The 144,179-nt window shown below is 35.4% G+C and overlaps 1 long non-coding RNA gene and 3 pseudogenes across 3 annotated transcripts; 2 read left to right on the plus strand and 2 right to left on the minus strand.

Annotated features, from left to right (window-relative positions):
• The first annotated feature begins 41,753 nt into the window (after nucleotides 1–41,753).
• On the plus strand, nucleotides 41,754–48,517 carry LOC145800050 (alkane hydroxylase MAH1-like; annotated as a pseudogene).
• A 9,819-nt stretch (nucleotides 48,518–58,336) lies between these two features.
• Nucleotides 58,337–60,184, plus strand: LOC114292467 (uncharacterized). Of its 2 annotated transcripts, none has more exons than XR_014341376.1 (3): nucleotides 58,337–58,755; nucleotides 58,831–59,113; nucleotides 59,798–60,184. It is a non-coding gene; the product is annotated as an uncharacterized LOC114292467 (long non-coding RNA). The 2 variants fall into 2 exon arrangements; XR_003639715.2 differs by lacking the exon at nucleotides 59,798–60,184 and having other exon boundaries at nucleotides 58,337–58,539; nucleotides 58,666–58,755; nucleotides 58,831–59,783.
• A 3,713-nt stretch (nucleotides 60,185–63,897) lies between these two features.
• Nucleotides 63,898–66,936, minus strand: LOC114292479 (alkane hydroxylase MAH1-like; annotated as a pseudogene).
• Nucleotides 66,937–85,446: 18,510 nt separating this feature from the next.
• LOC114292476 (alkane hydroxylase MAH1 pseudogene) lies at nucleotides 85,447–87,436 on the minus strand (annotated as a pseudogene). The gene has a single exon (XR_014341386.1). The product of XR_014341386.1 is annotated as an alkane hydroxylase MAH1 pseudogene (transcript).
• Between the last annotated feature and the right edge of the window lie 56,743 nt (nucleotides 87,437–144,179).

Here is a 144,179-nt window from a genome sequence, read left to right on the forward strand (position 1 = left end):
CTTCTAATTTATGATTCTTACATCACTCAACACTCATTCTTTGTTTTTCTCTTATAACCTCTTTCTTACTTTTCTCTCATCGTACACCTCTCTATTCTTTAATCTCTCTTATTTTTCATCCCTCCCCAGGTATGGCTTATGGATAAACTGTAAGTAGTGGCTCCTTGCCTCGAGTATTTGTCCCTAGCTTATTTCTTTCGTCAACGGCTCGTGGATTTCCCCCTAGAGGGTTTATGGTGTGATTGGATGTGCAGCCGGTCCGAAGCTAACATAACTTGGCGTTGCCCTTGTCTTAATTTGGCTAAGATGAGCTACAGCATGTCTTGACAGTCAGGTGTAGAGTTGATTGGCCTTACACAGCTTCATTTCCGGTTTATGCCTCACACCAGCCCTGGTATCTCGCGGCCTAGAGGATGAGAGAGATTTTGGCCCCTGTCATTAGTTTTAGTTACACCCTATCTAAGGAATGTTTGGCTTGGCTTGAAGAGGAGGCAGAGGTTGGGCCGTCTTTGGCATAGAGCCACTTGACTTAGTTGTGCCCGTAGTTTTATTGCTTTGATATTTTCTTTTCAAGTTTTAAGATGTAAAAAGCAACTTTGATCTAAATCAAAGAGGGAGGAATGTACTTATGTTGAAATCAAAAAATTTAAGTTGGGAGTACTGAAAATTTTCATTTCGATCCCAAAAATGGTCCTAGTTATAAAAGGGTAAAATTTTGAACAAAATCAACTTTTATTAATACTCTTCAAAACAATTTTCGGAAATGATCACCACTTGACACGCACGGAATCGATTCTCAAGATGTACAGTCCCAAATCAAAAGAAATCATAACTGCCCCTGATTGCATATCGTCGTTGCTCTGCACTGTAATCAGCTTTTCTTCCCAAAATAATGAGCACAACCGAACTGATAGATAGTGAACAAAGATAACCTGATCAAGAAAACGGATAGGACACTTGAATTGGATATAGTTACAGCCGAACTTTAGGATGAAGTTGCCTACGTATCCCAAAAATGGGAATCAGGCTTACGTAGTTCAGTTCAGTTTCACTCGAGTATTAACTCTCTTTTTTTGCGCTCTAACTTTTGCCAAAGTCGCCCTTTAGGGTTTTCAACCTCGCGAGCTCAGTTTTTCTTTATTTCTAATTTTTCATGTTCTAACTTTTGCCTAGATCGCCCTTTCGGGTTTTCGACCTAGCAAGCCTCTCAACGATAATATTTCTTCAACTTGTCCATATTGATCGGTTGCGAGAACTCCAGGCCATCCAAGTCCATAAGAATAACCGTCTATCCTGACTAGATTGACTTAATGATGTAAGGACCAGTCCAGTTAAATTTGAACTTACCCCTAGGGTCATGAATGGGAGCCCGGTTGTCTTACAATACCATGTCCCCTTCTTGAAGATTTCTAGACTTCACTTTCTTGTTAAAAGCCCTGACAATTCTGCGCTGGTAGCCCTGGACATGATACAATGCTCTTAATCTTCTCTCATCAAACAACATTAACTCCTCAAATCTACTTTGCTACCAATTTGCCTCTGCTATCTGACACTTGGCCATAACTTGTAGCAAGGGCACTTCAATTTCGATTGGCAAAATAACATACATCCCGTAAACGAGAGAATAGGAAGTCGCCCCTATAGATGTTCGGATTGAAGTCCTATAGCCCCAGAGTGCAAATGGCAATTTATCTAGCCAGTCCTTGTAGGATCCACCATCTTCTGAAGAATTCTCTTGATATTTTTGTTCGCAGCCTCGACGGCTCCATTGGTTTGCGGCCTATAGGTTGATGACTTATGGAAAGCCATGTTATATTTCTCAAGCAAGTCTATCACCTCTTTCTTGAAGTACGTCCCATTATCAGAGATAATCTCATTGGGCATCCTATACCGGCATATGATGTTGTTCTCGATGAACTTAGCCACATGTGATGCTTTCAATACAAGTAAGACTGGGCCTCCACCCATTTCATGAAGTAGTCGATTACTACCAGAATGAATTCATGCCCGTTTGACCCCTTTGGCGTAACTACGCCGATAACGTCTATCCCACAAACAGAGAACGGCCATGGTAAAGTCATGTTGTAGAGCTTTGACAGCAGAATGTTCATGCAATTGGAAAGAATCTGGCATTTGTGACATCGCCGAACAAAACCAATACAATCCTCTTCTGTGGTTGACCAATAGTAGCCTTGTCTAAGGATTTTTCGGGTGAGCATGACATTATTCATGTGGGCTACGCACTCTCCTCCGTGGATGGCCTCCATAAGGCGCTTTGATTCCTCTTTCTCAACACATAGCTTGTGCATTCCTAGATGGCCTCTTTTGTACAGCTTGCCCCCACAGATGATAAATTGGATGACCAGACACCGTATTCCCCCTTTTGTCCTGGGCATTTGCTCCTGGTGGATACACCTTTTTTTCTAGGAAATTCCAGATATCATAATACCAAGGGTTCTTGTCTGAAGCCTTATCTATCGCGGCAATGGTTTCATAGGCTGACGTGTACTTCTGTTCAATAATGATCGGATGCATCATGACTCCCAATGGAATGTCTACCATAGAAGATAGAGTTGCTAGGGCATCAACGAATCGGTTGTTCTCTCTTAGCAGATGGGTAAACGTTAACTTCTCAAACCTCAGAATCTGCATATCCAAGACCTAATGGTAAACCTTTATTTTCTCTTCTTTTTCCCGCCAATTGCCATTGGCTTGGGACACAACCAAATTCGAATCCTCGATGACGTCCAATCTTTTTGCCCCTAGTTTCAGGGCGGCTTCTAAACCAGCAATTCATGCCTCATATTTTATTTCGTTGTTGGATACTTTGAACCAGAGTTTGAAGGCTAAAGGTATATGAGAGTCATCAGGTGCTATCAGCAATACACTGATCCCACAACCGTACTGATTGGTTGCTCCGTCAAAATACATCATCCACATTTTCTCCTTTATTTACAAAATTTCTTCATTTGGGAACACGTACTTCACCGCTTCATCTCCCTCTACTGGGTGCTCTACCAGGAATTTCACTACAGCCCTCCCTTTAACCGACTTGCGTGTAACATATGTAAGATCAAATTTGGAGAAAAGAAGCAACCAACGGGCTAATCTATCCATAAGCGCTGGTTTCTCAAAGAGATATTTAATGGGATCTAATCTCAAAACCAGGATTACAAAGTGAGCTTACAGGTAGTGCATCAAGTTCCAGGTAGCCCATACGAAGGCTAGACAAGACTTCTCAAGGGGAGGTTAACGGGTCTTGTAATCCAGCATTTCTTACTCAAGTAGTAAATGGCCTTCTCCACCTTGGCCTCCGACTCCTAAGCTAACATACACGCCATGGTTGAGTTTGTCACTGATAGGTACAAGATCAGCGATTTTCCCAGTTCTGGCGATGATAACACAGGCAAATTCTGCAGGTATTGTTTGCCCTATTCAAAAGCGAACTGACAATGATCGTCACATTGAAACTTCTTTCCTTTCTTTAGGAGACCAAACAGTGGTTCACAAGTCAAGGTTAGTTTTGAAACAAACTGCCTTATGAATTGTACTTTACCTAGAAAGTCATGCACCTCCTTTTCAATCCTTAGTGGTCGCATTTCTAAGATGACCTTGATTTTGGAAGGATCTACCTCAATTCCTCTTTGTGTGATCAAGAATCCTAACATTTTTCCCGTTGTTACGCCGAAGGTGCATTTTTACGAGTTCAACCTCAATCTATACTCTCTGATCCACTGAAATAATTTCCCTAAGACGGTGTATTGGCCCTCTCGATCTTTGGACTTGACAATCATATCGTCCACGTACACCTCAACCTCTTTATGGATCATGTCGTGCAGAATGGTAATTGCAACCCTTTGATACGTGGCCTCGGCATTCTTCAATCCAAATGGCATGACTCGGTAGCAGTAGGTGCCCCACGGAGTAGTGAAAGCGGTCTTCTTCCTATCCTCGGGTGCCATCAAGAACTGGTTGTACTTGGAAAACCCATCCATGAACGAGAGTAATGCATGGCCCGTGGTGAAGTCTACCAACTCATTAATATGCGGCAGTGGAAAATCATCCTTTGGACTAGTCTTATTCAGATCGCTGAAGTTGACACAGACTCTAATTCTGCCATCATTCTTCGAGACTAGAACAATATTGGCCAACCACGTCGGATACTCAGATACAAGCAAGAACCCTGCCTCAATCTGTTTGGTAACTTCTTCTTTGATCTTCAAAGCCTAATCTAGGCGAACTCTGAGCAGCTTTTGCTTAACTAGCTGGGCCTCTAGGTCAAGAGTGATACGGTGCTATACAATCTCAGAATCGATTCCAGGCATGTCTTCATAGGATCACGTGAAAACATCTTTGAAATCTTTTAATAAAGTGATTAAACGCTCGCGTTCCTCCAAAGACAGCGTGGACCCGATCTGGACCAAGCGATGGTCATCCTCAGTACCCACGTTAATTGATACGATTTCATCTGTACAGGGCTTAACACGCCTCTCCTTCTTATGATCAACCAAATTTTTCAAAACCCGAGGAATTTCTTCCGCTTCGCTTATGTCAAAATTTTGAAAATCAAGATCAGTACAACAAACCAAAGGCACAGAGAAGTAGGCAACATTCACAACATTCCATTCAAAAAGTCTGGATCTTCGGTTATAGTGAACTCAAAAGAAAAGCTAAAAGACGACCTGGATAGGACTTTGGTATCTAGGTTACCACTCCCAGAAGTACCAGACTCAGAGGAACTCAAATCTGACTCCGATTCTACAGACTTGGTGGAATCAGATCCGAACTCACTATCTGATTCAGTACTGTTAATGACGCCTTGCTCAAACTTCCAGACCAAGGGTGGAGCCTCAGACGCATCCAAGATAAGATTGGAGAAATCCGCTGCTGGGTTATCCCTGATCATTGATATAGTAAAACTATTCCCCAAGTTGGTGGTCTCAGCTCCAGCAGTAGAACTCATCAGTAAGTCAACCAGTGCCTTTCCTAACAGCTCCTCCTCTTCGATGTCCAGGTTTGTAGTCCTTTGATCCGTACCAGTGCTTAGGTCTGCTTATTCATCCTCCTCTTCTGGTAGCTGGTATCCATAAAAGATCTAGAACCCCGGATACCTTGTTTTTGTTTCCCAATCATACCAGGGCTCTGGGAATCCACAAAAGGAGCCATTCAAGGTCCCCTGTATTGGTTTGTGGATTAACTTATACTGTCTCTTAGTCCTCTTTGCTTTCAGCCTTTGTCTCAACTCCTACCATTTCCTTTGCCAATCTGCAGCGGTAGGTTTGTATCCCAGCCCGAAACTGTGGAGGTTATGACTCATCTCCTTAGCAACAGTACCTCCTTATCTGCCACTTCAGCCTAGTCCCGACCCGGGCATATGCCCTTGTTTGTTCATCATATATATGGAATGTGCCCTCGCATAGTCTTCATCGCCCTCTGCCATGATAGTTTGGACCAACCACGCTTCTACGAGAGAGAAGCCAAAAAGGAATATGTTTTCTTCCCCATGTATGATTTCCAATAATGGTGCGGTGGTTCCCTAGGGAGGATGGATCGCAGAGTTACCGTACACAGTGGCAATCTCGCCTTTGAAGGGGTACTTCACTAACTGATGGACTGTTGATGATATAGCCTTCATCTGATGTAGCCAGGGCCTTCCTAGTAGTAGGTTAAACGTGGCCGAAATGTCCATGACATGGAATTTCACCTCATGTCGGACGAGCCGATTAGGATATTGCTCTTAAATGTTCCCATAACATCCCGACTCATATTGTCAAAAGCCCGAACAGCTTAGGTCATGGGTGTAATGTCAATCGGCCTCAAATCGATAGCATAGGCAGTTCTCACTGGACACACATTGATCGCCAATCCGGCATCTACTAACACCACCGAAATTCACTTTTTTTGACTTTCCAAGGTTACATTTAATGGACGGTTGTGGTTGGCATCCTCAGAAGGCAATTCTTAATCTGTAAAAGATATCACCGGCGTAACATCCCCAGAGGTGACCAACGACACCAATTGGTCAGCGGTGGTGTCAATGGGTAGTTTGGTTCGGTTCATTGCTTCGAGCAGGGCTTGTCTATGCTCCCTAGATGCCATTATCAGTCCCCAGATGGATATGTCGGCCTGGATCTTTTTTAGTTGTTTCATGACCAGGTTTTCCTCAGTATCCTTCTTCTTTGCTTTCTCAGTCTCTCTATTGGAAGATTTTGGCTGATCTAAAGTCAGGGGTTTAAAGTACCAACCATTGCAGGTTAGATAATCAATCTCATCAGTATACCACGTATCATCTGGGGTCTTATCCTTCCACCCTTCATCCATGTATACGAGGCTTAGATCGCTATCTTCCCACCACTTCCCCGCAGTCATGGCCAAGCTACTATTAGGTTCTATTCTGAGCATGTTAACATCACGTGCCCCATCATCATACCATTCTTCCTCCACTACAACTCGGATTTCAGCATCCTGATATTTTCTAAGTCTCTTAACATTCTCTTCCGATCAGTGGGTTCCCACTCAGTTTTCTTGGCATTTTGAACACTATCGGTTGTGGATTCAGCTTTTTCTTTCTCTTTTCCACTTTTCTGTTCTAGAGTTATCTTCGTCTGGATCTCTTCTACCTTGTCCCTTTGAAATTGTTCCATCGCCTGTTCTTTCTCAGTCAGAGGTTCAGTTTCAGTTTTGCCACTAACAGTTATTTCCTCTTCTATCCCAGTCTCTTCTGTCTGTTCCTCCACATTAGACTCTTCTTCACTCAACCATCTAGTGCTTGTTTCTAGCTGGCTCAGGTCCTACCATCCCATCTGCTCATAGCTTGTATCTTCTTCCTCGAAGAAGTAAAGATCCTCCAAATCCTCTTCCAATTCTGCCAAATCCTCCTCTAGGTTTGCTAAGTCATTTAGGCCTTGTTTGGGCCAATAATTCAAATTCTGGGCCATTTGGTCTTCCCTTATAGCATTGATGCTAAGAAAGTCTGACAGTATGACCACTGGCTTTGGCTGATCGATGGCCATAATGTATAAACTAGGTTCGTACTCCCTCGTGAGCGAGACCCATTTCTCTATGACACGGGTATCAGATAACCCTGTCTTCAGTGTATTCTTCTCTTTCTCCATTTCTACTACCACGGGCTTGGATTAGGTTTGTGGTGTTAGATCCATCATGCACATGTCTGTGCCATCTGGAAAGACCACCTCCAGTTTTGTTAGGTAGGATAAGGTAATGTATGTGCTAGGGTTGAAGATGGGCGGTAGTGCATCGATGTGGTTAATGTTTCTGGGCAGGGGGACTTGGTTATGTGTAGGAAGTGGGTTGGTTATTACGTTGGGTTTAGCGGGCGGGCCGATGACTTTGTTGTCGATGAGATCTTGGATCTCATGACGTAGATGGTAGCACATGTCTATGGGATGGTCATGTTGTTGGTGGAAGATACAATACTGGGTAGGGTCTTGTTTGGGTGGCAATGGATCTGGAAGTGAATGAGGATCAAGAGGTTTGAGATGCCCTTTTTACATTAATAGCTTGAGGGCGTGAGTTTGGCTCATATGGAGGGGAGTAAAAACTCTACGATCTCTGGGTGGACTGGTGCTTTGTGAAGGTTGTGAGGTTGTGGCAGTAGCAAAAGGATCAGCTGTAACAACCCCGATCCGCGATTAGCTACTAACCCGTAATTGAGGATGTTAATTAAGTGGATAAAATAAATTATGTGTTTATCTTGTATTTTATATGTTATTTAGTTTTCTATCTGTCACTCCTAGTAACATCTGTTGTGAAATCTGCTTTAATATGAAAATTGAAAGCCTTGTCGACATCTGGAATTGGAATTGGTTACATGAATGTGTTATTTGGAATTTTTAGAACACTATGGCAATTTTTGTTAAAAATTGATTCAGTCTGATTCATTAAGTTGCGTTTGGCAAGCCTTATGTTCTAATTGTTGTATTATTAGCATCCTAAATGTATATATGAGCCTTAAGCTCATTTTTGAGCTCAATTCTTTTACCTCTTAGTGCCAAAATCTGAGAATTTATTTTAAAGAGACAGAGAGTGTGCAATTCTAGAGAGAGGGAAGAAGAAATTCAAGGTAGAGTTGAAGATTTTGCTTGAGTTCACTAATATTGTGCAAGAATCTAGTTAATTCAAGACTATAGGTATGAATTCAACCCCTAATTTATGAATCTCAGTTATTAACATGAAGATTATGAGTTTAAATGTGTACTTTGAGCTTAGGATAAATGATTGGGTTACAATTCATACATACATGCTCATGTAGGTGTTAAATTACCAAGTTAGCTATGAGTTTCACCGATTGTGTTGAATTTGGAGGTTGAATTGTACATGCATGCATATTTCATCAAGTTTTGTAAGTCAATCCCATGTTTTTGAAGTCTTGAAAGAGAATTTGGAAGAGAAATCCACATGCATTCATGAATATATGGAGTTTTGACATGTTAAGTTTGATTTTGAGCATCTAAGTTATTATGGTAAGTTATTTCGTACATGCATGTTAGAATTACCATGCTAATCACTTGAACTCATGTTTTAAGAAGAAATTTCTGGCATGCATGGAGCTTATGAGCTCAATTTTGTTAACTCATAAGCTTTGGGGAAAAGAGTTTGAAAGATTTTACATGCATGCTTTGTTTCTTAAATTTCAAGATGAATTGTGAGCTTTTGGCAAACTCTTGGGCCATGATTTTATGAAATGATCCTTAATTCTTCACATTTTACAAGTTTACTATGTTATCTCAAGTTTTGGGGCCCAAGAGATGTGTTTTGAAGAGTTGAATTCGAGTTTTGAGCTTGGTGATCAAATCTGGAAATTCCAGAATTTGCATCTATGCTCGAGCGTAGAAGTTCACGCTCAAGCGACCGCTCTGAGTTCGTGCACTTCCGCTCGAGCGACCAGAAGTCCGCTCGAGCGTGAAATGCAAGCTCCCAGAAGTTTCATATCTTTGTAGACCACTCGAGCGAAGGAAGCCACGCTCGAGCGACCATTCACATTTTGCATGTCCGCTCGAGCGAGGAAAGCTATGCTCGAGCGGGGACCCTGTTTTCAAAAATTTGACTAAGTGTTCCAACTCACATTTTGGCATCCTCATGGCATCTTAGGTATTCCTAAGCCTTAATTAAGCCATAGTAATGAGGTTATGGATTAGAACACACTAAGAAAGGAATGTACTAAGTTGAGAAATTGCAAGTGTGTGTGTGTGTGTGTTTAAGCATTGTGATGAGAAAGAACGAGAACCAATGTAACGAAAGCTAAGCCATGATGGCCACATGAATGCGTAATGATAAGATATGTTAGTGTTATGTACTTTTGTGTTTGTAGGTCAACGTTTGGAGATTGATTGACCGTTTGCGAGAACCACTGTAAATAACATCTCTATAAAGATATATTGATATGAACTATGTTTCAACTGTTATGCGATAAGTTATAATTTCTGAAATGATATTGTTTACGTGAACGAATGTCCTATGTTTGGAATCTATTATGGCATCCATAGATAGTCCCAAGTCATGGGGGATGGCATGTAAATGCGGGTCCATGACATACATGTGATTACGAGATCTCGTTAGCCACTTTATTGTGGTGATATGTGTTTAATCGGTATCCGGAACCAATTACTCTAGTCAGAAGACGAAATGTGATGTGTTCTATGGGATGTACCATTATTATGTTCAGATACAAGAATGTTTATGCTATGATCTGTTTTACGCTTATGACATGTTCGAATTTCGTTCACTAACGCCTTTACGTTAATGTTATTCACTGGGCTTTAGCTCACTGTGTGTATATATATGTATAGGTGGGCATTCTGGAGATCGAGCCTGAAGGCTTTTGTCTGGATCTGTATTCTGTTGTCAACCAACCATTGTACCTCACATGGAGGTTCCTGAAGTGTCTCATGTGTTAAAGTTTCGGTTGTTTCCGTATATGAACTTGTGAATTTTGTTGGCTGTACTTAAGATGCTTTTGTGTGTGTGGGTATAATGTATGAGTGACTATTGGACACATGTATAAAGTTTTAAATATTCCGTTTCATATAAGTCAGCACAGCTCATTGGACAACTATATTTATGTATTTGCTTCCGCTAGCCCCTTAATTTTGCTAATCAGTTTTGAGGCCTTCGGTATTCCAAGGATTACTGGCCGGTTACAATGCTAAACCTATAGGGGCAGGTTTGGGTCGTGACATCAGCCATCTTGGCTGTTGAAACAACAGTACTGACATCCACAGGCCGTGGAATAGTGCTATTGCTAGCATTGGTATTCCGAGAGAATGGCCTTCTTGCGGGTTCACTTGTTCTGTGAATGATACCCTTTTTGAATGCACTCTCAATCTGGACCCCTAGCTCATGTAAGAAAGCAAATGTGGACAATGGTGCCACTATCATTCTCTACAACATGTCTGGCTCAAGGTTCTGGACCACTTATCGGACTTGTTCTCTTTCGGCAGGCCTATTTGTCATTCAGGCTACCTTGGCTCTCCATTGAGTGACAAAATCGATGAATGATTCTTTGGAGTTCTGGGTAATAGCCTCCAGCTCACTAATGGTTACTTCTATCTGGGTGTTATATGAGTACTGATTAACAAATGCCTTAGATAGCTCCTCTCAATTCCGCTTTGTTAAGTCTTCCAATTTAGCGTACCAGATGGCCGCCATATTAGACAAGGTTCTCCCAAACAAGGAAAACTTATGTGCCCTAGACAAACCCATGGGCCTCAATACATCTGAAAACAACCGGACATGCACAATTGGATCCCCACTTCCATCGAATCTGTCGATGTGGGGCATCTTTATTTTCTCCGGTAATCTGACCAAAGCCTCAGTGTACCCATCTTCAACATCTAGAATGGAGTTGAAGCCTTGGGATATCTTTAATGCTTTCTCCAATTTAGCAATCTTGACCAAGGTTGGATCAATTTCTTTGATATCAAAAGGAAAAATCCCTATAGGACGTTTAACCGAAGGCCGATAAGCTGGAGTTGGGGAAAACATGTTATGAGGATCCGAGACTGGCAAATTTTCAACTAGTGGGGGTAGATCCGGATTTGGCTGAGCAGCCGGGATCGGGTGTACAGTTGATGCTGATGCCTTAGATGTACATCGTAGATTGGCGATAACTTCATCTTGTGCAGCCATCTTCTGGTTTACAGTGTCCATGATTCTTTGGAAAGTCGTCATCATAGCGGTAAATTCCTCCGCATTCTCTACTATATTCTGTGCCATTACTGGTTTGGGTGAACTACATGCTAGTGAACTGATTGACTGAGAGCGAATAGGTGTTTGTGGAGTGCTTTGTACTAACGCTACTAACTGTCTGTTCCTTCTTCATCCGGTGACTAGTAGAAGCGAGACTAACACGGGCTGACCACCAATAAGGTCTTGAGCTTTGCAAAGCCTGCCAAGGCGGGTCCACCCAACTTGGGGAATATCGGGTCTTTCTGAAGCTATGATGGTAAACTACCCAGGAAAAAGAAAGAAAGAAAAACAAAAACAAAATCAAAAACAGATAGCACTTCGGCCCGAATTCACAACAGTCAAAACGCATAGCTGAATTGTAGTCCCCACTGAACTCTGTTCTCAAACTTATACTGATATGAACCATCATGTACAGTCTCACTATAAAGGCACATACAAGTAAAAAGAACCAAAACACCCCTATGGGGGGGGGAGAAGGTTACCCTGTCCTAAATTTTGTCATGATCTAGGCTGCACTATTTCGAACAACAATTCTCACAACATCCTACAAATGGGTGGCATCATGTCCTAAATTGGGATAGTTACTATAGCTTCACTATATGCAACTAGGTCAAATGGTCAAAAAGGTACCTTAGCAAGAATACCTAATATACCTCTTACGCCTAGCATCGAGAAATGAAAGATGGATCAAGCGGTACAGCGGTAATCCAGATCCAAGGGTTGTATTTCCAACATGGCAAAGCCCATAATTGGTCATCCTTTTAGGCAAGCCTCCGACAAACTGTCCAAGAATAGCAGTCGGCATACACAGTGACTTAAGCGCACCAATGCAAATGCAAATGCAAAGATCATATAAGTTTAGATAAAATTTCACATCATGAGTTTCAAGTCAAGTTTTCTAACTCCCTAGCAGAGTCGCCAGAAACTGTAGCTCGACTTTTCGCACTCCTTTCGGAAGACGAATAAGCCATACAATTCGGACTCCACCTGTGGTTCTGAATCCGATCTCATAAGTGCAATGTGAAACAGATCAACACCAAAGAGTCCAAATCCGACAATTCTTTTTGAAAAGTTGATGTTTGAATCAAATGCCAAAAACGGACTGCTTTGCCAGATTTTAGAGTCGCCACCTAAATTTTTTTTGGAAAATTTAGGAAACTCAAGACTCATTCCGAAGGCCATTAGTCTATCATCGCCAAAGTGTCTCGGCTTGGGAACTTAGGTACGAGAAGGGAAGATCATGAATTGAGCACCCTACTCACCCAATCAAAGATCGGCCTCTACTAATCATGGTGTGATTTTTATTTACATTATACGCTCTTGTTCCGGTTATTAACCTAACATTACTATGTGATGCACACAAGTATAGACTAATTTGAGAAAATTGGAACACTTTGATTTCATGCATGTTTGAAAATTGTTTTTGATACACGTCACTTGAAAATGTGAGTTTGTATGCACATGAATCAATTTGTCCCAATTTAGGCAACTAGCCTTCATCCACATACATTCAAATAGTTATATCATTTAAGAAATTAGCCTCATGGTGGACATGCTAGACATGGCAGCACTAGCATTCAATGCAATATGCTAAAGCAAGTAAATGCTCATCTAGTACTCCAAACCAAAAAATGTGAAAGAGTTAGAAAAATGCATGATCCTAACTATGCAATATGACTAATGTAAAGCACACATTATGTATTTTATGGACTCAGCTATGAGCATGGCATCTGATTTCATTCAAGATATGCGATAAGGCACGTATTCCAGTAATGAGTTTGAATATTTGATATTAGGTTAGCATGATGAGCCGAACCTTGGATGCATATAAGACAATGGATGCAAAACTTGGAGTATGCAAACGAAACACGATGTTTCTAAACTAATCATCGTAAGCAAGTAAGTAAAAGGGAGAAAGAAGTGGGGTTCGAAGACATACAACTTATTACAACATTGTCCTCATGCAAGAGGGTGCGAATCAAAGTTCAAAAGTCCAAATGAAACTACTTATTACAAAACTGAATGAATAAATTAAAGAAGTAACTAGCTAACTATACTATTACAACAAGGATAACCATGATAAGTAAAATTAACTATTTAAGCTAACTAGCTATAATAATTACAAATTAACAAGATTAATGATAACAAGACTAATAAATTAATTAATTACAATAATGCATGGAGCATTAATACACAAGGGTTGCATGCCAAGGTCGAACAACAATGTCTGCCTTGGCTTGCTCTGTTTCACCTTCAGTCACTGCCCTCTATTTTCTGCAAAAATACACTGCTGACCTGTTAGCCCTCAATGAAGCCCGACGGAACCTAAAGAAGGCCGGTCATGCCTCAATTTCATGTAAAATTCTATTTTGTGCTTTGAACTGAAAACAGTGCAGACAGAGTGTTCTGGACTATGTTTGTCCCTCCTACACTTTTCTATCATGGGAAAGCCTCGAAAGAAGGTTAGAATCGTTTCCAAAACCATTAATGAGCAAGTTGATTACTTGTTGATTTCAATACACAAGTTGGACAAAAATCAATAAATGATAGGAACTATAACCACCCCTCCCTCCTATCATGGAGTGAACTCAAAGAGGGAGGTAGAGTCGCTTCAAGATCCATGAAAACATCATGAATTGATGTAAGACAACTCTTGACACAATGGATTTGGCATGACGTCCGGCCAAATCCCAAGCAATATAACTCATTTCCTTTATGTGAGTTGGTTCATTTTAAACCAAATTCATTAGTCTTTGCCATCCTTTAATCCATTAAGTCCAATATGATTGTTACATCCACTAAGTGAGAATTATGTCAAATGGGAGGTGATTCTCAACATGAAAAAGAGACTACACTGTTGGCAATGAATCTCCTTAGAGATTAAGCCATTACGCGTAAATTGCTAGTTCACGTTTTGAATAACCATCAACCGATTAAAATAATTCTCAAATGAAAGAGATGAATGGCAAGTTGATTATTAAAATGAGGTCCTTAAACATGGAAATGAATTAAAGAAGAGCCAAGAGCATTGGACAACAAGCTATGGAGGCAAATTTATGAGACATCAACTAAGCTAATCAAAGCATGAATTATTTAAATAACTTAGAATAACCCTAAAATAGCCTTTAAATGATAAAAAACAGTGGCTAAAAATGCATGAAAAAAAGCCTAAAAAGCTAATCAACAAAGAGAGAAAACAAGACTAGTAAGCAGGAATAAGAAAGGGTGGCTAACCCCTCCACTTTTGAAACCTCAAAGCATGATTTTTAGCCCTTCTTTAACTCTGAAAATCAGTGTAGAGAACAAAGAAAAAGAGTGTGAAAGTAAGGATTTGAGCTATAGGTAAAGGTGTAGAAAGAGTGTAAACTCTCTTTATCCTTTTGGTAGCTCTCCAAACCCAAACTCAAACACTTAGAATAGAATCAAAGCAACATGAAACTACAAGAATTATATAGCAAATGAAAGAAATAAAAGCAAGAGAGAAGATATCAAGCTTATACCTCTCAAAGAAGTTAGCTTTTGATTATGAACCAAGGTAGGTCTCAACAGACTCTCAAGCTTGAATTATGGTGTTCAAGGTTCAACCAAGGTTCCTAAGCTAAGGTATGAAGGTGTGTATGGTGTATGGATATAGGTTCAAGGTGATAGGTTAGCTCGAAGTGTTGTTTGCATAAGAAGAAGGAGAAAATGGAGCTCTCAAAGTGGTATAGAGGCTTTCTTGAAACTCTTTAACCCTCAGAACAGAGATATATGGTCGTTTTTTATAGAATTTGAGTTAGAAATATCATAAATATCTTCAAAAATGGACAGCTAGTAGCCTCCCACCCAGAACAGTGTTTCTCGCTAATAAGGCACAACCGGCCCTCAATAACCATGGCGGGGCCTCAATGCATTCCCCTGTTTTTCTGTTTCAGCCTCAACATAGGGTGACACAATGTGTGAAAATGGATTTCTTGGGTATAATCAGTGGGAATATGGGAGGTTTGGGGTTGTTTTGAAGCAAAAACATGGCCACTTCATTGCGACCTCAAACTACGCACAACATCACTTTCATCGTCGAGTGTACCGGACAAAGCGCTCGAGCTTTGTGGGCGGTCAAAAATGGGGTGTCCACAAGTAGTCAGGGTCACACAGACCGCTCGAGTGAAGGAATGGTCATTTGAGCGGCGAGCCTAGAACGCACGTGCACATAAGTGCCTTCGCTCGAGCCACTAAATGTGTGCTCAAGCAAAGAAAGCGAGCTCTCAGCAGTTTTGCAGAGGGCTTGAAGTACTAAGAGTAGGGATTCTTCACTCGAGTAACAAACTAGTCGCTCAAGCGGTCCAAGAGAAAACAAATGACAAAGTTTACATTTGAAAAGTGATTGTACGCGGAATTGACAACACAAGGGACCTAATAGAATATATGATTGTAAAGAAAAAAAATTATAATTGATGGACACGATGTGACATAACAAGTAAAAAGCCAATTCTCAAACGACCTCTAAATCTTCAACTAGCTTGAAAAAATCTTGTCCCCATCTAAGTTTATAACAAATTTTATATATCAACCCACCAAAAACTTTCATAAAATTACACAAAGTCTATTTCGTTCAAGAAAAAATATCATAAAGTTACCAATAATTTTAGATCAAATGTATTCTTGTTGTGAAACCACTCCATGAATGATTTTTTACTCATAATTAGAAAGTTAGCCATAATTTAAATTCTAATTAGATTTCTAAGTAGACCTACCGATAGAATTATTATATGAAATTATGTGACTGGGTTGAAATGTTTTCTTGTTCATTTAAATACATAACACTCATCATTTTAATTATAATATTCAAATATGCCATTATTACATCATTTCAAAAATAAATTATGTATAAAATTTTCAGTGATTACTGTTTTCCAAATATCTCTTAAAATTGAAAGAGAGGAGGACTTGGGCTTATAAGATTAAAGTGGTATACTTTGTTATACACTATCTACAATAAAATATGGGATATAGAGATATAGCTAACTACAAAAATATATTTGTATTATTAAAAATAAAGTCTTACTAAAACAAATAAGAGTTTTAGAAATTAAAAATTTTATTTCAAAAATATTTGAAGGCTAATTCCTGTCATCATGAGAATTAGTGGTGCTCGTGGATCGGCTTGAGTTGGGTGGTCTCTTATCTGCCATTCATCCAAACGTAAAAGGATTGTAAAAATCTGCATCCGTCTGCTTAGTTAGTGGATACGGATTGAGCGGGCCGTACGGGTTGGTGAGTGCTTGCGGATCAATTTGGCATTAGGCTTTACTGTTTTATGGCTTTTTTTTGAACTATTTTAGAGTAATTTTTTACTATTTTAGACCTTATTTGATTCTAAATTTTTTTATTCTTCATTTTTTAATTAAAATAAAGACTAAAATTTCATATTTCATAAATAGCTTATATTATTACTAAATGAAATGTCTTTTTCTAGAAAAAAATTACCAATAAGTCCTAATAATTAGACTTAATTCACATTAAGTCGTATTAATTCGTTACCGAAAGGTTATCCTAAAGAACCGTTGCTAAAAAAGATTTTTTGCGACAATTTTCTAAAACTGTCGCTTCACATTTTATGTAATGATTTTCTAAATTTATCATAAAAAAAAAAATTGATAATTAGTGACTTTTTTGTGGCGATAACTTGTTTGGAGAAAGAAGTTGTGGAAAGACACACCGTGAAAAGAAGTCGTTCAGTGCGAGACTGAGGACTTGTTTGGGGAAAGAAGTAGTTTGTTTTCACTCAATTAAAAGTGGTGGTTGCAAGTATAATACACAACTACCATGCTCAAGTTGTGGAAGGACAAACTGTGGGCCCTAATGTTTCCATCATTCTGTATATAAAGCATGACTTGAATGTAAAAGTTATTAAAAAAAATGGTCTTGAAGTTAATTTTAGTGGTAGTTGGATGCAATGAATGAATGATTCCTTGAAATTAAATTAAAACCATACAATTTTCTATTGTACTTCGAGAAAATTGCTATTTTCTAATATCAATTGAAAATTTGATTTGTTGATATGATTTTTCTTTTGTGTTGTTTGGTTGATTAATTTAATTACACAATATAAATCGCAAACATGAAAAAGTAATCAAATTACAAACAAAGAGGCTAGAGATTTTTTAATGTAAAAAAATCCAACTGGAAAAAAATTGTGGACTTGGTCCAGTCAATCAATCCACTATAAACAACAAAATATACAATTTGTTACTTAAAAACCAACTATAACCAAATCCACAGCGTCGAATCCTTGAACTAGTTAGTATGCTTCTTGTATCAACCAAATCCAAATCGTTTTCAATAGATGATTGAATGTTGAATCCACAATACTTATGAATCTACAATGAACTAAACACAATACATCAAACTAACTTTGGAATCCATCAAAGTATTTACCAAAATAAGAACGATGATGTAGAAAACTTGGAGATTGAATGATCTTCAACAAAATATATTATAAAATATTCTAATCATGCATTGGCACACCCTCTAGGGTCCTCTTTATACTTGAGGTATCCCAAGATGACTTAAATACTTTTTTGAGGCTTATCCATGTGATACAAAGACTTAAATAAATCAAAATTGGCACCTCCCGCTCGAGCCTACAAAATATTGCTCGAGCGTATTTCAAGCAAGCATTATGGTCCTACCTTCCTCAAGCCAGCTTTGACCTCGCTCGAGCACACTACTTTCAAAAATTCTAAATTTGTTCACGGCTATACTGAAAGGTTGTATTCTGATACTTCGTGAATTTGTACTCAACATTATATTTGGATGGTTTTCACTCCAAGATGATTCCAAATCAAAATCAAAATCAAATTCAAATTCAAATTCCTATCATGATTCAATTTGGATTTCTAAAAATAATTACAACTCAAATAGGTTTTGTTTAGGGAATTGAAAATTCTAACTAGAACATGATTATAGTAACTGTAGGCCTTTTTTTTTTTTTTTTTTTTTTTGGTGCGGTGAGCCTCTAGAAAACTCAACCACATTAAGATAGTTAATAGTTTTGAATATGAAATGGAAGAACTATACAAATTATGCAAATCAAAGAGAAAGAAACTAATCACAAACAAACAAAACCAAGATTTAACTAAGACACCAAAAAACAAGTCTCATAAGAGAGACACTAAGACAAGAGATAAAATCTCACCAAAACAAGACTTCAAAGAAGCCACCAAAGATGTCGAAACTCCACCAAGATCTACGGTAGTCTGCTAAGCAAATATTCACGAACAAGATTTATTCCAAATCGATGAACAAGAATCTTCCAAGAACAAGATCTAACAAAGAGGACAATCAAGTGCCAAAGGCCACATTCAGAAACTCTCCAAGGGGAGCACCTAATGATTGAAGTCTATAAAAATCTCATAGAGATCTACTGAGAAACTCGAAAATTTAATAAATGAGTGAAAGTCTTTGCATCTTCATATCAAAGAGTCCTTTCTAAAGCTAATCCAGATCAAAATTGATTTTTTTTTAGGGCATTTAGGCTAGAAGTCCATTTTTGAAACTCTTGAGCCAATAGACCCAAGCTTAAATCTTTTTGGGCCAAAAGGAAATTATTTTTTCAAAAGGATACTTATTTGTTCAAAGTTTACCTATGTCTATCTATTCAAAGGCCATACTATTTGTACATGTGTCACCTATCTATGCAACTGTCTATTCAAATATGATCTGTACACGTGTCATCTATCGATTCAAATGTTCCACTATCTTTACACATGTCACGTATCTATTCATCTATTTGTTCAATATTGCTTATTTGTTCACCTCACTACCACCAACTGTCTATGCTAGCCGTTGATAATTTTTTTGGCTCCAGACTATTTATCTTTTCAATATTTGTTGAAGAATTCAAAGATTAGATGGCCCATTACGTCAAAGAAGAAGGTGAGGATTAATGCTCCACATTGATGATGGCACTCATGGAAATTGAAGAGGTTGATGTGTTGATTTTGTTGTTATCTGGTTACTATTGAAGTAATGATGTGCAACTGATTAAGGATATAAGAGTTGTTTTGTTGTTTGATATCTATTTTTACCTCTATTTTCTCCCTTTTCTTTTTGTTCCCTCACCAACTTGTCGAAGTTACGTTAGCAAATGATTGGGCTTGCTTGTTGGTATCAACCTAGTTGGGATTGATTAAGTTTTGTTATGATGCTTTTTCACCTCGCCTCTCTTTGTTGTTGTTTTTATCATTGCTCTCTATATAGTGTAACATTTTCATCAGTAAATATTCTGTTTGGTGATCAAAAAAAAAAAATCTTATACAATAGATATGTTTAATACCAAAGGAAATATGTTCAAATACATATACGTCAAAATTTTGATTGACTTACCTAAAAGTAAACATAGACTAAGTAGCTAGCTTTTCCATTGTTTTGTGTTAGATTAACCATGAGCTATCAAGTTTTGTACAATGAAAACTTAGGTTGGAAATTGTGGAGACATATCTTTTAAATGACAACACGTGGCCGAGGTGGCACCGAAATGCCAGCCGAGGTACCACGTGTCCTAGTCTTGGCGCCAAGATGATCTCGGCTAGGCCGAGGTTATCTGCGAAGATACCAGAATCCGAGATAAGCAGATAAGGGACAAGAGTCCTAGAATGAGAGAGGACTTCAGTTTGGGTAAAGATAAGACTCTTAGAGAGTTTATCCTAATCCTACTGGGAGTCCAAGATTAGCAGTAATCCGAAGTCCATTAGAGCTAGGCTTCTATTGGGACTAGGATTGTGTTGGCTATAAAAGGGAGGCACTCCCATGGGTATAAGGTATGTCTTTTATGCTCTGTCTAGTGAGTTAAGCACTATTGGTTATCTTTGAGAGATATTTTACTGACTTGATAGTCGGAATGCCCCTAGGTGGACAAACTACTGCGGGATTCTTATCTTTCTGTGACAGGTCGTTTGGGCTTAATCTATTCTGCTGATGCTCTCCAACTGAATACTAGTTTGGCAGTGTGGTCGGAAATTGACACACACAATTTGGTGTCATCTATGGGAAAGAAAAGAGAATAAATGGCCAATAACAAGCAGAGAGAAAAGATTTGGGACGACATCCCTAGTGAGAGTGGTAAATTGCCAATCTAAATGTGGAAGAAGAAAACCATAATGAAGGAGCACAGGATCAGAATCCCAGGGAGAATGACGTCAGCCAAAAGGGAGACGCATCGAAGAAAGCAGGCCGAGATAAGTACTACCGTAAAAGCAACCTTCAGGTATGGAGGGACAGATGCCGGAGAAAATATGAGAAAACTGAAAGACATGGCAAATAAGTTAACAGATCTACAAACAATGGTCAACCTCATGATGCAGAACAACATCATGCAGCCACCGTCCTGCTACAAGAAATGCTGATTCCAGCGGCCAAGAAGGATGCTCGGAAAGGGAGGTAGAAAATAGTTTCTGCGGTCCCTCAGCATGAAAGGACCAAGGGACATTCTGACCGGCCTTCACGGGAGGCCGGGTATAGAGAATCAACGAGAAGAGAATCCCAGAAGACACGTCGAACCAAAGAAGACTGTGCCAAAGAACATTGGGATGTTCAAGGGAATGAACTCTGTTTCGACACGACCAATAGAGGGAAGTCCAAAAGGACTCACAATGACACTGGAAGTATTGCACCGAAAAGGCTGAAATTCGAAGATAGCCGAGCTCCAGGACAGACCAAGGAGGATTTGAGGGATTACCTCCAGAGGAAGCGAAAAGATCCCCAGGTGACTTCTCCGATCAAGCCGAGAACACCATTTTTGATAGAATTGGACAAATTTGAAGCCCCGAAGAGGTTTCACATGCCGAGGTTCCAGATATACAACGGTAAGTCGGACCCTAACTTTCACGTCGGCTTGTACCTAAACTCGATGGCACTATACACCGGGAACGAGCCGTTGCTTTGCAAGGTGTTCCCCTCGTCCTTTGGGGAAATTACATCGGATTGGTTTCACAAGTTGCCGAAAGGAACTGTGAAATCCTGGGAGGGCCTGGCCGAGATGTTCGTGGCCAGGTTTATGATGAACAAACTACAACCATTGAGGGTGGACTCCCTGATGGCTCTAAGAATCAGTGAGGATGAAAGCCTGAGGGCTTATGCCAAAAGGTATTACGATGTGTTCAAACGAATACCCGCATGCAACTAAGAGGTAGCGGTCGTGTCTTCCAAGAACGGCCTGAAGGATGATTGTATGTTTCGAAATTCATTGGCAAAGACATTGCCAAAAAGTATGGAAGAACTTATGGCCAGAATTGAGAAATATTCTAGAGCCGAAGAAGACACGCCGAGGACGAAGGCGACAAAACAAGAGAAGGGAAACGGCTCGCCGAAGCGAGGCCGAGGTAACAATGGATCCAACAAATAAGAGACCATGGTCATGTTTAACACTTGTTGAAATTTCAAGAAAAATTTACAAGTTGAAGTTAAACCGAGGTCATGTTTAACACATGTTGAAATTTGAGAAAAATTTACAAGTTGAAGTTAAACCGAGGTCATGTTTAACACTTGTTGAAATTGAAGAAAAATTTACAAGTTGCAGTTAAACTGAGGTCATGTTTAACACTTGTTGAAATTTTAAGAAAAATTTACAAGTTGAAGTTAAATTGAGGTCATGTTTAACACTTGTTGAAATTTGAGAAAAATTTACAAGTTGAAGTTAAATTGAGGTCATGTTTAACACTTGTTGAAATTTTAAGAAACATTTACAAGTTGAAGCTAAACTGGGGTCATGTTTAACACTTGTTAAAATTTTTGAGAAAAATTTACAAGCTGAAGTTAACCCGAGGTTATGTTGAAAAAGGACTGGTTTTAACACTTGTTGAAATTTTATGAAAAATTTACAAGTTGAAGTTAAACCGAGGTTATATTAAAGGAAGATTGGTTTAAATACTTGTTGAAATTTTTGAGAAAAATTTACAAGTTAAGCTAAGGTTATGTTGAAAAAAGTATCTACATACTTGCCGAGATTACCATTTTGCCAAGACTTGGAAGATATTTGAAGATAGAAGTCTTGCTAAGTAAATAGTGAAATATCGAGTTGTAAATAACACTTGGGAAAATATTGTAAAAAATATTTTCAACTGTTAGGCCAAAGCCGAGATAAACTGTTAGTGGGTATAACCGAAGTATTCCACACCGAGAAGATCACACAGTTAAGGTGTATGTTGAAGACATGCAAATTATTCTAAAGCATTGATGAAAACAGACTATAAGTCTTGGTCATATTAAGCCGATGAATGATGACCTCGATAATGAAGGATAAAACGAGCTTAGCCGACGTGCAAGTGGAATAAATGATATAGGTTCCATCACCTCAGGATGCCAAAGTAATAGAAACTAGGGGGCAGTTGTGGGGACATATTTTTTAAATGACAACACGTGGTCGAGGTAGCACCGAAATGCCAACCGAGATGCCACATGTCCCGGTCTTGGCACCGAGATGATCTCGGCTAGGCCAAGGTTATCTGTGAAGATGCCGGAATCCGGGATAAACGGATAGGGGACAAGATTCCTAGAATGAGATGGGACTTCAGTTTGGGTAAAGATAAGACTCTTAAAGAGTTTATCATAATCCTACTGGGAGTCCAAGATTAGCAGTAATCCTAAGTCCATTAGAGCTAGGCTTCTATTAGGATTAGGATTGTGTTGGCTATAAAAGGGAGGCACCTCCATGGGTCTAAGGTATGTCTTTTATGCTCTATCTAGTGAGTTAAGTACTATTGGTTATCTTTGAGAGATATTTTACTAATTTGATCGTCAGAGTGCCCCCAAGTGGACTAACCACCGTGGGATTCTTATCTTTCTGTGACAAGTCGTTCGGGCTTAATCTATTCTGCCGGTGCTCTCCAGCTGAATACTAGTTTGGCAGTGTGGTCGAAAATTGACACACACAGAAATATTAATACAATGGTATGCCTTTTATTTGGAAATGTAAATATTGTTGACCATTGCATATTCTTTTAATGTACCAGGATCCTCTAGAGTGGGATTCCCTGAAGTGATCCCTGAAGTGAGTGATCTAACGGCTTAAAATAAAACCAACCAAAACAACGTCATTTTGGTTAGTAATTTCAAATAAATAAATAAATAAATAAAAAATCCCTAATATTTTCAGTAATATTTTGGATTCAAAATTCATCCAAGATCTGGAAACAATTCATCCAAGATCCAAATAGCCAAAAAAAAGAATAGATCTGGAAACAACCAAATTCTAACTCTAATTACAACAAACACAAAAACTAAAATACATTCATACACACACACACACACACACACATATATATATATATATATATCAAAAGATTAGAAATGTGAAGACAAAGACAGGAAGAGTTCATCGGTTGATATACCAAGAAAGGAGGTTAGAGAAAACAATTCTTCACAGAGAGAAAGGGAGGCGGGTCTCCTTATTTTCCTCATCAAAATGTCATGAAATTCTTCTACAAGTCAAAAACAGAGAGAGAGAGAGAGAGAGAGAGAGAGAGAGAGAGAGTGTGTTTAGTTCAGATTTTTTCCCTAATTTTTTTAATCAAAGCCTTAATATTTTAAGTTTGGAGGATGACCGAACTTGTGGTTTTCTTCCTTCAATCTGTTGGAGTATAGCGGGTAGCGGCGTGGCAGTGGCAGCGACGTTGCAACGGCGTGGCAGCGACGCACCGGGAGTGGGTTAGAAGAGCTCCTCAAGCCCTTTTCTTTCTCTCTCTCTCTCTCTCTCTCTCTCTCTATCTCTCTCTCTCTCTCTGTAATGCTTCATATCAGATCTATTTGAATTAAAGCATTATTTTTTTATTATATTTCTTTTTGAAACTACTAACCAAAACGACGTTGTTTTAGTTAATTTTATTTTGAGCTATTGGATCACTCGCTTCAACGATCACTTTAGGGAATCTCACTCTAGAGGACCCTGGTGCCCTTTTAATTACTTAATCAATTTCCAAAATGAATGAAGTATTAAGGAGAGATAAGAATGCTTTAATTATAAGAAAGAATCTACGTTTACTAATGCTAATAGGAGAGATAAGAATGCTTTAATTATAATACTAGACGAGCTTTACATATTAAATGGTTCAGATATTAATACGGCTTTCAAGATAGATCTATAAAGACCTAACAACACTCTCCAATTCAGAAAGCCAATTGAAGATAACCCAAGTCATTTAAATATCATGTAATATGTCCCTGATGTATTGATTTCACAGCATCACCCTTTACAACTTATTAGTAATCACATGGCATAATATCCAAATTTTAGTATTTAAATTTAGAAAATATAACAAATTTAATTGCTGAAAACGTTGTGCATTTTGTTTCTTTTTCTTTCTTGGTTCTTTTTTGCTAGGACAAACAAATGGTTCCTCATTAAATGTGAATCGTCAGTCCTACTGGACAAAAAATTATTGGGGTCCCTCCACCGTTATGTGTTTATATTTTTCATTAATTATTATATATGTACTATAACTTTTTATGTTTTCGAATCACTTAATATAAAATTATAAATTTTATCTTCTCTATCAATCACAACACTCTTAAAATATTATGTGGCCATACTTCAGGAGTATCATAACATGATATATATACCCAATACATTATGCATGTGACAAAATATTAATGTTTTTGTTTGGTTTTTTTATGAGGTGAAATTTTATAAAGATTTTTTTTGGTTTTTTTAAAATAAAATTTTTAGTTGAATAGATAATTGTAAAGAAAAAAGTGATTAATTGATGAATACGATGTGATCTTTTCTATTGAGATTAAATTTTTAACTTTTTAATTTTTGTTCTTATAACAAGTAAAAAGGTTAATCCTCAAACGGCCTCTAAATTTACAATTAGCTTGAAAAAACTGGCCCCCATCTAAGTTTATAACAAATTTTATACATCGACCCACAAAAAACTTACATAAAATTACACAGAGTCTATTTATGCAGGAAAAAAATATCAGAAAGTTACCCATAATTTTAGATCAAATGTATTCTTGTCATGAAACCACTCCATGAATGATTTTATACATTTAATTTAAATTCTAATTAGATTTGGGTAAATTATCAATAGGTCCTAATGTTGGACTTAATTCCTATTAAGTCCTATTGAAAATTAGTCCCAGTACAATCGTTGCAAAAAATAATTTTTATGATGCTTTGTTGCATATGTCGTTAAAAATTGACAATTAATAACTTTTTTTGTCACGATTATTATAAATTATTGCTAAAATTTATAATTATGATATTTTTATGTGACGAATTTTTCAAATTGTCATTTAAAGTTGAAAACATGGATGTAAGAAAAATAAATAAATAAATGACCAAACCGATTGAACTCCACCGAACCGGCTATATTTGGTCTTTTTTTTAACAAGAATCGGTCTATGCAGTTTTTAAATTTGATTTTTTTTTCGATTCAGTATCGTTTCAAATACCTTGTGCACTGAACTAAACCAAAACCGACCGCTTCCACATATAAATAATATTAATAAGCATAAAAAATTATTAACCATAATTAATTAACCTTATAATTTCTATAATCTAAGTTTGTAAACTCTTATTATATATAATCTTAACTCTAACTCATTATTCTTGAAACCTTAGTATTTTTAACTTTTTTTTTTTTTTTTTTTGCTAATCTAAAAATTGAAAAGTATTTATTATATGGATGGATTGGATATGTTGAAGTGATGGACAAACAACTAATTTAATTTTTTTATATAGATTAATGATTAAATTAAAAAGTGACACAAGTTTGAAAGGTCTTAAAGTGATTAAATCATACCGAACCAAATTGTTTCAATTGGTTTGATGGGAGAAGCGGTTTGTATCGGTATTCAAAATAATAAAATCGACATTATCCGTTCAGTGAATAATTTTACCTAAATACCGACCATACCAAACTGATTACATCCCTAATTGAAAATTAGTGACTTTTTTTTGCAACGATTTTTTTAGACTGTCCCCAAAACTTATAATTAGTGAAATTTTTTGTGACAAATTATTTAAACCGTCATTGAAAATTAATAATTAATGATTTTTTTTAATAATGTTTGAAAAAAATGTCGTTAATTACAACAGGACATATTGAACAATAAGCCCACTTATTATGAGCTAAACGTAAGTCTCCATTAGGTTTCCAAATGTAGACCTACTCATAGATTTATTATATAAAATTATGTGACTAGGTTGAAATGTGACTGGCTTTTTTTGAATTATTTTAGAGTGATTTTTTATTATTTTAGACCTTATTTGATTCTAAATTTTTTTTTTCTTCATTTTTTATAATTAAAATAAAGACCAAATTTTCATATTTCATAAATAGCTAATATTATTACTGAATAAAATGTCTTCTTTTTAAGAAAAAATTATACCAACAGGTCCTAATAATTAGATTTAATTCACATTAAATCCATTTAATTCGTCGCTAAAAGGTTATCCTAACATAATCGTCACTAAAAAAAAAATGTGACAAGTTTTTTAAAACTGCCACTTGATATTTTCTATAACGATTTTCTAAATTTATTTTTAAAAAAATTAATAATTAGTGACATTTTCTGTGACGATCACTTGTTTAGAGAACAAATTTGTGGAAGGACATACTTTGGAAAAAGGTTGTTCAATGGGGGACCAAGGACTTCTTTGGGGGAAAAAGTTGCAGCAATGTTAGGTGTCATGAAAAGTCTTTCATGAAAATGGTCATAAAAGATTTGTGACCTTTGGATTACACTTACAATAAAGTACCACACACTAATCAAGGTAATCTAAGGGTCACAAATTTTTCATGATCATTTTCATGAAAAAAATTTCATGATCCCTAACATTTCTCAAAAAGTTGTTTGTTTTCACTCAATTAAAAGGGGTGGTTGCAAGTATAATACACAACTACCATGTTCAAGTTATTGTGGAAGGACAAACTGTGGCCCCAAATGTTTCCATCTTTCTGTATATAAAGCATGACTTGAAGGTAAAAATGCTCTGGAAGTTAATTTTGGTAGTTGGGTAGTGTTTAAATGATAGGCACGATAAAAAAAAATATTATGCAATGTTTTATGAAATTTTTTTATCTTTCGATTAGTATGTGGTATTTTATTATGTGTGTAATTTAAAGATGGAAAATTTTATAAAGTTTTTCATAATATTTCATTCATGATATCTAACATTACTCTTACAAAAATATAAGAAGTATGCAATGAATGGAACTTGAATAAGTGGGATGCAAGAGTATCTGAATGTAAATGTTGTTGTTTTCTTTTAGCATCTCAATGGAAATCATATGGTGTGCACTCTTTTAGGGGTGTATATGATATGCACCTTATTATAAAAATATATAATTTTAGGAAAAATTATGTAAACAGTCCCTGTAGTTTACACGATGTGCCAATTTGGTTCATGTAGTTTCAATTTGCTCGATTTTTTCCCTTAATTTAACAGATTGTGTCATTTTAATCCAATAAATAACGGTTGTTAAGTTAATTTAACAGAAAGTCAAACAATGTGTCAATTTGATCCCTATATTTTTCACAATGTGTCAATTTAGTCCCTGTCAAAATCAAGAAAATTGAAACTACAGGAACCAAATTGACACATTGTTTAACCTTCCATTAAATTAACTTAACAACCGTTATTTATTGGACTAAAATGACACAATCCATTAAATTAAGGGGCAAAATTGAGCAAATTGAAATTATAGGGATCAAATTGACACATCGTTTAAACTACATGGACTATTTGCATAATTTACCCATAATAGAATTTCGTAACATCAATCATAAATTGACGTAACAAAAGTGTTCAAAATTTTGTGATTAATATAGTAAAAGTTTATGGCTTGGTTATAACGTTTTTTGTTACGCCAATGTGTGGTGAGATTACGTATTTTATAATTGATTTTACGAAATTTTGTGATAAAAGTATGCACTTTTTTGGTAGCATTTCCCTACTTTAGGAGGATATTTTTGTGTCTTCATATTAGTAAAAATATAGGAAAATTTTCATATCAGTGTATAATCTCAAAAATAATTACAAATTAATGATAAATTTTATTAATTAATGATAATTTTTATTAATATTAATAATTAAAATTATAAAATTTTCCATGTATATGTAATAACTTTTTCAACATCCCACCATGAAGTAATTTCCCCAAACATATATTGTAAGGAGTTCTCTACAGATCTCTCAATTTTAAATAGTCATGTTACTATACATATTTCTTTTGGAGTGTATATCATATGTAAATTACGTTTGTCATAATTAAATTATTTTTAGTCATAACTAAAAAATAATAATAAATCATAATTAAACATCACATAAAGTATAACCAAACACTTGTTTGATCATAATCAAAATAATAATCACAATTATCACAATAAGTCATAATTAGGCCACAATTAACATCACAATATATTCAAATAACACAAATATCATAGCTGTGGGGACATATTTTTTGGATCGTCCACGTGGCCGAGGTTGTTAGCTGAGGTGCCACGTGGATGGACCAAGTCGCCGAGATATGATGTGAACATATTTGAATCCAAGATATTCAGGTAGAGGACAAGAGTCCTAGATGACATCAAGCTATCTATTTGGATAGTGATAGGACTCTTAAGGAAGTTCATCTAATTTGAATAGTGTGAGCTATAATAGATATTATCCTTGTAAAGGATAGAGTCCCATGAAGTAAGACTTCTAAGGGGAGTTGGACAGTGACCATTATAAAAGTGAGGCACCTCCGTAGGTCTAAGGTATGCTTTTATTTTTGATGCTTTTGATTGTGAATTGTGTACTTGTTTGATATCTTTGCGAGATAAGTTGACTGACTTGATCATTTGACTGCCACTGGGTGGACGAATCACCGCGGTATTCTCATCTTCTTGTTGGCATGTGGTTGGCTCAATCTATTCTTTCGATGCTTTCTAGCTGAATTCCCTGTTTGGGTGTGTGGTCGGAAATCAACACCAACAATTTGGCGCTATTTGTGGGAACTTAGTTAGAATAGATGGCTATTATCATGCAAGATCAATGTGTCGGCAACGACAAGTTCAACGAAAATGGAGAATGCGTTAACATTGACGGAATAAAGTCCCTTCCAGAAGGGATGAATGCAAAAATAAGAGGGCATAAGCGCTCCCGAGGAGATGAAGACGACCTTCAAGTATAAAAGACATTGGCCTAGGTAAAGGAGATCCAAGATGAAAGAGCATAGCCTAGGTAGAGCAGATCCCAGATGGAAAAGCATGGCCTTGGTGAAGCAAATCCAAGATGAAAGAGCATGGCCTAGGTGGAGCAGATCCAAGATGGAAAAGCATGGCCTAGGTGGAGCAGATCCAAGATGGAAAATCTCAGCCTAAGTGAGCAGATCCACCGATCCCAGATCCTAGAAGACAAAATCTCAGCCTAGATGAGTAGATCCAAGAAGACAAGAGCTCAGCCTAAGTGAACAGATCCCAGATCCCAGAAGATAAGATCTTGGCCTAGATGATTAGGTCCGAGAACACAATGGTTCAACCTAAGTGAGCAGATCCCAAATCCAGAAGACAAGATCTCATCCTAGTTGAGTAGGTTTGATAAGACAAGAGCTCAGCCTAAGTGAGCAGATTCTGAATTCCAGCCAGATCCTAGAAAACAAGATCTCGGCCTAGATGAGTAGGTCCGAGAAGCCAAGAGCTCAGCCTAAGTGAGTAGATCCCAAATCTCAGAAGACAAGATCTCAGCCTAGATTATTAGGTCCGAGAAGACAAGAGCTCAGCCTAATTGAGCAGATCCCAAATCTAAAAAAGAAGATCTCGACCTAAATGAGTAGGTCTGAAAAAATAAGAGTTCGACCTAGGTGAACAATTTTGAAAACATCAGAACTTATCGGAGGCAAACACAGTTGAGATAAAACAAAGCTTACTTGAGATTAGAAGATCTTGATGGTAAGAGATTGTCGAGGCCTTAGAATATGGCTTGACGAAATTTGGAACTCGGCTCTAATGGTGTCAATAACCTTAGCTGAAGTATTAATAAAATACTAGCATCGACTTTGTTTATTACAAAATGTTGTTTATGGTGGTGAGATAAGACTGAAAAAGTCTTAAGGTGATGTTCCCATGGTGAACAAGGCGATTAACTTAGACTTGCCATGATGGCAGAGTTTAACTAAGTATAAGGCGATTAACTTAGACTTGCCATGATAGTAGAGTTGAACTAAGTATAAAGCGATGTTTCAATATGAAACAAGGCGAAGCATGCCATATTCTGGTCGGTTTGTGCGAAAAGCCAAGGTAAATAGTACTCTCAGGGTACTAAGGTCAAGCCTCAAGTGTTTAGTTTGGACGAGCCAAACGTGATGGCCTCGGTCATGGATGTCTAAGTTAGACTTAGGCAGGAATTAGGCGATGCATCCTTAATGTGAACATAAGGGACACTTAGGTTCACATTATGGGGCAAGAAACGAATGAGTATAACACTTGTGAAAATTTTTAGAAATATGTAACAAGTTGAAGTTATTCAAGATAATAGACAGAGGCTCTATCTGAGGCATGATAATCAGAGATGATTAATTATTCGAAGTTTTCTGATCTAAGATGATTCATTACTATCCGAAGTGTTTTAACCCGAGACGAATGTTCAAATTATGCTACTTAGAAAGACGAGAAAAAGGTCTAAGTATGAAAACATACAAGGCATAAAGAAAAGGCAGTAAGCATACAGAAGCAACATTCAATGCTTAGACGAAAAGAGGAATTGCATTAAAGGAATAACTTGTTCCATTACAAAAGAAGGCACATCAACCCGACATGTCAGAAATTGTTCTATAGAAAGGATTACAACTGTTCAAAGGAAAAGAAAATTACAAATGGAAAGAAAAAAAATCCTAAGTATCAGGAGCATTGTTCTCTGACCGATCGACCTCTGCATTTGGCGTTGTATGCATTCTTTTCAGGTGCTATCTTAGCATCGATTTCTAAGATGTTAACCCTTGAGTAGGGAACAACCCCTGAGCAAGTTAACTTGGGCTTGCCAAGAAGGTAGAGCTGAAACTAAGTTTAAGTGATGTTCTAACGAGGAACTGTGCATTTAACTTAGGCTTGTCGAGAAGACAGAGCTGAACTAAGTCAAACAAATGTTTCAAAAAGAAACAAGGCAAAATCAGCCATGATCTGGCTAGTTTGTACGAAAAGTCAAGGGGGTAGAAAGCATAGATGAGTTAATGAAGACTAAGTCAATGATTTGAAAGTGATACTTGGTGAAATTTTCAAAAAAATTTGAGTCTTGGCCTTCTTGATAAGCCTTAGCGTCTGCTCTTTGCTGGTTAGTGCCTCTGCTAATTTCTTCTCAACTTTGACAACTTTCTTTTTAGCGACCTTAATAATGGCCTCGGCTTTGGCAGCAATAACTTGGTCATTTTGCGTCATGTTCTTCTCTTCTAAGATGTTGAGTCGCTAGAGACATGAGCATCATGGATTGACTATAAGGAGATGGAGTGAATTACACAGTTATGACATCAGGGATGTCAGCAAGAAGGTCATCTACGATAAGAGTTCGGCGAGACATGTCGTCATTGGTTATGGTGATTGTTACTCGCAGATAGGGCAGTCAGAGGATTATCAAGGTCTAAGGCTAGGAGCTTAGGACCTCTGTCTTTCCTGTACTTGGTTCTAGCTGCAAGATTGTCGCTATGTCAGTGTTTTCACTGCCACTGAAATGGTGAGTTGATGCATAAAACAGCTGATAAAGTATTTGGCTACTAGTCTAGTTCAGCTGGTAGAGTTTGAACCTTGGGCACGAATGGAGTATTCATAGTAATGAATGCTTCAAGAACAACGATGATGGTTTTCAGAGGCCAAGAGAAAGAGAGAGTCTAAGGACACAAAAAAAGACGAAATAGGAAAGTGAAAAGGTTTTGCTAGAATGGAAAGAGGTGACAAATTGTAATGATTCAAGTTTTTTAGAAGATGTGTGATGGCTGATGTTAGGTGACATCTAACGGGGCGGTGTGTGTCAATTATGGGATGTATTGGGAACCAATGAAGAGGCGACACGTCATGATGTTGGTATGACAGTTGAGACGACAGATTTCGAATCTCGATGTTCTTGAACTAACAAGTTATGACCTTAGGTAGTAATGCGGTCTCTGTTGAGATGATGATCTCAGTTGAAAAGTGTGATCTCGATTAAGATGATAATCTCGATTGAAAAATGCAATGTTGGTTGAGATGCTAATATCGGTAGAGATGATGATCCATGTTGAGATGACAATCTCAGTTGAGATGGTTATCTCAGTTGAGATGATTATCTCGATTGAGATCATTGATCTTGGTTGACATAATGATCTCGGTTGAGATGTTGATCTTGGTTGAGATGATGATTTCAGTTGAGATGTTGATCTTGGTGAGATGTTGAATTTGGATGGGACAAAACTTGTTTGTTCTTGGTTTCTGATGAGTTGATACTAGGATCTTGATGTTCTTGAACTAGCAAGTCATGATCTCTACTAGTAGTGCGATCTCTGTCAAGATATTAGACCTAGATGAGCTAGAACATGATGGTTCTTGGTTCTTGGTTGATTCTTGATTCTTGATTTTTGAAGTGGACATTTAAGTCCTTCTTTCTTTACGCCGGCGAGTCATGATTTTGGTCGGAAGAGTATCTCTAGCATGTTGTTTAGCCGGCAAGTTGAAAGATGAAACGACGTAGGTTCTTTGACCTCAGGTTGCCAATTTAATAGAACCTAGGGGGCAGTTATAGGGACATATTTTTTGGTTTGTCTAGATGACTGAGGTTATTAGCCGAGGTGCCACGTAGATAGACCAAGTCTCCGAGATATGATGTGATCATATCTGAATCCGAGATATTTGGATAGAGAACAAGAGTCCTAGATGACATCAAGCTACCTATTTGGATAGAGATGAGACTCTTGAGGAAGTTCATCTAATTTGAATAGTGTGTGTTGTGATAGATGTTATCTTTGTAAAGAATAGAGTCCCATGAATTAAGACTTCTAGAGAAAGTTGGATACTAACCATTAAAAAAGTGGGGCACCTCTGTGGGTCTAAGGTATGCTTTTATTTGGGATGCTTTTGATTATGAATTATGTACTTGTTTAATATCTTTGAGAGATAAGTTGACTGACTTGATCGTCATAGTACCCCTAAGTGGACGAACCATGACAGTATTCTCATTTTCTTGTTGGCAGGTGATTGATTCAATCTATTCTGCCGATACTCTCCAACTGAGTTTCCTGTTTGGTTGTGTGGTAAAAAATCAACACCTACAATAACTAAGGCATATAATACACACCCTAAAATAAGATGTTTATTATAAAAATTTTATTTTATCATATAATACGTCACTGATGTACTGATTTCACAGCATCATCTTTTACATCTTATAGCAATCACATGACATTATATTCAAATTTTTATATTTAAATTTAGACAATATTACAAATTTAAGAGGTGAAAAAATTGCTGTTAGGTTTTTGTAATTAACAGCGAAGCTTGGTTAGTGACTCTGAGGTAACATTTTCCTCATGTCAATAGACAAATATAAAGGGATAAGCAGTGGAAATGCAAATAGATGGTAGGGGGAGCATTTGCATTTATTCAACAAATACCCTTTGATCACTAGAGGTTTGACTTTTCTCAGGTATTGCCATATTCTCTTGTTAAAGATCTAGCCATCAGATCACTACTAAAATTTGAATCTAGTGTTTGTCGAACTCTAAGAGCCACACACACACTTTTATCATGGGATTTATGATTTTCACAAGTTGTATCACATTCTTTCATGAGAAATCTTCTAGAGGTTATGCACATTGTGTTTTCAAGTAAATGTATTTCTTAGATATTCTTGTGTGTTAATCTGAAATTGCTTACTTTCTGTACCATATTATTTTTGTCTTTTCATTTTTGTTCATTGTTTTTGGTGTTTGTAGTTGGTTTTAGTGAGGAGGAGTTTGGTTAATCATTGCAGGGGAGTTTATTTAGCATGAATTTACATTGATTGGTTTTGTAAGGGAGATTGGCCTAAATTGGTTTGCATGTTGCTATGTACTGCTTATTTATTGCTTATTGGTCGCATGCTATTGATTATTATATCATCATGTCCTTACTTGTGTGGTTTATGCTCTTACTTTACTTGACTAAGCTTCCTTTGACAATTCATGACAAAAAGGAAGAGAATTTTAAAGGGGAATTTGTTGATAATTTTTTTAGTGTGGCTGCATGTTTAAAATTTTCATCTATTCATGCTGCATGTTCTTGACAAAAATTTCCATCTATTCATGCTTCAAGATAATCTTGTTTGCTTTCATATACTCTTGTGTTACTAATAACTATTTTGCAGATCATTGCATTAATAGTTGTTTTGTAGATCTTAACCTTGAGAAAGCTATCTTGATTGGTTGGAATGAGTTGCGATGTTTAGGATTTTCTTTGTTAGGTGTGTTTTGTCTCGGAATTACCAAAGGGAGAGATTGTTAGGTTTTTGTAATTAGCAATCCCATTTGACAAAACTCTTTTCAGTTGTAATTTTATTCACTCTTTTGTTTCAATGAGAATGTGAGTGTTGAGATGTGAATCCAACCTGAATTTTGGCTATGCATATGAGTTTGTGATTTTGAGCCTTTCATATTTGCCACTTGACTATATATGGGGAAAGGAGTTTGTGATCTGAGAAAGATGCGATCTGTAGTTTGTGATTTGGGAAAGATGTTTCACCGCAGGAACTATGAGATGTGCACTAGAACGATCGGCTTATATGTTTTGCATCGCCTTTACTCACACCGCTCGAGCGGTGAAGTGTGCGCTCAAGCGGTCTTCGTGATCCTATTTATTATAAAGTGTGTCGTTTGCTGTTTTTAGGGTCTAAGCCGTCCAAATTCTAGGAGAACAAAGCTACTGAGGTTTTATATGTTTGAGGGCAAATTTATAAGTGTTTCCTTCATGATTTGAAAGTGATTGGTGGATCTACGAGTTTCATATTGTATCATCAAGGGGTTTGTGTTTATTCTTTTATCCACAAAAGAGAGAGAGGCGTTATTCGGTAGATTCCGAGGAATTTGGATCTAAAATTTTGGTGGATTCTGAAGTGGCTCATCATCGTGTAATCAACATTAGCATTGTGAATTCAATATTGGGCAAGACAATTTCGAGGAGAAGAATGTGGTAGAAGAGGCACATCGGGGTCCGTTCAATTCGAGCGTGGATTTGCTAGGTAATTAAGGGTATGTATGTATAATTTCTTTTTATCCTCTTAGTGGATTATTTTGTAGTTTTGGCCGAAGATTTTTATCACAATTGAAGGCGCTCCAATTGAGATTTTTTCATGTTAAATCATTGGTTGTTTTGTTTTTGATTGTTTGATTGAGATTGATATTCACTATTTAAAATTGAAATATAATCACAAATCAATATTTTAGAAATTATTTAAAATTTTCAGGTGTGAAATTCATTCCATAAGGCAACAAATGTCATTTTCTTTCTCAGTCCTTTTTTGTTAGGACGAACCAATAGTGTGGCCTTTTGGGAACACCAGCAGAACACTACGTTTTTGCAGCTTGGGGTAAAAAGCTAAATTGGCTTTTTTTTAGCATGAAGTGATTTGGGAAGTTCAAAAAAGCTACTTATGAAATTACAATTATACCCTTTATGTTATTTAGGGTTATACATAGGTAAAAATGTAAATTCACTAAATTGGGTAGGGGTAATTTGGTCATTCTATTGTGATGTGACATCATAAATAAATATTAACCAAAAAAGTCAAAAGTAACTTTTTACCAACTTCTCAAAATCATTTTCCAAAAAAGTTTAAAAACTTGATAAAAAGCCAAAAACTAGCTTTTTACCATATTTTCCAAAACACCCCAGTGTCTTAATATATGTGAATCATCATACTAGTGGCCACCCCAAAAAATTTTATTCATGAGGTCGGTTAAAAAATTTAAGGCTACATTTGGTTTAATTTTCAAATTAAAATTTTAAAACCCCTTTCAACATTATTTTTTCTCTCTCCTCTCTCCTCTTTTTTATTATTTATTCATAAATCAAACCATCAATTTTTCTTTCTCCTCTCTCGTTTTCTTACATTCTACACATCAATCAATCAAATTTTCTATCACACCCATCTATTTAACTTCAAAAAAATAAAAATAAAAAACTATAAATCCTTCCTAAATTATTTTAAAACTTATAATCAAATAAATTTTCAATTTTTAAAACTCTTTTCAAAAACTAAATCAAACGGAACCTAAGTTTTACAAGTTTTATTAAAAGAACAAGCCAAGTTAATTAACATTTGAACTTATTTGAACTTCTCTACCTTCAAATAATAAAGTTTTAATAAAATACTATCATCTTAACAAAATAAAAAAAAATATTAAAAAATACATAAATTTTTACAATTGTATTTGATGATATGTCATTTTTTTTGAATTATTATAATAACCTCATTGTCAATAATGTCCAACGCATCTTTATATATATATATATATATTATATATATGATCAAGCAACCATTCAACTATTGATATCTCATTTGGTTTAAGTCTTGAGAAAAAGAAGATAATAAAGAAGAATTAAGTTCCTAATGAGTTTTGATTTCTAATGGATGCGGTCTCATATTTTTTTTTTTAATGGGATCAATTAGTTATTAAATAATTTTTGTACCATAATTAAAGTAAAAAGGGTACTTGATATTTACTTAAAATATGAATTACTTCTTGTAATTTGAAAAATTACAAATATCCTATTATCAGTATTTTTTATTTAACAGAATTAATCGAAAATATAAAAATTTTAACTATTCTCTTAATACAATAATAAAGTTACTTGAATTAATAATTGAAATAAATTATGATATCATTAAAAACTATTAATTGATATGATAATTTATTAATAATAAGGATAATTTGTTATAAAATTAAAAATTTCAAGGGGCGGGATCTAATTTTTAAAGTTACATGGAGCTATTCACATTTTACAACTTTTAAGAGAAAATTATTAGAAATTCCGTTACTCCAATCACTCTCATGATAGGTCTTATTTATTTTGGCAACCTTCCCATGAAATTCTATTTTGAATTTTGGTATGATTTGACAAACAGTTCTACCCTTTCTCATTAGAGGACGCCATCATAGGAAAGTTCAATCCAATTTTTGGATCACATTTTCGTCACCCAAACGTAACACTCTAACATAATACTCCAATATAGCACACAAAAAATTTCTTAGTGTATTTTTCTCAAACATAACATTTCAAACGTAACAATTCAATATAACACACTAAAAAATTTCTTAATGTATTTTTCTCAAGTGTAACACTCCAACAAATAGCAATAATTAAGGAGATTATATTGACAAATAAGTCATTACACATAAAAAAAAAAAAATTAAATAGATCAAAAAAAATTATAAAACTAATTAAAATATAATTTTAACATATAAGATTTATCGACAACTCTCTCAAATTTTAAAGATACACTTATAATTTACTTAAAAAAAATAAAAAAATAAAATAAAAAATCTAGAATCTATACTATATATTAAGCAAAAGGGAGTTTTTAACCTCAAGCCTTGTGAGAGCTTCAATATGCCAATCCTAATTTCCTGATTTTTTGATTAAAAAAAAATCTTAGCATTTATTGATTTTGTCAAAATCTCCTGATCAGCATTTATTAATTTTTTCCAATCTACATGTCTTTCCACATGCCTACATTTATTGATTTGGTCAAAATCCTTTAATCAGCTTTTAAAATCTCCTTATACAAATAATTATAGATACAATTCATGTATAATTATTGTAGTACCTATTTCAACTTCTCTCATACACTATGGTTAGTGATAAGATTATTAAATTATTTTTATAAAAAATCTTAAAAAATATAATTTATATATCAAAAAATTTAAAATAAATATAAATATTTATAATTATTCTGTGGATAACACGGGTGATAAACTAGTTTTTTATAAGGCGAAGGATAGATGCCACCCCCATCACCCTCTTAATGGTCTTAATGGAGTCGGCCCCCGACAAAGTCATACCCCACTCACTATCCCCTTTAGATTATGCATGTGACAATGTATTAATGTTTCCTTTGGTTTTTCTATACATGTCAGACATATTAATGACTCGTTTGGTTTTTTTTATGAGGTAGTAAAAAATAAATTGATCATTTTTAATTTTTTAAAATTATATTTTTTAGTTTAATTAATAATTATAAAAAAAATTAATTAATAGGTACGATATAATCATGTGTTATTATAATTAAATTTTAAATTTTTTAACTTTTTTGGTAACAAATTAAAAAATCATTTCTGAAATGGCTTCTAAATTTACAACTAGCTAGAAAAAAGTTGCCACCATCTAAAAGTTTATAACAAATTTTATGTTGTATATCAATTCACAAAAAACTTATATAAAATTACAAAAAGTCTATCTATATTCAGAAGAAAAAAAATCAGAAAGTTACAATTTCACATCAAATGTATAGATTTAATTTGTGAAACCACTCTCTGAATGATTCTTCTTCATTTTTAATTCGGAATAGATTTCTTATTGATAGAGTTTTATATAAAATTATGTGACTGGATTTATAACCTTTTTTTCATTTAAATACATAACACCGGTCATTTTAATTATAACATACAAGTATAACATTATTACATCATTTAAACAAACTATGTATAAAATTTCCGATGGTTACTATTTTGCCAAAGGGCCGGACTATCTCTAGTCCAGATCTGGGATAGTCTAATCTAGTTCGGTCTATTAGGTCCACTTTTGAATCATTTTTCGATAATCCGAACCGTTCACATTTTAAGATTTGTTGAATATATTATTCTTGTAAAAATTTAAGTTGATCGGATAACGGATATTATGTATTCGGATTACTTTTGTCGTAAAAAAAAAATAGATGGTTAGAAAATTAACGGTTTATAAAAAAAATGATCCGAAAACATAGTATCCGTTATCCGATCAAAGTGATTTTTTACAGGAATAATTTACTCAACAAATCTTAAAATGTTAACGGTTCAAATTATCAAAAATAAGCCCAAAAGTGGACCCAATGAGCTAGACTGGACCCTCCAGTCCAGATGGGGGACTGGAAGCAAGTCCAGCCTTTGCGAAAAATATGAAATTAAAAGTCAAGTGTTTTGGATCTAATCTTCTAATTTTGATTTTTTTTTTTTTTTCAATTATCCCTCAAAATTTAAAATGGAAAGGACATGGGCTTATAATGTACTTTATTTGTAGGAGTGTAAAAAAGGTCGTTGCTCGTGGGCGGTCCAAAGCCCGCTCGCAGTCAGGGGTGGACTCGGCCTGTTAAGGCTCGGGCCTAAGCTCAGCCCGAGGCCTTGGGCATGGGCCTGAGCCATCGTTTTGAAGCCCGGCCCAACCTGCTTGGCTCGGCCTATTGACCCGCTCAAGGCCCTTTCAAAAGCCCGACCCGAGGCTTGGCCTGCCCGAGACCCAATGATATTTCTAATGGAAAATAATAAAATTTTGGTAAAAAAAATATAAAAAATTAAAAAAATTTATTTAGGCCTGTCCTATGCCCAAGCCCAGTCGCTCCGCCCAAGGCTCGGCCTGCTGGCCCGTCCAAAATCCGCAATACCCTTGGGCTTGGGCCTGAGCCTAGTTTTCTGCCCCGTGCCAGGCCCGATGCGATTTTTGGTGGAAGTCCACAAGGCCCGACATGGGCTAGGCTAGGCCAAAATTACACCCCTATTTATCTGTAAAAATATAAGGGAAATTAGTGTACAAAGAATGTTTCAAAAATTAATTACAAAGTTATGGAGAAGTATATGAATTTACTTTTTAATATATATAAAGTTTATCATTAATTTAAAAATAATTTTGTATACCTCACTGGAATGAAATTTTTCGAAAAATATTCAGCGTGTTTAGTTTCAGTTTTCTAAATTCAATTTTTTTTAAAATTTGTATTTCGTTTTCGTATTTTTTTATTTTCAATAAATATTTTTTAAATTTTAAGCAATTTTTTTACTTTTATAGATGACCTTACTTAGATGTATCTAAATAATAAAATATTTGTGAAAAAATATTTTAAAAAATTAATAAATACACAAAAATACGAAAAATGTAATTGATTTTCGTATTTTTTGATATTTAGTGAATTTTTTTAGATTTTTTACAAATATTATATTTTTAAGTGTATTCATATTAGGTGTGTCTAAAATTTCTTAAAATATTAAAAAAAATCATTAAAAATATTAAAATACAAAAAATAAAAAAGTAGAATTTTTTGAAAACCAGAACCAAATAAGTTGATTTGTGTTAATATATAAAGTTTACATTTCACTCAGTGTAGACACGCTTCTTTTTTTTTTCCTTTTTTTTTCTTTTTTTTTTAATTTCTAAAAATGCCCATAAGAAAGAATAGTTACATACAAGAACGGCTAGCAATGTTCTAGATTTCAATTTTTTATTAATTGAAAAAAAATTTAAAAAAAAAAAAAAAACAAACCGCAACAACCGTACAAGATCATTCCATTAGGAAAAATTCTATTATACAAACTCTCATATTATATGTATCTTTAATTATGTCATTTTTTTCTTTAATTATAATATTATTTTAAGATATTTGATTATGACTTTTTTGTATTTGATTATGACTTCTTCTTTTCTAAGTTATGACTCAAAAATTATAAAATTATATTATTTTCTTCTATAACTATAAAGTATATATAATACACATACCAGCGTGCTTACCTTTCAAATATATATAATTTGAATTTTACAAGTCAGATGATGGAGCAATCATTAAAGAAATTTGTTCACTTAAACTCTATATCATATGCATTATGTTACATATTTTTACAGTATATAATATGCATTTTATGATAAATATTACATAAATTTTTTGATAGAATTACGATAATTTATAATTTAAAAATAAAATTACTTATTTTTTGTGGTAATATTACATATTTTGATAGCAATGTTACGCATTTTTATATTACCACAAAATGCATAGTTTCATTTTTAATGCAAAAAATATATAATATTTATCACAAAAATACATAATAAATATCAAAAAAAAAATACATAATAAACGTGCATATGGTATACACTCATGTTAAGATCTCAACATAATAAAACTTGAGAGGTCCATAGGGTCCGACAGAAGTCTCGTTTCGATGCAATGTATAATGTCTATAAAAAATTTAGAGTGATCCGATAACCGTAACATTTTCATTTTATCACATTTGTCTCTAAAAAAACGAACGGTCTATTTCAAATATGTATTTGTTGTTCATTTTTTTTGTAGACTAATGTGATAAAATAAAAAAGTAACAATTATCGGATCGCTCTACATTTTTTTCATGGATAATATATATTATGAATCTTACAAAATAAACGGTTTGAATTTGCAAAACGGGATCCGTGTTGAGCTTTATGGGTATTTTGAGTTCTATCATTTTTATTCACCCAAAAAAAAAAGTTCTGTCTTTTTAAAATCTAACATTAGTGAAGCTGAATTCCCATAACAATTCCCCTTTTGTGTATGCACTTTGGTTGTTGATACATGAACTGATGAACTTTTAATGCTTTTTGAGTATTGCTATGCTTTAAAAGCTGTCTTGGTAGTTGATGGATTCTTGACCAGACAATCTAAAGTTGAATAAAATCGTTATATAAATCTCCATCCATGTACATATTACTTGCATTGTTCTACTAAGACCTAGAACAAAAACCCAAATGGCCTCACTAGTCTACTATGAAGTCCTATTAGCACTTATATGCTTTCTCTTCCTTTTCTTCCTATCCATCACTGTTGATGATGTGCTTCCATGGAACTGGCCTCTTTTTGGGATGCTACCGACTCTTCTCTGCCATGTGCACCAGATCCACGACTGGGCCACCAGAGTTCTATACCAAGCTGGAGGTACTTTTCTATTCGCAGGCCCATTTTTTGCTAATATGATGTCATAATCCAAACCCGCCCCTATGGGTTTAGTATCGTAACCGGCCAGTAATCCTCGGATTACCAAAGGCCTCTTAACAGATTAACACATAATTAGGAGCTGCGGAAGCAAATATACAAAATATACATAGTCCATTGAGCGGTGAAGACATACATGAGACACATAATTTAAAACTTTTATAAACTTACAAGTGATGTCAAAAGATATAACATTTACATATCACTCCTAAAAGTGTAATATAAGGCATCTTGTCCAAAATTCAACAAAACAAAGAAAGTCTAATATGATTACAAAAACAGCCACAAACTTGACTTCATTCGGAACCTTCTCAGGAGGCACAAAGGTTGGCTGACAAAAACTGAAACATAGGCCGTCAACTCTGGGCCTGGTCACGTGTTTGTTCACCTACATACATAAATAATATAGTGATCTAAAGCCCAATGAATAATAACGGAGTAAAGATTTTAATGAATAATATCCATAACAAATTTCAAATCTCATAGCAAATCAGAGTCATATTTAGATAGTGAAAACAGAATCATAATCTTATCCATATTCAAATCATGTGTGGCACATCCATTAGCATAAACATGTCTCTTTAGTCAAGCATATCAAGTTCCATAAAGGAACCTCCGGTACCGGGTAACATATCTCATACATTGACCACGGTATTGTTTCCCCCGGGCGAGGGCCTGTGCCACGGTATTGTTTCTCCCGGGCAAGGGCCTAGGCCACGGTATTATCCCCCGGGCTAGGGCCTCATGACCATAAGCCACAGTATTATGTCCCCTGGGCGAGGGCCTCTGCTAAGGATACCACAATTACGTTTCAAAGAAAATTGGACAATCATTCATTCATACAAAACATAGCATTTCAGAAAACTGATCATTTCATATCATCAGAAAATAATTAAAGTTAAACATAACTTTACAGAGTTATTACTCACAGATAACCGGCAACTCCAAATAGACAAGCGGAGTAGGTAAATCACTTATCTTGAGGCACGTGACCTACGTAACATGATAGATACATACGTTGAATACACACGCTCGGATTGAACATAGCTTATTCTATTTGTCCTTAGAGTGTTTCTAGCCTTTAACCCCATTATGGTGTCCTAATCATAGCCTAAGAATGCCTAGGATAAAATAAGGTTGCAAAACTGCACTTGAAAATGTTTTTCAAAACTTGTTGAAAACAGGGGTCTCGCTCGAGCGTAGCTTTCTTCTCTTGAGTGAACATACCAAATGTGAATGGTCGCTTGAGCGCACACTTCTTCGCTCGAGCGGTCTGCAAAATGTGAAAATGTTCTGGTTGCATGCAATTTCCACTCGATAGTCACTCGACGCTCGCTCGAGCGTGAGACACAAGTCCACGCTCGCTTGAGCGTAAGACACAAGTCCTCGCTCGAGCGCAAGTTTTGTCGCTCGAGCGTGCTTCCAAACACGCAAATTTCTGAGAGCATGCAATTTACGCTTGAGCCAAACTTTTGTCGCTCGAGCGGAAGTGTAAAAATAAAGATGGTCGCTCGAGCGTGGAAGCAAAATTTTGAGTTTTCCAGATTTGCTCCCAAGGTTCAAAACATGAATTCAACACTCCAAAACTCATCCTCTTGGGCCAAAATTCTGGAAAACATTTAGAAACTCACAAAACATCATGATTTAAAGATTATTTCATGAAATCAAGGCCCAAAAGCATGCCAATTGTTCACAATTTCAACTTAAACTTTATGGATGTTCCAAAAACATGACATGCATGAAATGATTTGAGTTTCAAGTCTCCAAATCATGATCAAATGGAATGAGAGGATGTAAAACATGATGAATTCTCAAAACATAGGTGAGATGAACACATGCATGAAAGAATTCTTTGAAATCATGCCCAATTTGTGAAGAAAAGAACATGCATGCATGGTATGACTCAATTCTACTCCATTCTAGTGCAATTCCTTCATGAATTCATCTAATTCACTTGAAGTCTTGTAAAGTCTACTTCAATAACACAATTAAGAGTTTGATTCCTTACCTAGAGACTTGGATTCACAAAGGTTGAAGTTGAAACTTCCAAATTCCTTTCAATCTCACAATATTCCTAGCAAATCCTATGTTTGAGCTTAATTTCCTTCCCTCTCTCTCTCTCTCCCTCACGTTTTTGGGCATCAATTTGAGGTAATGAGATGAAACAAATAAACTAGTGAAGTCAAATGGGCCTTAGGTAGGCTTCATGGAATTGATTTAATTAGTTTTGGTTTAAGCCAAGCTAAGTAGTATTGATTATTCTAATTTAATCGTTCCAAATCAAATTTTAATTAAAATTACCATAAAATCCTATAAATCCTAATTAACATATAAATCAAGTCAATTTCTGAATCGGACGCCGATAAGGCCTTCAATTCGCAAATCGAAACCAAAACATGAACAGATCTTTCCACGTCAAATAGATATAAACAAAAAAAGATGCTATGCACATATAATTAACTCAAGATTTCTTCTTAATTACTTAATTGGCTTACTTAAACATGAATTAGCGCTAATCATGGGTCGGGGTTGTTACACATGAACATGTTGGTAACTGTTAATCCATCCAACGTACACTACATAATGAATTCCAACTTCTTGAATTTTCCAAAAGGTCCTCAGTTCTCAAGATTTTCGACGTTTTTGGAAACACGTTTATCAATTCTGATTCAAATATGTGGAGAAACCAAAGAAAACTTGCTTAATTACAACTCAGTCACCCCCGGTTCCACCGGCTTTTGGTCAAGACCACCCAATATAAGGTGGAGAAAGGACTCATCAAAGTTCTTGAACATGTCTCCAAACAAGACCTAGTGGTGGACTTGCAAGACTTGTTCCAAAGGCTAACATTTGACACCACTTGCATACTTGTCACTGGCTATGACCCCGGTTGCCTCTCCATCGACCTCCCTCATGTTCCCTTCACCAAAACCATGGATGATGTCACAGAAGCTATTTTTATTCGTCACGTAGTCCCTGAGAGCATTTGGAAGTTCCAGACGTGGGTAAGTATTGGACATGAGAATAAATTGAGAAACGCTCGCAAAACCCTAGATCATATCGTAGAGAAATATATTTCCATGAAGAGAGATGAACTTAGCAGAGTAGTCAAGTCGAATGACGAAGAAGAAGAAGGTAATGATCTGTTAACATTGTATTTAAATGAAGAAGAGATAAAAAATGACGATAAGTTCTTGAGAGACACCGTTTTAAATTTCATGATTGCGGGGAGAGACACGAGTAGCTTAGCTCTTACGTGGTTTCTTTGGCTCGTTTCAATCACTCGGACATAGAAGAAAAGATCAGAGAAGAACTCAAATCGAATATACCAACAAAAGAAGCTAACAAATGGAGATTATTCAGAATAGAAGAGGTAGGCAAACTAGTTTATCTACACAGTGCACTATGTAAAGCATTAAGGCTATATCCACCAATTCCATTCCAACACAAAAAGCCTTTAAAACCATACACACTTCCAAGTGGGCATTGTGTTGATCCAAAAATGAAAATATTATTCTCTCTATATGCAATGGGGAGGATGAAATTCATATGGGGAGAGGATTGCGTGGAGTTTAAGCCGGAGAGATGGTTATCTAAGCGTGGAACGATCAAACATGAGCCATCTTACAAGTTCTTGGCGTTCAATGCAGGACCGAGGACTTGTTTGGGGAAAGAAGTTGCATTCACTCAAATGAAGGCGGTTTTGGCTGCAATAATCCATAACTATAACATTAGAGTTGTTGAAAGATACCCTGTGGTTCCCAATGCTTCTATCATTCTCTATATGAAACATGGCTTGAAGGTTAAAGTTACCAAAAGATGGCCTAGAAATTAATTTTAGTAGTAGTTTGGGGCATTTAAAAAGTATAGTAAGTATGCAATGATTAGAATTTGAACACGTAAAAAGAATGCTTCAAAATAAATGTTGATTGTTGCTCTCTTTTAGCATCTTGCTTAATTGTCTAAAGTTATAATATCTTGTTCAATAAAAGATGACATTTGGGTTTATTCTTGTGTATGTGGAAAAAAAAAAAAAAAGTGAGAATGGTGATTATATGTGGTTGTGTTTTACTCACGTGCTTATATTTTGATTTCTTTGTATGTAGAGGGGTACTATACCTATTTTCTTAAGACCTCCACTAAATAAATTATTTTCCTCCCTCTTTTCTTTGGACCCAAACATAATATTTAAAATACTCCTTTGTTTGAACCTTGTCTTTACCACAACTTTTCCTTTAGCAAACCTCCTCTTCTACCACCCCTAACTCCAGCCACTTTTAGCACTGCCTCTAGCGACCCTTCGCAATCCTTGCCCTATACCCTAACACCCTTTCGCACCTCAATCGTTGCCTAGTAGTAGCCCTTCCTCACCCCAGCTTTTCCTCAACCATTTTTCTATTTTGTATTTGAATTTTTTTGGAATAAACAGGACCAAATGAACTTGATTTGTCTTGTCGTGTTCCATTGAACTTGTTTGACTAGAAATGATTGAACAAATCAAATTTGTTTTGTTCCAACCAATCAAACACTACAAAATTGATCAAGTTTGACTTTAGTAGTCTATGTTAGCTCCAGCCCACATGGAGGAGTTATTAAAGGGTGGCTTTCCAAGTCAAGAAGTAAGTGGGAAGATGGCAGGTGGCAGCCAACCCAATAACTCTTCTCTCTTGACTTGGTTTTCCCTCTCTTTTGTGTATAAATTGAGGTGAGGAGGAAGGGCTGAGATAACACATACAGAACAGAGAGTGTAATCTGTGAGTAAGAGAGATCTATAGGGAGTTGTGAGGTGTGAGTTCTGTAATCTCCCTTCGGGATAATTCTATAGTGGATATCTTTCTCTATGGACGTAGGCAATTCCCGAGCCACGTAAATCTCTTGTGTCTCTTTTTTCTGTGTGTGATTGATTTATGAGTATGCCTTGACCCTAACAGTTTGAACATCCTTAAAATGTTCAACAAGAAAAGACCGAACAATATTAATTTGTTCAGCAAATCAGAACCGAACAACTCAATTTTTGTCAAAATCATATAAAATTCATCAAAATGATAACCAACTACACTCAAACATTTGTTAAACACCAAAATCTTATTTCTTTATATACAATAATCATATATACGTCTGAACTATGATATTTATTTTTTATTTTTGTTTGTTATTATCTTTTTCATGTTCTATATGGAAATTAATTTTCGAGGAAGAGAGGGGCTGGAAAAGGGAGTCGTCGGTAAGAGAGAGGCTAGGCTTGCTGATGGAGTTAGAAGAGAGAGGAGGTAGCCGCAAGTAGTGATGGGTTGGTGGGATAGGGTTAAGGTTAGAATTTTGTCGATTAGGGAAGAGGATAAGGTTAGTATTTCATATTAGAGTGATTTTGTAATAAAAAAAATAAATAGAGAAAGTGAAAACCTAAGATAAAAAAATGGGAGCTATTAGCATCTCTCTTATATGAAGCATGGCTTGAGGGTGAAAATTTTGTTAAATGTGACCATTTCCTTGTGCTCTGTTTGGTTCATCGAAATAAGATGGAATGGAATAGAAATGTGATTTCTTAAGCCTTACTATGGTCAAAATGGTGAAAGATGATTATTTAATGATGAAAGATGATTCCTTTAATTTGATTTTTTTTTTTTTTAATCTAATGAGAGTGAATATATTTTTATTATGATCATTTCATTCTACTTCATTTCAGTCAATCAAACACAACCTAATAAAATTTTTCTATATTTCTATGATACACAATGTTACCTAATATATGTAGATTTTTAACTGGTACTAATTATGCAATATAGTTGTGGAACAATTTGATAGTGCAAAAAATGAAGAAAGAAAATATCCAAGTAATTGGTCATTTAAAAATTATCAAATTAAATTTTTATATTTTTAAATAAGGGTTTGAATTCTCTCAAATTGGCCATCCAACTTCTAATAAACGTTTGAGCTTGGTGGCTCCATTTTGGGACCGACCTCGATAATCTGAACCATTCATTTTTTAGGATTTGTTGGGTAAAATATTCATATAAAAACTTATGTTGAATAGACATTCATAGCTATATAATTTAATTAAATTTGTTTTAAAAAAAAAAGGAGATAAATATAATTTTTTGAATAACTATCTATTTTTTATAATATAACTGTGATTCAAACATATAGCTATCAATATTGGATCATCTTGATTTTTTTTTTTTTTTAATACTCTACTCAACGAATTTAAAAAGTGAATGGTTCAGAATCAGATCCCCAAGGTCGGCTCCAAAATAAGTATACCAAGCCGAAACACTCTCTCAAATTAAGATGACCAAATTGAGAGAATTAATCCATACCCTTAAATAAAAATTTAACATAAAAAAAAAATAAAACAAATACACAGATCGCTTAAAATAATTGAGATTCCAAATACATATTAATCTCTTAACTAATCATAAAATGTCACATTACTTAAATTGTAGGAACTTTAGCTTCTTACGTTGGTGGAAAATGTGAACAAGCAAGCATTGAAGAACTTCGATGTTGGAAGCATGCCTCTCAGACCCAACAAGATAGAGTATAAAATATTAACCAAAATCACATAGTAAAGTCATTACCAAAGAATAGCCATAATTTATGTTGGTCTATTCACCAGTAAACTTTCCCCTTTAATCTAGCTTAATGTTTGTTTGTGTTAAAAAAATAAAAAATAAATAAATAAATAATGAGGAAGAATGGTGTTGAGTTTATGCAATGGAATGAAGATTTCCATTTTAATGGGGGAAGATTGTTTCTCTCTTGATCTTATGCATATTATTATTATTATTATTATTATTATTATTATTATTATTTGGGTTAATTATCCATGGGTCTTGTTATAAGGACCTGTGCACCATTAAGTGTTTGTTTGGCATGTGCTAAAATAGCATATGCTATTTCAGTACATTATCTTATTTGAGTCAAATCATCTCTTTATCACATTATTTCAATCTCAACTCACATTTTACTTTTTTTTTTTTTTTTTGTAAAAAGTTAAAAAGTATACTATTCTAGCACTTCCCAAACAATCCCTAACTCTCACAAGTGTTTGTATAGATCAGAAGTCCCACAAGTGTTAGTGACATTTCTCTATAACATTTTTTCAACTGACGCTAAAAACTAACCATTAGTAACACTTTTTTTTTTTATAAAAATGCTGCTAAAATAATAAAAAAATAGAATTTTTGGTAACAATTAAAAGTAAATATGACTTTTTGATTCATAAAAAATTTAAGAAGATTTATTAATACACCCATCTTTCACTACAAGAAAAAGGGGCTATTGCAACTGTTCTTTTATAGCGTTTATGAAAATGCCATTATAAATGTGTGGGTGATTTTCCGACCACACTGCCCGCTTAGTAACCAGCTGGAGAGCACTGGCAGAATAGATGGCACCTGACTGACCTGCAACAGAAATACAAGAATCCCACGGTGGTTTCGACCACCCGGGGGCACTCCGACGATCAAGTCAGTATATCTCTCAAAGATAAATCAAGTACTAAACTCACAAGCTTGAGTATCAAAAGCATACCTTAGACCCATGAGGGTGCCTCTCTTTTATAGCCAATACAATCCTAGTCCCAATAGGAGCCTGGCCCTAATGGACTTAGGATTACTGCTAATCTGGAACTCCCAGTGGGATCAGGATAAACTCTCTAAGAGTTTTATCTTTACCCAAACTAAAGTCTTCTCTCAATCTAGGACTCTTGTCCATATCCAAGTTGAGTTCCCTCTTCATTCTAGGACTCTTGTCTCTTATCCGCTTATCTCGGATTCCGATATCTTCGGAGGCAACCTCGGCCTAGCCGAGATGACCTCGGCACAACGACCAAGACACGTGGCACCTCGGCTGACACGTCGGCGTCACCTTGCCACGTGTTGGTACTTAGAAAATATATCCCCACAACTGGCCCCTAGGTTCTATTACCTCGGCATTCTGAGGTGATGGAACCTACACTGTTCGTTCATCTGTGCCCCTCTGTCTGAGATCAAACTTGCCGACCTCAAAGTTTCCTGGACTTCGCTGTCCACTGGTGTCAAGAATCAAGTTTCATGTTTTCCAAACTGCTTGAAATCGTACCTCCTAGCCGAGGTTCTGGTTCCATTAATTCGTAAACTCCAAGAGCTTCGCAACTGTTCCACTCACACTCTCTGGTGAGTTCCCGATTTCCAGTCATCTATTTGACTCCAACAATTTTCATATCGGCGTTTATTTCACTTTGTAGGTTCATAAACTCTTTACTTACTATTAACCTCAATCTTTCATAACTCTTCTGATTTACTTTGAATCTGTTTATTTGCCCTCTGTTGTCTTCTATTTTTGTCTGTTTTCAAGTCTTGAATTGTTTGAATGCCTGGCACTGTTCTTGTCATATCCGCTTTCTGTTGCTAGCATCATGTCTGGTTCATTACTTTCTTGTTCTTCACATACTTACTTAGTGCCTGTGCACTTGGCTTTATTCTTGAACTTTGTCGTCTTCTTGACTATTTTTCTCTTTTTTTTCATTTAATCCTCTGGCTCTTTTTTTTTTTTTTTCCTTTCTAGCTCTTTTGCTTAAATCCGTCATTTGTTCCAAGCTTTCAAGCTTCTGCAACTATCTTCGTTTTTCTCCTCCGGTAAAGCTTTACGTTATTCTGTCATTGTCGTCAGACTTTGGCAATTCTCATTTCGACTTCCCTCTTTCTGGTAAGCCACTGTTCCTCCTGGTTTTATTTCTTGTTGCTTTCCAAGAAGCTCTGCTTCATTGTTAATCACCATTGCTTGTTTTACCCGTTATTTCCAAATCATCTTCTTGGCTACACACTGTTCACATATCTGTTGATTTCTGTCACTGTTCTTGGCTTGACATACCTGTGCAATCCTTTTGTCTTAATTTCCTGATAGCTTCATCACCATTTTTTATTTACGAATTACATTCTTGTTTCTGTTTTCTGTGTCTTTTCCCAGATTTTTTGCTTTCAATCCTTGCTTTCAAAACTTCGAGGTGCCAATCGCCAAGAAGAGCTTTGATCAAACTCTTCAGGAGGTTGATGCTGAGCTCGTGGCTGAGAAGGCTGCTGAGAAGTTCTTTCCAACTTTCTTCTGGGGGTGAGACATAACCTACCGCTGATGCCGAGTAGTTTGCTTCCTTCTTAAAATTGATGCCGAGGTAGCGGTAGAGAAGCTCCTCCAACTGACTGCCGAGGCTGAACCATTGTCGTCCGTCGAAGTAGATTAGTCCGACGTTCTTGCTTTCAGTCCCTAGTTTTTTAAGGTCTTCATTTTTGTACTTGCCAACTTTCTCAGCTCTTAACAAGCTAGTTGGTCATCTCGGTTGATCATATCTTGGAAACGTCTTTCAGTGTTATCTCGGCTATACCAAACTTGTAAATTGCTACAAATTTCAACAAGTGGTAGACTTCATAATCTTCGGTTAACTCATTTTGTAATTTGCTCAAAAATTTCAACAAGTGTTAACATTCCTTGCTCCTTAATTATCATTCCTTCCCCCTACACCTTCTCCCTGGCCCCTAATGTGAACACAAGTTGTACTTAGGATCACATTAGGGAAGTGGGCTTCATGCTGTAGTCACAGACCTGATGTGTTCTTCTTTCGCCGATGTACTAAAACTTCTGGTATTTAATTCACCCCCTTTAGACCCTCTTTCTCTTGGCCTTTGCAAACTATCATCGCTATTTCTTGAAGCATTTATTCCTTTTCACAATTCTGGTCACCTCTTCTGGTGTGTACTTAGTGGTTCTGTTCTAATCAAAACGACGTTTGACTCCGGCAAATCTTTTGTCGACATTTAACTTTGTGCACTCTCAGAATTTCATCATTTCGTTTTAACTTCGGTTTAAGCATTATCTCCGTTTAACTTCGGTTAAACATCATCTCGGCTTAACTTCGGTTAAGCATCACTTCAGTTTAACTTCGGTTAAACATCATTTGGGCTTAACTTCGGTTAAGCATCACCTTAGTTTTTGAAGTTTTTTCTTTTTTTGTCGCTTGTACTCCTGTACCTTTTTGTTCTTTAGATAGTGTAAGCTCTGCATATGGCCGATGTGCCTCCTTGTTCTTGAATGTCTAATTCAACTTTCCTTCTCTGAATGAAGCGCTCTTCGTCGCCCTCCTGGACGAGGATTTTCTTCAGTGTCTCTTCACTCTTTTTGGCTGGCTCCTTGCCGACATCATCTAGGACCTCCATGTCCTCGTCTTCAATCTCTGCCTTCCCTGGTTCCTGAATGTTTACAGGTAGTTTTCATTGCTGCCATGGAGCAATTCTTTGCATGCAATTGGTCTCTTCTGACTTCTTTAATCCCATGTTCTGTGGGGAATCGCAATAGTTGATGCAACGTTGAGGGAACTGCCCCCATTGTATGCAACCATGGCCTTCCCAAGATGATATTGCATGGCGAGCGCGTGTCAGTCACGATGAATTCTGTTTTCATTTTCTTCTAACTGTTCTTGCATGATTCTATACTTAGAATATTTTGTATGCCTTTCATACTTTGCCTCCTTTGTGCAATCTTCTCGGGGTTGCATACCTCAGGTATAATAGCTACAAAACTTTTACTTCAGCAAGATACTGACTTGCAAACTTTTCATAAATTCTAACAAGTGTGAAACATATACTACTCAATGTTAACTTTGCAAACTTTGTCTCAAGCTTCAATAAGTGTTTAAACGGTGATCTCGGTTTAGTCTACTTGTAAATTGCTACAAATTTCAACAAGGATTAACATATACTGTAACAGGGATCAACAAGGATTAACATAACAAGTGTTAAACAATAATCTATTTGTAAATTGCTACGAATTTCAACAAGTGTTTAAACAACATACTTAGCTTTTTACTCAACCTGTAAGTTGCTGCAAATTTCAGCAAATGATCACATGTCGGCTTAACATTATTTTGTAAATTGCTACAAATTTCAACAAGTGTTAAGCATCTTCTCTGGTTTAACCAACCTGTAGATTGCTACAAGTGTGCAGACTATAACCTCGGCTTCACTTCGACTTGTAAATTGCTACAAATTTCAACAAGTGAAGAGAAACAGTAATCTCGGCTTAACTCCAACTTGTAAATTGCTACAAATTTCAACAAGTGAAGATAAGGAATCAGCTTAACTCCAACTTGTAAATTGCTACAAATTTCAACAAGTGAAGATAAGGAATCAGCTTAATTCCAACTTGTAAATTGCTACAAATTTCAACAAGTGAATTAAGGAATCAGCTTGACTCCAACTTGTAAATTGCTACAAATTTCAACAAGTGAAGACAAGGAATCAGCTTGACTCCAACTTGTAAATTGCTACAAATTTCAACAAGTGGAGACAAGGAATCATCTCGGCTTAATTTCAATTAAGCATCATCTCGGCTTAACTTCGGTTAAGAATCGTCTCGGCTTAACATCGGTTAAGCATTATCTCGGTTTAACTTCGGTTAAACATCATCTTCGGCTTAACTTCGGTTAAGCATTATCTCGGCTTAACTTCGGTTAAGCATCGTCTCAGTTTAACTTCGGTAAAACATCATCTGGGCTTAACTTCGGTTAAGCATTATCTCGGCTTAACTTCAGTTAAGTATCATATCGGCTTAACTTCGGCTAAGCATCATATTGGTTTAACCAACTTGTAAATTGCTACAAATTTCAACAAGTGGTAACCACATTCTTCTTCTCTTTGCCCCCAATGTGAACTTAAAATCCACTTGGGTTCTCATCATGTAGCTTCGACCTTGTCGCCGAGGTTGAATTCAATCCGAGGTTGTCGGCCTTGGTTTCTCTATTGATCTTACTTGGCTCCAACCTGAGTTTGATTTTCGGCCTCGCATCGGCGAGCCGTTTCTCTTTTCTTGTTTTGATGCCTTTGTTCCTGGCATGTCTTCCTCGGCCCTAGCATACTTCTCAATTCTGGCCAACTTTAGTCTGATCTTGTGTGTTTCCTTTTTATCTTCTGGGATTTGAGATCTGCTCATTGTGCTCTTCTCTTCTCGGACTCAGGTCCTGAGATCTTATCTTCTGGAATCTTGGATCTACTCACTCAGGTTGAGCTCTTCTTTTCTCGGACCTACTCATCTAGGCCGAGATCATGTCTTCTGGGATCTGGGATCCGGGATTTGCTCACTCAGGTTGAGCTCTTCTATACTTGAATGTTATCTTCTTGGGAGCGCTCATGCCCCCTGTCTTTGCATCCCTTCTAGAAGGGTCTTCGTTCCTCCGCAGGTATCTATCCTTTCATACCTGGAGGTCGTCTTCGTTGCTTCGATCTGTTGTCTTTGGTGCGTCACCTTCCTGGCCGGCTTCTTTCACTCCGTGACTCTGGTCACGAGTGTCTGTGTTGCTATTGTCCCCTTCAACGTCGAGATCAATAGGTCTTCCACTCCCAGCAGGAGCGTAGTCTCTAATCTAGTCATTCTGTTCGTCATTGGCCATCTATTCTTCTTTCTTTCCCACAGACGGTGCCAAATTGTGTGGGTGATTTTCCGACCACACTGCCCGCTTAGTAACCAGCTGGAGAGCACTGGCAGAATAGATGGCACCTGACTGACCTGCAACAGAAATACAAGAATCCCGCGGTGGTTTCGACCACCCGGGGGCACTCCGACGATCAAGTCAGTATATCTCTCAAAGATAAATCAAGTACTAAACTCACAAGCTTGAGTATCAAAAGCATACCTTAGACCCATGGGGGTGCCTCTCTTTTATAGCCAATACAATCCTAGTCCCAATAGGAGCCTGGCCCTAATGGACTTAGGGTTACTGCTAATCTGGAACTCCCAGTGGGATCAGGATAAACTCTCTAAGAGTTTTATCTTTACCCAAACTGAAGTCTTCTCTCAATCTAGGACTCTTGTCCATATCCAAGTTGAGTTCCCTCTTCATTCTAGGACTCTTGTCTCTTATCCGCTTATCTCGGATTCCGATATCTTCGGAGGCAACCTCGGCCTAGCCGAGATGACCTCGGCACAACAACCAAGACACGTGGCACCTCGGCTGACACATCGGCGTCACCTTGCCACGTGTTGGTACTCAGAAAATATATCCCCACAATAAATTAATGAAACACAACATTTTGAAAACATTGGCCTTGTTTGGTTTCTTTTGAGAAACAAATTTTGGAAAAAAAATTTCAAAATTTTGTTTGGTTTAGTGATTTTGGAAAAAAATTTCTAAAATCACTTTCTTTCTCTTATACATCAATCAATCACTTTTTTTTCTCCCATCTCTCATTTTCAATCACTTTTTCTCTCATACATATCTACTCAATTACAATAAAATATCAAATCATCCCAAACTCCTATACTCCAAAATAATTTCTAAAATATACAATCAAACAAACCAAAAAAATTTCTAAAGTCTCTTCCCAAAATCTTTTTTGAAAATTTGTCTCCAAACACCAAACCAAACACACTCGTTGTCTCTGATATCAGTTAAACGACGTCGTATTAGGCCAAGTTATTGACCGTCCAAACCTCCGTCTCTTTTAACCCAGTCTCTCTCTTTCTCAGTCTCTTTCACAACTCAGTCTCCCTCTCTTCCAAAACCCTTGATTTGAAGCTCTCACTGTCACTTCCACTCTCATTCTCAAACAAACTCGCTCACTTAATTACAGATTTTGCATTTGATCTCTGTTATCTCATTCTCACACACCATGGTTTGCGCTTCATCGATCTCTGTTGCTCGCAATCGAACTCTCTATCTGTTCTTTATCGATCTCTGTCGCTCGAGGGCTTTACTCTAGCTGTTCTTCATCGAACTCGAACTCATACTCGATCTGTTCTTCATCAAATCGCAGACCCAAAATTTGTATCATTCTTGAACCAAATCGATCTCTCTTGCTCTTATCTCAAGTTCATTTTTTATTGTCTACTTTCTCATTGTTAAATCTGTTGATTAACTTTGTAATTTTTTCATTCTAAAAAAAAAAAAAAACTAGTTTATATAATTTGTGATGATCTTACTGTTCTAGTTCTTTAGATTATTTATGATTTTAGCATTGCAATCTGTTTGGGGGGAAAACTAGTTAATATTCACTTGATCCCTGTCTTGAATTGGATGTTGTGTTTCATTGCTTACTCGACGACTTCTCTTTTGAATATTCTGCCAAGATGAATAAAGTACTTGGTTTGCCTGAAAACAATGATAATTCTCCAAGGAATCCACCATGGATACAATGTTGTATACAATTTTGTTCTTCTAACCAGGCTGGTACTTCTTCAAGGAGTGGGCACTACTATATATGTTGTACTGAACTTGTTCTAAAGTAGGCAATGCTACCAAGTTATGTAGGCTTTTGTTAGTGTAGTCAATTTGTATGTATGTTGTGGTCAATAATTGGGGTTTTGAAGGGGTTCGGCACAGAACATGTCAGTGTATATTTTGTATTTATGATGGTCATAGTTGGGTTTTGAATGGACCTAGAATAGTAGTACAGCTCAGTGGATATATGTTTTGAAAAGTGCCTATGAAGTTCCATTTAGTTTCTGGAACTAGTTGTAATTAAATTTTTAGTTATTCCTTGGATCCACTTAAACGGATACTCCAGTTTAAGATGGTTTCTTGGGTATGCATAGCCTTATTTGTTTCATTTTCTTTTTGAAGACATACCTTTTTCCTTTAATTATAGGGATAGTGTCTTGTTTTTCTATGCGTTTTGTTGCTTCCAGAAGTCGGGATATCTTCCATTAATGTTTTGTATGTTTCTCATACTCTAGAGGATAAAAATCAAATTCTAACATTCTTGTGAGCACTATATGCCATCAGTTTTATAACCAATATCATAATTCATGAACCTGAATTTATTTTGCAGGAAGAAGTCAACTTAGACTGTTGGATAAGATCTTCATGATCACCTTGTAACTAAAATTTTCATCTGTTATTTTTTCGGCCCAAGTAACTTTACTCAACCCTAGAGTGCATCTTTCCCTGCAATTATGAGAATATCAATAGCTCTTCCTTGGGAAATTTAGAGAATCCAAAAAATTTGAATCAATAAACTTGTGAGGCCTATGGGAAATTTGAAATTGTTGGCGAAGGTAGTTGTTTTGAAGAAGATCACATGTTTTTACTTCTGGAATCTTTATCTCCAATTTGTTTTTGTCTTTCTATTCTAAAACCTTGCCAATCATATGATTATATAAAAATCTCAAAACATTAAAGGTTGGGACCATCTAAGCTTGTTGGTGGATAGTCTAAGAAGTTGGATAGATCAATGTTGATAGTCCCCATAGATTGTATCTTTGGTGGGAGTGGACCCTTTAATGATTGGCCAATTAGTTCATATACTTACAACTAGATTTGGACATCTGTCAAAATCTAGCAACTAAATCACCACGAATCCACCTGGATTTTTGTTATATATAATATTTCACGATTTTTCGTGTTAGTAAACCTTAATCATTTTATGATGAGGATTTGGGTTGCAGGTACTTTAAATTTGTGTCATGTACTTATGATTGGTATTGCAACTACATATATATGGGCAGTAGTGTATTTTTACTTATTTAATTTTTTTTTAATTGAGTGTCCTAACTAGTTTACCTGCATGTCAATTATTCTTACGCTGTGTTTGGTTGGGGGATTTGGAGAGAGATTTGGAAAGGGAAAGAGAAAAGGTGTGTAAAACTAGATGAAATATAGGCATGTTTTATTCACATTTCACCTACCTTTTCTATTTCCCTTTCCAAATCCTTCTTCAAATCCCTCAACCAAACACAGTATTAGAGTTCTGCAATTAACAATCAAATAAATCTCTAATGACTCTTGAGGTGACTTGAATTCAAGATTTTAAATCTATCCTCAAGTCTTTATCACTTGATAATACGAATAGTAATATACAGTAAAAATTACAATGATAGACCCATATATATTTTTATAAGTTGTGAAATCAAGATCATCATCTAGTTATGGGGTTGCTTTCAGAAACACTCTATATTCCTCTATGTATCAGCCATTGTAACTCCATTAAAAAAATATGGAGTATTAAAAAATTCATTTTAAGTAAGAAAATGCTATTTGTATAAATATTGATATATATATATATATATATATATATAAGCCTCTTTTGAGAAGGTAAAAAAAAAGGCAACTTATTAGTTTATTGATTAAAAAATCAAAAAAAACAAAAAAACTTTTAGTTTATTTTGGTGCCTGTTGAGTACTTAATAGTTAAAGTTACCAATTATTTGCAGGTTAATACAAATGCTGACGAGCCGATGAAGAAGTTATTTTGGCATTTGTTGAAAAAAAATGAAAAGAGTACAAGGCTAGAGTTAAAAAAATGGGATATATGTCATTCGACAATGATGTTGATATGCTAACTCATCGACCCGAAAGAGTACATGAGCATCAATGGCGGAGCTTGCTCTATTATTGGGGCACTCGGAAGACACACGTATCATTTAATGTTGCTAGTTCAATGAATTGTTTGTATTAAATTGTTTATTGAACTCTATTGTAATCTCATAAGATGAGTTTGTTAATTAATAAATTATCTTGTGTTTGTGTTCATATGTAATAGAAAAAAAGTACAAAAAACAAATAAATTCGGAAGAAGAAGACATTAAATCACATAATCGGCGGAAAACCATTCTTAGTTGCTTGAGTAGAGGTAAATAGTTTCTTTATATATCAAATTGAAATTGTATATTTTGATTTTGTTACTCATTTTTAATTGTGATTATAGGAGACAAATAAGAAGAATGGAGTTCCTGCAACTTGCTTAGAGGTGTGGATGGCTGGGTACTCAAAGGATAACAAACCAAGTACTGATAAAGTTGCTGAGGTGATAGTATGTAGCCTGGTTGCTTCTCTCTCTCACACATAGCTATGATTGTTTTCATGATTCTCTTTTCAGTTTTGTTGATATAAATTTTATTGATGGCTAATTAACTAATTAACAATTGCCGACACAAATGAAGGAGCTTGGGGCGCAATCCAATGCTATAGATAAAGAGATTATCACACAGGTTTGCAACTGAATGACATTGTATTGAATTGTCTAAATAGTATATGTCATCGTCATGCATTATAAGTTTCTTTAATTTGGGGTACAATGATCGTGATTATAAGTTTGTTAACTTTTCTTTCATAGACTGTGTGCTTGATGGGAGTTATTGAGAAATTCAAGGAATTGGCCAAGTACAATCTTAGGCAGCTATCATCCAAACCATAGTTCCTTCCACACTTTTTTGGGTATTATTATAATTGGGAGTTGCTTTGTAGTTTTTGTCAGATGTTATCAAATCATTGTTAGGTTAAAGATTTTGATGAAAATCAAAAGATGAATGAAAGATCTTGGACCTGAGAGGATGAGGGGCTGTTTTCTTTTAAATTATTTAATAACATGCTTATCATTCTAAAAGTTCAATGTAGCATAGCTATGTTTTTATTACCCCTATTAATTTTACTTCTGGAGGCTTTGTTAAGCTGTTTGACTAAGCAGTACTTGGAGTGAGGAGAGCTATAAGTTGTTGGAGTTGTCATCTTTTAGCCTATTTTCCTATGAACTCAATACTCCATTTAACACTGTTATTCTTTATTGAGCTGAGTGTTCACTGTGTGGATTGAGTGATTTAGTTGTCCTATGTTGTGAGTTTGCTACAAACAGTGTTATATTGGTCCTTAATGCTATATTTCATATGTAATTCTAGGTCAGCTTTATCTCTGTTGGGACATGAAGATATATGCATATGGTCTACATATTGTCCAGGTTGATGCTAGAGTGTATAGAGGAATGGATGGAATTTTGTTGGCTAGACTTTATTTTGGTTAGGATTCGGTTTGGTGGTCTTTTGAACTTGTTCATTATCCCTATTTCCTTTGTATATATGGATGTTGAACAAGTTATTTGGATCCAATCTTTTAGTTGCAGATCTGTTTAGGCTTTAGCCCTGTTTAGTTGTGGTAAGTCCTGGGGTATGACCCTTGGAAACTTGTAAATTTTTTTGTTTTATTTTATGACTTATTTACTCAAAAAAAAAAATAAATAAATAAAAAATACCTCTTTGGGGTATGGCCCTTGGAAACTTGTAAATTTTTTTGTTTTATTTTATGACTTATTCACTCCAAAAAAAAAAAAACTCTTTGGTAGCTGGCTGCTTGTGTGATATTAGGTGAATATTTTTATCTGGTTGTAATTCTGATCATATTTCAGAATCAGGAGAGAAAACAAAAAAAAGGTGGCATTTTTTAAAAAATGCCACTAAATGACGTCATGATGATGCGTTAGTCTGTGACGGAAATGAAAGCGGACGTAAAAGATTGTGGCATTTTAAAAAACGACATCTAATAGTTTTAGTGACGATTTTCAAACATTGTAAAGCTATTATGGCGGCCGAATCAACGATGAAAATTTTAAATGTTGCCATAACATTTTACGGCATTTTTCAGGCTTTTAGCGGCGTTTTAAAAATGCCACTAAATTTTTAAAACGCCACTAAAACTCAAATTTTCTACAGTGTTTCTAGCAGGACTTTTCAGTTTCTTATTATTTTGTATTGTTATATCATATATGTCAGGCCCAATTTGCATTCTGCCTATGAGCAAAGATGGGCCCATACTGAATTGGTCTTTAAGAAGTTCAGCCCAAGCTCGGGGTGAGAACTAAAAAACACAAGTTGTTTTCGCAAAATTATCAGCCAGTCCTATCTGTTAGGATTATTACCCAATAAATCTTTGAGTGAGATTTTTATGGATATATTAGTTTCAAAAATCCTACTTTTGCAGTTGAAATCATTAAAAAGTAGAGAATTTGTTGTGAAAATCGTGGATTAACAGATTAGTTTGTAAGGTTAAAATTGAAAACATAGCCCTATTAATTTAAAGTAAGACTTGTTGGACATGTTTTATTAGTATAGCATATGATTGAAATTGTTAGTCCATGGACTCATGATCCCATGTTTGATCACAAATTTTATTAATCAGATTACATATACGACGGACATTTAATCCAATAAAATTGATAAATTTTTAATATTGAGAGATTTAGAATCATAATTTTAAGTATAAAAGTAAAAAAAAAATGGTTATCTCACTAATTTAATTGAATTATTAATCTTACACTATTTCATAAAATTATTAATTTTTTACTATTAATTTCATTAATCAAGGCGGTTTGGTATAAAGTCCGGTCTATCATACCAGCACATAAGTCTCCATTAGCCTGGAAGGAAATATTGTTTGGCTCATATATTGTTGTTGGGATCAGTGGTCCAACATGCCCTATTTGTGAAAGGTAGAAGTCTGCTCTGCCCCTTCTTCTCCCTCTCTCTACATGATCATTTTAAGGGTTACAATGGTCTTTTGCATGAATTTGGGTAGAATTTTTTTTTTTTTTTAAATGTGGATAAAATATAAATAAAATGTAATTATAGTTCATTTATATTTCACTCACATTTTCTCTTCTTCTTCTTCTTTTTTTTTTTTTTTAATTCTTATCCAAATTCGTAATCCAAACACAACATTAAAGTAATACTATAATTATCATATTTTTTAAACATTTATCTGTGATCATTTTTTGTGTTCAATGATTCAATTTTTCAAATAATAGAAAGTATATAATATAAATAGAATTATCACTGACCTATGAATATAATATGATATAAATATAATGATATGACAAAATTTAAATTTAAAAAAATTACAAATACGATAGTTAAGAAGTCACTATCTTATTTAAGTCACTATCTTATTTAAATCACATCATTTTATTTAAGTCACATCACCTTTCTATCACATCAATTCAAACTCAATTCATATCCAACTCATATTTCATAAAAAGTTTAAAAGTATTCTTATTCAAACCACCCCTAGAAGTAGCTGTTGGTCCTCCCATTTTGGATTTGAAGCATCAAGTGGCCCCCTTAATTTATTCATGCGGTACAAGGTGAACTAGATTGGTTTATAATGCAAGGGTATGATTTCTGTCTATTTCGGGATCAGATTGGATCATATTGTTAGATTCGTGGGAGCCCACAATGGGTCCCGTTTTGATAATCTGAACCGTATAATATGTAGAAATCGTCGAGTACTATATGCCTATAAAAAATCACGTTGATCGGATATCGATAGCTATGTGATCAAAATAATTTTTTGTCAACCGTTAATTTGTTCACGTCTAATTTTTTTAATACAAAACTGATTTGATCATATAGCTATTGATATCCGATCAACATGATTTTTTACAGGTATACATTACTCGACGAGTTCTACATATTGATGATTCAAATTATCATAACGGGACCCGTGTTAAACCCTCACAGGCTCAATAGCACGATCTAATCCGATCCCAGACTGGACAGAAGTCTTATCCATAATGCAAATCAAACCAATAATGACTCCTTTACTTGAGGGTCAATCAATGCTCCAAAGAACTCTATTCTTGTCGGCAAACTTATAATTATATTTTTTGTACCCGTTTGACAATTGTTAAAAAAGGTCCAAAACACTGCCGAGCAAACTTGCCGTGCAGCAGGACCTCCAATCCTAAAATCATAGATCAAATCCTAGAGTGTATTCACTTATTTTAATAATCAAGACTGAATCATATATTAAAGATATTAAATTAAATCAAATCATACAATTTATTCTGGCTGAATTAATTTATAATATTTTTAATTTTATTTTCTATGTGACCAAACAATCCCTTCTCCCTCTCTATCTCTCTATTTATTTCCTTTGGCCTTATTTGATTAATAGTGAAAGAATTAATAATTTCATAAATTAATATAAGATTAGTTATCCAATTAAATTAGTAAGATAAGTTATCTATTCATTTTTTTTTCCCTTTCATATTAGAAATTATGATCCCTAACCCAACCCCTCTCAATGTTAAAAATTCGTCAATTTTGTCAAATTGAATGTCCGACTTATATGTAATCTGATTAATAAAATTAGCAATCAAATTAGTGAAATAATTATTTTTTATTTTAATTTCTTCTTTTAAAAAAATTTACCAATAAATTATATTTTACTATTAAGATTCCTCATGAGTCTAATCAAATTTCATTGTGAATAATTAAGTCTTTTTCTTCATAACTTATTCCCAAAAATTTTGCTTCTTCTTAATGGCTTGTTATTCCAAATCTACCCTTATAATTAAATATAAATAAAAAATTATATAAAAAAATTCAATTTACTTAAAAATTATATTTTTAATTGTAAAAATTAAACAAATTATATTGAACAATATTATAAACAAGAATTTGATCAAAAGTTCTGGCATAAGATTCATCATTTTATGTTGTCTCATATAATGAAAATATGTGGTAAATAATTCAAAAAACCTAGTTTTACTAATATTACATTAAAAGAGGGAAATACTACCATAGCAAATCCAGATACTTTTCAAAGGGTGAGGTAAAAAAAAATGAATTTTATGTCTACGTTTTTATTTAATAGAATTTGCATATTTTTAAAATTTCTAAGGTAAACTTGGAACAAAACATATTACCATGGAGAAATAAATTTTTCGGAAAACAAGTTATCAAAAATAGGATTTAATTGTTGATAGCAAAATTTGATAGGATTTTCAATAATATTGTATCAATTATTGTTGGTTTCCTATGAGTGCAGATGGGATTGAGACTTGTTGAGTATAGACGATCCAAGGCATATTTTTCTATCTTCATGTCTATCTGTATTTTGGAGTTAACAAAAATAGCCATATAATCCCATCACCTTATCTTTTTACAATCCATCCAAACACCAAACAAAAAAACAAAAGAATCCAACCAACCACTTACAACCCTACTAAGAAACGAGACAGAGAAGTGTGAGTTTGTATTTCTCTCCTTCAAAACATGACATATCAAAGGGAAAAAACAACAAATCTAACACACACACACTTACTTATTACATAATAGACTTATACCAAAACTCAAATACATAGATCATCAACTTAAACACACAACCCAACTAAAAATCACTTCAAAACATCATCAAACCAAGTACTCCTCTCAAATCCATCTATTGGCAACTCTAACCTTCAATCCATGCTTCATGTAGAGAATGATAGAAGCATTAGGAACCACAGGGTGACCCTCCACAACTCTAACATTGTAGTTATGGATTATTGCAGCCGAAACCGCCTTCATTTGAGTGAAAGCAACTTATTTCCCCAAACAAGTCCTCGGTCCTGCATTGAACGTGAAGAACTTGTAAGATGGCTCATGTTTGATTGTTCCTCAGTCAAATAGCCATCGCTCTGGCTTGAACTCCAAGCAATCCTCTCCCCACACAAATTCCATCCTCCCCATTGCATACAAAGAGAAAAGTATTTTCATTTTCAGGTGCACACGGTGCCCCGTGGGCAGTGTGTGTCCACTTGAGTGGGCTCCTTGTGTTGGATTGGAACTGGTGGGTAAAGCCTCAATGACTCACACAATGCAGCATGCAAATAAACCAACTTACTTAGCTCTTTTTCCTCAAAAAGCTGCGATTTCTCAGTTTCTCCTTCAGGTATAACCAATTTAAGCTCTTCTATGATCTTTTCTTCAACGGTTGGATGCTGCGAAACAAGCCAAATAAACCATGTCAGAGCTGAACTAGTCGTGTGTCTCGCCCTACAAGCATGAGATTCAAAACAGTGTCCCTCAAGAACTTATCATCGCGCTTTAAATTGAAGGCAGTGCCAGTCTTGAGATTTAGGAGACCCAAGGGAACCTTCAAAAATGGCGCCTTTCTTACATTGAAAAAAAAAAAAGTTGATAGATAAAACGATAAGTTACAATTTCACATCCCGATTGAGATTGAATAAAAAAAAAATTTATTTTTATTTCTTTTTCGTTTGTTCACATCCAGAAATATACTTCCTAGGAGGCATGACTACTCTATATAATCACAAATCCACACAAATTCACAATCACTGATCTCTGCAAATAATATACTTTCAGAATTAGAGCATAACAAAAATTATAGACTTCCACTAAAACACATAAATTAGGTAATTTTATAATTTAAAGAACAAATCATATAGGTCAAGAAATTAGGAAGAAAATTAGGGAAAAAATTAGGGCAAGAAATTAGGGTAAAAACTTCCTCTATTTGAATGTGATATATATATATATATATAGAGAGAGAGAGAGAGAGAGAGACTCACGGTTTTGATGTCCAAAATTGTTAATGCTCAGCATCCGTCAATATATGGAGGAGAGGAGAGGACTGAAGGTTTCATCAGTCCAATACGAGAGAGATCAGTCCAATACGAGAGAGCGAGAGAGAGAGAGAGAGAGAGAGAGAGAGAGAGAGAGAGATGTTTTTCTTTCCATGTTTCTTTTCTTTCAATGACCCACGTTCTTAGGCTCAGGGTGGGTATTATAAATTATGTGTTTCTTGTTTTTGGGCCCATGTCAGTTGGGCCTCTAATCTATCAGGATATATATATATATATATATATATATATTTTTAGGCCTCATATACAATTGGGCTTATAGTATTTGGATTTTTTTTTTTATATCTAAAATACAAAATCATATTTTGAGGCCATATTTTCAGCCCAAATTTGAGAGACCAAAGGCGCAAGCCTCTTTGGCCTGCCCTCAGGGCCAGACCTGATTGAAAGTGTCATCTTCAATCAAGTATGATGTTAGTAAGTCCACAGCTTCTTCTCCCTCTTTTAACTCATCTTTTTTGCTCAATACTTCTTTCTTCATTGATACATACTTATTGATAACGCGATCTAAGGTTTTCCAAGCCTCGCTTAATTTCTTCTCGTGTCCAATCCCTAGCCAACTTTGGATCCTCCACACGGTTTCAAGCACAACATGCCTCATAAGCAAGGCTTTTGCAAAGGGTACATCTGGAAATTCAATTGAAAGACAACCCGGGTCATAACAAGTTATCAAAATACAAGTAGTATCAAATGTGAACCTTTGAAATAAATCTTGCAAGTCCGCAATCAGGCCTTGTTCGGACACATGGTTAAGAACCGGGATCAACCCCGTTTCCACTTTTCCCAGACTAGTCTTGACTAAAAACCGGTAGAATCGCTGGTGGTTGATCAACACGCGGGCGAGCTTTTTCTGGTTCTTCCACAGATCTGCGTCGGAGTTGAAAATCCCATCTCCCAAAACGTCAAACATTTTCAAGAACTCGGGTTCTTTAGGGAAATTGGAACTCATGACGTGGTGCACGTTAACAGGATCAACTGTGCCTAACATGTCCATGTTGGCAAACCAAGGGCCTTTTAGCAAAAAAGTACCCCCAGTTCGCCCTAGGATTTCGGTACACATTTCATGAACCCGGTTCACATGGCGGAGCATGCTGGGCAACATGCCAAGAACCGGCCAGTTTCGGGGCAAGTCATTGTTGTCACCAAAGATATACAAGATAATGAAGAAGATGAATGCTAAGAGGACTTCAAAATAGGCTAGTGAGACCATTTTTGAGCTTTGTGTGAAAAGCTTTTTCTTTCTTTTGTTTTTGTTTTTGTTTTTTTTTTTTTTTTTTTGTAATTTTTTTAGATGGGATTTGTGTGAAAAGCTTGGAATGTGCTTGCACGATATATATAGGAAGGTAGATAAAATTCCTATAATGCCAGGTTAAATCCTTATAATCTCACAAATAAGTAAATTACTTAAATTAATTAAAATCCTCCTACCCATATACGTTATGCTTTAAACAAATAAAATTTGTTTACAGGTAGAGATGATAGAGCTCATTTAATCCAATTAATAAACAAAAATTCTCACCAATCCACTTTGTGGATTAGACAGTGATGTTTGGATTTGTAAGGTCTACCACAGGTCTCAAATTAATTATCGGAATCATTTATTTTTTTAAACCACAATGTATAAATTATCTATATAACTGTAGACACCCCATTTTTGACCGACCTTAAGACTCAGACGTCACCGATTGAGCGCTTGGTGATGTTCCATAATGTGCTTGTTCAGAAGTTTCAGAGTCGCGGCCGTGAGCCCTGCCTCCGGATTTCCGAACCCTTTTCTGTGCCTTGTCTCGGTTTGCGAACCAGACTCGGTTTTCTCTGTTTCTTTTCCTGAGGGGAGGGAGAGGTCCCGTAGACCGTCTCTCAAATGTCCGTAGGCTACATTTGGTGGCCATAGGCCATTTTGCCCATTTCGGAGTCCGGTTCCCGGTTTTCGGAGCCGTCAGGCCGTGTGCCTCGGTTCGGGACCGCCTAACCATCTCCGTTTGCTCTGATTTTTGGCATACATCTTATTTCATCCCTTTTGAGGGACACTGGGGGTTGAGAAACCCACTTCGAGGTCGAATACCATTTTCGGTGCTTAACAGCCCATTTTCGGGACCCCGAACTGCGTGTTTTGGCCCCGGAACTTTCGTTTTGCAACGGTTTTCGTTCATTTTTTGGCAGGTACCTCTGTTTTATCACAAGGAAGGTCACTGAAGGGTGGGAGGCCAGCAATTGTTGCAACAACCAGTTATCTCTCTTCCGGAGCCTCCCGGCGCCCGTTTTTCGCACTTCCGGGCTAATGTTGAATACCTTGGAGCTAGTGTTGCCAACTTTCAACCACATATCTGTGATCTACACATCTGAGAGGCCCCTAAAAGTTGGTGGCCGGCCATTAAGGTCACCTGACCCTTTTGACCCCTTTCTTCCGGGCTAATGTTGAACCCCTTGGACCTTTTTTCTTGAACTGTGAACCACATATCTGTGATCTACACATCTGAGAGGCCCCTAAAAGTTCATGGCCGGCCATTAAGTCAACTTGACCCTTTTGACCCCCTCTTTCCGAGCCATTGTTGAACCCCTTGGGCCCACTTTCTTGGAATTTCAACCACATGGTTGTGTTGTACACACATAGGGGTACCTCCCCAGTAGCTGGCCGGCCAGAAAATCACCTTGACCCTTTTGACCCCTAGCCGGCCGGCTAGGGGGTGTGGCCGGCCGGCCACCTCCAGCAAAAGTAATGGGCCGGCCGTGTTCTTTGCACTGTGCACTTTACAGCTGTGGGGCAATATCCCCCAGATATTTTCTGTATCCGGGGGATATTTTGTGGGGGAGTTTTGCCCTCCTTCTCCCCCACCTTTACACCCCATTTTGAACCCTTATAACCAGCTGGTGGCCTTCTTTGTAAGGGTTAGAAAATTTACTCTTCAAAGCTCCATAGCCAACTCCATCTTCTTCCCTCTCAATTCTTCAAAAAAACCCTAAGTCCCTAACCTTCATTCCTTCTACACCACCAAGCTCTACCACCACCACCTCACTTCCAGCAGCAAGGAAGGTTTCTAGAAGGCAAAAGAAGCTGCAAATCCATCCAAGGAGCAACAAAAGCTTGAGTCTTCAAGGGTAAGTAGTACTTTTACCCTTTTGACCCTTTTTCTTGATCTATTTCTAAGCCCCTCTTCTTTTTGGTTTCAAGCTCCGGCCCTAACTGAAAAGGGCCATATTTTGAGCTCATCTTCACTTCTCATTAAGGGCTCAACCCTGTTTGAGCCTTCCATAATATACTTGCTTCATTGATCATCTTGTATGTCATGATTTTGCATGCTATCTTTGGCCCATGATCAATCTGTTTTTGAGCATGTTATAAACTGATATAAGGCTTATTTTTAGCCCCTCTTCAATATTGGAGAAGGGCTCAACATTGTTTGGTGTCTCCATGTGTCACTTGTAGTTATACCCCTCTTTTCTTCCCCTTTCTTACATGCAATGGCAGCCTACCATGCTTAGGTTTTTGGCCATTTTACAGTTCTGAAAAGGTCCTTGTTTTGGTCCATTCTTCATGTTTTGTTTAGGGTCTTTCATGTTTTGGGACCTCCATAAGCCACTTCATGTTATATCTCACTTTCGGTTCGTTTTCTTGCATGTTTTGTTAGCCTACCATGCTTAGGTTTTTGGTGTCACGACCCAAACCCGGCCCTATGGGTTTAGCACCGTAACCGGCCAGTAATCCGAGATTACCGAAGGCCTGCTTAACAGAAATACAGTAAAACAGAGTACAGGGCCTGGCGGAAGCCAATACAGTAATTAAACAATGTCCATTGAGCTGTGACAGTCTGTATGCAAAAAAGCTTTTCATACATTTATACATAAACAGTACAGACAGTATACACAATATTTACAATCATTTAGACTAGGGACTCGACCCCAGATAACAGTACAGTAACACTCGGTCTATACAGAACAGTAAAACAGTACAAAACAGTACAGAAGGGGGAAAAACAAACAAAACACCCCCAAGCCATAGCATGGCAACTCGGAACCTCACAGTGAGGCACAAAGGCTGGCTTGACAAAACTGGAGTAACCCTGACGCCTCTAGCTGCGGTCTGGTGCCTGAACACCTACATATATATATGAGTAGTGAGCTAAAGCCCAGTGAATAACATAAAGCGTAAAGGGGTTTAGAATGAATGTCCTTACAGTAATGAAAACAGTTCAATTCAATCAGTATTTCAGTTGTTCAGTACAGTAAACAGTCATATGTGGTACATCCATTAGTATAACAGTAACAGTAGGTCTTAAAAGACCGAACAGTAATGATGGCCATCAGTCAGTAAACAGTAGTGGCTCCACGAGGGAACCGACAGAGATCTCTGTAACAGTAACAGTAACAGTAAACAGTAGGTACTAAGGATGCCACAGTACAGTTCAGAAATAAAGGACATACATTCATTCAGTAATACCAGTCAGTAAACAGTTCAGTTCAGTATTCAAAGATATCAGTTGAACATATCTTTACACAATTGTTACTCACAGAGTTCTGGGCTACAGTATGCTAGAGCGTGTCTCTCCAGTCGCCAACCCTACACAGTTAACAGATTGAACACACACTAAGCTACGCAGTTGGGGAATATCATAACTTAGTCCCTAATTTGCCTTGGTGTGTTCTACAACGATATCCTCATCTAAATGTCTTAAACTAGGCCTAAGAATGCCTAGGATGGGATGAGGATGCAAAAATACACTTAGAAAACATTTCGCAAAGTTTGCTGAAAATAGGAGCCTCGCTCGAGCGAGACTTTCTACGCTCGAGCGTAAGTCCAAAATCAAAGGCTTCGCTCGAGCGAGGAATCCTTCGCTCGAGCGGTCTGCAAAACAGTAAAAGTACTGGATGCTGAAATTTTACGCGCGATCGTCGCTCGATGGTCGCTCGAGCGGAGCCCTGGACAAAGGTGCTCGCTCGAGCGGGGAATCCTTCGCTCGAGCGAGGAAGCCAAATCTGGAATTTCCAGATCTGCCTCCCAAGCCCAAACCAAGCATTCAACCACTCCAAACTCGACCTCTTGGGCCCAAATTCTGGAAAACATCATTAAATTCAATGTATAACAAGTTTCAAAGCTCAATTTATGAATTCAAGCCCCAAAGGTGAGTCAATTAAAACCACATTCAAACCCATTTTCAAGAACAACATGCAAACATGTCATGCATGAGTTTTAAACCAAATTGTAGCTCCAAAGCTTGCTCAAATGAGCTCATTTCTTTCCAAAACCAGATGAAAACATGGTCTATAACAACAATATGAGCATGCATGTACTAATGTCCATGTAATTAACCTCAAAATGCAATAATACTAACATGCATGCAAGAGATGAGCTTCAATCCACCATTAATGAACCAAATCATGGCTTAGCTCTACAAATGAGGCATGAATTGTGCAAGAATGAACTCAAGAACAACAACAAGAAGATGAATCTCCTACCTTAGTCTTGTATTCAAGGTCTAGGAGCTCAAAGTAGCAATCACACCTCAATTCTCAAACAATTCCAAGCAATTTTCAAGGTAGAACTCAATTTCTCTCCCTCTCCCTCTCTTGGTCGGTTAAGGACAAGAAAATGGCTGAGCAAATGTGTTTTGATTCAAGTATAAGGCTCAAGTGTGTGTATATGAGATAGTGGCAAAATGGTAAATATGGCAAACTCTTTAATTGGCTTATTTTAATCTAATTTAATCATACCTAATCAGTTTTCAGATAAATATACCATAAAATCACATTAATTATGAGGGTCACGGAACATCAATCGGTTTCTAATTCGGCCGCCGATAAGGCCTTCAATTAGCAGTTTAAACATATAAACATGAACAGATAATCAGACAATCAAACAGATAGAATGCAATTAACTAACATATACTCAGTCAATTCAGTTTCAATTTCAGTCAGTCAGTTCAGTATTTCATTCAGTTCGATTATCAGTCAGTTATCAGTTTCGTTTAACAGTAATCGGTGATCAAGCAGTCATTAATCAGTAAACAGTATGGGGGTTGTTACATTTGGCCATTTTACAATTCTGGAAAAGTTCTTATTTTGGTCCATTCTACATAGTTTATCAAGGGTCTTTGGCTGTTTGGTGATTATTTTGCATACTTCATGTTATGGCACCTTTTGAGCCTTGTTTTGCATCATATTTTTAGCATATTTGTATACTGATTTTGAGGCTGCCATATACTGTAAATGTTCATATTTTTGGTCCATCTTCAGTGTTGTAGAAGGAAATTTTCCAGTTTGGGTTTTGTTTATATCACTTACTTCATTACCTCTTGAAAATACCGTATTCTTGCATGCTATTTTTCCACACCTATACTTGCTGTTTGGCCATGTTCATAACTGTGAAAGTGCATCTTTTGGGACTGTCTAGCTTCTGTCTTTGCATTGCATGTCCATATTGTGCATGTTTGGCATAGCTATAGGCCATTTCGGGTGCCTTATGTTGCATTTCGGGGCATTTCCTTGCATTTCATGTCATTTCGCTTCATTTCGGGACTGTTTTCCCCCGTATTTTGTTGCTGAAATTCCATTAGCATGCTTGCATATCATTTTTGCCATATTTCATTGCATTTCATCATTGCCTCGGTTTGCGTGCCCGTGTGCACGCATTTCGAGGCACTTCTTTTTTATCCGACGGCATCCTATGTGAGTGTGGCTGAGGCTCACTCATGTTGGTATAAGCCCATTTGTCATTTTCATGCCATTTCATTGCATTTCATCATTGTCTCGGTTTGCGTGCCCGTGTGCACGCATTTCGAGGCACTTCTTTTTTATCCGACGGCATCCTATGTAAGTGTGGCTGAGGCTCACTCATGTTGGTATAAGCCCATTTGTCATTTCCATGTCATTTCATCATATTTTTGCATCGCCTCGGTTTGCGTGCCCGTGTACACGCATTTCGAGGCACCTCATTTTCTGCTATCGGCATCCGATGTGAGTGTGGCTGAGGCTCACTCATGTTGATATAAGCCCATTTGTCATTTCATCACATTTCATCATTGCCTCGGTTTGCGTGCCCGTGTGCACGCATTTCGAGGCACTTCTTTTTTATCCGACGGCATCCTATGTGAGTGTGGCTGAGGCTCACTCATGTTGGTATAAGCCCATATCATGTTTCCATGTCATTTCATCGCATTTTGCATTGCCTCGGTTTGCGTGCCCGTGTGCACGCATTTCGAGGCACCTCATTTTCTGCCATCGGCATCTTATGTGAGTGCGGCTGAGGCTCACTCATGTTGGTATAAGCCCATATCATGTTTCCATGTCATTTGCATTGCGTATGCATCGCCTCGGTTTGCGTGCCTATGTGCACGCATTTCGAGGCACCTCATTTTCTGCCATCGGCATCTTATGTGAGTGCGGCTGAGGCTCACTCATGTTGGTATAAGCCCATATCATGTTTCCATGTCATTTGCATTGCGTATGCATCGCCTCGGTTTGCGTGCCCGTGTGCACGCATTTCGAGGCACCTCATTTTCTGCCATCGGCATCTTATGTGAGTGCGGCTGAGGCTCACTCATGTTGGTATAAGCCCATATCATGTTTCCATGTCATTTGCATTGCGTATGCATCGCCTCGGTTTGCGTGCCCGTGTGCACGCATTTCGAGGCACCTCATTTTCTGCCATCGGCATCTTATGTGAGTGTGGCTGAGGCTCTCTCATGTTGGTATAAGTCCATCTATCATTTTCCTTGTCATCACATCATTCTGCCATTACCTCGATTTGCGTGCCCGTGTGCACGCATTTCGAGGCATCTCATTTTTATTGCACATATCATCGTCTCGGTTTGCGTGCCCGCGTGCACGTATTTTGAGACACATATCATCACCTCAGTTTGCGTGCCCGCGTACACGTATTTCGAGACACATATCATCGCCTCGGTTTGCGTACCCGCGTGCACGCATTTCGAGACACATATCATTACCTCGATTTGCGTGTCCGTGTGCACGCATTTCGGGGCATCTCATTTTTATTGCACATATCATCGCCTCGGTTTGCGTGCCCGCGTGCACGTATTTCGAGACACATATCATCGCCTCGGTTTGCGTGCCCGCGTGTACGTATTTCGAGACACATATCATCGCCTTGGTTTGCGTGCCCGCGTGCACGTATTTCGAGACACATATCATCGCCTCGGTTTGCGTGCCCGCGTGCACGCATTTCGAGACACATATCATCGCCTCGATTTGCGTGCCCGCGTGCACGTATTTCGAGACACATATCATCGCCTCGGTTTGCGTACCCGCGTGCACGCATTTCGAGGCATCTCATTTTTATTGCACATATCATCGCCTCGGTTTGCGTGCCCGCGTGCACGTATTTCGAGACACATATCATCGCCTCGGTTTACGTGCCCGCGTGCACGTATTTCGAGACACATATCATCGCCTCGGTTTGCGGTTGAGAATGGGAAGAAAAAAAAAAGAGGGGGGGGACCGAGCGGCATATTAGGAAAAAAAAAATTAATTTTTATTATAAATGAATATTTAAATAATAGAATGATTTTTTTTTTAACAGAAGTTGCTGTTGTCAAATAAATTTATTTTTTGTTAAAACAAATTTTTTTTATAGTTAATGATTTTTTTTTATTTTTCATTTTCTTTTAGTTATTAAGGTTGAGAATTTATTTGTTTTATTCTTATTTTAATGAATAAAAAATTATTGTTATTATTTTTTATTTGGTAGAAGTAGGAATAATATTTTAATGAAAAATATTTTTCCATGAAAATAAAGTTATTTTTTTATGGTCAATGAAAAATATTTTTCTGCGACTTATTTTTTTTTATTACTAAAAATCAAGAGATAGAGAGAAAGAAAGACAGACAGACAGATAGACAAAAAAAGAGAGAGAAGCAAGAGATGACCGAGAGATAAACAAAAAGAGAGAGAGAGAGAAGAAAGTTGAGTAAGAGAGATTAAGAGAAGAGAGATGAGCGAGAGACAAAGAGAGAAAGAGAGAGACAGAGACAAAGACAGACAGACAAAGAAGAGTGATGAGAAGAGTGATGAGTGAGAGAGAGAGAAAGAGATAAAGAGTGAGAGACAGAAAAAGAGACAGAGAGAGAAAGATAGAGAGAAGAGAGATGAGCGAGAAAGACATAGAGAGAAGAGAGATAAACGAGAGAGACAGAGAAAGAGATAGAGAGAAGAGAGATGAACGAGAGAGACAGAGAGAGATAAGAGAGATAGAAAAAGATAGAGAGAAGAGAGATGAACGAAAGAGATAGAAAGAGAAAAGAGATGAGAGAAAAGATAAATGAGTGAGAGACACAGAGAGAGACAGATAAACAGACATATAGAGAGAGAAGAGTGATGAGTGAGAGAAAGAAGATAGAGGAAGATAAAAAAATAGGTGAAAATATATAGACAAAGAGAGAGAGAGAGAGAGAGAGAGAAAGAGCGAAAAGAGATAAATGAGAGAGAGACAGAGAGAGATAAGCGAGAAAGATAAAGAAAAGAGAGACAGAGAGAGAAGAGAGATGGGCGAGAGACACAGAGAGAGAGAGACAAACAGACAGACAGACAGAGAAGAGTGATGAGTGAGAGAGAGAAAAAGAAAGAGAAGAGAGACAGAGACACAGAGAGAAAGAGAGAGACAGACAGACAGAGAAGAGTGATGAGTGAGAGAGAGAAAGAGACACATAGAGAAAGAGAGAGACATACAGACAGAGAAGAGTGATGAATGAGAGAGAGAAAGAGAAGAGAGACAAAGACAGAGAAAGATGAAAAAATAGGTAAAAAGAGAAATGTTCAAAAGAGTAAGACAACGTCATTTTTTTTTTTTTGTGACAGAAAAATACTGTTGTATTTATTTAAACCATTTTGTAACTATATATGAAGCCATCTCAGAGCCACAATATATATATCTATATATATATATATTACTTCTTTTTTTTGGCAACGGTACCTATTACAGTTGCAAAATACTCTTTTTTTTTTTTTTTACTACAATTGGTACTGTCGCAAAAACTCTATTTTTTTGCGACAGCAATTTCTGCCGTCGCAAATACTCTATTTTTTTTGCGACAGCAATTTCTGCCGTCGCAAATACTCTCCTTTTTCGCGACAGCATTTTATGCCATCGCAAATACTCTATTTTTTGCGACGGCAAGTTGTGCCGTCTCAAAAAGTCATATTTTTTGCGACGGCAAGTTGTGCTATCTCAAAAAGTCACATTTTTTGCAACGGCTAGTTGTGCCATCGCAAAAAGTCATTTTTTGCGACGGCAAATGTGTCGTCGCAAAAAGTTCCGTCTCTTAAGCCCTCTTTTCTTGTAGTGACTTCTCCCTAATTCACAACCCCACTTCTTTGAACGAAACCTGCATTGTGTCATGGGAATTAATTTTAAATATATATTATATCCAACTTTTTTACATTTTTTTACGAAAACCCTCTTTCAATGCTTCCATATGAGGTACTTTTCTTCCTACTAAATGAAAGCAATGTCACAATGTCAAAGTGTAGCGGTTGTGTTTGTGTCCAACAAGTATGGTGGACACTCACCTTGTCGACCACGATTATCACCTTGTTACCAAATGACCAGCCAAACGACCAACAAAAAAGTATAATACATAACTGGATTGAAATAGTGTCGAAGAGGAGACGGATCCAAAAGTTCACTAGTGCATTCCTTCTACTAATGTCTAGTTTCTAGCAACTATTACGTCATCAACTACCCTAAAAGTTTTAAGAGATAGAAAATAAATTTAACAATACATGTTAAGAAAAATGTTTGAGACCCTCTTTGGGAATGACCCTCACACCCCCAAAGTGATCCTAACCCTCCATGTATGTGTGGGGCCCACTCATGTATGTGTGAAATTTATATCTTGAGTGATTCAGATTTGTAAGGGTCTTGTAGGGTTGGGGGTCTCAATCATTACTCATATGTTAAATTAATTTCCTCTTCCTTCTACTAATGTTTAGTTTCTAGCAAGTGTTACATCATCAATTATCCTAAAAATTTAAAATTGTGTTTGGTTGGGAGATTTAGAAAGGGATTGAAAAAGAAAAAGGGAAAAGGTAGGTGAAACATATATCTACATTTCACCTTATTTCACATACATTTTCACTTTTCATTTCTAAATCTCTCTCCAAAGTCTCCAACCAAACACAACCTAATCGAATAGAAAATAAGTTTAACAATGTATGTTAAATTAATATTTGGGCAAACTTCACTTTACCCCCTTATAGTTCAGGCATGTAGTTTGTAAACTGAAGTGCATAGTTAGACCGGTTAACGATTTAATAAAAAAAAATAATACTAAAATATCCCTACATTTTCATCATTTGTTTGGAATGTAAAGTGTACATTAACCCCTATACTTTATTCCATGTGCGATTTATCCCATTGAAATTTAAAAATGAGTATATAACCCTTTTATATTTGTCATGTATAAGTTAAATGGAATTTTAATGGTGCACTTCAATCCACAAATCACGTGGGAATTATGTGATCATTTCTAAATATTAGGAAAGTAGATTACACATGAACAAAATCACACGAGAGTAAAGTTTGCCCTTAATATTTCCTATTACTTACAAATCCGTTTAGCACATAAATTTTTTTTTGAACCAGACATCTGATTTTATGTTATGCGCCAATTTCTTCCTTTTGATTCCTTTAGCATTTGTTTGCATTCCTATAGTTTTAAAAAAAGTTCAGTGGGGATTTTATGTTATGCACCTTGGCGATCTCAATTCAGGTACTGCCTTGGATCTGTGAGAGGATGTGAGGATTTTCCTATACTAAAAAAAAAAAAAAAGTTTTGTATACCAATATGGTACCAAGTGGCACTACATTTCCACCAATCACAAATATATATGCCCCCAGTGTTCCCTAAACACCGAACAATATGACCTAGATTCCACTACCTTTCACCAATCATAATAATAAAAAGTACCATATGAATATATCCTATCAACATACAAAAATCACTCAATTGTTGAGTGAACGTATAAACCAATATATCTAAGTGAAGACAATAGAGAGAGAGAGAGAGAGATGGAGAGAGAGAAAGAGAGAGAGAGAGAAACTTCAAAAGATATTATTCATTTCAGTTACTTAATTATAGAACTGCACTAGTTCACTTATATACACAGATGTATGATTTACTCTAACTAAGTTTGTTACAGAATCAGTTGTGAATTTGTTACATATACAAATGATCTCATGTAAATAGACCATACGCTTGTACTGGTCCCTCAACATTCATACCAATAGCTGACCTATAACTACTATACAAAGTAGTCTTAGTAGGTCTCCTATATGCACCTGAAGAGAACCTTGAGACCTGACTTGATGTAGCAAATGTAGCTGGCACTGGAGATGTAACAGGTGTAGCTGGTGTAGCTGATGTAGCAGATGTAGCTAGGTCTGCTGTAGCTAATGGAGTTGGTATAGCTGATGTAGCAGATGTAGTTAGGTATGCTGGAGCTGAACACTTATCAGTCCCCTGAAAAGTGGGAGACCAACTAAAAGCTTGGATTGAAGAAAAAGAAAACGAGAAATAGGAAGAGATTTAATAAAAATGTCGGCCACTTGATTAGAAGAAGCCACATGACGAATAAGAAGTTGTTTAGCTGAGACTTTTTCACGCACAAAAGGATAATCAATTTCGATATGCTTTGTCCGAGCGTGAAACATTGGGTTAGCAGCAAGAGAAAGAGTAGACTGAAGAAGAGAATGAAACTGTCTTGAAGTATATTCACCTCCACTATCAGTCCTTAAGATCTTAAGAGAGGCAGAGCATTGCTTTTTAGTATAAGCTTTGAAATCCAAAAACTTAGAGTACACTTCACTTTTTGTAAGAGAGAGGGTAAATCCAAGTAAAATTGTTAAAATCATCTATAAAAACAACATAATACTTAGAAGAATCAGATTGAACAAATGGCCCCAAAACATTTGAGTGAATTAAAGCAAGAGGAGATGTAGTTTTATTTGTAAACAACACAAACGGAAGTCTGTGGCTTTTGGATACAGAACAACTATTACACAGGGAAGAACAATCTTTATGAGAAAATTGAAAGCCACATTTATTTGCCATAGTATGAAAAACATCAAAAGATGGATGCCCTAGTCTTTTGTGCCAAGTATTAGTACTAGAAAAGGCTTTAGGAGCAGAAGAGAATGAAGAAGAAAAATGGTAAAGACCATTGTGGTATGGACCTCTACATAGCACCATGTTGCTGAGATTGTCCTGAACAATAAATGACTTATCATCAAAGTAATAGAACAATTATTATCAGAAGTCAATTGATGAACAGATAACAGGTTGGAAGATATTTGAGGAACATGAAGCAGATTATTAAGTTTGAAGTGAAAAGAAGGAGTAGACAAGATACCGGTTCCTGAATTGTGAATGGAAAGGGTATTACCATCGCCAATCATGACCTAATCAAAGCCTTGATAAGGTTGATAAAGGTGAAGATTACTTAAGTCATTGGTAAGATGAGATGTGGCTGCAAAGTCCACATACCATGGAGGAGGAGATGAAACTGAATTCACAGGTACTGGAGTAGAATAAGCCTTGGGATTGGAAGTACCAGGAGAAGGACTCACAGTATAGGAAGGAAACACAAGCTGAAAAGATGAATTCATACAATGTCTACACTCAAGAGCTGAGTGATTTCCTTTACCACAAATTTGACAGACCAAAGCATGGCTTTGAGGCCTACCATTTCTTCGACCTCGATTATTTTTGTGTCTACCTCCACGATACTGATATTGTAAAGAACGACTTCCTTTGTTCTGAAATGAGAAGTGCTCAGTAAAAGCATGGCCAGAGGAACTCTGAGTAAACTAGAACCACCAGAGGAATGAGGTAAAATGTTAGATCCATGTGTAGCAGCAAAAACAACAGTAAGATTAGAAGAACTACCAGATTTATGACACTGTTCAACATGTATAGCCTCAGAACAGAGTAGAGCACGTAACTCATCCATAGTAAGCACTTCAGATTTAGCACGAATAGCAGTTTTGAAAGCATTGTACTCCTCAGAGAGTCCATTAAGAACTAGAAGAATTAGATCTTCATCACAGATAGAAGAAAAAGCTAGTACTAATTGATCAACCAGATCTCTGATTTCTTGAAGATAAACTTCCATAGATTTAGTCTTCTTGGGGACTGTACTCAATTTGTTCTTGAGGTGGTATATATGTGATCTAGACAGAGAAGTAAATCGCTTCTCAAGAGAAAACCAAAGCTCTGTGCTGCACTTTAGATGAAGAACTGAAGAATAGATTAAAGGTGTAAGAGTGGCTATGAGACAACTAAGCAGACAAGAATTAACAAATTTCCATTTCAAAAACTCAGAATTAGCAACAGCTTGATTGTTGGAATCCAGGACTGTAGCAAGTGGACAAGTAATAGATCCATCAAGAAAACCGAAAAGTTCAGTAGCTTCAAAGAAATTCTGAATTTGACTCTTCCAGATGGAATAATTTGTTGATTCAAGTTTAACTGTTATCAGAGAATTAAGATTGGAGACAAGCAGAAGCACATTGGAAGGTAATGAAGTCTTTTAAGAATAAACTGTTCCTGATTGATCTGCCATGGAAGACTTGTTAGGTTGGATCACCATTGTTGCTCGTGAGAGCTTGAAGACAGCTCTGATACCATAAAGACAGTAGTAGAGAGAGAGAGAGAGAGAGAGAGAGAGAGAGAGAGAGAGAGAGAGAGAGACTTCAAAAGATATTATTCATTTCAGTTACTCAATTACAGAACTGCACTAGTTTATTTATATACACAGATGTATGGTTTACTCTAACTAAGTTTGTTACAGAATCAGTTGTGAATTTGTTATATATACAATTGATCTCAATGTAAACAGACCATACGCTTGTACTGGTCCCTCAACATTTATACCAATAGCTAACCTACAACTACCATACAAAGCAGTCTTAGCAGGTCCCCTATATGCACTTGAACTGGAGATGTAGCAGGTGTAGCCAGTGTAGCTGGGTCTGTTGTAGCTGATAAAGCTGGTGTAGCTGATGTAGCAGATGTAGCTGGGTCTGCTGGAGCTGAACACTTATCACTAAGTTGAGTGACAAACTATCTCAATTGTTAAGTTTTGAGTTCCACTTCTCATAGATAATGTTGTGATTATTGGATTGGTTGTACATTTATGATTGTTTGTTGTTAATTTTTTTTTATTTTTTATATAATTAAATGTTTAGTATGAATTAATTTTTATGATACTTTCAAATTATTCCCAATGATTGAAAAATAAAATAAAAAACCAACTAAAAGCATGTCCATTTTCTTGCCTGATTTGTATTTATCTTAGCACCTATTATCATAGAACATTCTGAACAAAACACTTTCCATATTTTGTAATTGAAAAAAAAATTAATTGTTAAAAAAAATCAATTAAAATGATACTACTAAAAGAAAGAAAAACAAATTGTTCCCTTTGATCAAAACTCTCTCAATTTATTTTAGTATTGGAAAAAGGACACTCTAATATTTTTTAATTGTTAAAGTCCCTCAATTTAAAACTTTAATGGGAAAATCGGTTTAAGGTCCTTATCCAACTTTTAGTAATGGATTAGGTCCACAATGTGTTCTTTTGTAGCCTAAGGTCCCTCAATGTTATTTTAGAGTGTAAAATACCTATCTTACCCTTGTTTATAATATACGTTGTTTTGAATTTGGCAGCTAAAGATCATATTGATATTTTGTGGGAGATTACGTGAGATGAACTTGACGATTCAGATTTTTGTGGAGATTTTCTAGGGTTTTTGTAGGTGTTGAAATCCTGTTCGTTGTTTGTAGGTATTGAAATCCTGTACGAGTTGAAATCATGTTCGTTGTTTGTAGGTGTTGATCGATCGTGTAGGAGTTGAAATCTGGTTCATTGTGTTTGATTTGATTTCATGTGCAGTTGAATTAGATAAGTTTTCAATTTTTGATTTGATTTGATCGTGTAGGTGTTGAATTAGGTTTTTGTTTTTAGTTTTGATCAATGTGAGAGAGACGAACTCAGTATTGTTGTTTTTGATTTTTGAAGTTAATTTTTCATTATCTGTTATTGATGAATTTTCGATAGAGTTGATTTTGATTTTTGGAGTTGCTTTTTCATTCTCTGTCAACATGGTTATGAGTTGCTTTTTGGTGCTCTGTTTTTCTGCGTTTTTGTGCTCTGTTTTTTGTTCACTTTGCATTTTTTGTGTAGTGCAGAGAAAATTGCAGGTTTGTTACTATAATTGAACTCAAATCACAGAGAAAATTGTAAGCTTGTAGTGCAGTGAAAATCACAGAGAAAATTGTAAGTAGGCAGAGAAATTTACAGACGTAGCAATAGAGTAGTAAGTGTTTTGTTTTTTTTTTTTTTTTAATTTTTTGAATTGAATGTTTTGTGAACATAACAGATCTTCTTTGTGATTTTTTTATGTGCTTGTGTTTAATATATTTTTGTCTTTTGATGTTAATGTGTTTTTGTTTTTGTTATATTGAAAGTGAATATAAGTTCACAAATTTCTCTGGACTACATATGATTGTATTACAAATGATAAGTATTACAAATTTCTCTGAACTTATATGTTGTGTTTTTATGTGTTTTTATATGTTTGCACTTTTCAAAGTTTTCTGATATGTTTTCTTTGCACTTTTCATTTTTTTTTTTTTTTGCACTATTCATGTTTCTGGACTTTTCTTTGTAGTATAGAGAAAATCGTGGGTTTGTTATTATAATCCAATGAAAATGACAGAGAAAATGTTAAGCTTGTAGTTGAGTGAAAATCACCCTTGAAGTTGGTGTCTTGATCTTGATTCTTATTGCTTCTTCAACTTGGACTTTTTTTTTTTGTGGTGTTCTGGTGCTGCTACTGCGTTTTGATCTAAGATCATAAGACGCAGGCACAGAGACTTTTGGTTTCTTTTTCGGGATTTCTGGAGTTGTGCTGCTTCTGCGCTTTGCCATTTCTATAGAATGAAAACATAAACATTAAATCCCAGAGAAAATTACAAGGTAGCAATGATTACACAACAGAGAAAATTACAAGGTAGCAACATAAACATGACAGAGAAAATTACACAACAGAGAAATTTTGAGGAAATGGAGCATTGAACAAAATAAATATGCCAGAGAAAATTAGACACAAGACATAAACATAATGTGACCAGAGAAAATTATAAATGCTGCCAAAGAAAATTAGCCACACCAATAGAGTAGTAAGCCACAAATAATTTGCTTGAGAAAATAATGAAGAAACATAAACATGCCAGATAAAATTACACAATAGAGAAACACAAGTGTAGCAAGCCAGAGAAATTTACAAAAACAAGAACACAAGAAGCTTCAATAAGAAGCCCCAAATGCACAGAAAGCAGTTCAATTTTGACAGTTGGAAGGAAAACAACCCATCATCAGTTGGAAGCAAAGAAATTCTGGACTTCCAAAGAATTTCTCTAGATTCAACCCAGAGAAAATTCAAATTTCTCTGGTCCAGAATTTCTCTGGAACGATAAAATTCTGATTTGATCAATTTGTCATTGGTTTTGCTGCTGCTGATTCAATCACAATTTCCTGCACAAACAAATTAATAGTTCTTCTATAAGTTTGTGATAGATTTTCTTTAAACTTAATGGTATGAATTTCTCTGGGTTGAATCTAGAGAAAATTCAAATTTCTTTAGATCACTTTAAGCCTTCCTCTACTGCTGCCTCTTCCTCAAGCTTCTTTTTCCAATATTCTTCAAGTAGGGGTCCAAATATTGCTTTTACAGAAACAACTCCAATTCTACTAAACCCAAAAAATCAAAAGACATTATATTCAACACTCAGAGAAATTTTGAACCTGAAGATGTTATATTCAACACTGGATATATATATATATATATGTGCTGACATTGTATATATATATATATATATATGTATGTATCATATATATATATATATATGTTTGCAACCATAGATAAGATAACTAAGAGTGACTGTTTGATTATGGTTGCAAATGGTCTTAATTGATTAATTATCATATATATACTAGTCAAGACAGTAGGCAACAGATTGTATATATATATATATATATGTATGTATCATATATATATATATACATCTATCAACTCCACTCCACTCTTTTTGTTTACCCAGAAAATCAAATTTGCTAAACTTAGTGCTTTTGTTTTGCTGAATTTGTTTTCGTACTCGCCGGAAAATACCCAACACCAGTACCAGCATCACAAAGGAGAATATCCAGTAGACAGGTCAAAAAAATCAACTCATCTGAAGATGAACAGACGTAGGGTATTTTGGTCCAAGAAATTGATAAAATGCGCGGGTATTTTGGTTAGGGACCTGAGGCAGTATTACATTTTGTAATGTCCTTTATGCAGAAAATTGTTATTATTAGGGAGCTTAAAAAAAAAATCCCAACTTTAATAGATAAAGGCCATCTTCTACGTATTTATAATTTTTTTAGACTTAACTACCCGTATATGGGTTAGAGCTTGTGGTTGTGGTGTTTGCTGTTTGTAATTGGAGAGGTGTGATGTTGACTCGAGGACGGAGCGTTGTCATGGTGATTTTTTCAAAATGAAAGCGTGAGAGCTTAGGCCAATTTTTCCTAATTTCTTTTTTTTTATCAGATATTTTTCAAAAATTCTAAAATTAATATATGGACTGCAATTGAGCTTCCGATTATCATTATTAATTGGCTTTTTTTGAAGGTTTCGATGAATATTGAATAATTGTCAAAAAAATTTACAGATGGTGTAGAATTTCGATTAATTGTTAGTTTTTTTTTCTTCTTCTTCTTTAGATTTGTTTTTGTTGTGTGTTATTTGTAATGGTGTTTCTTTATTAGTTTGTAAATATGAAAGTAAAATTTTATCTTTAATTGTTGTTACGACCCCGCTACGTAGCTCGAAAGAGTTTGGCCCGTCGTTTTGGTTTTTTTTTTTTTTCTGTGTTTTTGTTGCAAAAGGAAGAAGAAGAAGAAGGGTGGAGAAGAAGAGAAGGAGAAGAGAATGAAGGAGGAGGAGGAAGGAGGAGGACTGGAGGGGGCATAATCACAGGGGGAGGACGAGGCAGAGGCGGGGCCGGAGGCGACGGCGGTGGTGCTGCGACGATCTCTAGTGCTGTGACGATCGGCGGCGGCGAGGCGACGGCAGTGGTGCTGCGACGATCTCCTCTTCTCCTCTCTCTTTCTCCCTCTCTCCTTCTCTTTCTCTTCTCCTCTCTTCTTCTTCTCTTCTCTCCCTCTTTCTCCTTTGTCTCTATCTTCGAATTCGAATTCGAGCTAAAATCGGGCCACTTTTTTCGAGCTACCAGTCATTTTCGTTGTTGTTATTACTCTTTTAATATGTCCTTTTTTTTTCTTTCAAGAATTACAGTAAAATTTTACTTTGGTAGTGTGTTCTTGAGTTATTTCTTATGTTATACAAATTTTATTGTGAAACAGAGTAACATTTTACTATGAATCAGAGTAAAATGTTACCGTGAAATAAAGTAAAATGTTCTTATGAAATAAAGTAAAATATTACTGTTTATATCAATTTCGACAGTATTTTTTTTTTATTTTTTAAAAATTTCATAGTCAATATAGATCATGATTGATAGATTTTGATGAGAGGATTCTAAAAATACTAATTTATTAAAAATCAATATCTAAATCAAAAGTTATATAATTTTAAATTTTAAAATATTAAATTAGTCACTAAGGATATTTTGATAATAGTATTGTATGCTGGACTTTTGAAGGAAATTTTTTTATATTTGTCCTTAATGTGTTAAAGTTTTATCATGAGGGAATTTTGTCCAAATCCTTCAAGAGTAAATAATGGTTTAATTTTTTAGTTTTTCATTTTTGGGTCATAAATTAGAAATCCAGAAATTAGAGATGGAGTGTGAGTAGGTAATTGAAAATTAGGTGTAGATGATTTAATTAATCCAGAAATCATTTTGATTTTTAGTCTTTGCGAGTAGGTAATTGAAAATTAGAAAGTTAAGATTGTGTTGGATTAAACAACCATCAAAATAACTGTCTTAAAAAAACAACAATCAAAATACTGAAAGAAAAACAACAAAAATTTCATAAATTTTTAAATTTTAGCTTAAGGCCTCACAAATTTTTTCACTGACACACATGGATTAAACAATTAAGATACTGAAAGAAAAACAACAATCAAAATCTATAGTATATTCATATACTCTTGCACAGTCTCTGCTGTGCATTTATTCAACTTCAAATTATCATGAAAAACTTTACATGAAAATAATCATGAAAGTTTTGTAACCGTTGGATTATACTTAGAATAAAGCACCACACACTAATTAAGATAATTCAAAGATCATAAATCTTTCATGATAATTTTCATGAAAAAACTTTCCCAATCCCTAACTTTTCTCATATTTTATACTAGCATTGATTGCATACATCAAAACCTGAAAAAGCCTATACTTTTAGAAATAAAAAGGGAAACTGAACGCAGTAAAATTCAACAACATATATAGGTTATTTATTTTAAACACCCCAAAACAACACTAGTGAAATTTGACTGCTTCAAGACCATCTTTTGGTAACTTTAACCTTCAAGCCATGCTTCATATAGAGAATGACGGAAACATTAGGGGCCACAGTGTGTCCTTTCACCATTTGAACTTGGTAGTTGTGTATCATACTTGCAGCAACCAATTTCAATTGAGTAAAAGCAACTTCTCTTCCCAAACAAGTCCTCGGTCCTGCATTGAACACCAAGAACTTGCAAGATGGCTCGTGTTTGATCGTTCCTCGCTCGGATAACCATCTCTCTGGCTTAAACTCCATGCAATCCTCTCCCCATATGAATTTCATCCTTCCCATTGCGTATAGAGAGAACAATATTTTCATATTTGGATCAACACGATGCCCACTTGGAAGTGTGTCTGGCTTATGAGGCTCTTTGTGTTGGAATGGAACTGGTGGATATAGCCTTAGTGATTCACATAGTGCACCGTGTAGATAAACTAGCTTGCTTATCTCTTCTACACCGAATAATCTCCATTTGTTAGCTTCTTCTGTTGGTATAGTCGATTTGAGTTCTTCTCTGATCTTTTCTTCCACGTCTGGGTGAGTTGAAACGAGCCAAAGAAACCATGTGAGAGCTGAGCTGGTCGTGTCTCTCCCTGCGATCATGAAATTTAAAATGGTGTCTCTCAAGAACTTATCAGCGCTTTCTATCCCTTCTTCATTTAAATACGATGTTAATAGATCAACTCCGTCTTCTTCTTCGTCATTTGATTTGATTCCTCTGCTAAGTTCATCTCTCTTCATGGAAATATATTTCCCTATGACATGATCTAGGGTTGCACGAGCGTTTCTCAATTTCTTTTCGTGTCCAATCCCTAGCCACCTCTGGAACTTCCAAATGCTCTCGGGGACTATGTGGCGAATAAAGATAGCTTCCTCGGCATCATCCATGGCCTTGGAGAAGGGAACATGAGGGAGGTCGATGGAGAGGCAACCAGGGTCATACCCGGTGACAAGTATGCAAGTGGTGTCAAATGTTAGCCTTTGGAACAAGTCTTGCAAGTCCACCACAAGGCCTTGTTTGGAAACATGGTCAAGAACTTTGATGAGGCCTTTGTCCACCTTATCTTGGGTTGTCTTGGCCAAATACCGGTGGAACCGGTGGTTACTGACCATCAACCGAGCGAGTTTCCTCTGGCTGCGCCACGATTCTGAGTCGGAATTGAAAATCCCATCTCCCAAAATGTCGAAAATCTTGAGGAACTGAGGGCCTTTTGGAAAATTCAAGAAGTTGGCACTCATGATGTGGTGGATGTTGGCTGGATCAACAGTGCTCAACATGTCCATGTTAGTGAACCATGGGCCTCTGAGTAGGAAAGTACCCCCGGTCTGGCTGAGGGCGTCGGCGCAACGATCGTGAATCCGGTGGACGTTGCAAAGAAGACTCGGAAGCGTTCCGAGGAGAGGCCAGTTCCATGGAAGCCCATCAGTGGTGGCAAAGAAAGCAAGGAAGAGAAAGCATGCCAGTGCTAAGAGGACTTCATAGTAACCTAGTGAGGCCATTTGGGATTTTGTTTAAGATAAGCAAAATGCGTAGAGGAAGCTTTGATTTAGTAGCTTTTTGATGGAATGTTGAGGTTGAATATCTTCAGTGGATGTATTTATAGAAGCCAAAATGCTATGTGCATGTGTAAATTATGTTTTATTTCATTATTTTATTTATTTATTTTTTTTTGGAGTGCATGGTGAATTAATTAAATCATCTACACCTAAGGGGTGTGGGTAAGAAATTATTGTGGTGGCAAAGCATCCTCTGAAATTTTTTTGATGTTTCAACCAATTGCCGAGTAGAAAATTTTAGGAGTATAATTATAAATTAAAAAAAAAATTGTAACAAAATAAATTTTGAATTTTACCAATTTAAACTCTAATCTTTTAATTTATTTTCAATCTAAATTATTTGTCTATTTTCGTTAAGTAAAACAAACAGAAAAATAATATTTTAAGCATTAAACTCAATGCATATGTACATAAAATGTCTAAATATATTTTTAATTGAATTTAATGATTAAAATATTATTTTTCTGTTGGTTTTACTTAGTGAAAAATAGGCAAAAGGTTTCAATAGAAAAAAAGTCAAAAATTTAGGATTTAAATTGATAAAATTTAAAATTCAAGGTTTATTTTGTTAGAATGGTCAAATCCTGAGATTTTTTTTTTTAATTTCCCCAAAATTTTGGGTTTAAATTCATTTAACCCTTGTGGTTTGGGACTGGAGCAATTTAGCCCCCACGTGATTTTGGATTAAAGTGCTACATTAGTTTTTCTATCCAAATTAACAGAAGATATATTATTCACACCAATTTTGAGAGTGGATTTTATTTTTTACAAAAATTAGAATGAAATTAATACAATAAAAGAAAAATTTTACCCCTATTTTCTCCAAAACTAAAATTAAATTAATATGTTAATTAAAGTAAAATATAATACAATATAATTAAGAATTGATCTAAAATATAAAATATAATTAAGAATTGATTTAAAATGTAATTAAATTAAAATTAGATTAACACGTTAAAAATTATAATAAATAATTAAAAATTTCGGATTAATTGTGATCTAATATATAATTAAATTAAAAATAAAATAAAAAGTTAGTAATTACATCAAATAGTTAAATATTTAGGATTAATTGTGATCTAAAATATAAATAAATTAAAATTAGAATAAAAAAAATTAAGAATTACACTAAATAATTTTATAATTAATTGTTATTTAATTGAATTAATACTAGACATTATAAATTTTTTTTGATCGACAAAAAAGAAACTTTATTGATTGAATAACGTTGTTAATGGTTGCATTTATTGATTGAAACTTTACTAGACATTATAGCCTTTCCATATCTATAGTTAACGTTGTTAATGGTTGCATTTAGTCCAACATCAGATGAGACATATGACTCTTTTCAAAAAATAGGAGGATAAAGTGCTATTAAGCCATAATACAGGGAGGTAAAATAAATTTTGACCAAAATTTTATTTATAGAACAATGCTAACTCATTTTTAGTAGGTTATTGAGAGACAAAGGATGATCAATTTGGTATTTGTTTGTAATTTTGTTATTTACATATAGATAATGTCAAATAGTATTTCGAAACTAGTTAATAATTTCTATGGAAAAGGAACATAGGAAGTGAACAACTGCACAGGTGGAATTTGCAACCACCAGCTTAGAAAATAAGTGTTTTATCATAAACTAAATAAAACAAAAAGTCAAAAAGTCACTATCCTATTTAAATCACATCATCTTATTTAAATCACATTACCTCTCTAACACATCACATCAAACCCAACTCAAACCCAACCCATATAAGTCAATAAGTCAAAAAGTACACTTTTTTAGAACATTCCAAACCAACCCTAAATGTATGTCGTAGATATCAATATAGTGTCACGTCATCCCATCTAAAACAATATTGTATTTGGTTTTTCAGTTTTTAAAAAGTACTTTTTAAAATTTTAATTCTTATTTTTATATTTTTAATAATTTTTAAAAATTATTTTAATCATTTAAAAAAAAATTTAGGTTCACTTAATCTTAATATACTTAAAAAATAAAAAATTTATAGAAAAATCTTTTAAAAAATTTATTAAATATAACAAAATATGAAATTTTATAAATTTTCATATTTTTTTAAAATTTTTGTATTTGGTGAATTTTTTAAAATTATTTTTCACAAATATTATACTTTTAAGCGTATTTAGATTAAGTGCATCTAAAAGATAAAAGAAATTGTGCAAAATATTAAAAAATTAACTAAAAAAAAAAAAATCTATTTCCTAAAAAGTGAACTTAATTTTTTAAAATCAAACGTGATAATTTATTTAAATTCTCAAAACTTTTTTTGGAACAAATTTTTTTTTTTTTTTTGGCAGTTAGGAAGTGGTGGTGTTATAGAAGCTGACAAAATTCTTTTTTGTATTATATATTTATATATTGTTTTTTATGGGAACAAACAAGAGTGCTCATAATATGTTGCTTGTATCATTTGTGCCGCTTGCTTTAGACCATATAGTCAAGCAAGCAACAACAAACAAGTTACTAGCAAAGTGCTAAAGGCTTACAAAATGAGTATTTAAGTATATATACACCTGCCAACGAATTGGTTTTCATTAGTTAGGTTGTCTCTTTCTCAACCACGTATACCTATTAAATAGCGTGCTTCCATTGCATTGCATGGCATGGCATCACTTACTTATATTCTCAATTTCTTCCAGTTGTTTCTTTTGGATATAGGGCGGGTTTGTTTTTAGAGGAAAGTTGGGGGGAATTATTAGTATAAGAATTGTTAATGTATTATTAATGAAGAGATTAATAAAAATTATATTTGTTTATGTACTAATATCGTGATATTAGTTGGTTAGAACTAAGGATGTATTTATTTTGAAGGATTAGGGGCTGGGATTGGACTATTGGTCCCACCGGACTAATAGTCCATTATTTGTTTCATTTTTTTTGCTTCGGACTAATAGTCCCCCCGGACTATTAGTCCCCCCGGACTATTAGTCCCACAAATATAGGACTATCCTATCCCATGGGAGAGATGAGATAGAAACCATGGGATTATTTTGTGAATATCCATTTTACCCTCCATGCTATTACTTAGCAAACAATTAGAAAAGGATAAAATAGTCTTTTGAACATTTATAAATTATTTTTTTAGTGTTGTTTATTTAAAATTATATATTAAATAAAAAATTTAAATTATAAATTAAATTTAATTAAAAATAATAAATTATAAATTATGGCCTTATAAATTAAATTTTTTTAGTGTTGTTAAAAAATTAAATTTACATATTAAATTAAATTATTTTTTTAGTGTTGTTAATTTAAAATTATATATTAAATAAAAAATATAAATTATAAATTAAATTTATTTAAAAATTAAAAATTAAAAATTATGGTCTTATAAATTAATTTTTTTTGTGTTGTTGAAAATTTAATTTATATATGAAATAAAATTATATTTTATTGTTGTTAATTAAAAATTATATATTAAATAAAAAATATAAATTATAAATTATAAATTTAATTTAATTGAAAATAATAAATTACAATAATTAGAATATTGTGCAAAAAATAAAATAAAATAATATTTTTTAATCTAGCTAAAAATAATTAAAATATTAAAGCTATGTTTAATATTGCTATTACTTAGTAAATAATTGAAAATGATAAAATAGTCATTTGAGCATTTATCCTTCTCCATAATATCCTAAACAAACATTGGATAACTAAAAATAGTCAAATCCAGACATCTAATCCCATGACTAAACAAACATAGGATACAAATTTAGTCCAATCAAATAGTCCCGGGACAATGTATTCCAGGACTAATAGTCCGATGGATTTCAATCCCCCCTTATTCAGTCCGTCCAAACAAACGCACTCTAAATATATGAAATTAAGTAAAAGTCCTTATAATATAAAATATAATTTCGTTATCTTTGTAAAATAAAGGTCAAAATTGTCTTTTCCCCTCCAATTCTCCAATCTTATAGGATTATACTTCCAATTCCACCACCCTTATAGGATTGTTAATCCCCTCCTTGGAGGGTATTAATAGCCCCAAGAGCATACTAGTCCAAAAGGACTTTGATCAAACCAAACACAACTAGTCCATGGGAATACTAGTCCACTCCCATAGCCTTTGGACTAAAATAAACAGGTCTAAGGGTTTTTTTTTTTTCATATATATATATATATATACACTATATTTGCAAGGACAAATTGAATTAGGTGAGATTAGCATGTAAATAATTTTATAGTGTTATGTATATAACAATCTTTGTATCCTAAAATTGTGAACTATCATAATTTTCATAAATAATAGCATAATGCCGAAAATAAATAACATACCCGAATCAGTTATGCGAAACCTTCAAGTGATTTATAATTGATTGAATATAAACCTAATAATAATTTTAGTGGAAAAAAGGTTTCTCTCTCTTAACCCTCTTTAGAATACGTTATATTCAGAAAAATTGATAGGTGAGCTAAATATAGAGAGGATCAGTTTCTTAATATAACTATAACTCTACTTGCCCATCATAGTATGAGATTTGGAAACTACTCAATCTATTGACCAATCAGATAATAATTTGTGGTTCAAGATATGGAACTATAATCTTATTAAATCTATAATTCATATTGACATATTATGTAGGTTATCATAATGGCTAAATAATTAAATTTAGTCTTACATTCTCCCACTTGGCCCATATGATAAGATACATCAAGATTTAATAAGGTAAATATAAGGCATGCAATAAATCATATCCAACCTTACTTTAATGTGGTCATCATCATAATACTATAATTAAATAGTCCACTAATGCGAGTCATGGCGGTTCTACACCAATAGTGCGACATAGTCCCTTCCATGTATCACAACACTAGCAACTAGTTTAATGTAATCTTTAAGTGAAGAGTGTATTTAAAGGTCCAATAATTTCTTTTAATCAAAAACTATTCTTGTTATCATTCATTCATTCTCATATATGTACGTATATCATTCATAACAGGAAACATATCAGAAACACAGTTAATGAGATCTCAATGTGTCAACTTACATAATCAGTCATAAACAACTGTTATGGATTATATTCAAGACCCATTCAATTGACAAGTTTCTTAATTGTCTTTAAGAGTAATCTCTTCATCAATAGATCTGCACTTAAAAGTTATGTACTTATGTGTTTTATTGACACATTCTGTTTCTGAAATTTTTTTTTAACGACAAAGTATTTCAGTTTTATTTGTTTAGCATCATTAGACTACTTGACATTCTAAGAAAATAAAACAATTACGAAATTATCACAATAAATTCTCCATGACTTGGCAACATAAGTCGACAATCCCAAGTCATGAGATAAAGTTTCGCAATAATAATTCATGAATTGTGGTCTCAAAGCACACCACAAATTCAACTCTTATAGAAGATACTTATGATAGTTCATTTTACACTTTTCTTAATATTGCTCCTCCACATAATAGAAACAAAGAACTAAAAGTGAATTTTCTACTATCAAGATATCATCTAAAGTTTGAATCTAAATAGCCAATTAATTCAAGATTATTAGACCTCATAAATGTGAGCAAGTAATCTTTTATTCCTTATGATTATTTTATCACTTCCTTATTTGAGTATTAAGTTTCTTACAAAAAATGTATAAAAAATCGCTTTCATTCCAAAAAAATTTGCATAAGACTGGATTTATTTCCTTTTCAAACTTGGATAACTTTATGTGAATATTCTTTCATTCTAAATCTTTATAGAACTTTTAATATATATCTTCTGAGACAATCTCAACAATTCATGTGATTCATTCAGAAATATTTCAATTTCTATTATATAGGTTGTCTTGCTAATATATTTCATTTCAAAATTCTTAAAAGGAAATTTATTAACTCGTGCAATAAATCACGTACATTATTGGCAAGCAAAATATCATGGACATACAAAATCATAAATATAAACTTGCTCCCATTGATCATTGGATATGTACACTAATAAAAAATATATATATATATATATATTTTTTTTTTAAATCCAAAAGAAAAATATATAGTATCATAAAACTTAAGATACAATTTTTAGAAAGTTTGTTTAAGTACATAAATTGATTTATTAAGTTTGCAATTCACATTTTCATTTTCCTCAATAGAGAAACCTTTGAGTTGATCTACACAAAATTCTTCATCTAAACTCTCTTTCAGAAAATTAATTTTTACATACATTTAATGCAACTCAATATCATAATGAGTTATTAATGCAATAATGATTCTAAATCAGCCCTTTAAGATACAAGTGAAAAGGAAATATCTCATTGTAATCAATGTCTACTTTTTGAGTAAAATCTTTGGCCATATATCTAGCATTATATCTTTTTATATTGCCCTTAAAATAGTAAATATCCTTAAGAAATTCAATGTAATTCCAAATTTCATTTTGGTCGATTGATTTCAACTCATCATTTATTACATCAATTTATTTAGTAGAATCAATACTTTCTATAATTTGTGACAACAAAACTGAATCTTTACTTATCCCAATATTATAATAAGATTGTTATAGATATACCACATAATCATTCGAAATGACAAATCTCTTTACCCTATAAGATCTTCTTAATATTATTTCTTGTGGTTCTTCTACAATTTTTTATTGGTGATAATTATATTATGGAGTAATATTATTCATTTGTTGTTCCAAGACATTAAGTTGTTTAACAACTATAGGAACGGCAATTTCCTTCAAATTATAGGTAATGATACTTGTACCCAAACTTATTGAATAATTACATTTCATGATTTATCACTCACACTAATTTCACCAATCTTATTAAATTTGATATTATCGATTTTTGCAATTTTTGTATTATGACAAAGATAGTAAAACTAATACCTTTTGAATTTTCAAGATAATCAACAAAATAATCACTGATTATTTTAAAATCCAATTTCTTTTCATATGGATCAATAATTTTAATTTTGTAGACAACTCCAAACATGCAGGTGTCTTAAGTTCGGTTTCCTTCCTGCTCACAGTTCAAAGTGAGTGTTTGGAACTGCCTTACTAGAAATTCTATTCTATATGAAAACAATAGATCATAACAACATACATCCACAATGTTAAGGGTATTTAGAAATTACTGAACATACTTGTTAGCCACATCATTCTGTTCAAACATTCACAAATATTATATCTTACATAGAGTTTAGCAAATAGACTTGTGTTTTGCACTATCTTTATAATTTTCACATTTTTGTTTAATTGTCTTTCTTCATTGATAATGTACACCTCAATGGTGTCCATTTACTATAGATCTTTTATGCAATAAATAAACAAAATTATAAAATGAAAATTCATTTATAAAAGTGATAAAATAAATTTATTTACCAAACATGAAGTGTCAAAAGGGCACATTAATGCCTATTTGGGTAATATAAAGAAGCCATGTATATCTTGTGCCACTTTACTTAATGTGATTGAATTGTTTTTCCTTAATCCAACCCACACTCCCACTAAAAGTAATAAAATCTAAATTAAAAAAAATCTCATCTTTAATAGTCTTTATAATTTATTTTTTTAAAAGAAAAATAGTACAATCTTTTATGCCACAAGTTTGAAGAGTTTTCATTTATCAAGCTATATTTAGGACCAACATAATGATGCAAGATAAATTAAATATTTGCAAGCCCAAATATATTCTTGGGTCTGATCCATCATAGAACATGTGGTCATTGTCAAATATTTGCAGGTCGCCACCTCCCATGGTGTTGAACTTGAGACTAACAACCTTTCCTATTTTCTGAATTCCATCTATCACAATGGCTTTGGCTCTTTCTGTTTTAGTATCACATATAAAGCAATTGAACCTTTCATCAGGCTCTTCTTGAATCTTCTTTCCCTTTGCCTCCTTGGCAATCTTTTCCATTCTTTCCTTGTGGAGCTTCTCAAACTCTACCAAGAGAACTCTAGGGTTCTTTCCTTTATTTTTCCGGTCAGCAGACTATAGGGTAGTTGCCACCATGTTAATGCCTACCATCTTTGGGAAGGGATCATTGTCGACTACCATTACCCTTTTATCTTTCTCAGTATACTTCAACATACCCTTTTGAATCAAATCCTGCACACAATTTCGAAATGTAACACAATTATTAGTTGAATGTCTGAAAAAACTATGCCATTTACAATATTGTTTTCCAATTCTTTCTCTTTCTTTGGGAATGTTATAGCTAGGAGTTAAAGTCAAAAACTTGTTGGCCAATAACTTATCAAACAAAGCATTTGCTTGGACAAGTCAAATGAATATTGTCGACTAGATGCAACCACATTTCTTTTTGTTGGCTGTGTTGATGGCATATCCACAGGTTTCTCAACCTTCCTCAAGGTCTCACAAACCATAGTCTTTTTACGAACTACTTGTACTACATTAATAACTACATCAAAATCAAACTCAACTTATTGGTAATAGGTACCAAGTCAAGTTGCTTTTCTTTGTTGTTCCTCTCTTAGAATTGACTCATAACTAGTTGTCCTTGAAGATAATTCATACAAGTCTCTAAATATCATTCTCTCAAATTTCTTTCTTAATTCAAAATCTAAACCATTTTGAGCCAATCTTATGACTTCTATTTCAGGGATATATTCATAACACCTGTTTTTTTTTTTGCTTTCTTAATCCTGTCTATATATTGTTATGCTATTTCCCCTTGTTTTTGTTTAAATTTCGAGACAGGTCTACCAGCGTAGCTTCAAGTTCAGTTCTAAAGAACTGAGCATGAAACTGACTCTTTATTTCTTGCCAAGTATGTATAGAATTTTCTAGCAAGTTAATGAATCAAGTAAATGCAATCATAGATAATGAATTTGGAAACAATTTCATTCTTAGAAAGTCATTTTGCCCTACTTCTCCATATTGTAGGGTAAATCTTTCTGCGTGTTCAATGGTGGATTACCCATTCAGGCACTTTGAAGTTCCTTGGGAGAGGTGAATTATCCACATCTAGAGGATATGGACTCCTAAACATAGGTTTGTCTAGCCTTCTCAAATTTGGGCCATACATTTCTTGAATCAAATTCATTATCTGTTGTCTATTGTTCATCATAGGATCCATGTATTGTTGCTGTTGTACTCTTCCTTGAACTTTTGGTTGGAAGTATGGAAGAGGAGGACTAGGGCCTCTAGGCCTTGGGTTTATCATATTAATTAGGCTCATAGTATGGTTGTTGCATGGTATGGTCTTGTACATTTTAAAAAATCTGTGTACTCAAACGTAGGATTTATAGTCATTCCCTCCTCATATCTTTCTTGAAGTGTATGAGGTCTATAAAAAGACACATGTTAATTTACAGTTGTATGTTTTTGAGGAGTTATAGAAGGACCACATTGTACTTTGCTTACTTGAGTCTCTTTCACAACTTTCCTTGACTGGCTGGGCTTAATATTGGCATTCTCAAACAGGGCCAACAGGTCATCAACCATTGCCTAGTTCTCATGTGCAGACATGGAACTAATTGTTTGCTGAGTGTGCAGCAGAATAGCCCTCCTTGGATATACAGGAAGACAGCTTGCCTAGCCTGCAAAGGCCACATTCTGGCCATTCTCTTGGCTTGTTTTTTGTCTAGCCACTGAATGACCATCATATATGTTGTCTTTAACTTCTTCGAACTCACCATCAAGTTCCTCTCTGTCAACAACCCTTTTTCCAAGATTTTCAAAGATCTTATGTTGTTTCTTCTTAGCCATCATTCCAAATTAAATAGGTCCCACTGGGCGTGCCAAAATATATTAGCAAAAATCTGATTTGGATAAAATCGATTAGTAACTAAATCGGGTAATGTGATTGGTGTCCTCTGTCTTAATAGATTCAAGGACTTCTTTAGAGTTTGTAATGTGAAGAAACAAACACAAACAAACTGGAATTCAATTAATAACACTTAAACTTGTCACTTAATTACAAGAATCAAATTATAAGTTATTACAATTGATAGAGCCAAACTGGGTTACAAACACTGAATTACAAGTAAACTACTCTTGAGTACAAGAACTACTCCTAGATAAGTTACACAACTCCTGGACTTTACATGAGTTGTGAATTTGGTTGAAGGTCATTTCTTCTTCGAATTTCTAGCCTTTATATGGCTTCATTGGCCATGCCATGCTACCACGTGTCAATTTGTAGGCTACTCACATCTGTCCATGATCTGCAACTGCTATAACTTCCTTGAACCCTCTTTCCTTTCGAGGCTGCCAAGTGTCACACCTTCAATCTTTCTTTTTGAGCCATTATCTTCATGTTCTTGAACCTTGGACCTTCATTGTACATGGTTATGCCCCTGTCGATAGAAGATTTCCAATTTCTGGTGCCAACAGTTACTTGATTGTTTTTTTTCATATGAGATGTAAAAAGGTCAAAAAAAATTAAAATTAAAATCAAAATACTTAAATTATGTTGGAAAGTAAACAAGAAAAATAACTAATAAACATGTTAAAAATATGTAAATAAAAAATGTGTAAAACTTAATAATATAAGAATGGATATATAAATCCACTTTGTAGGCCTATTTTCTAGATCCAATGATGTGTAAGTAATATGATTGGTTAATGATTAGAGAAGATATGAGGGAGAGTGTTGCCTTAAACATTTTAGTTAATTGTTACATTATTGGGCTTGAAAAACAGATCGAATTTTTGGACTTGAATAGTAATGCTCAATAATATAAGTACAATGAAAAATGTGTAGTTTAGTTTGATTTGATTTTAGTTCGTAAGATTTGAACTTAAGAATGAAACGTGATTTTAATTTTGTAAATAAGGCCGACTCATACCAGTCCATTGACTGGGCAAAATTCAAAAAAATTATTAAAATATAAAATTTAAACACAATAAATATGAACTAGATAAGTCCGTCCCCTCCTATTAATAACCTTAATGTGATGTACCAAACAGATTAGAACCTACTTTCTATTTACAACTCGTTTGACCATGGCTCAAAGTCAAATTATTGAATAAAACAATTTATTTTGAAAGGAAAAAAAAAAAATCAACTCATTTGATAAAAGGTGAAATATTAATAAATCTCAAATAGTAATCTGATAAAATATTTAGTTATTCCTTCTTCTTTTTTTATGGATTCAAAGATTTCATTCTAGTGTGAATTACATAAAAGGCGAAGTATAAAGGTGCGTTTGTTATGTATTAAGGGACAAATGCAAATTTTCTTATAATATTAAAATTACTAAACATAATACTTCAAAAAAGCTCTTTAATGTATTTTTTTCAAACCTATCACTCTAATGTAACACTTCAGAAACGTAAGACTCCAATGTAACACACTAAAAAACTTCTTAGTATAATTTTTCTTAAATGTTTTTTTGATCAGCAAAAAGGAAAACTTTATTGATGAAAAAATAGAGAATTACATCAATAAAGAAGAGGCAAGAACAAAAACCATAAAAGTCAACTCCCCAAATCCCAACTAGGTTGGCACTACGGAAGACACCTAATCATTTGCTAATTCAAGCCAAAGTTGGTGAGAGACCAACAAAGCAAAAAGGAAAAGAGCAAACAAGGTAGCCTACCAAGGAAACATCAACAATAGGTACAAAGCAAGGCAGCAAAACAACTTGAGACAACATCAGGCAGCAAAACAACAGAACAACAAACAACATAGCTCCATCATGAGATAACAAACAGCAACAAAGCAGAACAACAGCAGAGCAAGATTAGATCCATTAAATACAGCACCTGGACTGGTTTAAATTGATCACAAAATCAGCAGTGCAGTTCATCAGCAGAACAACAGTAGAATAGTCAACAACAGAACAAGATTAAATCCATCAAATGCAACTCCTGATCAACACGAAATCATGGATGGAGTATGAGTTCCCAAAAGAGTGGCTTTTCAACCAAATTGCAACTCTAGACTTGATAAGCTCACATAGCTCCATGAAGTTAGGATGAGCATTATTAAACACAGTAGAGCAGAGCAGAGCAGCAGAACAAGATTAGATCCATTAAATGCAACACTTGGTCTGGTTTAAATTGACCACAAAATCAGCAGCAACAACTCAGTACACTCAGCAGTGTAGTTCATCAGCAGAACACTCAGCAGAGCACTCAACAACAGAGCAAGATTAAATCCATCAAATGCAACTCCTGATCTGGTTCAAATTGAACACAAAATCATGGATGGAGTATGAGTTCCCAAAAGAGTGGCTCTTCAACCAAATTGGAACTCTAGTCTTGATAAGCTCGCATAGCTTCATAAAGTTGGGATGAGCACTATTAAACACACAATCGTTCCTGAGCTTCCAAACTAACCACAAAACAACAAGTGGTAAGGCATTCCATATTTGGAGTTCCTTCTTCCTGATTCTAGTGCCAATCCACCAATCAAATAAATCCACCACAGAGCTTGGGCATACCCAGTATAATCCCCACCAATCTATGATGTCAGACCAAACTTTCCAAATAAAGGGACAAAGAAGCAATACATGATTTATGGACTCAGGTTGTTCTTTGCAAAAGATACACTAAGTGACAACATCGCCTATAAGAATACCAATATTTTGAAGGAAAACAGATGTTTTAATTCTTCATTCCCAAGCCAGCCAAGAAAAAAATTGTACCTTTGGTGGTGTGATGTTATTCCAAATGAACTTAGGCATAGACAAATCTGGACCTCTAGAGGACTGCAGCCAACAGAATAAATCATATGTTTTAAAGACACCCTTATTATAGCTTTCTATCTCATACTATCCTTCACCTCGTGCCTTAGTAGTGGCCCATTACCTAGTAAGACTTACGGATTTTGAACTTCCTCAGCTTCCCATGCCAACAGTGGTCTCCTAAAGGTAAAGTTCCAGTTGGAGGAACTAGATTTCCTATCAATGAAGTCTTTAAGAGAGCCATTTTTATCAGAAGAAAGACAAAAAAGCCTAGGAAAAAGAGATTGAAGACAGTCGCCACCTAGCCAACTATCCTTCCAGAAAGAGATATTAACCCCATTACCAACAACCAATTCAGAGTTAACCAAGAAGAAGTTGAGTAAATTAGAATTACCTAAAACTAGATCCATAATGTCCTCCTAGATCCAGGAGCAATTAGTGATAGTACCTTGGGAGTGAAACCAGCTACCAGATCTGCTACTATACTCACTGTAGATCAATCTACTAATTTTTCTTAAACGTAACAACATAACATTTCAAAAAAACTCCTTAATGTATTTTTCTCAAACGTAACACTTCAATGTAATATACTAAAAAACTCATTAGTGTATTTTTCTCAAACATAGCAATGTAACATTCTAAAAAAAACTCCTTAATATATTCTTCCCAAACTTAAAATTCCAATCAATGTAACACACAAAACTCCTTAGTTTACTTTTTCAAAATGTAGTGCTCTAATGTAACATTAGAAAATCACACTATAAAAAATGTAGATTTCTACGCTTGACAACCACTCCTTGGTTTGTGGCTTTAGCCTCTTGTTGGTACCTTACAAACTTCTGTGGCTTGTGTTAGCATCTGCTATGGCTTCTCTCTTGGTGTCCAATTTATTGGGATCAAGTTGTAGTCTTGAGATGCTTGCTCTTTCCTTTTCCCTTTATTAATGTACCCTCATACTTTGTATGCCCCATTGCATTAATAAAGTTTTTTTGCTGATCAAAAAACAATCTTCCATGACTCACATTTCTATTCCCATCCCAAAAATAAATCAAAAAAAATAGAAAATGAATCACAAAAGGGCATTAACTTAAACTCAAATGGTACCAAACCAAATAAATACAATTTTCAAAATAAAAGGACTAATTGATTCATAAGAAAACTCTTAGGATTAAATAAATCAACATTCCCCTATATAACATTTATGAGTAAATTTTCCTTTGATAAACTCATTATTTGATTAAAAAAATTACTTCAATCACTCTAAAAAATTATTTAAAAAAAAATTAGAATGTGCCAAATGCACAAATTCTTTTAACATTAAATTTTTCATAAATTTATTTTTAATTAATAAGTTAGCTTTTTAGGTAATAATAATAAAAAAAACATTTAAAAAGCACCAAATACTAATATGGGGAGACATATGGTCCAGCTCTCTTGAAATTGGTACCACGTCGCTTTTACGAAAAGAAAATATTTGATGGCCTTGGAGAAAGTTGAGATAATATTTAATGACATAATTTTTTTTTTTTTTTTTGTTGGTTGAATAAAGAGTGAGATTCATGGCTTTTTTACTTTTATAAATTGTGTTTGATTTAAGAATTTGAATAGAGATTTAAAAGAAAAAAGATATTATGAAATTACATTTTATTAATATTTTATTCTTTTTTAAAAACATAAAAAAATCTTTACATAAATCCATGAATCAAACACATTCTTAAAGGACAATTGAATAAAGAGTTTTGTTAACAAGTGTATTAGGGATGCATTAAATATACTTAACCACCTCCACTATTATAGAAAAAAAATGAAATACTATGAATATATTTTGTTAGAGACTAAATTACTATTTTTTTTTTTTTGAAGAAAACTATTTTCGCATAAATATGAGAAGGGTAAATTACACCGACCTCTCTTAATATTTGAAAAAAATACAGTAGGTCTACAAGTTTGGCATAATTACATTGAACTCTTATAAGATTTTAATTCATATATAGTCCCATTTTCATCAATAATTCGTTGGTTACATGAATAAAAATAAAATTATTTATATTAGAATTTTCACATTATTTGCACTAGTTCTTATCCTTTTATTCTTATTAAAATAAATAAATAAATAAATAAATAAATAATTATATCAAAAATATAAAACTTTTTGTATTTTCTCCAATTCTCATGGAAGGTGACTGTAATTTATCCAAATGAAAATGATTCTCAAATTTTAATTTTTTTTTTTATTGGTTTTATAAAAACACCTTACAAACTAAAAGAAAAATGTATAATAGGCACTCTTAAAAATGCTAATCTAAAACAAAGAAAACAAAAACAAATCTCATTTCTAATGTTAGAAATTCTTATAGTACACATCTCTTAAAAGGTGTGTAACATATGCATCTTATTAATTATTCTTTTGGTAAATGTTATTTATTTGTGTGACAAATACTATGTCAATTTTTAACAAAGTTATAACAATTTATAATTTAGAAACAAAGTTAAATATTTTACTAATATTACAAAAATATGTAATTCATACTAGAAAAATGCATTATAAAGTCGATGGGGGTAGGTTGCCATGTAAAACTCGCTTGGAAGGTACGCCTAAATAATCAAGTAGATGTTGGCAATCTTCAATTTTGGTGGAAGTTGAATCAAACCCTACGCACTTATTAAACAAATTATAAATACTTAAAATTTTAAAATTATATCATATCATCTGTTAGTACACTAATTAATAAATTAATGAGTACATGTAATATTTATCATACTACTAACTAATATTGCATTTAATTAGATTGTTTCCCTGTGTCCTTATGTCCACGACTTATACTATATACACTAATTAGTATCTTAACTAGCGCATTAATTGATGATGTGGTATAATTTAAAATATTTTTGATATTTATAATTTGTACAATAAGTGAGGTCAATAATAATATAATAACTAGTGTTGATACACTAGTTTTTTTTTTTTTTTTGAACAACAAAAAACAACCCTTTATTGATGATAATTGCCAAACACACAAAAGAATTACATCAAATAAAGGAAGAGGAAGTGCAAAAAGCATCAAAGCATAATTGCACGATCCCAACTAGGTTGGCACCACAAGGAATGCCCAATCATTTGCCAACACACCTTAAAGTTGATGAGAAAACAACCGCAAGACACATTGAAAAAACACCAAAACTGTCCACCAAAAAACACCCCTCTGCATCTGTCCAGCAACACACCAAAAGAGAGAATTACTTGCTCAACCAAACATCCCTACTGCAGAAGCACCATCACAGCAGCAGCCCTGCTCATTCCACTCTCAACCATTTACATAGATTCCAGTGCATATAGTTCCCATTTCTAATGCAAAATTGAACCTGCTAGTTTAATGCACACTTTCACATATATACCTCATCTATAGTTTGATAAGCCCAGTCCTTAAGCCCAATCTTCCCACCCAGCAGCAGGGCAGCCTCCAAAAAATCCCAATAGACCTCACACCAATACAAACCACACTCCAGAGAAATCGAGGCCAATACACAACAATATACAGCAGAACACACTAAAAAACATCACCAAGCTCGAGGCCACCCTTCAAAAACTCAAGGTCATCTCAACCTTCACCAATGTATACTCTACCGAAACAATATCTGATGCCTGTAAGAGTAGAAATAAAATCATGTTGCCAAGAAGAGCAGGGAATTGGATGATGGATTGGTGCAGTAAGCCTCACACTAATGCAGACCACCCTCCAGAAAATAGCATCAAAACTCAAGGTCACATTCCAAAAGCCCATGGCCATCTCAACCTCCACCAATGCATATTCTGTCCAACAAAAACAAAAAGGTAGCAGCATGAAGAACAGGACAGGAACAGAAGCCAACACCCCTACTGCAAAACCTTACTTGTTGCAGGCTGTTCACAAAATCAGTCACTGAAAAACCTAAGAAAGAAGAGCCAGCAGCTTTGATCCACATCGCAACTCGCACTTTAATGACCTCACACAACCCCTCAAAAATTTGGATGAATGCCATTAAAAATGCAATCATTTCTTAATTTCCAGATAGACCAAAGCACAACTAGAGGCATGGTCTTCCAGAACACCCTTTCCTGTTTTTTTAGCTTTGTACCAGCCTACCATTCTAGTAAATAGTGTACAATACCAGGTTGAACCCACTACAAACCTGTAGACACTCCATTTTTAACCGTCCTCAAGACTTGGACGTCATCGTTTGAACACTCGATGATCATTTATGCTCGTGTTCGTTTTGAGTTCCCGAAGGTCTCGGCTGCGCGCCTTGCCTTAGGATCTCTCAACTAGTTTGTTTTGTGCTTGGTTGTGGACCAAAGACTTGTGGTTTTTTCTTCAGAGGGAAGAAGGTGGCTTATTGGCCATCCCTACAACCCATCGGCTAAGGCCTTGTGCCATCAGCCTTGTTTTCTTGCTATCGGTCATAAGTTGTGGCCGATCGACACTCTTTTTGGTCGATCGGCCATATTTCTTGGCCGAGACCTTTCCACCTGCTTTTGCAGATATTTTTGTGCCAGCTGTGACAATTGGTAAGCACATATCTCATCCTCCATACACGCGTATGGAGGGATTGAATCAAGACTCAAGCTTGTTCAACAAGCTTGAGAATTGAATTTCTATTAGAAGGGAGGCCCCTCTCCCTTTCTAGAGGTTCTGAAAAGTTGATATACAAAACATATATCACTCTCTCTCTATATTTCACCTCTCTTTCCATATTTACCCTAGTTTGTGCTCAAAAGTGTATTTTCTTCATACTTTTGCACTAAAGCACCTACTAGAACACCATCCTTTTGTTGCTAAGGTACTTAGGAGCTAGTGTTAGTGTTTTTGGACTAGTTTTGGTCAGAAAAGAGTGCTGGAGTTGTGTTCTTGAAGGTGTTCTTCAAGGGTGAGTCAACTAGCCTTTAAACCCTTGTTTTGGTTTAAGCTTTTGGACCTATTTTCATGCTGATTTAAGCTTAACTTTCTACTGTAAAAAGTTCTGATTTTTCATGCTTGTAATGTTTGTTTAAGGTCACTTTTGTGTTGGGGGTTGTCTACCCCCTCTTAGGCCTTGTTTGGTTTTGGTCTTGTTCTTGTGCCTTCCTTTTAAGCTATTGCGACCACCTTGTTTTGGCCCTCTCACCACTGAAATCCAGAGGATTTTCAGTGGTGAAAATGGTGTTTTGAGGTCCCAAATAGGAGAGGGTCATCCCCTCTCCTTATGTCTCATATGCTTGTATTAATGGCTCATAAAAGTAACATGTTTGTTAAGCTTGTTTTGGCTCCATCTTAGCATGTATTAGACCTTATTTCAGCATGATATACCTCTACCTAAGGTTGGTTTGATAGCCTCTTGCATGCACCATGCACTTGTAGTGCAATCCTCTCTATTGCCTTAACACGCATCTTGTGTTTGGATCATCATTCTTGCATGTTTTGGCTCAACTCGAAGAAGCTTTCCCTCATGTTTTACCATGCTTGAGCTCTGTTTGATGTTGTTTTAGCCATGCATGCATTGCTTTGTATAGCCATAGTGCATTCTAGCTTGTTAGCTTTGAGTGTCCAAGTCACTAGCATGCATTGCTTAGACCATTTTCCTGATTTGGCATCATTTCATATGTGATTTCAGTCCATATAGTGTGGTCATACACTCACATTTGTCACCTTTTCCATGCATTGGAAGGTTTGTGTTTTAAGCCTTGAACATGAGCCATTATGCATGTCTTATTGCTTAAGCTTTTGGGATGCCATCTCAGTGGGTGTTTGGGCTTATTTTGACATGCCATAACTCTAATTTTTGTTGGTTAAGTCATGACATGCTTGGTCTTGGTAGGTGTAGTGTAACCAACTTTATTGGTCTTGCATACATCATGCCTTATGCTCTTCATGTTGGCTTGTTTTAGCTTTGGCCCATGCATGTTTTAAACTCATTTTGGCATGATCTAGGACTATTTTGGTTGTCCTTAGCCCTTTGGGGTTTGATTCATGTGGCTTTAGTACAAGTTCCTATGCTAGTTTCAAGCTTTGAGCTTTCTGCATGCCATACTTGTCTTGCTTGGTTGATTTGGCATCATTCCATACTTAATTTTAGAGCTCATAGTGTTGATTACACTTCCACTTTTGTCACCCTTTGAGTGCCTCTAAGGGTTGTGTTCTTGTTGCCTAGCTTGTGGACTGATATGTGTGCATGCATGTTTTGCCTTTTGGTGCCTTAGTTTTGGTGTTTTGGCCACTGATTTGGGCATGATTGAGATCTGTCCATTTTAGTTTAAGTCCATTTTCCATGTTGTTGCATGCTTGTTGCATTGCATGTTGTTGCATCGCTTGGTACATTGCATGTTGTTGCATGCTTGGTACATTGCATGTTGTTGCATGCTAGTTACATTACATAACATTGTTGCATACTTGGTGTATGCCATGTTGTTTACATGTTTAGGTTGCAGTGCATTGTTTGCATGCCATTAGCTTTGTTAAGTTGTGTATGCATTGCATTGTGTTTGGTTTGGGTGTTAAGCCAAGCACGAGGAACGAGGGACGTTTCATACTTGAAGTGATGAAACGCACCTCAATTCTTGGTCGCCGACCCTCTTGATCATGCATGATAGAGGTTAAGGCATTTATGTGTTTTTGTGCATTTCATCCATATTGATTTGTGCAACTCGGCCTCTTTGGCCATCATGCATCGAAATATACGATTGATAGCTCGAGAGTCAAGCACTACACTCCTTTGAGCTTCAAACATGATAAGGAGTGTGGTTGTACAAATATTTTCTCGCAAATACATTGCCATGCCTCTGTTTGTGCTCTGTTGCAGCAAAAGGAGAGTTTGCAGGGAGAAATGGCCGATCGGCTATCTAGTGTGCCGATCGGCTACAAATATTTGGCCGATAGCCTCAAAATTGGTCGATAACCATTATCCACTGGCCGATGGCCACCCCTCTTGGCCGATGACCTCTCAGAATGTCCATGAGGTAGGTCAGAAGCATCACAAAAGTTGGCATAATTTTCAGAGGTGTAGAACAGTGCAAACAAAGGCAACATGAGGCATTACAACGGATTTCCGAGCGAAGCCGACCGAGCCTGCATCTTTTCTTCGCCCGCGAGGCCATTTCACTGTTGTGGATTAGTTTGAATGATTAATTATTTGATTTGTTGTGTAATAATTAAACTAGCTAATTTGTTTAAATAGTTAACGTGTTGTAATAATTAGCTTAGTGTTAGTTGGTTAGTCATTTTGATTATGTAATAATTAGTCTAATTAGATTATTAGATTAGTTAGAATAGCTTAGCGTAGCTAGCTTGTATTATTCATTCAGACCCTCCGTCGAGAGGGAAAATTTTGTAATAAGTGTGTTTGTGTGTGTGTATGTCTTCCAACCCCACGTCTTTCTCCCTTTTACTTAACCGCTTTCAATGGTTAGTTTTAGGGCATGTTTCAATTAGCATACTTATGCTTGCTTGTTTGCATACATTTATTCGTATTGCATGCACCGGGCTCGGCGTATCATACTAACCGCATTGTATTTCAATACATTTACTTGAATATGTGTTTAACAACATGTTATCAAGTTGCATTCACATGACATCTTAGGATAGCCGAGCCTATTTTAACTGCATTTTTGCATGTGTTACATTAGCCATTTTAACATAAGCTAGGATCATGCATGATTTCTAACTAGTTGTTGTTTTGGCTTGGAGTACACTGTAAGTGTTTTTCTCTTTAGCATCCTTGCATGAGTGTAAGTGTTGTCATGTTTAGCATGCTTGCCATGATGCTAACTGTTTAAATGTTTAATTGCATGAATGCTTGTGGATGAAGGTTGGATTGCTTGAATTGGAACAATTCATCGAAATGCTAGTTTTAAGCCCACTTGAGGTGGCAAAATCATGTTTACTAAGCCCACTCGAGGGTGGCAAATCCACATCTTAGCCTATTTGCGAGTAACACCTTCAAACCATTTCCAAACAAACAAACATGAGATGATTTGTTCCAACTTAGGCGATCTAGTCTATACTTGTATACTGTGCGCATCACATAGTAAGCTAGCTAATAATCAGAATAAGAACGCATGTGTCTTCAAAAACAAAATATCATGTTAGTAAAGGCCAATCCTTTGATCGGGCGAGTAGGGGTGCTCATTGCACGACCTTCTCCTTTCGTACCCAAGTTCCCGAGCCGAGGCAACTTTGGTGATGACGGACACGCGACCTTAGGCACGAGTCAGGGTTTCCTAAATTTCTCTAAAATAAAATATTTAAGTGGCGACTCTGTATCTGGAAAAGCAGTCCATATTTGGCACTTCTTTATTAAAAATCGATTTTCCAAAACGATTTGCCGGATTTGGACTCTTTGGTTATTTATCGGTCTCACATTACACTTTGTGAGATTAGATTCAGAACCGTGATGTGAGTCCGAACTGTAGTAGCTAATGAACAAAACGATTTCGCGCTCTCGTGCGCGAAGCCGTGATGTTCGGGTGGTCTACAAAACCCCACCATTTTAGCATATGTGACCAAACCTTCCAAACAAAAGGACAAAGCAGAAGCACATGGTTGACACTCTTCACTTCCACATTGCAAAAAATGCAATTCACATTGGCCTCATCAGAGAGCACTCTATTTCGTCGCAAAAAACTAGAAGTCTTTATCCTCCATTTCCATGCCAACCAACCAAAGAATTGAGCTCTAGGTGAAGATACATTGTTCCAATTGGTGTGACATAATTTTAGATAACTTGAATCTTTGTAATATATATAATGGATAGAGTCTGTAATTTTGAAATGACAATGTCATAATATTTGATATACTAATTGGTGTGTGTAGTATCACCACCACAAAATTTGTTGAGTTACTAGTCAATTGTGGCACTCATTCAATCATCTAATACATTGATTTGTAAAAAACAAATTATGTGTAGATAGTTCATAAATTGATTTAAAATTAAAACTATATTTTTTTGATCTTGATTCTTAGAATATACAAATTTGTTTATAACTACTAGACTTGGACAATAGTCTAGCATGAGATATATTGCACCCTGGAGATGACCCTTGGGGCATGTGCTATTTTTTTTTATCAGCAAAAAGAAAGTTTTATTGATGACAACACATACTTTATATATGCAAATACATCAACAAAAGAGGGGAAGAGCACAAAGCATCATAGCAAACTACCCAATCCCAACTAGGTTGGCACCAAGCAGAGAGCCCAATCATCTGCAAGCTCGGCCCCAAGGGTTGGTGAGAAACCAAACCCAACAAGAAAAACCCCCCAATGAATCAAAACCCCAATCTATCTATTGGAAAATAATGGATTTTCAGCAATTTTAATTCGAAATTAAAGTGGGACCTAACCGCCGGTTAAGGTGGGTCTGAGTAGTTTTGTATTCTCTCAAGTGAGAAGATTACAATATAAAAATGATGAGCCGAAACCATTGAGTTGTGAATGAGAATTGTCTCATAAAGTGGGCATCAATAAAAGTTGGGCTTAGATTTGGACTTAGTCTTAGTTTAGATTGGACCTAGACTTGTACTTATGCTTGTGGATGTGTTGGGTTTGGTCTTGGACTTAGACTTGGACTTAATCTTAAGCTTGAGCTAAGCTATGTTGTGTTGGGCTTAGCTTCTGCATGTGTTTGAGAATGGGGTTTAGATCGGGTTGTAACCCAACATCGGTATCCATTGTGTGACCCATCTAGTTGGTTTATTCAAACATCATTATATACATATTTATTTGTATATATTAAGCACATGGGAGGTTTAGACCTTTGTAACTCTCATCTTTTGATGATGGAGTTGATGACCATATTAGTGGCCATAGGTTTTCAACCTTAGTAACTCTAGCTTTTAGCTTTAATGGCTAGAATTGATAGCCTTGGTTAATGGCATTTGAAGGCCCTATTGATGTATAGCCTTTATGGCTAGTGATTCCCCTACTTGTATAAATAGAGATCTTTCCCCTCCAACTTAGTAGAAGAGTTTAAGAGAGATTTTTTTATGGAAAATGGAGATGTTGTTTTAAAATAAAAAAGTTGGAGATGGTTTTTACACCAAAGAAAAAATTCTTATCTTCTTTTGCTAGTTCTATTCTTTGGTTCTTGTTAGAGAAAGTGCAACCATTATCAAGTTCACCGAAGCTATTCAGAAGGTGCTTGTGCATTAGCTGGTTTTGACCGTCGCATCCTGGGAGACAGAAGTCGACATACCTCCAGTACCTATGGTGAGGCTGCTAATCTGTTTTAAGGACACAGGCTTCGGTTTTCTTTCTTTACCTTTTATCGTATTGTGTATTTCTATAGTTGTAATATTCAACATGTTTTCTTATTCTATTATGTAATTTGATTAATCATGAATCTATTTATCTTGTTTAATTACACAATTTTATACAACACTACCATCTTTTGAAATCAACCGATAACCAAACACCCCTTTGACCTATGAAACTTTACCCAATAACCATCACCAACAGTAACCAAAACATCAACAACAAACAAAGGAGAAACAGCCCACTACCACCCCACCTGCAGCAGCAAAACCAACCAAGCAAAGAAAAAACAACCCCAGCAAAATAGAACACACAAGCAGCAGAAGCAGCAAGACAACATCAACAACTCAGTAGAATTTGCAAAATCAACACCAAAGCAGAACAATCAACACCAGAAATGACTAGCAGCCACTCCACCAATAATAGCAAACAACCGAACTGAGTAAAAAAAACTAGCATAAACAAGACACAACAGCAGTAAACAATAGCCAATATACATAGCAACAAAAAACAACAGCTCCTCCACCTTCAACTCATGAAGACCCAAGATAACTCCAGACCTGTTGAAAGTTGAAAACAACATTGTTCACTGAGAATGAGGCACCACTTAGATGAGATCTTAGCCACATAGCCACTCTCACCTTAATACTCTCACACAGATCATGAAAATTGGGTTGAACAGCCTCGAAACCACATTCGTTCCTATACCTCCATACAGACCACAATACTGCTGCTGGTAAAGCCCTCCAAACCTGATTAACTTTCTTTTTAAACTTCCACCCCAGCCACCACATTAACAGACCTTCAATTGAACTAGGCATAGCCTATTGAAAATCCCACCAAGAAGCAATAGCAGACCATCTTTGCCAAACAAAAGGGCAATGAAGCAAAATATGATCAATAGATTTAGTTGCCTCATGACAAAAAATACAATTTAGACCATCAACACACTCTATAAGAAAACTAGTTCTACCATAAGTATTTAGACCATTACAGATTAACACTAAAAACTAGCAAACAAAAGTAATAAAAGAAGATACTATGCAAGTTTAGGTTTAGATTTAAATTTTATATGAAATAAGAGAAGATACTATGCAGGAGGGTGTATAATAAAAATATAGACTATTTGTATACGGTCTGGATCGGTTCCAATCCGGAATTGTGGGGTTCAATTCGGAACCAATCCGTGAACTATGGATTTTAAAATTTTCAATCTGGAATCTAACCACGGATTAAAAAAATTAATCTAAACCTACTGGATTAGACTGGACTGGATTGGATTACGGATTTCCTTTCGAAGGCCTTTACGGGCTTGGGAGGAGGTAGAGGTGGCCAGGCTTAAGTATACTTTTTTCAAGGCCTTTACGGTTCTGGTTGGATACATGGGTGAGGGGGATTTGTTTGAGGGGTGAGTTTTCTAGGCACTTTTTGTTGTCTTTGGAGGAGAATGAAACCTTGAAAATGGTATTTGATAGAAGACGCAGTGTTGGTGAGTGGGTGCTTTCCTTCCGAAGGCCTTTATGGGCTTGGGAGGAGGTAGATGTGGCCAGGCTTAAGTCTATCCTTGATGCAGCTCCACTTCCTGTAAATAGCTCTAGTGACTGGCTATGTTGGTCTCCATCTTCGGCAGGTCAGTTTTCTGTTGCTTCTGTGTATAATAGGCCATCAGACCAGATTGTCTATGCTGTCCCTCCCTTTATTTGGAGTTTTTTCTCTCCTCCTAAGTCCCAATTCTTCGTTTGGCTTGCTTGGAAGGGCAGGATTAAATCAGCTAAGTACTTGTAAAGGATTGGTGTGTTAGGTGTTAATGCCAATGTTTCCTGTGTTTTCTGTAATTCAACAGTTTAAACTCTTGTACATGTGCTCCTGTTCTGTTCCGTAGTCTGGGAAATTTGGTCTAAGTTGGTCGGTTGGTGGGGCTTGTCTTGGGTGATGCCTGGGTCAGTTGAAGGCCTTCTAATCTGGTGGTCTGGCATCAGGTTCTCGATGATAGGTAGGAAGATGTGGCTGTCTCTTCCTCTTGCTATTTTATGGGCCATTTGGAAAAGTCGGAATGAATGCGAGTTTCAGGGGGCTCTACCTGGTTCTAAGCTACAATTTCTACAGGAGGAGATCAAGATCAAGGTTGTTATGTGGGCTAAATATCACTACCTGAATTCTGCATACTTCGTCCATGATTTGGTCAACAACATTCATCTTTTCAGCCATCCTTCTGTTGGCTGTTGTTCAGGGGTGTAGCAGGGCTTTAATGTCAGTGTTGTTTATTCTAGGTGTTAGTGCTGTTTGATCTGATGTGTTGTTTGGGTTGATGGTCTGCAGTGTTGGTTGGTTTGTTGGTCTGCTGTGGTGGGTGGTCTTTGGCTTGCTGTGTTCATTGGTCTGCTATGTTCGTTGGCTCTGCTGCTCGGTTTTGCTTTTTGGTTTGTTGTTGTAAGTTGGGGTTTATTTTGCTGGTGTAGTTGTGGTTGTTTCGGTTGGAGCCTTTCGAGCTGGGTCTTTTTCTTTTTTCCCTCTTCTTGTTGTTTTCTTGTTGCTTTGGTTTCTTTTTCATTAATAAATTGCTCTTTGCTGATAATAATAAAAAAAATGATTAGAGTGTTACATTTGAGAAAAATACACTAAGATTTTTTTTTAAATTTTAATGTTACGTTGTTATGTTTAAGAAAATTATACTAAGGAGTTTTTTAGTGTGTTACATTTGGGAAAAGTATAATAAATGTTACGTTATTACGTTTGAGAAAAACACACTAAGAAATTTTTGTGTGTTATATTGATTGGAGTGTTACGTTTGAGAAAAACACAGTAATGAATTTTTTTAAAATATTATGTTGTTATGTTTGAGAAAAATACACTAAGAAGTTTTTTAGTGTGTTATATTGGAGTGTTACATTTGAAAAAAATAAAATAAGAGAGTTTTGTATGTAACATTGATTGGAGCGTCATGTTTGGGAGAAGTATACCAAAGAATTTTTTGGAATATTACGTTGTTACGTTTGAAAAAAATATGCTAAGGAGTTTTTTTGTATATTACGTTGGAGTGTTACATTGAAGAAAAATAAATGAAGGAGTTTTTGTATGTTATATTGATTGGAGTGGTATGTTTGGGAGAAGTACACTAAAGAATTTTTTAATGTGCTACATTAAAGTGTTATGTTTAGAGTTTTTTTAGTATGTTACATTAGAGTATTACATCAGAAAACAGTAAACTAAGGAGTTTTGTGCGTTACATTGATTGGAATGTTATGTTTGGGAGAACTACACTAAAGAGTGTTTTTGAAATATTACGTTGTTATGTTTGAGAAAAGTATGCTAAGGAGTCTTTTAGTGTGCTACATTATAGTGTTACGTTTGGAAAAAAGTATACTAAGTTATTTTTTTGAAATGTTACGTTGTTACGTTTGAAAAAAGTATATTAAAGAGTTTTTTTAGTATATTATATTATAGTGTTATATTGGAATGTTATATTTGGAAAAAATACATTAAGGATTTTTTTTTTTGTTGAAGTGTTACGTTTAGTAATTTCAACATTATGAGAAAATCCACATTTGTCTCTCAATGCATAACATACGCGTTTATGCTTGGCATTTTATGTAATTTATACTATAATGGAATCTTTGGGTCCATAAGAAAAGATGCAGGACCAAATAGTTCATAAGATCACTATTTGGGATTTATTGGTGCTTTATCAAAAAAAAAAAAAAAAAATCATGGGTAAATTACACTGACCTCCCTTGAGATTTGAAAAAAAAAATATAATAAATTTCATAATTTTGACATATTTATGCTGATTTCTCTTTTGACAAGATTAAAGAAACTGAAACTAATGCAGATGGCATGAAGACACAAACATAAACAAGGCAAAATATCTATTTTAGTGTAAAAGATATGATAACATAATTTTTTTCATTCATATGACTAACGAATTTCTGATGAAAATGACACTAAGTATTATATGAATTATCCAATTTAATTATGTCAAATTTATAAAACTTATTGTATTTTTTTAAAATCTCAAAAGATGGATTGTGATCTTCTTTATTGCATATTTGTAATAGAAAGATTCTATTACATAATCTAATGGTGATTGTAATGATCTTTTTTAATTTAAAATAATTATAAGTTTGCATTCCTTTTTCATAACCATTAGATATATAATAAAAATTTTCTATTACATAGATGAAATAGAGAAGATCATCATCATATAATAATGTTTGTTTGGAACTGAGAGGGTGATTTATGATCTGGAGTTGGGCCGAGGTGACGGCCGAGCAGGTTGAGAGCCCAACGGGGCATGGGGCCGAGATGATCGACTATCCGCCCAGAGATGGCCTGCCAGAACTTGGGCCGAGTGTGTGCCGCCCCAGACCGTAAAGGAGCTGCTCGGCAAGGTAGTGCTCGGTCTGACCGAGCTGCTCGATCAGGGGATGGCCGAAGCCAGACAAGCTGAGTGACCGGCGCCTGGAAAGGCGTGGTCAGCCGAGGTAATTGTTTGACCGGCAGAAAGGCCGACCACAGGAGGTGCCTCGGGCTAGGCCTTGCCGAGATGCTGCCTAGCCCGGTCCTCCTTGGTCTTAGCCAGTGAAGTGCTTGGGTATGAAGCACGGCGCGGCACAGCAACGAATAGAGCAGCTCGGCTGCCGGGCTCTAGCTGTGATGGCAGGCAGTTGAGATTAGGTGATGTCCAGCAAGGTTTATGCTGACAGATAGGATAGCGGAGCCACGTGTCAGGAGATGACTGGGAGTAGATATGGGGCACAGATGGTATATAAGCATGTCTGCGCCCCCCATACGGGACAGATGAACACTTTTGTAAGGAATTTCTTACATTCAAACACCTCTCTCTCTCTCTCTCTTTCTCTATCTCTCTACCCTAAGGTGTGTGCTAACTTGATCGTCGAAGGGTTTTTCCGGCCACACACTGCCGGGTAGCTCACCATTGTTTGCGCGCAGGTGATCGGACATAAATGGAGCTTGGAAGAAAGGAGTACGGGCTTGCCGGAATATTTGCTCCCCGTACAGGAACTATTGAAGGGTGGGATTGGACTTCATGTTCGATCAGACTATTAGTCTGCTATATATGGGACTATCTTGTCCTCCAAATGTTCAACTACCCCTCCTTTGGAGTAGCTGGTAAAAGGAAAATTTTGCCCTCTACGTATTTAGGGCATTTTGGTGTAATTTTTAAACCTTGTTTAAGATTTTTTAAAAATTAGTTGCATAAAGAAAATATTTTTCTTTTAAATTCAAAAATATATTTTTGATATTTATTTTTGTTAAATTAATTTTTATTTTTTCAAAAAAATTTATAAAATATTTACTTGTGATATGGTCCACTTGAATTTATATTATTGTTGGATAACTAATTCTAATTTGCATTAAGACACTTAGGTCTCGTTTGGCAAGTGACTGTTTTAGCCTAAAAGTCAAAAAGTTACTAAAAAAATCAAAAAGCCAACAACTTATACAAAAAAGTCAAAGATTTCATTTTCTTTCTACTTTTTGCACATCTTTTCGTAAAAAGTCAAAAAGTCATCCCAAACATACTAGTTTTTCTCACCTCATATTTTAGCCAAATAGCCAAAAGTTACTAAAATAGCCTATTCTCAAACGAGGCCTTAATGCATCCATTGTGTTAGAAAGTTCTGACTTTTTGTTTTATGCTTAGGCCAAGTTTGGCATACTTGAAAAAAGACAAAAAGTCAAAAAATCACTATTCTATTTAAGTCACATCATCTTATTTAAGTCACATCACCTCTCTAACACATCACTTCAAACCCAACCCAAACCCAACCCATATTTCATAAAAAGTCAAAAAATGCACTTATTTAGATCATCCAAATTTTAACACTTGCAATTTTTATTGGTGTTGTTTTTAATATAATGTACTGTACTTAGTAAAATAAAATAAAATTTAAAAATCACAATAAAAAAATAAAATAAATTTATTTAATTTTTGTTGATGTTCTATTTATTTAATTTTTAGAAATTCTAGCCAAAAAATGAAGTAAAATTTAAAATAAATTACTCTTCACCCCTAAGGTTATGTTCAAAAACACGGAACCCCCTCCATGTTTACTTTGTCACACTAAACCCCTTTATGCTTGCTCCAAACTGCAACAGGGCATTTCCATCAAACTTAGCAGTGCATATATTACACGCGCCGCATAAAGAAGGGTAATTCTATTTGCACAAGTTCTCATAAACACCACATATATTTTCAAATATAAATTTTTGAACAAATATCAAATGTTTGGATTTAAATTTATAAACATAAAATAGTTGTTTGGATATAAATAATTGAACGAGTTATATATTTAAATAATTTATTTTTGTTCATAACTTTAAATCTGAACATTTGATATTTGTTTAGAAATTTATATCTAAACATATTTGTGATGTGTATTGAGAGTTTGCATGGTGTGCAAATAGATTTTTTTTTTTCATAAAGAAGGGTATTTCTATTTACACACCACTAATTCTCTAAGTATACACCATTAATAGATCAAATTTACATTCCAATAATATCCTCCAATGAAATAACCATTAAAGACAACATGAGGTGTATTTTACCAATTCAAAATTTTCATATTTAAAAATATAAAATACTCTTCACACACCATCATTCCTATAAGGTTTAGAGTATAAACATTGTATTTCTTCATCATCTTCACCATTAAAATACATTTATGATATAATTCATTATCAATTAGCTCACTTCATTCTCTTTTCCATTATACTTATTTTTTAAATTCAAAATATTATTGCCTTTGAAGATTTAGGGTTTAAGAATATTAAAATTAATTAGTTTTGAAGATTTACATATCATGGATGACACTGAGATGGTTGGTTCTGATATAAATATTGAAAACTTGATTTGAACATTGAAAATGTTAGTTTGTAACTTAAATTTTTTTTTTATCTTATTCGTATGTTGGGAACGTGAGTTTGTTCATTGTGTTCGGATAACCAGAATTGAACTTTAACATAATGTTTGATTATTTATATTTGAACAAAACAATTTTGTTCAAATTATTAAGATTGACCAAATATTTAAATTATTAAAATTGACCAAATATTAAATGTTCATACATGAAAAATTGAACATTTTAAGTTAGTTCGGTTAAAATAAATTAAACTTTTATTTATTTTTCAGATATAAATTATTGTACACATTAAGTTTATTCAACTATGCATTTATGAACATAACTAATTTGATGAATTTGAAACAACAACGAGAGACGAGAGTTCAAGTTCGATAATGAAGATCAACACCGACAAAGATGGAGGCATCCATTGGTGATATGAAACAATGAGACGATGAGATGACACACGACGAGAGTTCAACACCAACTATGGAGATTAACATCAATGAAGATGGAGGCCGAATGAAACCTTTGCCGGTGAAGGGGATCAAGACCGGTGGTGTAGTTAGGAATTTCAATCAGTGGTGTCATTTAACAACTCATCATTAATGTTATTATTTTGTATTTTTAGTTCTACAAAACCTATTAATAATGTTAGCATTCATATGATACTTGTAAATCACATATATATTTTCGATTACATTGAAAAAAATAATTCAAATTACTAAATTAAAAAATCTTAATATTTAAAAAAAAAAACATTTTATAAGAATAAACACTACAGTGGTGGTTAGAGAACTATATTGCTGAGACTCAAGGGAGAACAAATTGTTAGAATTTTTTGAGGATAAACGCAACATAACAAAGCTCTCGGCCCTGATGGGTTCAACCTACTATGTTATCAGAAATTCTGGAAGGTTATGAAGCTGGATATAATGCAATTTTTCAAAGAGTTTCATTCAAACAGCAGGCTTGCATATGGCATCAATAGCTCATTTATCACCCTTATTCCCAAGGTGGACAACCCTATTGGTCTATCTGATTACAGACCTATTAGTCTTGTGGGATCTATCTACAAAATCTTGGCCAAAGGCTTAGCATCCAGATTAAAGTCAGTACTACCCTTAATTATTGGTGAAACACAGACAGCATTCTTGGGAGGGAGAAATATTCTAGATGGGGTGTTTATTGCCAATGAGGTAGTGGATGGTTGGAAAAAGGTCAAAAAGCAAGGGTTGATTCTCAAACTGGACTTCGAGAAAGCTTTTGACTCTGTCAACTGGGAATTCTTATTTTCTTTGATGGGCAGCTTTGGTTTTGGGGATAAATGGATCACTTGGATGAAGATTTGTGTCTCTACAGCTAGAATCTCCATTTTAGTGAATGGATCACCAACTAAGGAATTTTCACCTCACAGGGGCCTTAGACAGGGAGACCCTCTCTCACCTTTTCTATTCAACATTGTGGCGGAAGGTCTTAACATTCTTCTAGTCAGAGCTCTCAATCTTGGCATTCTAAAAGGGGTAGTTGTTGGATCTAACAATGTCCTTATCTCACATTTGCAATTTGCCGATGATTCGATCCTTTTTTGTGAAGCTGACTGTGCTCAATTGGTATCCATTAAAAGGGTTCTCAGATGCTTTGAAGTATTATCTGGCCTCAAAATTAATTATCATAAGAGTGTTGTCTGTGGTGTTGGTGTAGATGAAGGCTGTTTAAACACCTATGCTTCTATTCTCAATTGCAAAGTACAGAGTCTTCTACTAAAATTTCTGGGGCTGCCTCTAGGAGCAAATCCTGGAAGGAAATCTACTTGGAAGCCTGTAATTGAAAAAATCAAGGCTAGACTGTCAGGATGGAAGAGAAAACTGTTGTCCTTTGCTGGTAGATTAACCTTAATCAAGTCCACTCTGTCTAGCTTACCGATTTACTTTCTCTCCATGTTTAAAATGCCTGAAGGAGTGGCTAAGGAAATAGAAAGGATAGAGGCAGCCTTCTTATGGGGTAGTAGTGATCTTAAAAGGAAAGTGCATTTACTGAAATGGGAGGAGGTTACAAAGAGAATTGATCAAGGGGGACTTGGTATTAGAAGGGTCAGAGATGTTAATGTTTGTCTCCTTCTCAAATGGTGGTGGAAGTTTGGCATTCAAACCAATGCTCTCTGGAGGTCAATTGTGTGCAGCAAATATAAAATTAACAACTCCTGTTGGCTCCCTCCTTTAAGTTTCTCATACAAGCATTCTAGAGTCTGGAGGGACATCATCACAGTAGGGGCTCTCAATAGGCCTATTTTTAATTTCTTTGTGAACCAATGTGGTTTCAAGGTTGGGAATGGCACTAGAATCAAATTTTGGTTTGATAGTTGGTGTGGTGGCCTCTGTTTGAAGTCTTCTTTTCCCCTCCTCTTCAATCTGTCAAATGATAAGGAAGGTTCCCTCAATCATTATTACGCAAGGAGGTCAAGCCCATATGTTTGGAATCTCCCTCATAAAAGAGAGTTATTCTTATGGAAATTGGCTGAAGAGGTGAGATTGAATGCTCTCTTATCCTCTGCACCATCTCTGTGTTTGGATAGTGAAGATTGCTTAGTATGGTGTACAGATTCTGGTCAGAGCTTCTCTGCTTCTGCTCTTTATTCTCACCACTCATCTCTCTTTGGCCCCCATCTCAAGGTTAGCAAATTTGTTTGGAATTCATTATTGCCCCCCAGAGTATCTTTTTTCACCTGGCTAGCCTGGAAATCTAGAATCAAATGTTCTGACTTTCTGCTCAAGATTGGTTCTCTGGACAGCAATGCCTCTCCCCTCTGCCATTTTTGCAACTCTGATGTAGAAACTGCTCCCCATGTACTGCTTCATTGCCCTTTCTCCTGGTCAATATGGTCAGCGATTATTGAGGATTGGGGCATACATTGGTGTATTCCTAAGTCTGTAGATGGCCTGCTTTATTGGTGGATGTGCTGGAAATTCTATAATTTTGACAAACTAATATGGAGAGCAACCCCCTTAATCGTACTATGGTCTATTTGGAAACTCAGAAATGACTGTGTATTTTCTAATGCACAACCCTCTGCTACAGGCCTGCTAGATCTCATAAAATTCAGATCTGCCATTTGGCTCAAAGCTTCCACGAAAGAATTCCCATACTCAGTGCATGATCTCGTCTGCAATTGGAGACAGATTAGGGGCGGAATTTAGTGCTCTAATTTCAGTTTAGACATTTTGCTGTCTGCCTGCATCAGTACTGGTTTAGTTTGCTGTCTATTTGTTGCTCTGGTTTGCTCTGCTGTCTGCCTGTTTTTCTGGTTTATGTGGCATCAGTGCTGCTCTGGTTTGTTGTGCATCAGTGCTGGTCTGTCGAAATACATCACTGCCTGTTGTTCTACTTTGGTTAGGGACTGCTTCTACTGTAAGTTTGATCTGCTGGGGTGGAATGGATGAATTGGTGATAGTCTGCTGGGGTGAATTGGTGAGGTCAGTGGTTCTGTTCCAGGTTGTGGTTCTGAATTGGTGAATTGGTGGGGTGGATGTGTTATTCTCAATGGTTGTGTTATGCTGAATGGTTGTGTTATAGCACTGCCTGTTGTTCTAAACTTCACTATTCGGTTATTCTGTTATGCTGAATGGTTGTGTTCCTCACAGTAGTCAGTGTATAACTGCAGTGCTATAGATGCTGTCCAGGTATATCAACTTAGTGGATTGGTGATGGCTTGGGTGAATTGATGATGTCAGTGGTCTGTTCCTTAAGCCTCATTTGTTAGTAGTGAAGTTTAGTTTTTCTGTTTTTGCTCCTCTTCTGCTTCTTTTTGTCTTGGTTTGTTGTTGGTTTCTCACCAACTGGCGCTTGGAGCTTCAGTTAGCTCCAAGCTCCTCTTTATTGATGTCCTGTATACTTTTTGCATACCTTCATCAATAAAGATTTTCTTTGCCGATCAAAAAAAAAAAAAAAAAAAAAACTGTCTGTTAGAATTATTTGAGACATCCAACATAAAATCAATTGGTTATGTGTAGAGTAGCTTTTAAATTATATAATTCGAACTTAGGTGATTTAGAGAAGATGTGTATGAATCAAACTTGGGTAGTTTAGAGAAGTGACGTGGGACAAATGTCAAATAAATAGGCAAACAAATCAACAAATAAGGGGCAAAAGACAAACAAAATAGATTGCATTATGACACTAATTGGCCATAAATGGAGTAGTTGCTAGATTATATGAACTCAACTTGAGTGGTTTAAAAAAATGTTATGGAATAACTCTCTAACATGAACAAATTATGAATTTATTTATAGAAGCTTAAAAATGCAGCATAAGGTTTGATTTTTGTTTTTACTCCACTGGGGTCAATTTGTAAACTTTCAAAATTTAGTATTTTATTTCTAGATCTATTGGGTTCAATTTGTTAATACTCAAAAACTTTTATATGGAATTTACATGTACTCTTTAACAAAATTTTGAAACTCAGTGGTGTCAACTGACACCAATGCCATCAAGATAGTTACGCCCCTGATCAAGACTGACAAAGATGGTCTTTGTTTTGAAAATTGTGGGTTTTTTTTGTTGTGTATAGTGGTAAAGATGAAGAGTTTTTGGTGTGTATAATGGTGTGTATTTAAATAGTTAATGGTGTATTAATATAGGGTTAACAATGAAAAGTTAAGGTGTGAAATAAGATATTTTTAAACTCTAAAAATTATTTTATGTGTGTACTAAGTAATAATGTGTAATAAGAGTATTAGTGGTGTGTAAATAGAATCATTCCATAAAGAATGGGAAATTCTATTTCCACTTACTTAATTACCTCAATGCACATCTTCTCTCAGTACTGATGAAAGTATAGCTTACAAAGCTTACAATCAGACTCAGCAGCAGCAACAGTCCAAACAGGTTCAAGTTCTGCAGCAGTTCAAACAGTCTTCATCAGCCACATCCAAGTGTGAGAAGCTACAAGCCGAGTCCAGTGATAACATTCCATATCCATTATAATAACTGTTAGATGTTGTTGTAACAGAATTAGTTCTACAGTTAGTTAGTTAGAGTTGCAGTTAGTTAGTTAGAGTTAGAGTTAGTATGATTAGTTAGAGTTAACTCATCATGGTTAGTCTTGGATAATTGTTGTATAAATACTCTGTATTCATCTGTAAAAGAGTGCTGAAAATAAGATCTCAAATCTTCTTTATGGTATCAGAGCCAATATTGCTCTCACGAGTTTGAAGGTCCATCAATGGCGACCTTACCTTCTTCTCAGCTTCCCTCAAATCTTTCACTTCTTATCTCCAATCTAAATTCATTTGTTACTGTCAAGCTTGATTCTTCTAATTTCATTATCTGGAAAAACCAATTTCACAACATTCTCAGAGCTACTGGTTTGCTCTGTTATGTTGATGGCTCTACTGCACCTGCTCCTCAATACATCAGAGAGGTACCGAATGATGCATACACTCAATGGATGCTTGTTGATTCACATCTTCTGAGCTGTATTACAGCTACGTTATCCTCAACAGTGTTCACCACAGTGTTTCATTGCAAGACTAGTTATGAAGTCTGGAGTACACTTGAGAAACGTTTTACTTCTCTCTCAAGGTCTCATATTCATCAGCTCAAGAACATGCTTCATAATGTTGTCAAAACATCCTGTTCAATGGAAGAATATCTCTCTCAGATTAAAGCTTTGTCTGATCAATTGGCTATGGCTGGTTCACCAGTGGAAGATGAAGATCTGGTCCTTCTCACATTGAATGGCCTTCCTGCTGAATATAATGCTTTTAAAACCACAATTCGAGCAAGATCTGAAGCCATCTCCATGGAAAATCTGTCATCACTGCTTTGTTCAGAGGCAATTCATGTAGAATCTGTTTCCAAACAGAATTCTACTAATCTGCATGTGGCTTATTCAACTCAAGGTTCTTCTCAGAAAAATTCTACTTCGTCTCAAAATTTGTTTGGACATTCTCAATTTAGCAGAGGCCATAAATCTGGTGGTCGATATTTCTCACGAGGAAGAAGAGGTCGAGGTTCCTATGGCTATCAACATTCCTCTGGTTCTAACAACAATGCTTCTGGTTATATTTTCAATGACAAATCTTCTGTGGTTTGTCAAATCTGCGGCAAACATAATCATGTTGCTCTCGATTGCTGGTACCGAATGGATACTTCCTATCAATCTACCAACACTAAGACTTCTCCTATTGCATCTGACTTTCAGAATACTTACCAGGATAAGGCTTACCTTGCTTCTGGTTCTTCTCCATCAGACAATTGGTTTTTAGACTCTGCAGCCACTAGTCATGTCACTCATAATCTGCAAAATTTACAATCCTATAAGCCATATCAAGGTTCAGATCAGATTATGGTTGGAGATGGTAATGCCTTGCCTATTCAGCATAAAGGTACTGGTATTTTACCAACTCCTTCTAAACAATTTGCTCTTACACAGCTTCTTCATGTTCCTAAAATTTCTGCAAATCTCATCTCAGTTCATCAATTTGTGTCTGATAATCATTGTTCTATTACTTTTGATTCTTCTGGTTTTGTGATTCAGGACAAGAGTAACAAAGCTATTCTTTATAGAGGTTCTAGCTCTCATGGCCTCTATCATCTTCCAGCTATTTTTCCTAGGTTTTCTTCTCATCCAGTTTGCCTCAACACCACTACTGCTTCTTCCACTTGGCATGCTAGCTTAGGCCATCCTTCTTTACATAAAATGAAATTGATTTGTAATAAACTGAAACTACCTCAGACTGTTTCTAGTTCTTCATTTCCTTGTAAGCATTGTTGTATGGCCAAAAGCCATCGATTACCATTTAGTTTGTCTACAACTTCTGTTAATAAGCCATTGGCTCTTATTCATAGTGATGTATGGGGGCCATTTCATTCTGCTTCTTCCATTAAATACTATGTTTTGTTTGTTGATGATTTCAGCAAATTTACTTGGCTTTATCCTTTACATTTTAAAAGTGAAGTTTTTACAAAATTCATTGAATTCAAAGCTTTTGTTGAAAATCAATTTACTGTTAAGTTGCAAATTCTTCGCACTGATAATGGCACTGAATATCTGGGACTTAAATTTCAAGAATTTCTTCGCACTCATGGTATAGATCATCAATTGTCTTGTCCCTATACACCACCACAGAATGGTGTTGCCGAAAGGAAACATAGACACATTATAGAAACCACCATTGCATTGCTTCAGCAGTCTGGTGTTCCTCTTGCTTATTGGTTTGACACTGTTGCCACTGCTGTATATCTTATCAATCGCATGCCCAGCTCTAAGCTTCACAATCAGTCTCCTTTTGAAATGTTGTTTCATCAATTACCTGACTATCATTTTCTTAAACCTTTCGGTTGTCTGTGTTTCCCTTGGCTCAAGCCATATGCTCATCACAAGCTTCAGCCCCGATCTATTGCTTGTGTTTTTCTTGGCTATATACCTTCAGTCAAAGGATATAGGTGTCTTGATTCCAGCACTGGTCACATTTATGTTTCTAGGCATGTTGTTTTTCATGAGAATACCTTTCCTTTTCTTGATTCCTCTAGCCAGGTTCCTTCTTCTTCCTTGTCTCAGTATAAATCTTTCTTTTGGCCATCTTGTTCTCATTCCACATCAGCTATACCTTCTCCTCCTCCATCAGCTACACCAGCACCAGTTCTTTCTCCTATTTCTTTATCCACTGCACCAGCAGCAGCACCTGTTTCTTCCACATCTCCATTGCCTGGTTCTTCTCCATTATCTTCTTCCTCTTCACCTGCTATTCCTATTGATTCTTTGGTTGTTGATCTTCAGTCCTATTCTCTTCCTTCTTCTCCTATTGCTCCTTCTCTTAATATTCATCCAATGGTTACTCGGTCTAAGGCAGCTCATCCTATCTTATCTGCCATTACTTCTACTGCTTTTACTGATTCTGAACCAAGTTCCTATAAAGAGGCTGCTTTGTCTTCTGCCTGGATCAAGGCCATGAATGAAGAGTTTGCAGCTCTTCAATCACAGTCCACTTGGACCTTGGTTCCTCTACCTCCTACTAAACAGGCTATTGGATGCAAGTGGGTATTTCGTCTCAAACGTAATTCGGATGGTACCATTGCTCGCCATAAAGCTCGTCTTGTAGCTAAAGGCTATCTTCAAGAAGCAGGTTTAGACTATCATGAGACATTCAGTCCCGTTGCTAAACAGCCCACAATCCGTATTTTACTTTGCTTGGCTCTTCATTACAATTGGCCGATTAAACAACTTGACATCTCAAATGCATTCTTGCATGGTGTCTTGGATGAAGAAGTTTATATGACTCAACCTCAAGGTTTTGTTGACAAGTCTAAACCGCAATTTGTCTGTAAGTTGACTAAAGCATTGTATGGTCTTAAACAGGCACCTCGTGCTTGGTATTCTACTTTTTCCAGCTATCTTCTTACAAATGGATTTGTTGTTAGTTCATCTGATTCTTCTCTGTTTATTCAACACACTGCCACTACCATGACTGTGTTACTCGTTTACGTTGATGATATCCTTATTACTGGAAATAATTCTGCTCATATTGCCTCTCTCATTGCCCATATGCACTCTGCTTTTTCAATGAAAGAATTGGGTCTTATCAACTATTTTTTGGGTGTATCTGTGACTTCTTCTTCATCTGGCTATTTTCTTTCTCAATCTAAATATACTGCGGAAATTCTTACTAAGGCTGGCATGGCTGACTGTAAATCAGCCCCTTCTCCCATGTCTGTCAAGTCCTCTTCTCTGTCTTCTGCAACTATGGCTTATTCCAATCCCTCTCTCTATCGTAGTATTGTTGGTGCACTTCAGTATTTGACAATTACTCGTCCAGATATCTCCTTTGCTGTTAATCATGCTTGCCAAACTATGCATGCTCCTACTGAGGCTGATTTTGCATCTGTCAAACACTTGTTGCGGTATCTTAAAGGCACCCTTCATCAGGGTCTGTCCTTTACTCCTGGTCCTCTTGAGCTTCATGCTTTCTCTGACTCCGATTGGGCAGGTAGTGTCCATGATCGTCGCTCTACTACTGGCTACTGTGTCTTTTTAGGTCTTTACCTTATCTCTTGGTCTGCCAAGAAGCAACCTACAGTGTCTCGTTCATCCACTGAGGCTGAGTATCGAGCTCTTGCTCAGGCCGCAGCTGAGTTGAGTTGGCTTCAAATGGTTCTTACTGATTTACACATTGCTCATCCATGTCCACTTCTCTGGTGTGATAACTTGTCTGCTATTTCCTTGAGTTCCAATCCTGTTTTCCATTCTCGGTCTAAACACATTGCTGTTGACTATCATTATATCCGTGAACGAGTTGCATCCAAACAAATTTTTGTCAAGCATGTTGCCTCCTCTGATCAACTTGCTGATCTGTTTACCAAAGCTTTACCCGTCTCTCGCTTTCATTTTCTTCGTGACAAGCTCATGGTGCTCTCTTCCCCTATGAGCTTGCCGGGGGGTGATGAAAGTATAGCTTACAAAGCTTACAATCAGACTCAGCAGCAGCAACAGTCCAAACAGGTTCAAGTTCTGCAGCAGTTCAAACAGTCTTCATCAGCCACATCCAAGTGTGAGAAGCTACAAGCCGAGTCCAGTGATAACATTCCATATCCATTATAATATCTGTTAGATGTTGTTGTAACAGAATTAGTTCTACAGTTAGTTAGTTAGAGTTGCAGTTAGTTAGTTAGAGTTAGAGTTAGTATGATTAGTTAGAGTTAACTCATCATGGTTAGTCTTGGATAATTGTTGTATAAATACTCTGTATTCATCTGTAAAAGTGTGCTGAAAATAAGATCTCAAATCTTCTTTAAGTACTGTACGGGGAGCAAATATTCCGGCGTGCCCGTATTCCTTTCTTCCGAGCTCCGTCGATGTCCGATCACCTGCGAGCAAATAATGGTGAGCTACCCGGCGGTGTGTGGCCGGAAAAACCCTCCGACGGTCAAGTTAGCACACACCTTAGAGGGAATAGAGAGAAGGGAGAGAGTGTTTTAGTGTAAGGATTTCTTACAGATATGTTCGTCTGTCGCGTATGGGGGGCGCAGACATGCTTATATACCTTCTGAGCCCCATATCCACTCCCTGTCATCTCCTGACACGTGGCTCTGCTATCCCATCTGTCAGCATAAACCATGCCATTCATCACCTGCTCTCAACTGCCTGTCAGCACAGCCGGAGCTCGGCAGCCGAGATGCCCTACCTCGGTCGTACCATGCTTCATACCTTAAGCGCCTAACCGGATAAAGAAATGAAGGACCGGGCTAGGCGGCATCTCGGCAAAGCCTAGCCCGGGCTCCTCCTTTGGTCGGCCTTCTCGCCGGTCAATCAACTACCTCGGCTGACCGCGCCTTTCCGAGCGCCGGTCTCTCGGTCTGTCTGGTTTCGACCATCCTCGGACCGAGCATCCTGGTCTGACCGGTCACTTCCTGGCCGAGCAGCTTCTGCACGGTCCGGGGCAGCACACACTCAGTCCAAACTCTGCCCGGCCCAAGTTCTGGTAGCCCATCTCCGGGTGAACAGTCGATCATCTCGGCCCAATGCTCTGCTGGGCCCTCAACTTGCTCGGTCTATACCTCGGCCCAACACCGGATCATAAATCACCCTCTCAAGTACGCACACTTATTAATTTGATTATTAATTAATTTTCTCAATTCACACACTAAAAGTTACAATTATACCCTTCACTCATAATCATTATATACATACCACTCGACCCTCCTTTTCACACCATTTATTTTTTATTTTTTATGTTTTTCGGTTTGGAGATTTCGACACTGGTTTTTCGAAATTATACATTTAATTTAAAACTTAACTTCCGAATAAAAGTGATTAGTTTGACAAATTTGTTCCGAAAAGAATGAAAAAAAATTTCGGCAGTTGATGCCCGAATATAATGAAATAATTCAGCATTGGTTATCCAACTGAAAACTGCAAAAGGAAGGAAAAAAAAAGAAAGAATTATGCACGAAAAAACTAACATTTTCATTACTAATAGAGTATAAATTTAAAGATTAAAACAATATAAGAGTTGTTATGAGAGTATTGATTTGCAAACAATAGAGGAATATAAAGTGTGTAACAAGTAAAGTGACAACAATAAAAAAATTAGAGTTTAGTCTTTTCTTTTTTCTCAAAAAATTCTAAAAATATGCTCACAATCTGATTTGAATAAATGAAAATAATATTATAACAACCTCGGGAAGGTTCATCGAGCTGTCTTCAGAAGAACTTTTAGTTCTTTCTTGGATACCCCAGTTTAGGCTTTGGAGTTTGAGGAGAATCTGAATCATGTTGTCCACGAAAATTTGTACATTGAGATTTTTTTTTTTTTAAAAGGTGTGTACATAAAATAGTTTCATATAATATTATAGGTGCTAGTGGATGTTCATTATGATCATTTTAGTTTAGGATATAATTGTCATTAAAATAATATTTCATTAAGTGTGTTCACCGAAAGTAATGAGGCGTGTGGAAATAGAATTTCCCATAAAGAATTGCAAGCTTTGCTTCAGTCATATTTGACCACTTAATGGACAATTATAACCCTGTTTTCACTCTAAATTTGCAAAGACACAATTCATCCAAATTAGCAGGTGGGTTTCTGAGAGAGAAAGGGCGCACGGGTGGTTGTGAAGGTGATGGCAGATGAGATGGGCCGGAGTTGAGAGAGTTCCACCCACCCATTTCTCTTTTGATTGTTGGCGCAGACAAGTTTTTCCCTTGTCCCTCAATTTCTCTACTATTATATGTCTCATCATGTATTTGATTTTCCTGGTGGAGAAGCTTTGATTTTGAAAGATTATGGAATTCTCATGACAGGTTTTGTTGTTTTAACAACTAAAAATGCCTGCTTTCCATACCTTTTGGTGGTTCTTAATTCACTAATTAAGTTAAATATATATATATACACATATATAGTTTTTGGATATGTAATAAAAAATTTATTTTGTTGGCAAAATTGACAAAGGAAAGCGAAGAATTTAGGAAAAATATTGAGACCCACAATTTTATCTACAATGACATGATAAGTTATGTCTTTACTAAGATTAATTTGTTTGTTATATTATTGTGGTTGAATTGTAAAACTTAAATTATGTGTTTCAAGTATTTTTTTAATAATTTAGTCAACAAACAAGCTTGAGCATGTTTGGTTCACAAAACAGAGACACAAACAAAAGGGTAATGCAATAGAGCCCTATATGTGCTTAATTTGAAATTTTAAACTCTTTGTTGCTTTTCTCACATTAACCAAATCTTGATCAAAAGCAATAAATGGTATCAAATATGGTTGTTAACCAAATCTTGATCAAAAGCAATGCAATAAATGGTATCAAATCTAAAGAGAGTCTTGGTTGTTGCTTGTGCTTGCCATCAACTTTAATGAATCTTCTCAGCATCTCGGTTTAAAATGGTTGTGTATTTTTCTTCATTTGTCTCTTGAGTTGAGTCTGTCAGCTTCGTCCTCACAACCAACACAAATAGAGGGGTCCATCACGTGGTGGCGTGACAATTTGTGTTTCATGTGTGTATGTGTGTATATATATGTATATATCAAGAGGGATTCATATATGGCGAGAGAGAAAAAAAACTGGGCAAGATGAATATTTAAAAAAAAAGAAAAGAGACAAATAAAGATAGAAAGAGAGGAGTAGCCAATTGTGATTGTGATCACTAATTTAACAGGTTTAAAAAGTATTTCAGGGTTGTTTTTGTTTTTTTATATTTTCAATCACGTCTGTTCAATTTTGCACTTTGGTAGTTATCATAAGGAGGTTACGTGCCACAAAAGTAAAATCTAGGGGGGTTTCGTGTTTTTTGACCAAATTTTAAGAGGGTAAAGTGTTATTTACCATAAAGTTAATAAGTCAGATTTAATATTGCTTTTAGTAAGTAATTTAAAAGAACAAAATAGTCTTTTAAGTATTTATCATTCTTCATAATATTTCAACTAAATATAAGATTCAATAAGATATTCTTTTACTGACATCTAATCCTATGACTAAATAAATATGTGATACATATACTTTTTAACCAATTAGTTTAGGAACTATGTATTCTTGAATTAACAATCCAATAGATTATAATCCCTCTTATATAGTTTGTCTAACCAAACTTGCCCTAAATTAATGGGCCATTATTTATTATAATGGGTTATTTATGCAAAAACCCCTTCAACTATGAGAAGTATTATTTTCACCAAAATATTAGAGACTGTAAAAATTCTACCAAAGGTAATGTGGGTCCCACACCCATGTGAGGCATTTGATAGAATTTTTAGTAGACTTTTTGGAGTCTCTAGCATTACTCTATTTTCAACCCTTAAATTATAAAATTATAAATAGACTTTCAAAACTATTGAGAAGTACTACATCGCTTCCTAAATTATAAAAATATACAAATGAACCTCGTAAATTATAAAACCGTACAAATTGAACCTCTAACAAGGGATCAAAGTGAAACATGTTAATAAGGGGGTTCATTTGTAAGTTTTTATAATTTAGAAGATAAAGTGATACTTTTTAATAATTTAAGTACTTATTTATACGTTTTGATAATTTAAGAAATTAAAATCATATTTTTTTAATAGTTTAAGGGTTCACTAATAACCTTATTATAATAGCATCAACAATGGGATGGCTAAAATTGTTTGTTAAAGTGTGTTATATGACAAAAAGTGATAAAAGTGGAGGCCCAAAAATGTGTGTTAAGGTGTATTAAGAGTTTGTTAATTTTAAAGAGTGAGAGGTGATGCAATGGATGTGTTAAAATTTGTGTTAAAGGGTGTGTTAAAGAATACATATTTTTATATATATATAAATAGGTTGCAGAAGCTAGGAAATGAGAATGGTGGCCGGATGTTAGGTAGGTCAACGGCAAATTTTATTTTTTTTTCTTTTTCTTGAAGGGTCCGGACTCTCGCTGGCTAAAACGCTAGTCACAGTTAACAAAGAACTTAACAACCGACACTAACAAAAGTCAATAACACACTACTTAACTAGTCCACTGCAAACCCAAAAATTACTGTGGATGGCATAAATTTTAACCACGGGCACTAATGCACCATTTAACTAGTCCACCATGGATGCCCTAATTGATTCTCTTTATCTTGGCTAACGCCAACCAACAATAACATGTGTCCATGCGTCACTTAAACAAGTGCATTCCATCCCAAGAGAATTTATTTTCTGTTCAAGGAGCAACAACCATATGGTGTCCTAAATTGGCCATATAAGAGTATCTCTAGCGTTTACTCAAATTTTTTATTAAATTTAAATAAAAATTTGAATAAAAGTTTGATCTATTATGTTACACTTCAATTGTTTCATCAAATTTGGCTGGTCATCCAGTCAGTCATCTGACCGGTCATCTGTCCTAAAGCAAATTTTTAGCAAAACTTTCCCAAGCCGGTCATTCATCCAGTTGACCGGCCAGTCGTCTACCAATGATTGCCTACAAAATTTGGTAAAAGATTAAACACTCCCTTAATTTGATGAAAAATTTGATCTTGTCTTCATTTGATATGAGTTTGATGCCATGATTAAAATAGAATATATAGATATATATATATTTCATCAAATTTAAATTTGAATAAATTTGGGAAAGGCCCTAATTAATAGAGAGGATGGAATCTATTGATTTCTATTGGTAAATGGGGAAGTACCCAGAGGCATAACAATTGATAATTGATTGAGGATAGGACACTGTGACACCAAATAATTTCACTTTCCAATAACAGCTCCCTTATGCCATGTGGACCTCCCTTATTTAGGTGTCCTTCGGGTTTGACGCTCCAAAGACAAACCCATAACACTAGTTAGAGTTATGATATAAGTCCATACATTTATGCTTATAAATTTATTTAAAATACGTGGTATGAAAGTTGAGTTCATCATTATTAAGTGTGTAATAAATTAGAAGTTAATATATATTTTATCATATCATTGTAGGAATTTTTTTAGAATTTCAAACATTTTCCTACTAGTTCTTGAGTTGGATCATAGTACACAATACTTTACAACTGGAGTGGTTCAGTGGAGTTTCACCCTCCTTCCATACAAGATGTATGAATTTGACACTTGGGGCGTGACATTTTTCAGAAGATTGTGTTGTATTCCTATTACAAAATCCCAGGAATCTTACATTAAACAAACTATACGGCTGTACTCCAATTATTTGGACTAAACACGTTATTACAAATAAATATACATAGTACGGGTTGAAAATCACTCTCTCTCTCTCTCTCGTGAATATTGGAAATTACTGGAAATTTCTTAACTTCGCTTGTCATCCCAATTGAGAAAAGGTATGGAGTATGGTCTGACCTAGTGTGTGGGGATGGGAATGGGGATGGAGGTGGAGATGGTGATGGTGATGGTGATGGTGATGGTGATGATGTGATATATCAATTCAAGAGGTGTGTGAAAAAATTTATCAAATTGAGTCAATTTAAATAATTTATAGGATTTGAGAAGGTGAACGTGTTGATTTAAGTTATGTTGGTTGGTTAGATGATAAAACTTAATAGATTAGTTGACGGGCAGGTTAACCAGGGTCTTTGGCCTGGAGTGTAGCACTCTTTATGGTATAAAGTTTCAAATTCAACTGTTATAGAGATGAGTTTAATATCATTTCTCTCTCTCTCTCTCTCATTAAGGAGGTTATATCATTATATGTAGATAGTGGGAGATTTTCTTTGAATCTAAAATATGTCTCAGTATGCCCAATTTAAATTTATAAATTTTAATTCTTATTATATCTTAATATGAATTTACTAATAAGGACAACACATATTAAACTCAAAAAGATTTTTTTTTTTCCTTATGGTACACCCTAATCAGTTATTCTTATTCAAATCTCTATATCTTCTTCCCCAAGGGACCAAAGTTATTTCTTCTTCTTCTTCTTATTTTTCATCCTCCCTCTAAAACTCCAATTCACACTACCAAAACTCACCATCATCATCAACATTATTGTTTTTTCTTATTTTGAAACCCTAAACCCTAGAAGAAAGTTTGAACAAAATCAAATAATGAATGAGAGTAATAATTAAAATAATTTTTTGAAGCAACCCGTAAAAAAGGAGGTAAGTATTCATGTAAAGGGGTTTCACAATTTTTGTAAAGTACCATCAATTATTTTCTATATCCTTTTTTTGACAAAAAAATTAAAGGGTCCAAAACATATTATTAGAGTTGTTCTTATTTTATCATTTAAATAGTACATTATGTGATAATTACTCTTTCTTGTTAATGCCTGATACTTACGTGCCTATAAGTTTGGTTTTTATTTTTACACGAACATTTTTGTGGATAATTTATAATGCAAAATTTTTTTTCCCCCTGTATTCAAAAGTTTTATAATTCTTATGTAAAAGTTTGAATTTTTTTGTATTTATAATATTTATGTGCTTATAATTTTTTTTTTTTTTAGTATTTGAGAATTATTTTCTATATTAAATTTTTTTTGAAATAATTTAGTTTTTTTAGTTTGTTTATTATTTATTATTTGAGTTTACCTTGAGAGTAATTTGAGAAAAATAATATAATGAGAGTAAAATGAAATATTAAATAATTAAATAAGATATACTTAAAAATTAATAATACTTAATAATTTTTTTGGGCGTAAATAATCCCCCCCCCCCACACAGAGAGAGATAGTAGTTGTTGTACTGGCCTTGGTTGGCATTGGGCTTGACGATTAATTATGTTTGGTATGCTGCTTGTTGACTTCTTCGACTGTTGATCTATTTGATGTAATATATTTTAAATTTAGAAGTTCTCCCACCTATCAATTGACCCCCCAAAAAATAATAAAATTTGACAAGTAGGTCAAGGTTTGTCAACTTAGTTATAAATTGACACAACATGTGTATATGAATATGCAAAATTAACTTAAATTAAATAGACAATTTTTTTCCCTAACCCTACTACTATTAATCGGATGATAGTCACCCTCATTTTTACTGTATTTTGTTTTTTAGTTTGATTATTTTTTATAAGGGAGATTTACCAATAAATCTCAAATGTTAAACTTATGAACCAATTAGTCTCATTTTTTTTCTACTAAACCATTTAGTCCTTGGATATTTTGAGGGACCTTAATGCCCTAATTTAGATGTTATTAGATGCATGCTCTTTATGAGGGTGTGTCACGTGCCACACACAATATGTCACGTGACACACACAATGGGTGCCACACATCAACAAAGTACATCAAGGCTCTTTATAAGGGTGTGTCACGTGACACACAATATGTCACGCGACACACACAATGGGTGTTACACATCAACAAAATACACTAAGACTTTTTATGCTTTTTGCCTTGGAGTGTCACGCGACACACACAATATGTCACGTGACACACACCACAATGGGTGTCTCGCATCAACAAAGTACACTAAGGCTCTTTATGCTTTTTGCCTTGGAGTGTCACGCGACACACACAATGGGTGTCACGTGACATACACTACAATGGGTGTCACCCATCAACAAAGTACACTAAGGCTCTTTATGCTTTTTGCCTTGGAGTGTTACGCGACACACATAATAGGTGTCACACATCAACAAAGTACACTAAGGCTCTTTATGCTTTTTGCCTTGGAATGGTGTATGTCATGCGACACACACATGGAAGGGTATAATTGACCACTCAATGTTACTAAACAAAGGAAATAGGATCAACTGGTAAGATATTTCCCCACTAATAGGACTAATCAGAACAATAGAAATAACTGTAGAACCAATCGGTAAAACTGTTTGTGAGATAGGATTTATTGGTAAATATCCCTTTTTTATAATTAATTTGTGAAATATCATAGCAGACCAATGCTACTATATTGACTTAAATGTCCCTCTCCCTATTTTATCACTCCTAAATTATTCTTAATGATGTGGATTTAGACACTACAAGAAAAGTGGGCTTAAAAGACGGAACTATTTGCGACGGCACACTTGCCGTCTCAAAAAGTCACTTTTTGCGACGGCATCATTTGCCGTCTCAAAAAAGCAGAGAATTTGCGACGGCACAACTTGCCGTCTCAAAAAAGGAGAGTATTTGCGACAGTATTTTCTGCCGTCGCAAATGCTCTCCTTTTTTGAGACGGTATTTTTTGCCGTCGCAAATACTCTGCTTTTTTGAGACGGCATTTTCTGCCGTCGCAAAAAAGTGACTTTCGTGTTTTTAACAGTTGTCAGACAAGTTAGAATTTAACAGTTGTCAGACACATCATTATGAGTGATTTTTAGAAATGATAAATAAGGTGTCAAATATTTTTCTATGTTATCCATTGATTTTATTATTTTTTTTCTTCATATTTTGTATTTCTTTTCAGTTTGAATTATCTCTCGTGGGGTTGTTCAACTTGGTATTTGTTAGGTTTTTTGCTTTATATTGTTGAATTATAATTGTCTAAGTTAAATAATTTTCATATTTATAAATATTTTTCTATTAATTAGTTAGCAAAAATAAAAAAAAAATTCATTCAATTCATTTGCACTGCTAATTTAAAATTGCCAAAATATTTAAAATTCTTAATCAGTTAGAAATAATTTTATTGATAATTTTAAGAGAATTTACAATTCAATGATTATTATAAATTTATAAATTTTATAATATTTATCATCTATCTATAATTATTTTTTTACTGCACCATAGTTACGTGATTTCTCCATGATTTTATTTTAAAACCAATCCAAGCCAACAGGCCACACTGATACAGCTAATCAATCTTTAATTGTGGTGTCAGTAGTCCTGGCTGGTTTGGCGTGTTTCTATTCAATGGTGGTGGGGGAGGAGGATCCATTGGGTTTGTCCCCTCCATGGACCATTCTATTCTTTATTTGATTTGGTTTGATTAATTGTTGGTTTAGACTTTAGACTAGACCTATCAATATTTTATATTGGTTTTTATTAATATGTGAATTGATACTTCAATACCGATCGATATTTAATTGCAATACTAATATTAATACATATTTGTATGGATACAAAAAAATATCGTATTTATTTGATAAAGAATCGAATGAAGAAGATGATTAGAGTCATCATGTGATCGCCATTTGTAAGATAAAGCTTTCTCAACCGTTGAACGGCCGGTGGTACTCCAATGCCTAAGTCAGTTCTCCAATATTATAAAAATATTTAATAGACTAATTCATAAAGAAATTGCGTACCTAAACTCATAAAGGTATGGTCTATTTATAATAACCAGTGACTTACCTAGCAAGTAGTTTAAATGTTCCAGAAGTCATACCTTAAATAATCTCCAGTATATTAATAAGATTTCATCTCCTGATGAGTTTTGCATAAAATAAAATACTAATTTAGTATTTGATGAAGATTTGACAACTGCGATACATATGATAGTCCATAACTATGTTACATGGGAATGTTTGGACCTATATAATTCTTGTGGTTATTTTTATTCCCTCTTAATTGCCTCCAAGCTTTCATTCTCTTTGAGCCTAGTAAAAGAGTAGAAGCTTTTTGTTGTTCAGATAAAAATAGCCATGTACTGGAGCCTAGCTAGAACGATACAAGGGTGTTAGAGCTTATTCTAATAATGCCTAACCTTGTCATGACTTATTCCCAAAATGTCTAACTTTGCTAGGACTTATTCCGAAAATGTCTAACCTTGTTAGGACTTATTCCAAAAATACCTAATCTTACTAGGACTTATTCCAAAGAGTGCCTAACTAAGCTAGGAACTACCAAACTCTCCAACTTATTTCGCCGAGCAAAAGCCAGCCAGGTAAAGATTTTTAAAGTTGAAAAAACTTTCCAACTTATTTTGTCGAGCAAAACCAGCTCGACAAATATTTTTAAAGTTGGAAAAATCCTCTAACTTACTTCGCCTAGCAAAACCAGCTCGGCACAAATTTTCAAAGTAGGAAAAACCCTCCGACTTACTTTGTCGAGCAAAACCAACTCGGCAAAAATTTTCACAGATGGAAAAACCCTCCAACTTACTTTGCCGAAGCAAAACTCATTTGGCAAAGATTTTCGAAGTTGAAGAAACACTCCAACTCACTTCATCGAGCAAAAACCAGCTCGGTAAAGATTTTCGAAGTTAGAAAAACCCTCCAACTTATTCACCGAGCAAGACCCGCTTGGCAAAGATTTTCGAAGTTGAAAAATCCCTCTAACTTACATCGCCGAGCAAAAACCCACTCGATAAAGATTTTGAAAATTAAAAAAACCCCAACTTAGTTCGCGACTCAACAAAGATCTTCGAAGTTGAAAAACCCTCTAACTTTGTTGAGAAAAAACCCGCTTGACAAAAATTTTTGAAGTTAGAAAAACCTTCCAACTTACTTGGCCGAGCAAAACCTGCTCGACATAGAGATAAGTTTTTAACCAATGATAGCATTATTCATCTTGCCCCCATGACACTACAACAAAAAGTCTTTGGAGATGAAAACTAATAACGAAAATAAATTTTGTTATGAAAGACATACCTTTTAGTGAAGAAAATAATATTTCGTCTCCAAATGTACCATTTTTAGAGAGAAAATTAAAATTTCATCACCAATCTACATACATAATAAAAAATTAGGTGACAAAATTATTTTTCGTCGTATTTTTATTTTTTTCATCACCAAAATTTTTTCCCATTATTAAAAAATTTTAGGGGAATTCTGCCGCCAAGTTAGTGACAAAAAATTTCATTTTCATTAAAAATATTAGTAGTGAGGATAAATATTTTGTCATCAAATATTTCAATATACGAAACTATATAATTTTTTGTTTTGGAGAGAAAATCTATTCCTCACAAAATCCATTCTCTTGACCCAAATAATCTATTGCTCTTTCATTTCACACACACACAGGCAGACTATTTTCATCAAAACCATTCGTTTCTCTCTCTCGCACCACCATCCAACTCGTAGACGAACACCGTCTAACTCGCACCACTGTCCGATTGCAAGCATCCATATGCTCTCTCTCTCTCTACCATTATTGTCCAACTACTCTTGTATTCTTTTGGGATTTTATATTAAAGCTAGGGAAAAAAATTGGTGTAGCTGAATCATATCATTTAGAGGCATCTTTGTGTTTCAGAATATAATATGTTTGAATATATGTGTAAGATTGGTAATGGGTTCTGTGAATCTATATGTTCTCCTCTCTTGATGGGTTTGCCTGAAACATTTCATCAAACGTCTTATGGGTTCACCTAGACCATGTTTTGCTTCACTTCCAAATGTCATATAATGAAATGGGTTTCCTGGGATTCTTTGTATCCAACTTGATTTTTAGGTTCTTCTTTAAATTTTGGTGCTTTTGCTATTGGATCTATTCATGCTTTCTTTCCTTGATGGTTTGTCTAGACATCTGATTTACTCTTTTATTAAATTTACTTATAATAATCGGAAGATATAGGGGGTGTTTGACTCCTCTAATTTTTGCTGTGACAGTAGTGTAAAATGCATATTTTTTTAAAAAAAAATTTATTGATTTTTTTTTTTTGTTTTTGTTTTTTTGGTTGTTATTGCTGCAGATCTTTGCTTCTTTTGATGGGTTGCCTAGCGACATTCAATAATCTTATTATTTGAATAATATCACAAGTCATTTTCATAGTGTGTCTGACTTGTCTTTTTAATGTGGAAATTGTGTAGATGACCATCAAGAATAAGCCAAGTGACCATCTTATTGAATACTATATGTGGTATATATACATACATGTGTATGTATCATTAAAACTAGTAGCAATTTATTTATAAGTATAAAGAGAATTATATCAATTTAAACAATCAATTGGAAATCTAATACTATATAATCTAATAATCATAAGTTTTAATTTTATTGTGTTTTGTTTCCAAAAAAATGAATAGTCTATTTGAAAAATATACTTGTCATGATAATTTATTTTATTTTATTTTATTTTAATTTTTGTTATTTATGATTATTGGGTCAATCTAATTTTTCTAGGAATATTATATATTGATGACTATACAAAATGAACAGCTCGAACTATCAAAATGAAACCCATAGTGAGCCCCACAGGTTTCTTAAGTTCTCTCAAGTTGAGATGTGAACTTGATAGAAACCATACCAAAAAATAATAATAACGTTTTAATTGAATCATTCTAATCGTTAAATATATCATAAAAAATTATAATAACGTAAAATATGATTTTGTCAATATGTTATATGATGGAAATATAATATTATATGCACATCGGAAAATAATATAGATTCAGACAAACCTTGTTGGTAAACAGATTGCACAATGAATTCAGCTTAGAAGATGAATCACATACTCTTGAATAATCTCCACAGCAATGGAGTAAAACTACTAGAGTTTTGCCCATGCCAATCACAGTACAAAGGCAGAATGGTTAATCGGAAGAGAAAACGTATGTTTTTTGTTATATCAAAATACAGAGCCCAATGTCTACTTATATAGGAGAGTTAGGAGACTCATAGGATAGATATATTATACCAGATACTATCTATCCCATATCTATAATATCTAATCAATAATTATCATATATTATATTGACAGTTATCCCATATCTTGATATATAATCTATTACTGAATTTGGATCTCTCCTAATCGGGTCATGCCACCATGGGTGACTCAATTGAGTCTAGGTTCTAAACTCGACCCAATTTCCAACATCTCCCACTTGAATATGCGTTGGCATGACACTGCGCCTTTTATATCTCAATCTACCCAATAAACGCAATCATACTTAGCCAATTGACCATGCGACCGCTGAGGATACCTATATGTGGGAGCTTTATACTAGAAACTCGTCACAAGCTAGCATAGAGGCATCAATCCAAAGATAGTATCTCATATGCCCTAGATCTATCTAGTTACACTGAGTCAAGCATCTCTGATCCGTCAATGAGCAAGCTTTACACCTCCAATCATGCTATGTATTCACACCCAATCTGTATCCCATATAGAACGATGTGAGTTGTCGACAGTGAATATAGAGCAGAGGTGTAGTTCTAGACAATCTTCCTTTTGCCCTCATGTCACTTAGTTCGAAGTCAATTGCTTTCCTGAACATGTTCCTCAAAGTTGAATCATACATGACCACGGGCAACATACCAAAGTAGCTAACATTGACTTCTTACTTTATGACATAGCTTGAAAGTTGCTAAGGGTATAGTATAAATGTCAAAATTTAAAGCATATTTTTGACGTATTTAGATTCACACGATGAGGAAAAATTGGGATCTTTTCTCTCACCTCTCTAATTGGTCGCCAAGCACATATAGTATGAATACATGCTACGGTGGAGTTACTCTTCTAAAGAGTGATGTCATCCCCCAAACACCGTACATATCTTAGTTCAGTCACTAACTAAGGCACATGTCACTTTTCAAGCGCCTAACTTGAGTTCTTTATTCAGCCGCTATACAAGCGCTAAAATGAGATCTCCCATCTGGCCATCATCTATAGGCACATCATGGAAAGTACAAATTTCTATCCATGGTCGGTCAAGTAACATGACCTCATCTTGGTAAACCAAGGCGACTTTACCTGTGGATGATCTAAGTTAGAAACAACTCCCACTATGATCTAACAACCACATGTCTCATTTTTGCTCGCTCCATCGAGCGCCAAAAGTGATTGCTCGTGTGAGTGAGCCAATGTTGCCTATTAACATCAATCAACAAATCTATGTGTGCTCTTTCACAAGTCATATCCAAACACAAAAAATGAATAGAATAAGCATAAATACTGATCGCATAAATAATATCCCAAACATTGCAAAGTACATAAGTAATCATCCAAGTCAAAAAACACATAAGCATCACTACCATCTATGTAAACCCAGAGACCTAACATGAGTACAATGAGCATCTCTCAAAATGGGTTTGGTCAGTGGATCCGCAACCATGCGACGAGTAGAAATTTGTTTTAAGACAACTTGTTTCTGCGCCACTGATGAAGTTAAACTTTATGTCTATATGTTTGGTTCTTCCATGATACTTAGGATCTTTAGCATAGGCGAGTGCAGCCATGTTGTCACAATAAATAGTGACAAGGTCTGAGGCTTCTGAGACTACTCCCAAATGTTGTAAGGACCTTCGTAACCAAATAGCCTCCTATATGACAGCTGAGCATGCCACAAACTCTGCCTCCATGGTAGATAGGGAAATACATGATTGCTTGTTACTACTCTAGGTAATGGCTCCACCATTGAGCAGAAAAAAATATCCAGATGTGAACTTTCGCTCATCTATATCATCGCCCCAATCAGCACCACTGTAGCCAACTAGGTGTAAATCCGTACTTTGGTAGCAAAGCATATAATCTGTAGTCCCTTTGAGGTAACACAATATCCTCTAGACTACATTCCAATGAGCAGGTCCTGGATCGAACTGGTAACAACTTACCATTCCCACTGCATAACATATATCTGGTTGAGTACACATCATAGCATACATCAAGCTTCCAACTGCATTAGCATAGTATACTTAGGCCATCCTTTCTTTTTCTTTTGGAGTCTTAGGTCTCATAATAAGGCTTAGGTTCTCACCTTTAGCTAAAGGAGTGTCAACAACTTTGCATCCAGAATCGCTCTTAGATATTCTTAATGTAAGTTTCTTGAGACAAACTGAGAAGTCTCTCAGAGCGATCTCTTAGGATCTTAACCCCGAGTACATAGCTAGCTTCACCCATGTCCTTCTTCTTGAAGGTTGAGGATAGCCACCCTTTAGTGGCGCCAATAATCTCCTTATCATTTTTGGCCAATAGTATATCATTAACATATAATGACAGAATCAAAAAACTGTCCTTGGATTGTTTGACATACACACAGTGGTCTTTATCGATCATCGTAAACCCATCGGTGATAATTGCTCGATGAAATCTCAAATACTACTGTCTAGATGATTTTTTTAAACCATAAATAGATCTTTAAAGCTTGCAATCTTTGCGCTCCATCCTAGCTTTTATAAAGCCCTCTGGCTGATCTATATAGATTTCTTTTTCCAGTTCTCCATTGAGAAACGTAGTTTTAACATCCATCTGATATAACTCAAGGTCTAACCAAGCTACTATTGCTAGAATAAGGCGACTAAAGGCAAACCTTACTACTGGAGAAAATGTTTCCTCATAGTCTACACCCTTCAATTGGGTGTAACCTTTCGCCACTAGGTGAGCTTTATGCCTTTCTATAGAACCATCTACATTGCATTTGATCTTGAGAACCCATTTGTTCCCAATGGTCTTACGCCCATATGGCAGATCAACCAAGTCCTAGACATGGTTCTTTCTCATAGATTCCATCTCATCAGGCATTGCAACTTTCCACATATTACTCGTAGGAGATGCTAGAGCCTTTTTTACTATTTTTGGCTCAGCAATGTCACTTGGAGCAATTATGAATGCTTCCCTCTCAATCTCAAAACAACGACGGGGGATGGATCCACGCTCGCTTCTACGACGTTGAGGTTCTTGAGAATTCACATTTGCTAGACCTAGTTGATTAATGTTGCTCCCATTGTTCTTAGGAGCTTGAGGGATTTCCTCATTCTCAACTAAGCTACTTGGTACGCCATGTTGTGGTTTCTTTATCTCATAGAGATCTAAATCTCTACTAACCTCACCTCTCTTAGAAAAATCTCCTTCTAGGAAATCCACATCACGCGACTCAATTTGAGTCACATTCTCATCCGACTGCTCTCCAATGAACACATAGCCCTTAGAATGCTCACAATAGAGAATGAAGATACACTTCTTTCCTCTAGGGCCTAACTTCCCATACTTATGAGAAATGTTGTGTATGAAAGCTACTGAACCCCATAGCTGCAATTTGTCCAAATTTGGCTTTTCACTGGTCCATAATTCATAAGGGGTGGAAGGTACTGATTTAGAAGGCACACAAATAAGGATATAGGCCACAGTTAGCAAAGCATCTCACTAATAGGAAATGAGAAGATCGGCTGGTGCCATCATCAACCTAACCATATCCAGCAGTGTTCAATTCCTTCTCTCCGCTACAATATTTTGTTGCGGAGTGCCAGGAATTGTCAACTGTCTAATTATTCCTTTCTCTTCACAAAGCTTTTTGAATAGATCAGATAGATATTTGCGGCCTCGGTCTGTCCTTAAAGCCTTAAAGCCTTAATGCTTTTGTTTAATTGATTCTCAACCTCTAAAACATAACGTCAAAAGCAATCCAATGCTTCTAACTTATGAGCGATCAAATAGACATAACCAAAATGCGTACAGTCATCTATAAATGTGATAAAGTAAGAAGCTCCATTTCTTGCCTTAACATTCATTGGTCTGCATATGTCAGAGTGAATTAGCTGTGATGGAAAAGATGCCCTTTTGGCTTTTCCAAATGGTTTTCTAGTTGCCTTGACAACAAGGCAATGCTCACAAGTGGGTAGATTGACCTTAGCGAGTGGGCCTAAAAGGCCTTCTCTAGCTAACCTGATCATTCTGTCTTTCCCAATGTGGCCTAATCTAGCATGCCATCTAATAGAATCATTATCAACATCACAATTAGACGTAATATATGAAATAGAGTCATTGGCATTATGCAAACTAGAATTATTAACATCCAGAACTAAAAAACCATCTAAAATAAAACCACTATCATAATAAATTCTATCCAAAAAAATGCTAACTTGTCCAAGACTCGTTATGTTAATAACTGATAATAAGTTTGTTCGAATCTCTGGAGCATAGAGTACGTCATGAAGATATAGAGTGCGCCTAAGTCGCATTTCCAACTTGTAAGTGCCAATCCCAAGCACCTCCACGCTAGATTTATTCCCCATGTATACTTGTTTGCTACCAGCTGGAACTCGACGATACTTAATAAACCCAACTTTGTCCCTTGCTACGTGGCAGGTTGCTCCTGAGTCTATAACCCACAAATGAGGAGAGTGAGAAACTAAAACTTGACTAGAAATATAACAGCCAAAGTGAGAAAATAAGTTAGGGAGTACCTTCTTTAGCTCAAGGCAATCCCGAGTGAAGTGTCCTTTCTTGCAATTAAAGCACGCCATGTTAGCCTTACCTTCTTTACCTCTTTTGCACAAGGTCTACCCCATCTTTCTTTT

The sequence above is a fragment of the Camellia sinensis genome, chromosome 1, assembly GCF_055761805.1.
Source record: "Camellia sinensis isolate YWXY chromosome 1, ASM5576180v1, whole genome shotgun sequence".
In the NCBI taxonomy this organism is placed as follows: domain Eukaryota; kingdom Viridiplantae; phylum Streptophyta; class Magnoliopsida; order Ericales; family Theaceae; genus Camellia; species Camellia sinensis.